Source organism: Rhinoraja longicauda, chromosome 18 (genome assembly GCF_053455715.1).
Source record: "Rhinoraja longicauda isolate Sanriku21f chromosome 18, sRhiLon1.1, whole genome shotgun sequence".
In the NCBI taxonomy this organism is placed as follows: domain Eukaryota; kingdom Metazoa; phylum Chordata; class Chondrichthyes; order Rajiformes; family Arhynchobatidae; genus Rhinoraja; species Rhinoraja longicauda.
Window position 1 is genome coordinate 20,683,932 of NC_135970.1, and position 144,179 is coordinate 20,828,110.

Genomic DNA, 144,179 nt, shown 5'->3' on the forward strand with positions numbered 1-144,179 from the left:
GTTGTTATTTCTGCACTAACTGCTCTCATAGTCATTGCAAGGGTACTGGTCTGCCTGGGCTGCTGCATCATCCCCTGTGTGAGAGGACTCGCCCAGCGGCTGATTGAAACGGCCCTCACGAAGAAAATGACTATGTTATACGAACTAATACCAACCAAAGCAGAAGAGAGACAATGCAATGAAATTGACTTGAGAGAAACATTCCTGACTGATTGAATCCTCACGAATGATCGAACTACAGAAAGTCAAGAGAACATGTGGTTCCGTGAAGAAACTTGGGGACTTCAACTCGAAGGACATAAATTTGTTTTAGATTATAATTCAGTAAATTTGTATAAACAGGAGGAAAATGATGGAACATTTATGTATTTGTTACCTTGTGTATTCTGTCTGTGTCTGCACCTATAAGATAATTACGGGCATGGCCAGAAGTTGTTTCACAAGATCGCTTACCGAAACTGCCTAGGGCACAACAGATAGCTGTCTGAAGAAGGGTCTCGACCCGAAACGTCACCCATTCCTTCTCTCCCGAGATGCTGCCTGACCTGCTGAGTTACTCCAGCATTTTGTGAATAAATAGATAGCTGACTGAGGCAGTTTCGTACAGACTCCTGTGCTCTGTATGACTCTCTCTCTCTCTCTCTCTCAATAAAGTTCGTTCAGTTGTACCTCAGTTTTTGTAATAGTCATTTGTTGGAAAATTTCTAACACTCCCACAGTGTGGCGATCCCTCAGTAGAAACATAGGTGCAGGATTGGGCCATTCGGCCCTTCGAGCCTGCACCGACATTCAATATGATCCTAGCTGATCATCCAAAATCATTACCCAGTTCCTGCTTTTCCCCCATATCCCTTGATTCCTTCAGCCCCAAGAGCTAAATCTAACTCTCTCTTAAAACCATCCAGTGAATTGGCCTCCACTGCCTTCTGTGGCAGAGAATTCCACAGGTTCACAACTCTCTGGGTGAAGATTTTCCTTATTTCAGTCCTAAATGGCATACTCCTTATTCTTAAACTGTGCCCCTGGTTCTGGACTTCCCCAACATCAGGAACATTTTTTATGCATCTAGCCTGTCCAATCTTTTAAGAATTTTACATTTTTCTATAAGATATTCTCTCATCCTTCTAAATTCCAGTGAATACAAGCCCAGTCGACCCATTCTTTCATTATATGTCAGTCCCGCCATACCGGAAATTAACCTGGTGAAACTACGCTGCACTCCCTCAATAACGACGATAAAAGGCAGAGGGCCTGTATCGTACTCATGCAGGACAGGTCTGCAAGCCCAATCCCAAGTACCAAGACTGTGGCTAGACACTTAGTATGGACTCTGATTAATTACAGTCCTTACCGTTCCCTTTCATTTATCTTACTCAATTTGTATCCTCCTCTGCTTAGCGTTTGTCGTAGTTGCTGTTTTCATCCCTTATATTAGGATATCGGTAGGCTGCAGTTTTTTTCCATATTGTAGTGGCTTTATATACTCTTATTTAGTTTGGGGGCTTATGCTTAAGAAGGGGGATGTAGATCCATGTCTGGTTTTACTGTTGTGCATCCGGTCCATAATCCAGGCCGGGTTTTGTACTGCGTTACCCTGGTGTTAGCAGACTATCCTGAGGGCTGGAGGTAACAGTAGCCAGCATCTGTACTGCCAATGATCTGCTAATAAAGGACTTATATACACCAGAATGCCTCTGAATGTACCCACTCCCCTCCCCTCCTCGCCACCCCCTCTTTCCCTCCCCACCCCTCCCCTTCTCTCCTCCCGTTCTCCCACCCCTCCTCCCCGCCCCTCCTCTCCTTCCCCCTCCCCACCCCACCCTTCCTCTCCTCCCCCCCACCCCACCCCTTCTCCTCTCCTCCCCACCTCTCCCACCCTCCCCACCTCTCCTCCCCTCGCCAACCTCTCCTCCCCTCGCCAACCTCTCCTCCCCTCGCCAACCTCTCCTCCCCTCGCCAACACCGCCAATCCCCCTCCCCTCCCCTACCCCCCCACCCCTCCGCTCCCCCCCACCCTCCGCTCCCCCCCACCCTCCCCTCCGCTCCCCCTCCACCCTCCACCCCCCACCCCACCCCTGTGCATTTGTGCAGTAGAGGTGGTCTACCTTGGACTCAAAGTAGACACCAACGGACTGCGCCCTGTGAAGGCGAAAGTTGAAGCAATAGTGAATGCTCCAAAGCCCAACAATGTGTCAAAGCTACGATCATTCCTTGGGATGGTGCACGATTCCTTCCAGATTTAACAACCGTGCTAAAGCCACTACATCATCTGCTACAAAAAGATGGGAAATGGACGTGGGGAAAGGAACAGCAACGTGCATATGACATCTGCAAGAAAAACTTGTCTAGTGACAAACTCCTTGTTCACTATGACACGACACGCGAGATGAAACTTCAAGTTATGGTGTAGGTGCAGTGATCTGCCACGTAATGGATGACGGACAGGAAAAGCCTATTGCTTTTGCATCCCGCACCCTATCACCAAGTGAGCGCAACTATGCACAGATAGAAAAGGAAGCACTCAGCATCGTGTTCAGAATCAAGAAATTCCACCAGTTTCTTCTTGGTAGATCATTCACCCTTGTGACTGATCACAAACCACTACTCACGATACTGGGTCCCAAGTCAGCTATACCTTCCACGGCGGCATCAAGGATGCAGCGCTGGGCAATTCTGCTGTCCCAGTATGACCACAAGGTTGAGTACAGAAGCTCCAAGTGCAAAGCAGTTGCAGATGCGTTGTCCCGGTTGCCCCATGAGAACTCTGATGTGGGAAGTGAGAACTCAATCAACACACTGCAAGTTGTAGATGAAGACTTTCCAGTGACTGCAACAGAAATTGCAGCAGAAACAGAGAAAAACACTGTGCTGAAGAGTGTCTATGAACAGACATTGAATAGTTGGATTGAAATCGATAGTGGATTGAACTCAGTTGTGAACTCAGAACTGAAGCCTTTCCATAATCGACGCCATGAATTATCATGTGGGCAGGGATGCATTAAGTGGGGTGACAGAGTGGTTGTACCAGAGTCTTTGAGAAACAAGATTATGGATGTTGGATTATGGATTCAGAATGGCAGGCAGTGACTAGTGGGGTACCGCAAGGCTTGGTGCTGGGACCGCAGCTATTTACAATATACATTAATGACTTGGATGAAGGGATTAAAAGTAACATTAGCAAATGTGTGGATGACACAAAGCTGGGTGGCAGTGTGAACTGTGAGGAGGATGCTATGAGGATGTAGGGTGACTTGGACAGGTTGTGTGAGTGGGCAGATGCATGGTAGATGCAGTTTAGTGTGGATAAATGTGAGGTTATCCACTTTGGTGGAAAGAACAGGAAGGCAGATTATTAACTGAATGGTGTCAAGTTAGGAAATGGGGAAGTACAAAGAGATCTGGGTGTCCTTGTTGATCAGTCACTTAAAGTTAGCATGCAGGTGCAGCAGGCAGTGAAGAAAGCTAATGACATGTTGGTCTTTATGACAAGAGGAGTTGAATGTAGGAGCAAAGAGGTCCTTCTGCAGTTGTACAGGACCCTAGTGAGACCACACCTGCAGTACTGTGTGCAGTTTTGGTCTCCAAATTTGAGGAAGAATATTCTTGCTATTGAGGGAGTGCAGCATTGGTTCACTATGTTACTTCCCGGAATGGCGGGACTGTCGTATGTTGAAAGACTGGAGCGACCAGGCTTGTATATGCCGGAATTTAGAAGGATGAGAGGGATCTTACTGAAACATATAAGATTATTAAGGGATTGGACACATTAGAGGCAGGAAACATGTTGGGGGAGTCCAGAACCAGGGGCCACTGTTTAAGAATAAGGGGTAGGCCATTTAGAACGGAAATGAGGAAAAACTTTTTCAGTCAGAGAGTTGTAAATCTGTGGAATTCTCTGCCTCAGAAGGCAGTGGAGGCCAATTCTCTGGATGCTTTCAAGAGTGAGCTAGATAGAGCTCTTAAAGATAGCGGAGTCAGGGGGTATGGGGAGAAGGCAGGAACGGGGTACTGATTGTGAATGATCAGCCATGATCACATTGAATGGCGGTGCTGGCTCGAAGGGCTGAATGGCCTACTCCTGCACCTATTGTCTATTATCTATTGTCTATATGGATGAACTTCATGCCGAACATCCTGGTGTAGTAAGCATGGTCAATTGCCAGAAGTTTTGTGTATTGGCCTGGAATTGACAGTGACATCGAGTCACTGGTGAGCAAATGTAGCATGTGCCAAAATTGCCGGAGTAAACCACCAAAAACACCACTGCAACCCTGGTCATGGCCAAGTAGACCTTTTCAGAGAGTTCATGTAGATTTTTGTGAAAATGGAATCACTTTCTGGTACGAGTAGATAGTCATTCCAAATGGATTGAGGTTAAGCATATGGGGTCAAGCATTATTGCTGAGTGTACCATAGATGAATTGAGATAAATTTTTGCCTGCCATGGTTTACCGGAAGAACTTGTTTCTGATACTGGGCCACAGTTTCGTTCAGAACGGTTCAGAGTTCATGCAGCTGAATGGTGTAAAACACACACTTGTTCCCCCATACCATCCAACCTCCAATGGGGCAGCCGAAAGGTCTGTTAGAGTTGTCAAAGATGCTCTCAAGAAACAGGTTCTGCAGGGTAGTTCAAAGCTCAGCATGAAACATCTTTTGGCTAGTTTCTTGCTGAAATACAGAACCTCACAACACACAATGGGTTACTCACCTGCAGAACTGTTGATGAAGAGAAGGTTAAGAATACGCCTACGTCTAGTTCAACCCAATTTGGCCTTTAGAGTTGAGCAAAAACAGTTAAGTCAAAAACGCCACTTTGACTCCCACAAATCACTGGGCGGCACGGACTTGGAGGGCCGAAAAGGCCTGTTTCCGGCTGTATATATATGATATGATATGATATGAAAAGGAGAGGAACTTCAAGCCAGATGAGCAAGTTCATGTTCTCAGTCCTCCCAACAAGTCCAGTCGAGACAAATGGGATAATGGGAAAATGGTGGAAGTGTGTGGAACAAAAAGATACTTAGTTGAAGTTGAAGTGTTCCTGTTGATCAAATGATTCCAGCCAAAGATGAACGAAAAACTGAGCATGAATTCCTAATCCCCGAGTATTTATCTAAACGTGAGTTGGAAAAGACCACTGTGGTTGAAACACAAAATTCAGTTAGTACAGACAAAAAAAACAGATTCCTCTGGTCAAAGTCAGTGTACTAAAACAGAGCCACATGCTGACAGCTGAATCAACACCTAAACCTGTTACACCTGTTACTGTTGGACGATCAACCAGTAATTAAGTTAGATAACTCACTGCACAATAAAACAAAAATATGTAGATATGCAAAATAAATATATTATGTTTATCATTTGAAATTTCTTAAATGCAGGATAATCAGTGAAGCGCATACCTCCAAGCTCGTCAGGAAGGCAGGACAGAAGTGAGTATGTGGATTGGCTGATCAATTAAATTAGAAGTTTGGTAAATTGGCCAATTAGGTAATTTAGAGACTAATATTAATAAGGCTTGCACAAGAGGTGTGGCCTTGTCGAGGGAAGTGCCCTGTGAGAAAAGTGCGAGTCTTTGGCTGCGAGACTTTGGCGAGGAGGCTGAGGTGAGGAGGTTAGTTGTTTTTGAGCCTGATTTGTTTTTAGACAATAAAGTAATGGCCGATAAGTACAGTGGTACTTGGTGCAGTGGTACAGTGTGTGTGGGATGGTAGGGACACCGCTGGAGGTTCTGGGAGCTACACCCGCAAGAACTGTGTCCAGGTGCGGCTCCTGAATGGACGTGTGGTGGAGTTGGAAAAGCAGCTGGATGACCTCAGGGTCATCCGGGAATGCAAGAGTTTCCTGGACAGGACCTACCGTGAGGCTGTCACACCAAGGGTCCAGGTCAAGCGAAGGTGGGAGACCGTTTCAAAGGGGAGTGAAAGTGGACTTAATTAGGGCGGCACGGTAGCGCAGCGGTAGAGTTGCTGCTTTACAGCGAATGCAGCGCCGGAGACTCAGGTTCGATCCTGACTACGGGTGCTGCACTGTAAGGAGTTTGTACGTTCTCCCCGTGACCTGCGTGGGTTTTCTCCGAGATCTTCGGTTTCCTCCCACACTCCAAAGACGTACAGGTATGTAGGTTAATTGGCTGGGTAAATGTTTTTAAAAAAATTGTCCCTAGTGGGTGTAGGATAGTGTTAATGTGCGGGGATCGCTGGGCGGCACGGACTTGGTGGGCCGAAAAGGCCTGTTTCCGGCTGTATATATATGATATGATATGACTCCAGGAGACCCCGGTGGCTGTGCCTATTACAAACAGGTACACCCTCTTGGGAGCTGTCGGGGCAGAAGACGCTTCCAGTCCGAGCGGCGGGCAGGTCGATGGCTCTAATCCAGGCAAGGAGAATCGACCGGGGAGACCGAAGTCGGGAAGAGCCATGGTAGTGGGTGACTCCATTGTCCGAGGTACGGACAGTAGATTCTGTGGCGGCAGGCGGGACTTGAGGATGGTCTGTTGCCTCCCTGGTGCCAGGGTTCAAGACATCACGGAGCGGCTTCAGAACATCCTAGCGAGGGAAAGCGATCAACCGGAAGTAGTTGTGCACATGGGCACGAACGACATCGGGAGGAAGAGGAAGAAGATACTGCAACGTGAGTTTAGAGAGTTAGGAAGAAGACTGAGAAGTAGGACGTCGAGGGTGGTTATCTCTGGACTGTTACCTGTACCTCGTGCTGGTGAGGGCAGGAACAGAGAGATCGGGGATATGAATGTATGGCTGAGGGGCTGGTGCAGGGAGCAGGGATTTAGATTTCTAGACCACTGGAATTGTAAGGGTAAAAACACCCTAATGGGAGTTATCTACAGGCCCCTCAGGAGAAGGCAGGTGGGTGTATCCAATCAATTAACCCAGAGGAATGCAGTAACTCGACACCAAACAACACCAAGAGCAGACAAGTGGGACTAGTGTAGCTGGGACATTGTTGGCCGGTGTGGGCAAGTTGGGGCAAGGGCCTGTTTCAACACTGTTTCGCTCTATGACTCTAAGCAGTTTCCAAGGGTGGGAGGGAGATTAGAGGGAAAGGAAGGCCTGGGACTCACTGATCTCCAGCAGAAACCGAGGGAGACGGGTTCATATTAACACACAAGACAAACTGCTGGAGGAACTCGGCGGGTCAGGCAGCATCCCTGGAAGGAAATGGACAGACAACGTTTAGAGTCGGGATCCCTCATCAGGCAGTTTTTCTCAGAACCAGAAGGGTCCCGACCTCAAGCATTGCCTGCCCGTTCCCACCACAGACGCTGACTGACCCGCAGAGTTCTGAGGGAGCGCCGCACTGTGGGAGGGGCAGTGTGAGGGAGCGCCGCACTGTGGGAGGGGCAGTGAGAGGGAGCGCCGCACTGTGGGAGGGGCAGTACTGAGGGAGCGCCGCACTGTGGGAGGGGCAGTACTGAGGGAGCACCGCACTGTGGGAGGGGCAGTGAGAGGGAGCGCCGCACTGTGGGAGGGGCAGTGTGAGGGAGCGCCGCACTGTGGGAGGGGCAGTGTGAGGGAGCGCCGCACTGTGGGAGGGGCAGTACTGAGGGAGCGCCGCACTGTGGGAGGGGCAGTACTGAGGGAGCGCCGCACTGTGGGAGGGGCAGTACTGAGGGAGCGCCGCACTGTGGGAGGGGCAGTACTGAGGGAGCGCCGCACTGTGGGAGGGGCAGTACTGAGGGAGCGCCGCACTGTGGGAGGGGCAGTACTGAGGGAGCGCCGCACTGTGGGAGGGGCAGTACTGAGGGAGCGCCGCACTGTGGGAGGGGCAGTACTGAGGGAGCGCCGCACTGTGGGAGGGGCAGTACTGAGGGAGCGCCGCACTGTGGGAGGGGCAGTACTGAGAGAGCGCCGCACTGTGGGAGGGGCAGTACTGAGGGAGCGCCGCACTGTGGGAGGGGCAGTACTGAGAGAGCGCCGCACTGTGAGAGGGGCAGTACTGAGGGAGCACCGCACTGTGGGAGGGGCAGTAAGGGAGCTGATTAAGACCGGCAATCAATGACCCAGAGATGCTGCCTGACCCGCTGAGTTACTCCAGCACTTTGTGTCTTTGCTTGATAAACCAGCATCTGCAGTTTATGCTTTCTACATTGCCAGTAGCCACGGCGCTTTGTTTCACTGGTGGAAATTGGCTGCAAATGATGATTGAGAAACCTGGACTGGTTTCTCCACAAGCCACCCCTCCCTCTATCGGCACTATTTATATCTCACGGTCCCAGCTATTGAGGAACATGTTTGGGAATGGGTGGAGATGAACACTGTGTGACCTTCTGAGACATTATCCACTGCGGGAACCGAATAGCGACCCAGCGGCGCATCAGTGCTTGTCACAGGTTTAGTTTTAGAACATGACTTGTGTTATCTATCCATCACTGGCTCTGCCAACCTGAACATTGCACAACAGACTCTATTTGTGGCGCAGCGGTAGAGTTGCTGCCTTACTGCGCCAGACACCCGGGTCCTGACGACGGGTGATGTCTGTCCGGAGTTTGTACGTTCTCCCTGTAACCGCATGGGTTTTCTCCGGGTGCTCCAGTTTCCACCCACACTCCGAAGACGTGCAGTTTGTAGGCCAATTTGGCTTCGGTATAATCGTAAGTTGTCCCTCGTGGGATTGATAGTGCTAGTGCACAGGGTGATCGCTGGTCGCCGTTGCCCGGCACCTTATCCTTCAACCTTGTCCCCTTGTCCCTGACTCCCCCACTAGTGAGGACATTCATTTAGCCTGTCAAGCCACCTTAGGATCTTGTATGTTAGAACAAAGTCACCCCTCATTCTGCTAAACCCCGAGGAAATATAGACCCAAACTGTCCTGCCTCTCATCCCCCGAACCAGCCTGGGGAATCTCCTTTGCATTGCCTCCAATGTTGCTGTACCTTTTGACAGATAAGGAGACCTGGAATGTTCGGTGTGGCCTCATCAACATCCTGGAACAACCAGAACAAACCTGCCCTAATTACAACGCCCTAACTACATCCCTTCCACTAGAAAGGTCAACATGCTGTTTGCCGGTCGAACGACTTGATGGATGAACCTGTTAACTGTTTCTGATTCACTCAAAGAATCTGAGCTTTCTCAGGTTAAGATTAAGAACGCAAGAACCAACAATAGGTCACAATTTGTTCCTCCGTTCCATGGGATCACAACCAATCTTCCCCCTGGCTTATTCCCACCTCCTTTGATGTTCTTCCTATCCAAATGTCTACTGATTTCTGCACTGGATGTACTAGGGTGACAGAGTTTCCAGTCTCTGGTATTCACTGGAATTTAAAAGGATGAGAGGGGATCATATTGAAACTTATAAAATTCTTAGAGGACTGGACAGGCTAGATGCAGGAAAAATGTTCCTGGTGTTGGGGGAGTCCTGTACCAGGGGTCACAGTTTAAGAATAAGAGGTAGGACATTTAGGACCGAGATGAGGAAAAGCGTTTTCACCCAGAGAGTTGTGAATCTGTGGAATTCAACCCCTGCACCTATTTTTCTGTTTCTAAAATAACAAAGATTCACAATTGTCTCGGCAAAGACATCACTGCTCATCTTTGCCTTGAATGGTCGACTCCTTTTGCAGTGTGACACTTGCTCTGGACAGGCAAGCCAGGGAAATAAACCCAAATCCAGTCATAGAGCACAGAAATAAGCCCTTCAGCCCAACACATCCATGCCAACTTAAATGCCCTACCTTGCACTATACGTTATTCCCTTATGTTTCTGTACACTGAATGCCTCAATTGTAATCATGCATTGTATTTCCGCTGACTGGTTAGCACGGGACAAAAGCTATTTACTGTACCTCAGTACACGTGGCAATAAGCTATACTTTAAATTCCTGGAAATTCTCTCCCCACCCTGCCTGACCATTTCAGCTCCTAACCTTTGCCCCTACAGCTAGGCAGGGTACAGTTTATTACATACCTCTGCAGACGTGTCCTGGGCCTAGCACATTGATGCAATTACAAAGAAAGCTCATCAACTTCCTTTAAACATTGAGCAGATTCAAAATGTTGACAAATACTCGATTGAACTTGTACAGTGGATGGAAGAGACAATACTGACTGGTTGCATCATGGCCTGGTTTGGTAACTCAAACACTCAGGAATGAAGGCAACTACTGAGACTGGTTGAAACTGTTTGGTCTATCAGACACTGACCTCCTCACCGAAGAAATCTATAGTGTAGGAAAATAACTGCAGATGCTGGTACAAATCAAAGGCATCACAAAATGCTGGAGTAACTCAGCAGGTCAGGCTTCTCTCCTGAGATGCTGCCTGACCTGCTGAGTTACTTCAGCATTTTGTGATACTGAAGAAATCTATAGGATTATTGCTTTAGAAAGGCAGCCGATATCATCAAAGATTCACACCACTCTTAGCATTGGGAAGCCCTGCCGAAGGCAGCAAGAAACGGTGGCGTTGCGGATGTGGCCCAGTACAACACAGACCAGACTCCCTATCCTCCTACTCTTACCCCATCTCCATCTAGAAGCACGTACCACCAAATTGCTGATTCCCCCTCTGCTTTCAGACTACTGAACGGTCCTCCCATAAACCAGTGCCATCACCCAACCTCTCACATTGCAAGTGATGGAGATCTCTAACTGTAATGCGACCACACCCTAACACTGTATTCTGCACTCTAGTATTTTTCTCTTGGCACCACCATTTGAACTTGCGTACGGTTTGAACGTACCCTCATGGAATTATTCAATTTAATTGAAAAGCAAGCAAGCAAGAAGAGTCACAGCAATGTGGGGCGTTTCTTTTCAAATCATCTTTATTTCAGCTTGGAAATGTACAACGTGTTAAATAAAGCAAGAGAGAGAAAGAGGGAGGGAAGGAGGGAGGGAAGCTGGCTGCAGGCACTGGCTGAGGTCCCCAGCAACCAGGGGTGATTAAAACACTCCAGCCAGGTTACCGGGGTGACCGGGGGCATCCTGTGTCGTTGGGGGCTCCGGGATGGGGAATCAGGAGATCGGACTGCCCGAGAGAGGAGTCAACACCTGCCCAGGGCTCAGTTTGGCAATGAAAGGAATACAGGGAGGGAGAGGAGAATGTGCAACACCCCTCCATCCTGACCAACTGGAGACTGTGTGAGGAATAGTGTGGGCCAGAGAGGGGGGTCCCAGTGGATGCAGGAGGGGGTGTGGGGGAAGAGGGCTGTCCAGAGGGGAAGTGTCTTGGGATCAGACACCTCTGCCCATGCCAGGGGAGGGTACCCATGGGAGAGGCTCAGAGTTGCTTCACTGACTCACAAAGTGAATGGCTCTCAGCTTCCCCAGTTGCTACACCTCCCACTCCCACTTCCGATATCCCCCCCCCCGCCCGTGCCTGTTTCCAGTCCCAGCAAACAATCTGCGGCTGGCTGCCCCAATTCAGTGAAGTCCACACTGCTCGCGGTGGGCAGTCCTGGCGCAGTGTGGAGTTGGGGTCTGGGGAGTCGAGGGGGGGCAGTGTGTGGCCACAGTGGACACCAGGGGAGGGGAGGGGGGTGAGGTTGGGGGTCGATTTAGTGTCACGAGGTGGGCGGAGGTTCGTGTCTCTCCAGAGGGCGGGGTGGGCAGGGGGATGGGTGATAGGAACCCCGCGCCATGCCCGACTCCAGCACCGCCCACACACCAGCCACCGTCACCACCCCTCCCGCGGCGTAGCGATGGCCGATTGTCCACTGCTCCAGGGACCTACAGGGACAGAGGGAAAGACCGTTCGTAAATTCATTACTGCCCCTCCGACAGTGGGGCGCTCCCTCAGTACTGCCCCTCCCACAATGCGGCGCTCCCTCCGTACTGCCCCTCCCACAGTGCGGCGCTCCCTCACTGCCCCTCCCACAATGCAGCGCTCCCTCAGTACTGCCCCTCCCACAGTGCGGCGCTCCCTCAGTACTGCCCCTCCCACAGTGCGGCGCTCCCTCACTGCCCCTCCCACAGTGTGATGCTCCCTCAGTACTGCCCCTCCCACAGTGCGGCGCTCCCTCAGTACTGCCCCTCCCACAGTGCGGCGCTCCCTCACTGCCCCTCCCACTGTGCGCCAATCCCTGCCCCGAGTATATCCTGCAAAGTCAGCATGGGATTATTGGGCCAAATGGACTGTTCCTGCCTCTGATCCTGCCTCTGCTGCAGGAAAAGTGGGCGTGAAGCGCCATCGTGTGGCTACCGCTCGCAGGTACAGCAGGCCAGCCACATCTACAGTGCAGTCAGCAGATCAACAGCTGCCTATCCCATAACCCTCCTCATCCCCTCCACTCCCCACCCAACACCTCCCCTGTACCCTCCCCCATCATCTCGACCCTCAATCCTCTCCTCTACCCATTCCCCCCCAACCTTTTCACCCCATCCCCTAAAGTCTCTCATGCCGTTCACCCCCGACCCTCTCGCCCCATCCCCTCTCATTTCTCTTTCCATTCCATCACATCTCTTGTCCTGCTCGCCTCGCCCCCCCCCCCCCCCCCCCCCCATGTCTCCTCATCCCCACTGGTACCTCTTTATGCAACAACCCCCAGCAGACACTGTCCCCCCCACTCCGATTCACTGCCAACCCTCCCATCCCCAGCCTCTCACACCCGGCTGCCCTACCTCCTGCTGCTCGCACCCTGTCATTCCTCATCCATAGCCCCCTCCACCTTCGGTAACAGCTACCCGTGTTCCTCGCCCAACCCTCCCCTCCCTTCAGCCAACGCCTGCACAAGAGGGCAGAGACAGTCTCCAATGAACGAGACCCACCACCTTCCGGCCGCTCAATGACTCTACCCACCCCTCCCATCCCCCGAGCTGCCAGCCTTGTCCCCGCACTGTCAGACGTGCGGGGTGCAGGAGATCGGGGAAGAAAGGGGTGCAGGGGCTTGAGTCCCCACACACTTACCCTGGTCACAAGAGGACACATTTACAGTTGTTGCAGTCCTGGCCACTCTCATCCGGTGGGTTCGACTTCCTCACTTTGTGTTGGCTGATCTCTCGGACCAAGGTGTAGAAGGCATCCTCCACTCCCTGAAAAGGTGGAGAGGTGAGGAGGATGTGAAACGTAACAGTCAAGTGAGAGAGAGTGTGAGCTGGAGGGGGTGTGGAGAGGCTCCTGACTAACGGACAGGGGGAGGGAATGGGGCAGTGGGGGGGGGGGGGGGGGGGGGGGGGGTTCTGATGGAACGAACATGGGAAAATAGAGATCCGTTCCTGGGAACAAACAGCGTTAAATGGTGCGAGGCAGAAAGGTTCGGTCTCCAGAGGAACCACTGAAGATACAGCAAGTTACTAAGAAGATAAATTACATCCTTTAATGCCGGAGGTCTCAGCACAAGTCTGACAACAAGTGGGCCAGTGATGCAACGAGAGTGCAGAAGAGATTCACCAGGATGTTACTGGGATGTGCGTTTCAGTTATGGGGAGAGATTGGAACAGGCTGGGACTTCTTTTCTTTGGAGCGTAGGAGGCCGAGAGGTGAGTTTATTGTGGCATACAAGATCATGAACAAATGATAAAGCAGATGCTCAGTCTTTTTCCCAGGTAGACGATTCTAAAACGAGAGGCATAGGCTTAAGGTGAGAGGGGAGAGATTTAAAAAGGACCTCAGGTGCAACTTTTTCACCCAGAGGGTAGTCTGTATCTGGAATGAGCCTCTAACGGAAGCTATGGAAGGGTGGTATGGTGGCACAGCAGTAGAGTTGCTGCCTTACAGTGCCAGATAATAACGGTTAAAACTTGACTATGGGTGCTACATTTACGTAGTTTGTACATTCTCCATGGGTTCTGCGGTTTTCCTCCCACACTCTAAAGACTTAGAGGTTTGTAGTTTAATTGGCTTTGTTAAAAATTGTAAATTGTCCCTAGCAAGTAGGATAGTGCTAGTGTGTGGGGACCGCTGGTCAGCAGGGACTTGGTGGGCCGAAGGGCCTGTTTCTGCACTGTAGACTAAACGAAGTGGATACAATTACAACTTCTAAAAGACATTTGGACAGATGGAGCTAGTAAGGGTTGAGGGATATGGGGCAAATACAGGCTAACGTCTTGATCGACTTGGGAAAGTGGGCCATTGTGCCTGTTTCTGTGCTATACAGCTCCGTGGAATTCTCTGCCTCAGTGGAGGCCAATTCTCTGAATGCATTCAGGAGAGAGCTCGATAGAGCTCTTAAGGATAGCGGAGTCAGGGGGTATGGGAAGAAGGCAGGAACGGGGTACTGATTGAGAATGATCAGCCATGATCACATTGAATGGTGGTGCTGGCTCGAAGGGCCGAATGGCCTCCTCCTGCACCTATTATCTATTGACTGGCCTTTGCCTGCTAATAAGATACCCCTGGTTAGTACAAAACTTAATCTTTGTCACCAGTCCTTTCTGCCAACCCCTCCTGGAGAACTGCCACAGAATCTCACTGGTGGCACGACATCACTATTATTGTTATTCCGTTATTGTACTTTTTTTTCCCCCACCAATTCAGTTTGCCCCACAATCTTTGCACCATTCTGCTGCTCGCCTAGTTATTAGGAATGAGATTACATTGGACACAGTACAGAAAAGATTCCCAGGATGTTACTGGCACCAGAGTGTTAGAGGGAGAGACTAGGTAGACTGGGACTATTTCCCAAAGAGCATAGAGGAGGGGTAACCTTATCGGATAGTACTAGAAAACAGGAACAGGTCCTTCAGCCCATAATGTCTGTGCCAAGTTAAAGTAATCCCTTCTGCAGTGACTTACAAAATTGTGTGGGGTGTAGACAAGACGAATAGTCGTGATTTTTTCCCCCAGTATAAGGGAGTCTAAAACTACAGGCTACAGTTTTCGGTGGAAGGGAAAGATTTAAAGGGGATCTGAGGATCAGCTTTTCCCCACAGAGGGTGGTGGGCACATAGAACAAGTTGCTGGAGGAAGTAGTTGAGGCAGGTACAATACAACATGTAATAAACATTTGGACAGGCAAGACCATAAGATGTAGGAGGATTAGGCCATTCGGCCCATCGAGTCTGCTCTGCCATTCGATCATGACTGATCTATCTTTCCTCCTCAACCCCATTCTCCTGCCTTCTCCCCATGGATAGGAAAGGTTGAGAGGGATGTGGGCCAAAGGGGATCAGCTTAGATGGGGCATGTTGATCGGCATGGACAAGTTGGGTGAAGGACCTTTTCCTGTGCTGTGTGACTCAATGACTCCTACCTGCCTGGTTTTGGCCGAGGTTTCGATGTAAGGAATGCCGTAGCTCCGGGCCAGGTCCTGTGCTTGCCGTGTCTCCACTGTCCGGGACGGTAGGTCACACTTGTTCCCCACTAAAACCATCGGAACGTCATCTGAATCCTTCACCCGTTTGATCTGCTCCCTGCAGGACCAAGGAGAGTATGAGCACCTTCCCAATACATTGGCATCAAGGGATGCCACAATACCAACTTCAATCCCCACCGCTGATAGGCACAGGGAGGCCCTTTGGCCCATTGAGGCCCTGTTGGCTTTAGCATAGTTTAGTTTATTGTCACATGTACCGAGGTACAGTGATCAGTTCACTTCAGTTTATTGTCACATGTAGAGGTACAGTGAAAAGCTTTTGTTGCCTGCTAATCAGTCAGCAGAAAGACAATGCATAATTACAATCAAGCCATTTACAGTGTATATATAGATACATGATAAGAGAATACGTTTAGTGAGAAGATCACAATTAAAGTAAGAAATATAGCTAGGAGTAGAAATTTAAAAGTGTGGAGCAATTGTAATATGTGATTGTAGATCTGCTTCAGTGGCTAGCACGCAAATAGTCGCCTGTGTTGGGCGCCATCTTGGAAAATATTTTGTTGCGTGCTAACCAGTCAGCGGAAAGACAATACATGATTACAATCGAGCCATCCACAGTGTATAGATACACGATAAAGGGAATAATGTGAATAGGATGTGGTGCAAGATAAAGTCTGATCAAAGATAGTCCAAGGGTCTCCAATGGGGTAGATAGAAGCTTAGGACAGCTCTCTAGTTGTTGGTAGGATGGTGCAGTTGATAACAGCAGGGAAGAAACTGTCCGAATCTGGATGTTTGCACTTTCACACTTCGGCCACTCCCTCTTCTCCCCAGTTCCATCAGTCAAAATGTATAGAAGTGTGAAAACACATACACAAAAGCCTGGTAATCACAGGTGTGGGAGCACAGCATTAGCGGGAGGGACATTATTGGTGTCTTAGGCAGTATCAACATACAGAGAGACCTCCGAGTACAAGTCCAACGATCCTTGTAGATGGCAATACAGGTACAATACAATACATCTTTATTGTCATTGTACAAGGGGTAGATAATGTGGTTGGAAAAGCTTATGGGATGCTGGCCTTCATTAGTTGGAGATTTGAATAGAGGAGGAAGGTTATGCATTAACTATAAAACACTATAAAGTAGACTTCAGCTGGAGTATGGTGCGCAGTTCTGGGAACCAAAGTACAAGGTGGATGTGACAGTGCAGCGATTCACCAGAATATCATCTCGGATGGAGCATTTTGGTTGTGATGAGAAGCTGGAGAGGTGGGGTCTGTTTGCCATCAAGAGTAGGTGGTTTAAGAGGCACGTGATTGAGGTATAAAAGGTTATGAGAGGTATAGACAGGGTAGAGAGCAGGAAACATTTCCCCGCAATCAGAGGTAGGTTTAGGATAAGGGGGATTCAGAGGGGATCCAGGGGGACCATCAGCTCCAGAGTGGCAAGTAGCTGGTACACCCCACCAGGGAGAGTGGTGGAAGCAGAGTTGCCGATAACAGCTAATAAATGTCTAGAAGAGCATTTGAATCATTTCCTTGCTGTTCGACATTCTGACTCTGAATAAATTCATAAGTTCTAGGAGCAGAATTAGGCCATTGGGCCCATCAAGTCGACTCTGCCATTCAATCAGGGCTGATCTATCTTTCCCTCTCAACCCCATTCTCCTGCCAATTGTAAGCTTTCTGTACAGAAACATTGCACGTTATTGAAGGGGCTGCGTGCGGGGTGGTCTGCTTGTCGTACACCTCTCAGCACGGGGGGTGAGCCAGGGTCTGTGGACAAGGACCAGCACCGACCTGTACTGGTGGATGTCTTCAAAAGACTTGGTGTTATTGATGGCGAAGACACACAGGAAGCCCTCCCCGGTCCGCATGTACTGGTCTCGCATGGCGCTGTACTCCTCTTGGCCAGCCGTGTCGAGGATGTCCAGCAAACACGTCTCCCCGTCGATGACCACCTGCTTCCTGTACGAGTCCTGTGGGTTCATAAGATCATGAGTGATAGGAGCAGAATTAGGCCATTCGGCCCATCAGGTCTACTCCGCCATTCAATCATGGCTGATCTATCTTTCCCTCTTAACCCCGTTCTCCTGCCCACACTAATCAAGAATCTATCTATCTCTGCCTTGAAAATGTCCATTGACTTGGCCTCTTTATCCCAGGGTAGGGGAATCAAGAACTAGATTGCATGTTTAAGGTGAGAGGAGAAAGATTTAACAGGAAGCTGAGCTTTAAAAAAACCCAATGTCTTAGCCTCCACAGCCAGCGGTGGCAATGAATTCCACAGATTTCAAGGTTAGCTTTTTGTCACATGTACCAATTATGGTACAGTGAAATTCGATTTACCATGCAGCCATACTAAAAAAAAGAAACAAGGCACACAACTACATCAAAGTTAACATAAACATCCACCACAGCGGATTCGCCATATTCCTCACTGTGATGGAAGGCAATAAAGTCTATTCTTCCTTTTTATTTACAACCCACTGACAAAAGAAATTCCTCCTCATCTCCTTCCTAATGGAATGTCCTTTAATTCTGAGGCTGTGCCCTCTAGTCCTAGATTCTCCCACTAGTAGCTACATCCTCCTCACATCCATTCTATCCAGGCCTTTCACTATTTGGTTGGAACAGACACTGCCAGAGGGAATAGACCCCGTGCTCTCTCCTCCCTCTGTGGATCCTGCCCACCTTAACCCAGCAGCACAAACCTTGCCTTCAACACCAATAATCCCCTCTGTAGATTTTCATGGAATTTTAAACAAATTTAGAGCCAAAAAGGAAACAGTTTACAATTAGGAAAACTTATTTGACACCAAAAAATGTGTGTTCCAAGATAAACTGGAATTAATGACGACACAAAGCAGCAGTAGAGTTGCTGCTTTACAGCATCAGAGACCTGGGTTCAATCCTGACTATGAGTGCTCTCTGAACGGAGCTTGCACGTTCTCCCTGTGACCAAGTGGGTTTTCCTGGGTGCTCTGGTTTCCTCCAAAGACGTGCAGGTTCTGTATTTGGCTTAAATTGTCTGTAAATTGTCCCTAGTGTGTAGGATGGAACTAGCGTATGGGTGAATGCTGGTTGCAGTGGACTCGGTGGGCTGAAGGGCCTGTTTCCATGCTGTATCTCTAAACTAAACAAGACACTGCAGATGCTGGAATCTGAAGCAAAACAAGTGCTGGAGGAACTCAGCAAGTCAGGCAGCATCTGTGGAGGGAATGGATAGGCAACGCTCTGGGTTGGGACCCTTCGTCAGACTCGGATGGAATAATTGAGGCAAGAGTGACCAGGAGTTCCACACCGCAGCTAGCACCATCATTTCTGGATGTGGGGAGGACATTTCCACTAGTGGGGGAGTCTAGGGACTAAAGGTCAGAGCCTCAAAATTAAAGGATGTTCTTTTAGGAAGGAGATGAGGAGGATATTTCTTTGGTCAGAGGGTGGTGAATCTGTGGAATTCTTCGCCACAGAAGGCTGTGGAGGCCAAGTCAGTGGATATTTTTAAGGCAGAGATACACAGGTTCTTGATTAGTACGGGTGTCAGAGGTTATGGGGAGTAGGCAGAATGGGGTTAGGAGGAAGAAATAGATCAGCCATGATTGAATGGCAAAGTAAACGATGGGCCGAATGGTCTAATTCTGCTCCTATCACATGATTTCTATGCACTACTAGCATCATGAAAGTTATCCAGTCACCCCAGGTCTACATAGTGCCTCAGACACTTCCTGCATCCCCTCCCACCTTTTCTGCAACTTAAAACACATTTAATTTCTAACTCAATAAGGGTTATCAACCTAAACCTTGAACCATTTCCCTCTCCACAAATGCTGCTCGACCCACTGAGTCATTCTATCCAATAATCCTATTTCAATTGCCAGCATCGGCAGGCTTTGATCTCCGTAGGCTGACCCCAGCTTCGACTGATCGTCACTGACCCGACACCCAAGGGGGACGGTCGGAGACCCGGTACGGGGGGATGTGGATGGAGGTCGGGCGTCCCGCCCACAGTTGGGGAGGGGAAGCCGAAGGGGCCAGCGCCCCAGTCGCAGTTCTCGGCGTACGCACGGCCGCGCCCTACCTCGATCGTGGGGTCGTATTCATCCACAAAGTGGTTCTGTATGAGTTGGATGGTCAAGGCGCTCTTGCCTACACCTCCTGCTCCCACCACCACCAGCTTGTACTCCGTCATCTTCCGGATCAGTCGCCGCCTGCAATCCGAGCAGCAAGAGTTCAGTGTCCGCCCCTCTCTCTGCCTCACCGAGGCCTGGTTGGAGCCAGACCAGAGGCCTCTTCCCTTCCTCCCCCTCCCTCGCTCCCTTCCCCTCCCCCCCCCCTCACCAACGTCCACACATGCACCATAAAACACATCCTATACGGACACACCACAGGTTGGGAACAGCTCTGCCCAAGACCACATTGAATTGCAAAGAGTTGTTAACGATCACGGGCCACTTATGTACCCATCCCCACCCTCCTCCGTCAGCCCAGACCCACACAACACACCCCTCCCACAGCAGAGATCAACGGACCAGGAGCTAACAGAGTGGTCCCCGAACCACGGTTTAAACAAAACACCGGGGATGGGGGTGAATATTTCACGGCAATGGAACTTTCTTCCTTCATAGACGTTGCCTGGCTTGCTGAGTGCTTCCATTTTACATCAGATTTCTGTGATCTGCAGGATTTCCTGTTGGAGCCATTTGACACACAACACACACAGACGCATCCAGGTAGATGTGCACACCGCCTAGTTTCTTTATGAGTCGGTTACTTTTAGACAAGTGAAGTGGAATTCAAAAGGCAAGTCCCTAGCAAAATCAAGGGCCCGCTAACTCCTTGCAGGGTGACCATCCGCACGCCTCCAGCAGTTTCCCGGAGCAGCTTGGCTGGGATTTTATGGCTCTATCTCCTTGCTTCCGATTCCTGGTCAAATCCTTTCAGGATCCCAATGACCAGTTGCCAATGGTTCTTTATTGCCCTGTACACACTACACAGAGAATGTCTTGCACCAGTCGCCATATTGGAACTGTTTTCTTTTCGAGAAACAGCACGGAAATGGGCCCTTCGGCCCACCATGTCTGCACAGACCGGCGATCCCCGCACACTTACACTATCCAACACACACTGGGGACTATTTGCACTTATACCAAGTCAATTAACCTACAAACCTGCACGTCTTTGGAGTGTGGGAGGATATCGAAGATTTCAGGGAAAACTCGCACGGTCTCGGGGAGAACGTACAAACCCCGTACAGACAGCTCCCATAGCCGGGATAGAACCCGGGTCTCCGGCACTGCAAACATTGTAAGGCACCAACTCTACTGCTGCGTCACTGTCCCGCCCTATTCACAAAAGAAAATGTCCAAAGTCCGGTCCACATGCCGGTGTATTGAAGTTCCCCCGATCAAGGTAAGTCCAGGAAAGCCCCAGGCTGCCACAGGGCCTCCTCTGTCGCCTTTGACCGGCTCGTCCCACCAACCGTCGTCCCTCTCCTCGCCCGAATGCCTCCGAGTCCTGGGAACGCCTCCTGCAGCCGACCTTGCTGGCACTGGAGCCAATACCCCGGTTCCTCTCCTACTGGCCCACTCCTCGCGGCCATTGTCGCCAGCGGCTCCTTCCTCCTCGACTCTCCGGTCGTCAGGGATGAACATGGCGGCTCCTGAACCCGCCCCCCCAAGCAAGCAGCGGCCCCACTGGATACTTCGTCTGTGCAGTAAGTCGGAATCTCAGCACCAGCACAGTCTGATCCCAGCCAGGGCCGATCGCTGCTCCCACTGCCGTCTGATCCCTGGCGGCATAACCCTGATGACCATGTACAGAGCTCAGCAATGACACAAATACTGCAGATGATCTCCCCCCTCTCCCACGGTCCAAAGACTCGGAACTCGCAAAGGGAAACTGTTCACCAAGTTTCACTTCCCCCTTCACTGTCCGTGGCTGGGATTCTATTCATAACATCAGTCAAGGATCATTTCTTAGCATTCTGGCAGATGTTCAGGGAGCTGTGTGGGGGACAGCTGCCACGACCAACCCACACACAGTGGGCAGACACCATCCATATGTGTGGTCTCAACTACATCCAGTCCCATTTTTCCAGTCATAAAGACATACAGCACGGGAACAGGTCCTTCGGCCCATCTCATCCATGCCAGCCAAGATGCCACATCTAAGCAAGTCCTATTTTCCCCTACATTTGGCCCATATCCATCTCAACTGTCCTAATAGAAACATGCATCACGGAACAGGTCCTTCGGCCCATCTCATTCATGCTGGCCAAGATGCCTCGTCTAAGCAAGTCCCATTTTCCCCACGTTTACCCCATATCCATCTCAACCTTTCTGAAGATAGGCACAAAGTGCTGGAGTAACTCATCTGCTCAGGCAGCATCTCTGGAGGAAAAAAAAGATGGATGACATTTCGGGTCAGGATCGTTCAGATTGCTTTGCTTTCCACATACCTGTCCAAATGTCTTTTAAATATTATTGTACCTGCCTCAACTACTTCCTCTGACAGCTCGTTCCCTATACCCACCACCACCCCCTGCGTGAAAATCCTGCCCCTGTTAAATCTTTCCCCTCTCACCTTAAACCCAAGCCCTCTAGTTTTGAGTCCCCTGGGATTCACACTGTGTTGAGGGACGGGACGGGATGGGGTGGAATTTGTTAAATGTGCCCAGGAAAGTTTTCTCAAACAAGATGTAGATGGACCCCATGAGAGGGGTAACACTCAACCTCCGAGTGGGAAATGGGGCTGGGCAGATGACTAAAGTGTCAGTGGGGGAGCACCCGTAATTCGATTAGGTTTTTAAATAATTAAGGCAAAAAGATAGGACTGTAAGAATTTAAGAACTTAAATTCTTAATCGGGGCAAGGCAAATTTAAGGCATTAGGCAGTAACTTGCAAAGGTTTATCGGGACAGGCTGTTTGCAGGTAAAGGGATATCCGTCAAGTGAGACAGGGAGAGTTCAGGGGCAGCTTGTGCCTGTTAGAGTGTCAGGATTAGTGATTCAGGGACAACGAGAGATATTGAGGAAAAGATCAGGGAAAGAATGCATTGAGTCAGGGGAAGGGTCTCGACCCAAAACATCACCTACTCCTTCGCTCCAGAGAAGCTGCTTGTCCAGCTGAGTTACTCCAGCATTTAATGTCTATCTTCGGTGTAAACCAGCATCTGCGGTTCCTTCCTACACAAAGGAGGCGTATGTCAGGTACAGCCACCTGGGATCAAGCAAACCTCTTGAGGAGTACAGGAAATGTAGGAATCCAAGTAAAAGGGATATCAGGAGGGCAAAAAAAAAAATGGTAGACAAGATAAAAGAAAATCATAAGGGATTCTACAAATATATTAAGAACTAAAGCGAACCAGGGAGAGAACAGGTCCCCTTAAAGATCAATGTGGTGGTTGTCTCTGTGTGAGCCACGAGATGAGTTTGAGTTTAGGTTAGCATCACGTCTACCGAGGTACAGTGAAAAGCTTTTGTTGCGTGCTAACCAGTCAGTGAAAAGTCAATGCATGATTGCAATCGAACCATCCACAGTGTACAAATACTTGATAAAGGGAATAACGTGAATAACGTTTAGTGGAAGATAAAATCCAGTAAAGTCCAGATCAATGATAGTCAGAGGATCTCCAATGAGGTAGATAGTAGCTCAGGACTGCTCTGGGCAAGTGTTAAATGAATATTTCTCCTCTATTTACTATGGAGTAGGTCAGGGAAGCTGAGGAATTCAGGAAAATGAAGAGTGATGTATTGGAATCTATCCACATATCCACAGGAGGTGTTGGCAGTCTTAAGGCATATTAAGTGGACAAATCCCTGGGGCCTGATCAAGTGTATCCCAGGTATCCCAGGTTAGTGTGGAAGTTTGGGAAGAAATAGCTGGCAGAGGTATTTCCATCATCTGGAGCTACGGGTGAGGTGCCAGAAGATAGAAGACCGGAGGATAGCTAATGTTTTACCGTAATGTAAGAAGAGCAGAACAGAGGAGCCAGGGAACTACAGGCTAGTAGTGGTGGACACAGTAGTTTAGTTTAGCTTAGAGATGCAGCGTGGAAACAGGCCCTTCGGCCCACCGAGTCCATGCTGACCAGTGATCCTGCACACTAACACTACCCTACGCACACTAGGAACAATTTGCATTTATACCAAGCCAATTAACATAAAATACTGTAAGTCTTTGCAGTGCGGGAAGAAACCAGAGCTTCCGGAGAAAACCCATGCAGGTAACGGGGAGAACGTACAAACTCCATGCAGACAGCACCCGTAGTCTGGATTGAACCTGGGTCTCTGGCGATGTAAGGCAGCAACTCCACCCCTGTGTTACTGTGCTATTACTGGAGGAGATTCTAAGGGACAGGATGTACCAGCATTTGGAAAGGCAAGAAGGGTCTCGACCCGAAAAGTCACCCATTCCTTCTCTCCAGAGATGCTGCCTGTCCCGCTGAGTTACTCCAGCATTTTGTGTCTCTCTTTGGAAAGGCAGGGACTGGTTAGGGATAGTCAACAGGCTTTTTGCGTGGGAGAATGTTATGCGGTTCAGGCACAGATACTGCAACCTGTCGAACAGTAACACCACACTGCCTGGTGTCAGTCCATCAATACAGCCCAAACGAGCAAGGCTTAGCCATGGCTTAACAGATAAGACTCGCCTCCAAGCCCCAAGGTCGCAGGTTCAGCTCCCATGCCAGAAGCTCAGCGCAAAATGCAAGGTGGCATTTGTGACAAGGCGGTGCAGAGGCAATGTCACACCATTGATCCTGGAGCTATTAAACCAGGGGTCATCCATGTTCTCAGGAAACACCACAATTGGGAGGAATGGGGCTGTTCTATATAGGATCATTGGCCAATATTCACCAGGAATCAATATCAATGAATATAGCAATAGGCCACTAAACATCCTCCACGATGATTCTCAACATTGGTGCCCTGCAAGGATGCGTTCGTTCACAGCCCTTTACTATATTCCCTTTAAATCACAACTGTGAGGTCAAAGTCTCCTTTATCTCCATCTGCAACTTCATTTGCAGGTGACACCACAGTAATTGGCCAGATCTCTAAGGAGCTAGTTATTAACTTTTGAAAAATAAGGTGAAGTGCGCGCACCAGTCCGCATCAATGGTGCCGAGTGGAGATGGTCGAGAGCTTCAAGTTCATAGGTGTAAATATCATCAACAATTTATCCGGGTCCAACCACATTGACATTACAGCCAATAAAGAACTCTACTTCCTTGAAAGGCCAAGGAATGTACCAATTTCTACAGATGCACCATAGAAAGCCTATTGGTTTAGCCACAGCTCCGTCACGACCACAAGAGATTGCATGTTGTGTACACAGCCATGTCAATCACATTGTAGTTGAGGCAGGCGCTATTGCAACGTTTAAGAAGCAATTACAAAGATACATGGATTGGACAGATTTAGAGGGATCAGGGCCAAACGCAGGCAAGTGGGCCTAGTGTAGATGGGACATGTTGGTCGGTGTGGGACTAGTGTAGATGGGACATGTTGGTCGGTGTGGGCAGGTGGGACTAGTGTAGATGGGACATGTTGGTCGGTGTGGGCAGGTGGGACTAGTGTAGATGGGACATGTTGGTCGGTGTGGGCAGGTGGGACTAGTGTAGATGGGACATGTTGGTCGGTGTGGGACTAGTGTAGATGGGGCATGTTGGTCGGTGTGGGCAGGTGGGACTAGTGTAGATGGGACATGTTGGTCGGTGTGGGACTAGTGTAGATGGGACATGTTGGTCGGTGTGAGCAGGTTGGGCCGAAAGGGCTGTTTCCACACTGTATGACTTTTTGACTCTATGACAACACAGCTCTCCCCCTATTGATTCCATTTACACTTCACGGTGCCTCGGGAAAGCAGCCAATGTAATTGAGCACCATCAACCCCATGGTCATCCCTACTTCTCCCCTCTCCCGCTGGACAGAAGATATAAAAACCTGAAAGCATGTCACAGCATTGCTCTCTCCCTCCCCCCCACCCCCGAACATTTGAACAAATCTCTTGTATGCCAAGTATGTATTCCCTATCTAGCCTTGCCATCTTTTAATCTGCACCTTTTCTGTAACTGTAATGTTATAACGATCTAAACACTCTGTTCTGCACTCTGGTATTTTTCTCTATGCACTACATGTTATACTTGTGTATGGCTTGACTGTACTCATGTATTGTATGATTTGACTGGATAACAGGCAAACACGTTTTTATCCTGTACCTCATTACAAAGGACAGTAATAAACCAATACCAAAATAACACACATGGACACAAAGGGAGGCACAGCCACTGACATGCACACCTACCCACACACACAAAGCACCTTCAGTACTGCCACACTCATGCACTACATGTCTAGGTCAGATGGATGGGGACATGCCATAAACCTCAGTGCCTGGAATATTACCATACTGATTCACGACTTGTAGCCATCATCTTAATTCAGTTCAACCAGAAGGACTGAACATGAAGTTGTCTCTACAGTCCACGCCAATCAGTGACCCACCTTCCTATCTATCCCTTTCATTGAGGGAACTGGTCACTATGAACAGCTGGCTATCTACTAACATCCGGACGATGGATCTTCCAAGACGATGGAAGCTCCAGAACTCCACCGCCTGACTTTACACTGACAACACTCCTCAAATCTGCAGTCCATAGACTACCAGTCACCTCTCCTCGTAGATCAGCTGTCAGGTTTTGTCCAGCCACACTGCAGTGAAGCATCTTGGAAGTTACCTCCAGAGTCTACAGGAGCTGACAACACAGTGTAGATCCTGCACAGGTTGTCCTGAGCACAGATCAACAGTGCACCAATGCTAGATTCTCATTCACGTCATCGGACCCCTGAGTCAGTGACCCAGTGCTGAGTTCCACCCACTTACTTTGATTTCTGCTACAGATTTTTTTAAATCTAGAAATTAAAATCAAAATCTTTGTTTCTTGCTCGAGATATTCCAAAGTGCTGGAGGAAGTCAGCGGGTCAGGCAGCATCTGTGGAGAAAATGGACATCTGTCCGTTTTCTCTACAGATGCTGCCTGACCCGCTGAGTTATTCCAGCACTATGTTTTGCTCAAGATTCCAGTATCTGTGATCTATTGAGTGTCTGGAATATGCCAAGAGATGGTCGTCCTTGGTTACGAGAAGGAAAACCAATATCATTACTCAGTCTGTGCATCTGTGACTCCAGACTATCCCAACACCCTCAGAGTAGAAACAAGCAGCAGGATGTGGCCATTCAGTCCATCACACCTGTCCTAAATGCTGTACAGCACTGAACAGACTTTTTGGTTCACCTTGATCAAGTTGGCATAATGGGCTAGTCCCTTTTGTCTGCATTCCTACCACTCTTTGCGTGAAAAAGATTCCCCTCAGGTTCCCGTTAAGATTTTTCCCCTCTCACCTCAAACATATTCCCTCTGGTATTGAAGAAGATACTGGTTTATACAGAAGATAGACACAAAATGCTAGCAAAACTCAGCAGGTCAGGCAGCATCTCTGGAGAAAAGGAATAGGTTACATTTCGTGTTGAGACCATTCAGCCTGATGAAGGGTCACAACCAGAAACATCACCTATTCCTTTTCTCCAAAGATGCTGCCTGACCCGCTGAATTACTTTTTGTGTCTATCTATTCCCTCTTGTTCTTGATTTCCCAACTCTGGGGGAAAAAATCTCTATGCAATTCACTCCATCTCTGCGCCTGATTATTTTATGCCCCTCTACAAGAGCATCCCCCAGCCACCTACGATCCAAGGAATAAAGCCCTAGCCTGCCCATTATCTCCCTCTCGTTCAGGTCGGCTATTTGAGGCTCGTGTATTCGAACTCACTACAATCCAGCAGTGTGCTTGGTTTTTATGTTAAGCTACGTCGAGTTCACACTTGCATTGCAGTGCTGTTGGGACTTCTGATCAGCATTATTAGTGAAAGTGCTTTATGTTACCAGCAGAGGAAAGCAGATTACTCCAGCGCCAATGCATCATCCTATGAAATCGATATGGCCTCTCTGACTGGATTAAATTGAATCAGCAATGGAACAACAACTGTTCTGACCGATTCCATCACCCTTGTTCAAGCTCACAGCCATCGTTTTAACATCTGTTTAGGACTCAAAACCAGGTGGTTACATTGGCTATTCTCCAATAGGACAGGAGGGCAACATACAATTGTTAAATACAGCGTCCTGGGCCCAGCCATCTTCAGTTGTGTTAAAAACCTTCCCCCCCATCATAGCGTCAGAAGTGCCAATGTTTTGTTTAGTTTGTTGTCACGTACGTGTACCGGGGTACATGTGCTGTCCAGTCAGCGGCAAGACTATACATGATTACAATCAAGCCATCCACCGTGTACAGATGCAGTCCAGAGGGAATAATGTTTAGTGCAAGATAAACTCCAGGGACCCATCAAATTCTCTCATAGACGGGACAGCAGTGGAGAGTAAAAAGCTTCATGTTCCTGGGCATGCACATCTCTGCAGATCTGTCTTGTTCATCATTGCAATTGTAAAGAGATCTCATCAACACCTCTACTTCCTTAGAGGATTGAGGAGATTCGGCATGTCGCCGTATGCTCTATCGAACTACCACAGGTGCACGGTAGAGTGCACACTGACCGGGTGCATCACGGGCTAGTTTGATAACTCCAAAACACCCAGGAACAAAGGAGGCGGCAGAGAGTGGTCGACACAGCCCCGTCCGTCACAGGTACACACCTCCCCACCATCGAAGGGATCTATGGGAAGCACTGCCTCAAAAGGCAGTCAATACATCAAATACTAACATCATCCTGGCCACTATCATCTCACTACCAGAAAGAAGCTACAGGAGCCGTAAAATTGTGACCACCATGATCAACAAAGAGCTTCTTCCCAGTAACCATCAAGGTCTTGAACACTGCACAACACTAACCAGCAACTATGGTCTACTATGGACTGGGTCTTTGGTTGTACTACAGACTTCAGTTTTGCACTATTATGATTACCTAGTATTACAGTTATTAATTTATTGTATTATTGATTATATATCTATATATTACATTATTGCATTCACCAGCCTGTTAAGTTGCAGCATGTAAGAATTCCATAATCCTGTTGCGGGCACGTATTATAATTTTGCGAACTTGTCGACTTCCCGTCCGAACGTACAGATCATTGATCGCCAATTTATTCCCAAGTGGGCTTAATTTAGACTCCAGGATTCACTCCCTCCTTCCAATTAACCCAATTCTCATAACTCTCTATCCCATCTCTAACTTCCTACCCAGATCCTTGCAGGTCAGAGGCAGACCACATGAGACACTTTTTTGTTTGGCACTGTATACATCTCATGCACTGTGGTCCAGGGAGCAGGATGGGGCTTCATTTGCTAAAACAATGGGTGAGCTATGAACAATACTCCACCAAGGCCTTTCTCAGGGGACCAATGAAGTTTGGTAAATTTCCAACCAACCTCTACAGCTGCACTGCAGAAGGTATCCTATCGGGATGCATCACAGATTGGTTTGGCAATAGTCCTGCCAAGGATGCAAGAAATTCGGGCAGCACAGTGGTAGAGTTGCTGCCTTACAGCGAATGTAACGCCGGAGACCCGGGTTAGATCCTGACCCATTCTTTACAGAGTCTGCACGTTCTCCCCGTGACCTGGATGGGTTTTCTCCTAGATCACCGGTTTCCTCCCACACTCCAAAGACGTACGGTTATGTAGGTTAATTGGCTTGGTAAATGTAAAAATTGCCCCTCGTGGGTATAGGATAATGTTGATGTGCAGGGGTCGGCACTGACCCAGTGGGCCGAAAGGGCCCGTTTCCGCGCTGTATCTCTATAATAAACTAAACTGCAGAGAATTGTGGTCACATCCCAGACCATCATGCAAACCAACCTCCCCACCATCGACTCCATTTACATTTCACGCTGCCTATAGAAAGAAGCCAACATATTCATGGGCAACTCACACCCTGACCACTCCCTCTTCTGCCCTCTCATGTTGGGCAGAAGATACATCAGCTTGAAAGCATGTGTCACCAGATTCGGGAACAGCTTCTTGCCTGCTGTTAGACTTCTTGACCGTCCTCCCATAAGGTTGGGTGTAGACCCGATCTCCCAACCTACCACAGACAACATTGGACTTTTTCCTCTGTAACGGTGATGTTATAACACTATATTCTGCATAAAACGCAAAGTGCTGGAGTAACTCAGCGGGTCAGGTAGCATCTGAAGAATCCCAATCTGAAACATCACCTATCCATGTTCTCCAGAGATGCTGCCAGACCTACTGAGTTATTCCAAGTTTGTATCCTTTTGTACAAATTGATGTCTGCAGTTCCTTATTTCTACTACATTTTGCATTCTAGTATTTTTCTCTTTGCTTTAGGTATTGTACTTGCATATGCCTTGTATCATATTATCTAATTTAATTGGATAGCGCAAAAGCTCTTCACTGTATCTTGGAACACGTGACAATAATAAACCAATTCCAATTTCTACCACATGGCTCAGCATCATTTTATGCAGTTGCTCAACATTAATCTAACCAGCAAACACTGGTCCATCAGACCTTGCATCAAACAGCAAATGATCAAAAATACAGGGTCAAAAGGATTTGCTATAAAAATTATTGCACAAGGCTGTGTTAGTGGTTCTGCCGAGTACAAGCGAAGCAACATCATTACTTCACAAAGTCAACTCTGTCTTGATGTAACTTCCTCTGGCATATTACCAGACCTCAGGCGAGATCAATCTTCTCTAGAAAAAAAGGAACTGCAGTTGCTGGTTTGTACCAAAGATAGACAAAGTGCTGGGGTAACTCAGTTGGTCAGACAGCCTCTCTGGAGGACAAGGATAGGTGACGTTTCGGGTCTGGACCCTCCTTCAGACTTTTGCTTCAGAGATGCCTGACCCGCTGAGTCACACCAGCGTTTTGTGTCTATCTTTTAAGATCAAACTTCTTCCTGCTTGGCCCACACTGCAATGAACACCACTCCTGCACTCCATTCCCATGGAAGGCAAACGTGAGCGTGAAATTCAGTGTCTTCGAGCTGTGCTGCATTGAAACAGGCCCTTCGGCCCAGCATGTCCATGCCAACTGTTAGCATTCAGGGAGAGCCCCATTTGCCTGCATTTGGCCTATAAACCCTTTCTATTCATATATCTCTCCAAATGTATTTTAAAAGTTGTAATTGTATCAGCTTCTACAGCTTCCTCTGCCAACTCATCCAAGATACAAACTACCCCCTCCTCACCCCACCCAGAGTGAAAAAAGTTGCCCCTTAAATCTCTCCGTTCTCACACCTTCAACTTTTAGAATCGCTGGGGGAAAAAAACTGCAAGCGTTCACCTTGTCTGTGCCCCTCACGATCTTGTACACCTCAACTTGGTCACCCCATGTAGGTCAACATGGTCCTACACTCCCAAACTATCCAACCTATCCCAATCTATCCAAACTGGATAGGATGTACAAACCGGGTGGAGCCAGGCAAAATCGGACACACGGATCAAATGCTGCACAGGATGGGAGAGTTGAGGACTACCCCCTCCAGTCCAGCACCATCTCACAGAGTGCTCTGCACCTCTCTCACCCCGGCCACTGTAATGTCATGCAGCACGGAAACTGACCCTTCGTCCACGCCGACCAAGGTCCTATCTATGTTAATCCTATTTGCCCACATCCCTCCAAACCTTCCCCATCAATGAATCTGTCAAAATGTTGTTTTTTTTAATGTTGTTATTGTACCTGTCTCAACTGCTTCCTCTGGCAGCTTGTTCTACATACCCATCACCCTGCTTTTTCTTGACTGTAAGCTCGGGTATAGTATACTGCACCTCTTACATGACATGCATGTTTACTAATGATGCTTAGCTAACAGATGAATAATTTGGGACATTCATTTGTTTACATTTAGAATTTAGTTATTATATTGCAAGCAAAAATGTCCCCAATTAATTGTTGTTAAAGATAGCTTAATTTTTAATTGATGCTTGACTTTGTCCACAAAAATGTGCAGCAGACCATCTCTGTGAAAAAAATCACTCTTGTGGTCTCCTTTAAATCTCTCCCTTCTCACCTTAAACCTATGTTTCTTCCCCTTTAGACTTCCCCACCCTTAGAAAATTCAACAACCATCCACCCTATCTACTCCCTCGATTTTGTAAATCTCCATAAAGGTCACTCCTCAGCCTCCTACTCCAGAGAAAACAGTCCCAGCCTGTCCAGTCATTTCTTATAACACAAACTTTCAGTCCCAGTAATGATTCTAGTGAATCTTTTCTGCACATTCTGTAGCTTCATCACATCCTTCCTTTAGAATGGCAACCAGATGTGCATATTATACGTACAGCGCATCCCAGCCAATGATTTCATATTCACAAGTTATAGGAACAGAGGTAGGCCATTCTACCCATCAAGTCTACTCTGCCATTCAATCATGGCTGATCTATCTTTCCATCTCAACCCCATTCTCCTGCCTTCTCCCCATAATCCCCAACACCTGTACTACTCATAATGACTCCCGTCTCCACCCACTCTGGCAGGGGAACCCATGCCTACTTCTGAAGAAGGGTCTCGACACGAAACGTCACCCATTCCTTCTCTCCCGAGATGCTGCCTGACCTGCTGAGTTACTCCAGCATTTTGTAAATAAATCTACTTCAGACAGGTGTCCAATTCGACCTGCGGAAGTCCCGATGAGGCTGAGATTGGCCGTCTCACCCGGCCAAGATGCCACATTTTCAGGGGGATTTCAAGGGCTTTCCAGATTTAAAGCACGCTCTTGTAATTTTGTCTGGATTAAAGGGGGTGCCAGACCATCAGTTGCCAGAAAATCAGTGGTGGACCTGCACATGGAACCAGGTGCCAACGGGACAATTTGCAGCATCCACAATGTTTTGTTAATTCAAACAGGAATAGAACATCAGAGCATGAGATGACAGCAATCTGTCACCCATTTGAGCTCTTGAGATGAGGTGCTGCCTGTAAATAATCGAGAGATGGTGTAGTGTTTATAAACCTCCCGCACTGTTGAGTTGGGGGGAACGGTAGCTGCTATTTCCCATTTTAATTCCCAGCACCCCATTCTGTACAGTGGGGCTGTAACTCCCTGGTCTACATGAATCCCACCACCTACCTCTCCTTTCAGCAGTCCATCACAATCCCAACAGCATGACACCCTTTATCGACATACTCGGCTGCATTGTATGGAGCAAAAACAATCCAAGCGGCCAGGGGAAGTAGTTGAGGCAGGTACAACTGCAACATTTGAAAGACATTTGGACAGCTACATGGATAGCAAAGGTTTGGCGGAATATGGGCCAAATGCAGGCAAGTGAAACCAGTTTAGATGGGGCATCTTGGTTGGCATGGGCAGGTTGGGCCGAAGGGTCCATTTCCATACTGTATGGCTCTAATTATGTGCTCTGATAGCCGCCATTCAACCCTACCGCTTGGCAATCACAGGTAGTTGTGTTCCAACGCTGACTGCTGTCAACCGCTCGCTTATTTATTGCTGTACACGCCACTTAATAAATAACTTGAGACCGGCCAGAATGTAGAGCTTAATATATATTATGCAGAAATTTACCAACAGACAATGATCTTGTAACAATCAAGGTCCCTGCAGATCTGAGTGCCAGGGCCCGAACCCAGAGGCAATCAACAGTACTGAAGCCATCCTAACCATCACTCTCTGAACAAGGGTCTCGACCCGAAACGTCACCCATTCCTTCTCTCCCGAGATGCTGCCTGACCTGCTGAGTTACTCCAGCATTTTGTGAATAAATCGATTTGTACCAGCATCTGCAGTTATTTTCTTATACTAACCATCACTCTCCCTCTCGCAGATGCTGCCCGACCAACTGTTTGGATTATTTTTGCTCCATACAATCAATGTAGCCGAGTATTTACATAAAGGGTGCCATGCTGATGGTGTCGCCATGGGCTGCTGGAAGGAGGCAGAGCTGGGGAGATTCATGCACACCAGGGTGTTACAAGCAAAAGCCCAGTCTGTGTGAAGATCCCCCACGCCTTCCTTCAGTCCGCAGCCCCACCGCGCAGAGCGGGGCGCCGGGGATTAAAATGGGAATTAGCAGTTGCTTCCCCTTCCCCTCTCCCCCCCCCCCCCCCCGGATCCAGCACTGCGGGAGGTTTATAAACATAACGCCTTCTCTACATTATTTACAGGCAGCACCTCCTCTCAAGAACTCAATGGGTGACAGGTTGTTATCATCTCATGCGCTGATGTGATATTCCTATTTGAATAAACAAAACACAGTAGATACTGCAAACCCAGGCTGGAAACAGTCTGCAGTTTAGGTAGCTTCTTGGCCGTGGAAATCTGCCGATTCTACCTTACAGCAATCCCGGCTGTTCTTTATTTGAATATTGATCTTATTTACACTCCAGTCTGTAGCTCAATGAATCTCCGCCAATTTCCAAATTGACTTATAATCAATTTATAAACAAAACCAGGCCGCGTCTCCCTGCCTTTTGAACATCAATAACAAAACAGCGTTAGCCTCATTTTTGAAACTTTCCCCCCCAGAAAGCTAAATATTTGTTAATTAAATATTATTTGCAAACATCACGATAACAAATGACGTACATCAAATGGTAACTTCATATAAATTCACGCCACAATACAAACGGATTTCCATGCATTGCAAGTGTACATGTTTGCAAAGAGTGCAGTGAAATGGTTTTATTTGCTAGCAGCCGGGGCGTCACCCGGCGCAGCCTTGACTTACCAGAAACTGCACTCAGAAGGGGAAGGGGAGGGGGGGGAGGAGAAAAAAAAAGCCGCAGTCAGAAGATCAAGGAATAAAACATAGCAGTGATGGGCAGAGACTGGCGTGCAGATTCTGTCTGACTGGTTGCAGCGGTAACTGTGTGCAGCAGTAGCAGGCTGTGAGTATGAAAGGCAATCAGTGCAGCGCCTTGCCTCCGCTGCAGCCACTTCCACAACTTGCTGCAATCCCAGCTCACGGGCGCGCCACCAGGACAATGTGAAGTTAGTCTGAGGAGTGGGGCCCCGCCCACCGCCTCAACCTAACTTGCTCGTCTCCTCCCTCTCATTGGTTCAACAAGCACCGCCCCTATTCCCACTGAGCCAGCCTCTGATTGGTTGTCGACCCTGTCCGTCACCAGTTAAACTGTTTGGGCGGGAATAAGCAAAAAGACGGGGATTGTGCCAAATGAAACAAACAGATGGACGAGTAAGATATCTTTTCAAATTAAAGTCTCTATGAATAAAAAAATGAAAGTGCCCTAAATTTTGACGGACTTATTTATTTATGGGAGGTTTGAGTCTAATCAATGGAACAGGCGAATGGGATGGACGATTTCTAATTGGGCATGCGCAGTTGTGTGACACCGTCAGGACCCAATGCTTCCAGCGCGCAGTGGTCGACGGGTGATGTAGTCCGGAATCCGTTCCTACGGTAGCGTCAGCGAGTGACGTGGACTACAGGTTCCACAGAGCGGTGCGCCGCCCGGAGAAGGCGGGGCCGTCGAGCCGTTGCCAGGGACACCGATGAGGCTAGTTCTGTCGCCGAGAGAAGGGGTGAGTGGAGCGGCCTGGTGGAGGCGGGGGCGGGGGATATGGCGCGGCAGAGCCGAGAACCGGCACGGCGTCGACTGCTCTTTCACAACGCTAGATGGACAGCCGCCCCAGTCACAACGGGGCCAGGGCGGGAGAGATGTTGTGCGCCGCTGGGGCAGAGGGTGCGGTGGGGTAGGGAGGGCTGTAGCCTGTGACTTCCGTGGGGGTGGGTGGGGTGGGGGTGAAAGGGATATGATTCCTGTGGTGTGTGGGGCGGGGTGGAGTGATTCCTGAGGGGTTGGGGGAGGGCTGTGATTCCTGGGGGTGGGGGGAGGGGAGTGATTCCTAAATGAGGGGTGGGGGTGAAGGGTTGTGATCCCTGAGGGCTTTGATTGCTGTCTGCGTGGGAGGGGGGGGGGAGGGCCGTGATTCCCGTGAGGTGGGGGGAGGGCTGTGATTAGTGTGTGTGGGGTGGCATGGGGAGTTCTATGATTACTGTGGTTGGGGGGCTGTGATTCCTGTGGAGTGTGGGGGAGGGCTGTGATTAGTGTGTGTGGGGTGGCATGGGGTTCTATGATTACTGTGGTGGAGGGATGGGGTGCTGTGATTCCCGTGGGGTGGGGGGAGGGCTGTGATTCCTGTGGCGTGTGGGGGAGTGAGTGATCACTGTGGTTGAGGGGTAGGGGGTGTGATTACTAGGGGGAGGGAAGTGTTAAACTTCTGGAGCGTGAATGGGAGAGGGCGATCCTTGTGAGGTATTGGGTGTGTGATCCCTGGAGTGGAAGGATACTGTGTGTTGGGGAGGAGGGGAGTCGGTGATTGTGAGCATTCCTGTTGTGTGTGGGAAAAGGGGGGAGTATGTGGTCTCTTGTGCGCATGGTGGGGGGAGGGGCTGATGTGTGGGGGGAAGGGAGTGTGATCCCTATGGTACTCCATTGTTATTGTTAGTCAATTCAATATTGGTCCATTTCCCTCAATCCCTCAATCCCTCAATATTGATTTCTCTCACTTCAGGTAGCCCTGGCATTCCCTCTCTATCCCTCCCCCTCCCAGGTCGCACTAGCTTCTCATTTTCACCGCACAAACAGCCTGTTTCCTTTATCATCGTTACTTTTTTGCATATCTTTCATTCAATGTTCTTTATCTCTCCAAGAAGGGTCTCGATCCGAAACGCCACCCATTCCTTCTCTCCAGGGATGCTGCCTGTCCCGCTGAGTTACTCCAGCTTTTTGTGTCTATGTTTCTTCAATTGCCCTACTTTTTCTCCACTTCTCTCATTGGCAACATAATATCCCACCCAGTGTGCCATTGTGTTGTGTTGGAACATTCCATGTGTCACTCCATTCATTGCCTTCTTGAAATCCAAGTACTCTCTATCTTCACAATCTTTTCCCCAGGGTAGAGGATTCTAAAACTAGAGGGCATAGGCTTAAGGTGAGAATGGGGGAGATTTAAAAGACACCTTGGGGCAACTTTATAGCTATAGAAGCAGATACAACTCTGACTCCTTAAAAAACATTATGACAAATACATGGATAGGAAGGATTTATGTGGCTATGGCTCAGCTCTGTGACTCTTTCTATTAGAACCCCCATTTCCACCCTGTTGCATTCTCAAAAGACTCCGACAAAGTTATCTAACAGATTTTCCCTTTTATAAAAACATTTGATTCAAATTGATTGTGGATAATTATGGATCAAGCAATTCTCCAGTAACAGGTGTTGGGCTAACTGGCTTTAATGTATTGTTTTCTGTCTTCCTCCATTCTTGTTTAGTCTTTTTACATTTGTATTTTTCTGTTCACCTGGGGCCCCTCTAGAATCCTGGGGCTGTTGGCAGTTTGCAACCAACCATCCACAATCTTTGAAGTATTTAATACGTGCTATTGGTTATTTTATTCATGGTTATGAATGGCACATGTGTGTTATAATGCAAGTTGTCCTAATCATTGACATTCCAGGGCAAGGCAAAGTTGGAAGATACAACAGGAAGACCTGTATAAGCATTAATTGCTTTTGATTTAATGTACTTGGTAACCAAGTACATTAAATCAAAAGCAGGGCGGCATGGTGGCGCAGCAATAGAGTAGCTGCCTTACAGCGCTTGCAGCGCCGGAGTCCCGAGTTCGATCCCGACAATGGGTGCTGTCTGTATGGAGTTTGTATGTTCTCCCCGTGACCTGTGTGGGTTTTCTCTGAGATCTTCGGTTTCCTCCCACACTTCAAAGGCGTACAGGTTTGTAGGTTAATTGGCTTGGCGCATGTGTAAATTGCCCTTAGTGTGTGTAGGATAGTGTTAATGTGCGGGGTTCGCTGGTCGGGGCGCGGACCCGGTGGGCCGAAAGGCCTGATTCCGTGCTGTATCTCTAAACTAAACTAAACCACATCATTTCAAAGCATATTTAACATTAAAAATCTTGTTTTTAAAACAAAATTATCAAGAAAACATTTATCTCTTTGTGTCTATACATAATAAAGTGAATTTCTTCCGTAGTCACCTCTTCCTATTTTATTTAGGATAAATTTCCCACAAACATTATTGCACTCTGATTTTGCTCAATAAGTTTTTATTTCCCCCAACCAGCATATTATCTAACCAAAGATCTTTTATCCTTTTCAAAGATATTAACCAATTCAGGTGTGAGGCACTATGTCTTGGATGATCCCTACCTGGAGTGGCAGCTACATGTGTCTGCACAAACACTTGGTTATCATATCACTCAAGAATACCAAGCAATTGAAAAAAAAAAATCTTTGGGGATTTTGGCCATTTATTGGCCATCTATGTGCTTTTGGGAATGCTCCCTTCTTCAACCTCTACCGTCCTGACTGATTTGATTGAATTCTGAATAATTATTGGATTTTTGGAAGGGTCAAAAAAGACATGGTATTCCAAAAGAACTTTAATAAGGCTCTTGCCAGGCCCCCACATGGGAAACTGGTCTACTCGAGCATTTGGTATCCAAATTAAGTTGGTAAATTAGATCCAAACGTGGCTTGGTAGCCAAGTTGAATTTATTGTGATTTGCACATACACGGTGATGTACTGGTACAATGAACATCTTGCTTGCAATAGCATCACATGCATTGTAGACTCAGAGATGCTGTCTGACCCACTGAGCAGCACTTTGTGTTTTGCTCAAGATTTCAGCATCTGCAATTCCTTGTGTCTCTGGTAATTAGTTGGATTGGATTTGTCTGTTTTTAAGATCAGGACATTCCGGGGTCGTTTCGCATTTTGTCAGGTTGTAACTATGGAATTCATGAGCCATGTTGGTGAGTCTGGATGCAATGACCTTTATTGTTCTTTAGATTGATAGCTCTGAATCAAAGATTCATTGGTTTGGATAGATCCATGGCAACTTTAATCCAGTGTTTGTGATGGGAACATATCAGAGATTTTAAGACTCTGCACCATTGAATTTGTGTTGGAGGAGGAGAAATTATTTAATATTGTGCTGGAGGAGAAATTATTTTTTGTTGATTTTATGAAATGATACATTACAGGGTAACAAAAACATAGTTGCATTGGGAGGTGTGAGGAGGTGCCAGGGCAGATATTCAGCCTCTGAACATTAGCGGTCAGTTCACCAATTTAGAAAAACACTGTCCCTGTCAGCAAATGTTGCATCAGGAGTTTGTGGCAAATGGATCTAGATAGGGTAATAAATCAGAAGGAGGGACCACAGGATCCAGGTGGTCACATCAGGGTCAAAGCCACTGAGATGGGAACATAAGGGATCAAGTTGTAGCCTCTGTGGAGGACTTATCTGTCAGGATTGGAGCATAAAGGACAGAACACAGAGCAAGGTGTGGGTCTGGAGGGAGGAGTCAGATGGAGGTGAAATGGGGGGAATGATCCTGAGGGATATTCAAATTCAAGACCTGTGTAAGTTTGTGATCTTTGATGTCCAAAGGGAAGGGAAATGTGGCCAAGGGTAAAGTGGTATTGCAGATTCACTCGCTTTCTGTTGCAGGTAGAGGTCAGAGCACCCGTGTTGATATTATGGGTGATCACAGGAAGTAATGAGAATAATGATTTGAAATACTGGATAGAGTCAACATAACTGTGAATCCAAACTACGAACACGTGGAATAGATAGCTGGAGGCATTTCCTAAGGGATGAGACATGGATCTGGAATTCAGTTTAGGTCAACATTTTTTTTAAATAGAAGGGAAACAGAAACCAATGAGGTTAACAAGGTAAGCCATTCGCAGAAGTCGTGTTGAGCAGATCTTCAGCATTGGTATTCTTGGAAGGGAAGTGGCAGCAAATTGAACAGTCATTGAAACAATAAAAAAACAGTGGGTCCAGAAATAATCTATTGGTCAGCAGCTTTTGAGGGGAGAGAAAGTAGCCAACATTTGGGTAGTTTCAGCTTTGGGGGGGGGGGGGAGGGAGAGAGGGAGAGAATAAAGGTGGATCTGGCATGGGGGAACCATGGAATGGGGGGGGGGGGAGAACAAAGGTGGACCCGGCGTGGGATACCTCTTAACTGTGTCAGCGCCCTTGCGTGGTGACTATTTGCCTACCTTGGGTGTGCAAGCAAAGAATTTCATTGTGACTTGTCACATGTGATAATAAAATAAAGTATTCAAGTCCCAAGAGATCCAGAAAGGTCCAAACCCGAAATATCACCTATCCAAGTTCTCCAGAGATGCTCCCTGACTTGCTGAGTTACTCCAACATTTTGTATCTTGTACCTATAAACCAGCATCTGCAGTTCCTTGTTATAACGGGTCTCACAATTCACTCCCAAGCCTACAAAGACCACCTGCAGCACTACAAAGATGCCCTCTCCCGTGCCCACTCCACCTACTACTCTCAAATAATTCACTCTGGCTCCGGAAACCCCAAAATACTCTTCTCTACAATAAACAAACTCCTCAGCCCCCTGGACACCATCTCCCAATCATTCACAGTTGACAAATGCACCACTGTCCTTTCATTCTTCCAAAGCAAATAGACAGCATCTACAGCACCTTAACCACCAACGCACCTGCTCCCCCTCAAACCACCTGCCCCCCCTTATCCTGTCAACCCCTGCCTCAGTTCTCCCCAGTCTCCACCACCGACCTCTCTGACCTCTTCACAGGAATAAAAACTGCCACCTGCTCTCTGGACCCCATCCCCTCCAGCTTTATCAAGGCCTGCCTTCCTGCTCTCTCTCCACTTATCACTGCAACAATAAACTCCTCCCTGTCCACTGGCATCGTCCCGCCATCCCTCAAAATCGCTGCTGTCACCCCCATTCTAAAAAAACCTGGTCTCGACCCTGACACCCCAAACAACTTCAGACCAATCTCCAACCTACCCTTTCTGTCCAAAGTTTTGGAACGTGCTGTAGCTTCCCAACTCAAATACCACCTCTCTACCAATAACCTGTATGAAACTTTCCAATCCGGATTCCGCTCCAACCACTGTACTGAAACTGCGCTCCTCAAAATCACAAACGACCTTTTCCTCTCCTCCGACGCTGGCAACCTCAACATCCTCATCCTACTTGACCTCAGCGCCGCCTTTGACACCATAAATCACTCCATTCTCCTCACCCGACTTGAAACCTTTAACATCACCGGCACAGCCCTATCCTGGTTCAAATCTTACCTCTCTGACAGGCACCAGTTCATCTCCATTAACAACTGTAAATCCCCCACCGCTCCCCTCCCCCAAGGTGTCCCCCAAGGCTCAGTCCTTGGCCCCCTCCTCTTCATCCTCTACCTGTTCCCCCTTGGTCAATTAATCCGCCGTCATGGTCTCAACTTCCACTGCTTCGCCGATGATATCCAGCTCCTCATCTCCACCAAGTCAATCTCCACCACCACACACTCTACACTGACAAACTGCATCACTGAAATAAAATCTTGGCTTCAATCAAATTTCCTCAAACTCAACTGCAACAAATCTGAAATCATCATCATTGGTCCAAAAACGCTCACCAAATCCACCCAAAACTTCATCCTCAATATTGATGGTCTCCCAGTATGCACCTCCCCTCACATCCGGAATCTTGGAATCATCTTTGATCAAACCCTCTCCTTCGACAAACACATCAAATACATCACAAAGACAGCCTTCTTCCACCTCAAAAACATTGCCCGTCTCCGTCCATCCCTCTCCTCCACAGCTGCAGGAACCCTCATCCACGCCTTCATCACCTCCCGTCTGGACTACTGCAACAGCCTCCTCTATGGCGCACCCTCAAAAATCATCAGTAAACTTCAATACATTCAAAACTCCGCTGCCCGTCTACTCACCCACACCCCGATCCGTGACCATATCACCCCTGTCCTTTACAAACTCCACTGGCTCCCCATCCCCCAGAGAATCCAGTACAAAATCCTCCTCATGACCTACAAAGCCCTCCATAACCTGGCCCCATCCTACCTGACTGACCTCCTCCACAGGCACACTCCCACCTGCACCCTCCGCTCTGCTGCTGCCAATCTCCTATCCCCCCCCATCCGGACCAAACTCAGATCCTGGGGGGACAGGGCTTTCTCCATCGCTGCTCCCACCCTATGGAACTCACTACCCCAAACCGTCAGAGACTCCTCACTCACCACATTCAAAACATCACTGAAGTCTCACCTGTTCAGTACTGCCTTCAACCACTGAAGGTCACCTCACCTTCTGTCTCCTTTCTCTGTTCATTTACTTATTTATCTATTTATTCACTTCCCTATGTTCTTTAAATCCCTGTAAAGCGTCTTTGAGTGTATGAAAAGCGCTATATAAATGTAATGCATTATTATTATATTATTATTATTATAACATTTCAAGTCAATTACCCTGTATCAGATACACAAGAGATTACAGATGCTGGAATCTGGATAAAAAAACAAACTGCTGGAGGAGCTCTGCAGGCCAGGCGGCATCTGTGAAGAGAAATGGACAGCTGACAATATACCACTTAATACTGGCTCAGTCGCCTAGACCTACCTGATCTCCCAGTTGCTAAACACCTTAACTCCTCCTCCCATTCCCACACTGACCTTCCTGTCCTGGGCCTCCTCCATTGTCAGAGTGAGGCCCAGCACAAATTGGAGAAACAGCACTTCATATTTCGCTTGGGCAGCTTATACCCCAGCGGTATGAATATTGACTTCTTTAACTTCTAGAAACCTTTGCTTTCCCTCTCTCCATCCCTCACCCTTCCCAGTTCTTTGACCAGTCTGACTGTCCCTGATTACATTTTATCTCTGTTTGCTTTGTTGTTACCTTCTCCTAGCTAACAATGATTTATTCTACATTTTCCTTGAACTTCACCCCCTTTGATGTCTCGTTCTCGCACTTACACTTCCTTATCCCTGTATCTCCCCCTCCCTGACTCTGTCTGAATAAGGGTCTTGACCCGAAATGTCACCCATTCCTTCTCTCCAGAGATGCCGCTTGTCCAGCTGAGTTACTCCAACATTTTGTGTCTACCTTCGGTTTAAACAAGCACCTGCAGTTCCTTCCTACCTACTTTATACTGGCTATCTCTCTACTCTTTCAGTCTAGATAAACAGTCTCAACCTAAAACGTCCTCTGTCCATTTCCCTCCACAGATACTGCCTGAGCTCCTCCAGCAGTTTGTTTTCAACCCTTTATTAGAATTAGAAAAGTGAGAAGTTGCAGAGTTGGAGGTTACTTCACACTTCTATCTATAGTGCATTTGCTTCAATAAGATTGTGTACTTGTTCACTAAAGTTTACTCTGAATTATTGCTAATTCTGGCTGGTGGGGAAGGTGGCAAAGGACTGGAAAAGGCAAATACAACAGCCTTGTTCATAAAGGGATGCAAGAATATGTCAGGAAACTACAGACCAGTCAGTTTCATCTCAGCTGGGGAAGATTTTAGAAATTATAATATGGGGCAGATTTAAGAAACATTAATCAGAAAGCATTAATGAGTACTTGAAGCAAGAGTCGTTGCAGGAGAGTGTATCTCATCCATTTTCCGCAATTCTACTCTAACTCCTTATCCTCTGACACAGAACAAGTATAAAGTTCTCCTGGCCTTCTCCTTCCACCACATTCAACAATCCTTTCCCCACTGTCTCTGCCTCCTTCAAAGAAAGTCCACCACGAGACACACCTTCCCTTCTCCTCCCCTTTTTTGCAGGGACTGTTCCCTTCAGGATTCCCTGATCCACTCTACTGTTCTCACCCACCACCTAACAGCGCTTTCCCTTGAAGTCACAGCCAATGCCACACATGTTATTTCACCTCTTCCCATTCCACCAACCAGCGACCCAAACAGTTTTTCCAGGAGAAGCAGTGATTCACATGTACTTTTTCTAATCTAGTGTACTGTATTTGATATTCACAATTTGATCTTCCCTATGCTGGAGAATCCAAACGCAGATGTGGTGATTGAGCTATAGAGCACCTTTGTTCAGTCAGCAGAGGTGACCCTGGGCTTCCTATTGCCTTCCTCTTTAATTTCCTTTCTCACTCTGACCTATCGATCTATGGCCCCCTGTATTATGACAGTGAGGCTCAACAAAAGCTTGAGAAATGGCACCTCATCTTTTGTCAGGGTACTTTGCAGCCTTCTGGATACAATGCTGAATTCTACAATTCTACAACTAACCCTTAGGTAACAATTTGTCTGCCTATCAATCACTTGTCTGTAATATTAGACATGCTTGTTTTATTTTTTCCTTCCCCCTTCTCTCTTTGGGAGTGGAGAACATGCCCCATCCTGACCTGCTGGGTTTGTCCCCAGGCTCTGAATTTTGCAACTCCCACATTCTTCTATGTTCTTTTGTCCATGTTCTAAGTGCTCCCATTTACTCATTGACCAGATCACCTTATTTACTGCTTATCCCCACGGTCACCCTGGTTCCACCCTATCAGAGACATCTCCTCCCCAACCCACCCTGCAGATTTACATGCATCATTTGTTTCCTTTGCAGTTCTGACAAACTGAAACGTTAACTCTGTGTATCTTTCCTTGGATGCGTCCTGACCTGTTGAATATTTCAAGCATTTTCTATTTTTTAAACAGCATCTGCAGTTTTTGATTTTTCACATGAGCTGGGCATATTTTGCAGCTATGGACATTGGAGCTTAAAATGTGCATTCCAAAGCACATGCCCTTTCTTGTCTGTCTAGGGAAAGGGAAGAGATGGGTTGTACATGGGTAGCTTGGGGGGACTAGAATTAACATAAACAAAATGAAAGGCTAGTAGGTGCTGGGAATTTGTAATAAAAATGGTAAAACAAAATACTCGGGTCAAAAAGCTTCTCTGGAGAGAGATAAACAAAGATTCTGAATAAGAACATTTTATCAGAGCAGGCGATAGATAGTTGGAGATGTGGAGAGCAAGATGTGACGAATTTGGGAGTGGGGGTAAACAAAGGACAAAAGAGATTAGGCAACTAATGGGGATGGTGCAGGTTGAGATTTGGTGGTAATGGCTGCATAAAGAAGCAGAAATTCTGGGGGAGCGGTAAGTGGGGAATGTGGACCTGCTCTGAAATTGTAAAATGAAAATATGATTGATGTTGAAAATGAGAAATAGAGAATGGTGGAAATGAAACCATTGGTTGAAATTCTTGAACTGTGAATGCTAGACTATGGCTATTTAGAAGCTGAGGTGCCATTTCTTGAGCCTCGTTGATGGACTAAGGGCCAGTCATTATGAGTGGCATGCAGAATTGTAGATGGGCAACTGGACGTCAGTTATGTTTGCAAACTAGGCCATTGTGTCGTATAAAATAGACAAACCTTCCACATACTGGGCAGGTCACACTGGATTTTGCCCTGTACTTGTTTCTCAGGCATTGTTGGATAGGAGAGAGTGTTTTTACTGAAGCAGAAGCTAATACTATTAAATAAAATCATACATAATATCATTCTACAAAGATCAATGCAGCCTTTTAAATTGTCTGACAAAGTTCCCTTTTTTTCAATTTACAAATATTAACTTGTGAACATTGCTGTACTTTTATCACTGAAGAGGCAAATTGGGAAATTCCTGGGACTATCGCTCCTGTTTGGAATTCTCTTGTGGTATTAGCAGAAGTAAGTTTGTTTACTTGAAGCATTGTTTGTCCATTGAAAGGAACGTGGGATTCGACTTCAAATATTTTCTTATCTTTGTCAATAGTCCAAAAGTCTGGCAGCTCACTAACTATCTTCAGGTAAGCAAGTGAACTGTGCCAGCCTTAGTTGATGTGATTGATTCCTAATACCTACAGCAGAACTGAGAACATAATAAATGCTGCCTTCCATGTTCCATTCTATATATTGAAGAAGATTGCTCTGATTAAAAATCTGATGCCGTTTCCTTCTCTGTTTAAAGCGTCCTCTGCCTTTTGCATAGAAATTGTGCTAATACTTGAATTATGATTGCTAAAAAGTTGCACTTTCCGTTTAATGATGGAGGCTGCATTGGCACCATGACACTCTGCTGCATTCACAAGATAGTTTATTTGCAGATGGATGTGGCGCAACTGTTTCATTGACAGATCCTGAACGAATTTCCTCTGAGCAACCACAAAAACTGTTTCATTAAGCTCCACCTCAACATTCATTGAATGAAAAGAGAAACTTAAAGTCAAACCCACACCCTCTTTCTATTTCGAAACAATCATTCTTCATATTCCCACTCTTTTTCCCCACCCATCCACATTGGCACTGCATTGATATTGCAATAACATTTTATCAACAAGAGAGTCCGCATATCTTTCTTCTTATCATTCCAAGGCAGGAGGAATCCTGCTCTGTATTTTGCCTGGAGTCCTACAGTTAGTAATATAAAAGGGCAGCGCAATAAAACTCAGAAGAAATGAAATCATCCTTGTGATGCACATGATGTTTTGCTGTGTCAAAAGACTATGCAATGTTGATTTCAGAATGTCATTTTCAACATTTTAGACAGACACAAAATGCTGGAACTACTCAGCGGGTCAGACAGCATCTCTGGAGAACATGGATAGGTGACATTTTGGGTTGGGACCTTTCAGACTAATTGTAGGGAGAAGGGGGGGGGGGGGGAGATGGAGGAGAGGAGAGCATTGTTCTTGATGCAGTAAAATGGTGCACTTGCATAAACTTATCTTCCTTCACCAAGAAGGACATGGAAGCTAGCAAGTTCAGAGAGAGGTATGTGGATAATCTGGAGTAGGTCAGTATTAAGAAGGAAGAGGTGACAGATGTTGAGAGGCACACAGAGTAGATAAATACACAGCTGTATGAAATCTATCTTGGGTTACTATGAGAAGCAAGGGAGGAGAGAGTTGGAGGCCTGCCAATTTATTTGCATCTTTGTTACCTATGTGAGATGCTAGAAGACCAGATGATTGTGAATGCTATCCCTTTATTTAAGAAGGGCAGCAGCGATAAGCCAACTAACCACAGGCTGTTGATCCTTGCATCAGTGGAAGGAAAATTATTCCAGAAAATCCCAAATCATAGGATTTATCTGCATGAGGAAATGGAGAGGCTATCAGGGATAGTTTGCATGACTTTGTACAAGGCGATATGTCCCCTCACTAATTTGACTGAGTTTTGATGAGATAACTGACAGAATAATGACGGCAGGACAGTAAACATTGCCTACATGGACTTTTGTAAGGCATTTGACAAGGTCCATGTGACAGGCTGATGCAGAAGGTTAAGGCACAAAGGATCCACCGTGAGTTAGTTAATTGGATCCAAAACATCTTGATAGGATGTAGAGGATAGTGGTGGAAGGATTCTTTTTTTGATTGGAGTGTCTTTGACCAGTAGTGTTCAGCTGATGTTTGTGATTTATATTAGTAACTTGGATGTGAATGTAGGAGAAATCATCAGTAAATTTTCAGATTATATGAAAATTTGTGGTGGTGTGGTTGGTGAGGTAGATTGTCCAAGGCCAAAGCAGGATATAGTTCAGTAAAGAATTTGAAGGTGCATTGGAGATGGAGATTAATTCTGATAAATATGGGATGCTGCAATCTGGTAAGTTAAATAGGTTTAGGGCATATGCAGCAAACAGTTAGACTCCAAGGAATTTTGAATCGTGGTCCAAGTCCATAGTTCCCTTAAAACAGCAATAGGTAGATAGATAGGGTAGTAAAGAAGGTGGTGAAAAGTTTTTCATGCTTTCTAAGCAAATCAGAAAATACTATACATAAATAAAATCAAGCCAAACAAGTATAATAAGCAGAATGAAGGTAAAGATACAGAGTGCAGAATATAGTTCTCAGCATTATAGCATAACAGTTCCAGAGACAAAGTCCAATGTCTGTAATAAGGTAGAGGAGAATCAGACTGTACCTACAGAAGGACTGTTCAGTTGTCTGATAGCAGAGGGGAAGAGGCTGCTCCTGAGTTTGGTGTATGATTTCAAGCTTCTGTATCTTCTGCCCAATGGGAGCAGGGAAAAGAAGGAATGACCAGGGTGAGAAAGGTCTTTGATTATGTTGGTTGTTTTCCCAAGGCAGCATGAAGTGTAAATGGAGTCAATGGTGAGGAGTCTGTTCTGTTCGATGCACAGGCCAATGTGTTTGTTCACGGCATGTCGTTGGTAATATTTACGCCAAGAAACTGGAGCTCTCAACCATGTCCACATTGGTACCATTGATGCTGATTGGGATATATACTACACCAATGTTCCAGAAGTCATAATTAACTCCTTCGTCTTGACACCATGTTACTCTCTTCGGTTTATACCAGTATCTGCAATTTCTTCCTGCACCACGTACTGAATTCTTTATCTCCTTCCTGTACGCCACTCATCATTGTTTGCGATCCAATAGGGTCAAGTGCAAACTTGTTGAAGTTTGAGCCAAACCTGACCACACAGTTGTGAATGCACAGGGAGTATAGTAAGAGACTAAGAATGCATCATTCCTGATGCACCATCTCCAGAAGTTTGGAGATTACTTTGGATGGAATTATGATGTTGAAGGCAAAGCTGGTCAACAGGCAATAAATGCAAGATTTTTCTAGTGCTGTTTGTGCCCCGTAAATCAACAAAAAGCAAAGGCATCTTTAGGATCTGAAAATGTCTACACACCCCCTACAACTGCAAGGTGTCAATTTACTTAAGTCCTAAGTACGTTTATATTCTATTATTATTCTATTAGAGTTCTATTAGAGCGGTAGAGTTGGTACCTTATAGCGAATGCAGCGCCGGAGACCCGGGTTCGATCCCGACTATGGGTGCTGTCTGTACGGAGTTTGTACGTTCTCCCCGTGATCTGCGTGGGTGTTCTCCGAAATCTTCGGTTTCCTCCCACACTCCAAAGTAGTACAGGTTTGTAGGTTAATTGGCTTGGTAAATGTAAAAAATGTCCCTAGTGGGTGTAGGATACTGTTAATGTGCGAGGATTGCTGGTCGGCACGGACCCGGTGGGCTGAAGGGCCTGTTTCCGCGCTGTATCTCTAAACTAAACTAAACTATTAGAACGTTCTAATTAGGAATTAGATTTAAATTCCTAGCAGAGCGGACTTGCAATGCACCTTGCTCAGATTGCTTTCTCTGAGGGAAAATTCTCAACCCATGAACAAGTTAAATTATTGAACAAGTCATTCAGAGTCTGCAGCTAACGATCCAGGGGTCCCAAGTTCAAATCCATCCCAAGCAGTTGGGATGTTGCCCCTGTTCCATTATCGAATGGGGCTGCTCCTTGCCTCCTGACTGCATTTCTCTCCCACCATCCTCATCTTTGGATACCCTGTGTGTAGGGGAGAGGGTAGGGCCTAAGATGTCCTGGTTGGGTTGATCCTGGGCCTGGCCAAGCTGGCTATCCGCGAGTCATGGCACCAGGCGGAAAAGGGCTCTGCCCGAGTCAGATGCCTGCCCCTTTTCCGGGGTTACGTCTGCGCCCAGGTGGTGTTAGAGTGGGACATAGTTGTTTAGTAGTTATTTAGTATATTTGTAAGGATTGTAACGTAGTCGTCTGATAATTAGGGTCCAGATAATTTGGTGATTTCGCACTATGGTGGTGGGTGTGTTACCACGGTTTTGTTTTGTATCGTGATCGTAATTAAATAAATTATTTTTGTGACACAAAAAAAAGCAGATGGAAGGTTGAAATTCAGTTAAATAATTCATCATTTATAGCTATTATCAGTAATAGTGACTCACCTTGTTCAATAATGTACTTTAGGAAAGGAAATTAGCTGTTCATTCCTATTCTAAGACTCTAAATCTATAAACAATGTACAGTAAAGTTGTGATAATAACGAAAGACCTAGATAGAGTGGACGTGGAGAGAATATTTTCAATTGTGGGAGAGTTTAGGACCAGAGGGCACAGCCTCAGAATAAAAGGATGTGCCTTTAGAATGGAGTTGAGGAGGAATTTCTTTATCCAGAGGATGTTGAATCTGTGGAATTCATTGCTGGGGAGGCCAAGTCATTGGGTATTTTTAAAGTGCAGATTGATAGGTTAGTAAGGGTGTCATAGATTACGAGAAGGCAGGAGACTGGGGTTGGGAGAGAAAGATAGATCAGACATGATTGAATGGCAGAGTAGGCTTGAGGGGCTGATGGCCTAATTCTGCTTGGAAATCATGATAATCTGGCCTTCTTGCGACTTTTGGTGGCGGACTAGCAGATTTCTGGACTATTTGATGTTACTCCTATTAATTCCTGACCATACTTTTATTTCATTTTTTATCCATGGTACAAAGTAGCACAATAAATTTCCATTGAAACTTAGTTTAAATAGAGCAGGTACAGCAGAGGCTGGCTCCAGAGGTATACCCTCCCACATTCCTCACTGCTGGTGGTCTAGACCCCCTACCTTGACTCTAGCCACAGACCTCACTTTGGATCTCCAGCTTGCATGATGAGCGACTGAGCCAGATGCTGGATCATCAGGATTTCTGAACCATTGGATGCTGGATTATCAGAGTTTTACAGTAGCTGACCTTTGAAATGGCCCAATAAGATACACTACTCAAGGATAAATCTTCAGTGGCCAATTAATAAGTCGACATGTGGAACATTCTCATGTTTCCATTAATATAGTCCCATTAAATTTAGGATAATGTTGGGGAATTCCAGAAACCTGTAAAATCTTTCAAGGTTTTTATTGATCAAAGAATTTTGAAATGGCATAATCAGTTAAAGAGCTCCATGGGTGGGGCTGGCAGATGTTCTAAATGAATGCCTGAGAAACTTATTACATGAATGCAAACAATGCAAAGCTAAGGCCAAATAGCAATGTTATAATACCTTCCAGATCCTAGAAATTATTTGGTAGTTGAGAAGTTACGGATGACAAATTAACAAATATAACCATGGATTTTATATAGTCAGCTGAAGATTGTATCAAATTTAAAACTTTTTTTTCCTACATTACAACAGCGACTCAGTTCAGAATTATTTCTTGGATCACAAAGCACTTTTATTCATTCTACTTCATTTGAAGACTGGCTGATCAGGCATTATGTGAGAAATTGAGGAGGAATTGAGGCCAGGCTTCATGGACTTGTTTTGTGTTCTCGTGTGAATTCAGTTTGGTTGCTGAAACCTGCTTTGATGAATCTTTTTGGTCCTTTGCCTTTAACCTCAGTGTCGGACTCTGTCTTACAAAGTTTTTCAGTCTGAAAACTGAGAATCTATTTCCAAACTAAAATTTCTTAATGACATGATAACTAATATATCTGCTCTTGAATTTAGTGATTCTTAAAGGACGCTGCTCCATTGTAAAAATATTATTAAATAGTAACTATAACCCAGTTACTTCACTGCTTGCTGGGAACTACATTGTACATCTTGCCTTTAGTCATAGAGATAAAGAGCATGGAAACAGGTTGGCATGTCTCCTATGACTCTTACCAACTTCTACAAATGCATCCCGTTGGGATGCATCACAGCTTTGTTTGGCAGCAACTCTGCCCAAGACCACAAGAAATTGCAGAGTTGTGAATGTAGCACAGAGACTAGACTCCCCACCATCGATTATATCTACATATCAAACTGTCTTAAGAAAGTAGTCAAGATTAGTCATCTCCTTCTCTCGTCAGGCAGAAAATCAAAACGTTTGAAAGCATATACCACCAAATTCAGGAAAAGCTCCTTCCCTGCTGTTATGAGACTAAACGGTCCTCCCATAAGCTACGATGTAATCCCGATTTTCCAATCTATCTCATTTCAACACTGTACTGTCTTTTATCTGCACTTTTTATATAACTGTAATGCTGTATTCTGCACACTGGTATTTTTCTCTTTGCATTACCTGTTGTACCTGTGTTCAACTTGATTGTCCTTGCTTATAATATAATTTGACTGGATAGCACGCAAACAAAGCTTTTCACTGTATCTTGGAACACATGCCGATAATAAACCATTACCAAGAAGCAACAGGAGTCTGAACTGGCATTCTGCCCAACATGTCCATGCTGAACAATTTGCTGACCTGAGCTTGTCCCATTTGTCCGCGTTTGGTCACATCCCTCTAAACCATTTCTATCCATATGCCTATCCAAGTGTCTTTTAAATATTGTATTTATTACCTTCCTCTACCAGATCCCCTTTAAATTCATTTTTGTTATGGATTATAAATTTAGAAATTAATTTATGATAGTCGTTCCAAAAATGAAGTGAATCTTAGTTTTAATAAAAATAAATTGCAATTTTACTCCTCATTCTGTTTTTAGGACATCAATGGAACTTCATCAATGCCCAGCCTTTGTTACGCACACAGGATCTGCAACAGTTAGGGTGCTGGAGTTTGGACATCCTGGTTTACTGAATCCCAATCCGGTTGTCAAAGATGAAACCGGTCTCCTTATTGAAGAATATCTCTCTCCTGCCAAATTGGTGAGACATTTAAAGCAAATATTGTGGAAGGGAATCTATGCAAAAATTTAAGTTCCTAAATTAAATTGTAGATATCTTAAAAATGTGTTTGAGCTGTCAGTGTTAACATCACATCAAGCTGTTTGTCTTCAAATGCTCTGCAAGTTACAAGTTCAAATAATGCCAACAATTAGAGTCATCACAAGTGCAGCAGGTTCAATGACATCCTACTCCATCATTCTACAACAAAACAATTAAAGAAAAAAATAATAAAAGAATATGTATGCAGGAGGAATGAGTTATCTGATTTAGTGCATGGAAGCAGAATGTAGGCATTTCTTTTTTTGTAGGGATCTGATTAACTGATTTGGTGAGAATTCTGTGCTGGGTAGGAGCAGTGAGCAGGATTGTAGTGAATGGCTTAATGGGGACAAAACAGATAAGATAGCTCACAATTCTGATCATGTGATTCACTCCACAGCTGAACCAACAGTTTCATGAAGAATGTGGTATGCCATGGTATGGCATTTCACAAGAATGTTACTGAACACAATTTGACACTGACCCACAAACAAAAAGGCATCTGATCAAAATCTTGGTCTGGGTTGAGTTTTAAGGCAATGCAGAGAGGTTTAGAGCAAACCTTTGGTCTAGTTCACAGTGGAAACTCATCCCTGCTCCATGGTATCTCTCGGTCCCTCGGCCTTGCATGTGCCTCCCATAAGTGGAACTATACAATATTTCCCAGTCTCTCCCAATGGGAAAGTATTCCATACGCCACTTTTTGGATGAAGTAGTTTTTTTGAATTTTATATTGGATTTATTCTTCACTGTCCTATGTATATGAGTTTTCTACTTTTAAATTATCTATCCACCCAACAAAACTTTATAACTTGTCTTCCATTAAGTTTAACTCTGCAGAGTGCAAAGAAGATTTACAAGGATGTTGTCGGTACTTGAGGGATTGAGCTTTATGGAAAGGTTGCCAGGCTGGGACTTTATTCCTTGGAGCACAGGAAGCTGTTTGATTTATGGAGGTGTATAAAATTTTAGAGGAATAGATAGTGTAAATGCAATTTTTTCCCCCCAGGGTAGGGGAAATCTGGAAGTAATTGGGGCAGGCACAATAACAACATTTCAAATGGAGATGCAAGGAACTGCAGATCCTGAAATTTTGAATAAAACACAAAGTGCTGGAGTATCTTAGTGGGTCAGGCAGCATCTGTGGAGGGAACATTTCGGGTCGGGACCCTTATTCAGCTCAGAACCATGCCCTTTGGCCCAACTTGTCCAACTCTTTTTGTCCATCTATCTGCCAATCACCCCACCTCACCTGTATCCACCTTTCACTTGCAAGGCTTTGCCCTGCCGCCACCTGTCTACCAGCTTTCTCCCCTCGATTACAATGTCTGAAGAAGGGTCCTGAACCAAAACATTGTGTAACCATTCCCTTCACAGATGCTGCCTGACCTACTGGGTTACTCCAGCACTTTGTGCTTTTAATCAACATTCAAAAGACATTTGGACAGGTACATGGATAGGAAAGGTTGTGAAAGGCATGGACCAAATGTGGGCAGTTGGGACCAGCTTAGATGAGGCATCTTGGTTGGCATGGCCTAGTTAGGCCAAAGTGCCCGTTTCTGTGCTGTATTCATGGGAATGCTTAGTTCATGAACACTCAGTGCTGAAGGAGCACTGAGAATGACACCCTGTGTTAATGCATTGAAAAATCCGAAGCCGAGCAAAGAATGGTGGAAGGCATACACCACCTCACAAACTATCCTGTTCCATCAAGTATCTCCAGATCAACCTGTGGAAAGGTCTAGAGGACCACATCGGCCTCATCATTGAACTCCAAAACAACAAAACTCGACTTTAATCAAATCCTCCTTGACTTTGAAGGATCTCCTAAGAAAGAGACACCCATATATGTAGTGCCTTCAAATCCTGGGTAGTTAAAAAAATTATCAACATGGATTTGAACTGGCTATGTTTGGAATTCTTAAACCCATCAAAAACTTTTTTTCATGGAATTATGCCAGTAAAATGTATTTAAATGCTGTTTTTTTCTGTAGGAACCTGATAGTTTTTGAGGATATCCTTCCATTGTTTGTTGCAAATTCATTTCTTGCTGAGACAGCTGACAATTTATGTAGGTTTATATAAGAAGAACATAAAGAGCAATTCTGCACTTTAGAGGTGTACAGGTAATGTAAACGATACATGGAAACTTCGCTCCCTTGGCAGCCTTTTTACTGAATGCTGAAGACTCCTCTCGTTTTAATAAGTTAATGAAATGTAGAGGTTGTGGGAAGTAACCAAGTCACAACTTTACAATGGAATTTTACAGGTCAGGAGATGGCCATTTTGCCTAAAGTATCTGAAAGAGGCCTTCTGCTTTGCTATATTCCCAATGACCTACAAATATTCAAGTATGTATATAATTCAATAAAAGCTACCTGTGAATTGTTTGAGGTTGTGCATTCCAGATCACTTCTTTATCATCTTAATGTAAACTGCTGGAGGAACTCGGTGGGACAGGCAGCAAATCACATTTGATGTTTCAAGTTAGGATTCTTCAACAGGAGGTCTGATGGGTAGACAGAATATTTTTCCCAGGGGAGAAATGTCAAAGTCTTTTGGGTATGGCTTTAAGGTGAGAGAGGGAAATTTAAATGGAGATGTTCAGGGTAATTTGTTTACATGTGGTGGGTGCTTGGAACATGCTGCCAGGTGTGGTGGTGGAGAGGGGTTGAGGCTTTTAGACAGGCACATGGATTTGGAGGGACATGGATCATGTGCAAGCAGAGGAAATTAGTTTCACTTGTTATCATGTTTGATATTGTATGCTCAAAGGCCTTTTCTATGCTGTACTGTTCTGTTTGTTCAAAATGAAGAAGAATCCCGACCTGAAATGTTATCTGCCATTTCCCTCCACAGATGCTGCATGACCAATTGAGTTTTTTTTGTTCAGGATTCCAGCATTTGCAGTTTCTTGTGTCTTCTCTTTATTATCTTATCCTGTTTATCTTCCTGTACTGCTTGGTGATGGGAGGTAGAGAGCTGCTGGTTGAGGGTTGCTTTTGAGAATGAAAGCCTAATGCCAGTGATGTGCGGCCGGATCAGTGCTGAGACCCTTGCACTTTGTTACATGCATTAATGATCTAGGTGTGAATGTAGTGTAATGAGTAGTGTAGTTGACACAAAAAATGTTGACGGTATGCAGTCTTCAGTTACAGAACAATATTGATGAATTGGTAAAGTTGGCAGAGCAATGGCAGAATTTAATCCAGAAACGTGTGAGCTGATGTGTTGTGGGAGGACTAAAAAGGCTAGGATGTTCATAATGAATGGAGGGAATCTAAGAGCATCTAAACAATAGAGGCACCTTGGTGTACAAGTCCAAGCATATTTGAAAGCAGTAGCACCCTAGTTACGACGGTTTACAGGATACTTGCCATCTTTATCCAGGCATATTATACAGTACCAGAGAAATTATGATGAAATTATATAAATGCTGGTACTCTCTCAACATTTACAAATGTTAGTGAATACTGAAATACCATGGTACAGACCAAGTGTTGGGAAATGGGAGTACTATAGCTAGAAACCTGATGGATGCCATTATTTAGTTCACTAGCTAGAAGCACACCCCAGTCAAAAGAAGGTGGTTGTGTTTCTGCTGCTTCATCAATGGCCTTCCTTGCCTTTCCCTCAACATACTTCTGGGGATCTTTGCTGATTGCACAGTGCTCAATTGCATTGCAGCTTTTTTTAGCAAATGGAGTTGCAAATAACATCCGTGCCATTTATCACAATTACAAATAACCAACTGCTCTCTACATTACCATCATTGGACCCTGACAATGAGTATTGAGAAGTGTTGGGTCACAAATGATCAGCGACCTGACTGGAGCACGCGCTCGCATAAATACTGCACTCTGTTTCTAATTTGATACTGAAAAAACGCAGTAATAATGCACCTGAAATGGAGGATGTGGCGTAGCAGGAATTTATCCTGCCAAAATGAAAACCATCAGTCACAAAGCTCAAAATAAAACTGAGAATGAAAAGTAGATAATTGGAAAAGCTGCTAGTTACTGAGGCGACAAAGCAATCACACCACTGACTTTTTAAAAAAAAATGCTTGCTGATGCCATTTTGAATTTTTACTGCAAATAATTCAAATTAAATAATGTTGGGCGAAAGAGTGAAAAACAAACAGGAAAAGCAACAAACTTTGAAGTGTGTTACAAATTTCATTGAAGATTTGGTCTGGTATTTATATTTATTATTGTATATTGTTTTCTTAGACATATGCCATTTGGCTCATTCAGTCTATGTCATTTTCAGGCATTCCCATTAATCCCTACTTATTTCCCTGTGAGCTATTCTCTCACATACCCTGCAACTCCCTCTAATTTTTCTACCACCTACTTACACTCAGGGTAATTACAGTGGGCAATTGACCTACCAGCAGATATTTGGGATGTGGGAAAGATGTAATACCTGGAGCAAACCCGTGCATTTGCACTGTGAATGTGTACACTCCGCACAGACAGCATAGAGTCAGAGAGGTGTACAGCATGGAAACAGGCCCTTCGGCCCACCTTGCTCACGCAGACCAAGTTGGCATAGAAGGCTAGTCTCATTTGGCCCATATCTCTCTGAACCCCCCCTGTCCATATATATGTCCAAATGTCATAATTGTATCCAAGTATGACTTCCGGTGACAGGTCATTCCAGACACAGGCTAGACTCTGAGTCAAAAGGTTGCCCCTGAGAACCCTCAATCTTATCCTCTCTCACCTGCAGCCTATGCCCTCTAGTTTTAGAATCCTCTGCCCTGGGGAAAAAAGACTCTGAGTGTTCACTTTGTCCATGCTCCTCATGATCTTGTACACCTCAGTAAAGTCACCCTTCAGCCTCCTAAGCTACCAAGAAAAACACATTCATTAATTTAGTATATTCTTCTGAAAACTGTTTATCAACAAAAGGATCTCCCCCGCATGTGCCTATCATTTCAATTTGGTGAAAGATGTGGACGCAGACCAGTCCATCATGCAAACCAGCCTGTGCTGCCACTTCCCCAGCACTTCACCCCATCCACTCCTTCGACGCTTCACCTTGCTTTAGGAAAGCAGCCAACATAATCAAGGATCGCTTTCTCCACTTCTACACTCTTCTCCACTCTTTCATCAAGCTGAAGATACAAAAGGTTGAGAACACATACCACCAGATTCCGCATCAGTTTCATCCCTGCTTTTGTCAGCCCCTTGGAGGGATCTCTCGAAAACTAAAGATGCATCCCTGATTTTCCAAACTACCTTATGGCCTCTGTATTTTTTTTCTTGTTTGTATTTTCTCTGTAACTGTAATACTATCAGGCTGCCATTTCAATGAACACTTGCGCTCAGTCTTTGTAGACCTGCAGGATCTCCCGGTTATCAACCATTTTAACCCCCCATTCCCATACCGACCTTTCTGTCCTGGGCCTCCACCTTTGCCGGAGTGAGGTCACATGCAAAATGGAGGAACAGCACCTCATATTCCGCTTTGGTAGCTTACATCCCACCTGTGTGAACATTGAATTCTCCAATTATAGATAGCAACCCCGTTCATCTGTTCCCTGTGCCCCACCTGGGTGCACTCCTATTTCTCTGCCTATCCCATTCCCTTTCTACCTATATCCCTTCCACTGGCTTCACATTTCATTTATTTTCTGCTTATCTTACACGCTTTTGCCTCTTCATCTCTAGCCTTTGTCCACCCATTTGCCAATGAAACCCCCTCTCACCTTATTCACATATCACTTGCCTGGTATTGTCCCATCCACACCAAAACATATCCTGTGCATGACCTCCAAAGAAGTCACCAGACCTGCTGAGTTACTCTAGTATTTTGTGAGATTTTTTGTAAACCAGCATCTGCAGTTCCATGTTTCTACGCTGTAATCTGCACTCTGTTTTCTTTCTCATTTTGCATTACCTGTTGTACCCAAATGGCTTGATTATACTTAACCAGGGTATGATAGGCCTGGTTAGCACACAAACCAGTGCTTTTTGTTGTGGACAAAAAGGTGCCAATACGCATGTCAATTAAAAATTAGGTTACTTTTATCTATATTTTTCCCCATCAACATACCCAACGTTGGGGATACTTTAACGTGTAATATAATAACTGAACTCTTAAGTCTAAAGAAATAAATGTTCTAATTCGTTCACTTACATTATCCATTAGCTAAGCATGATTAATAAACATATGTCAAGTTAGAGGTGCCGGTACACTGTAACAGCAAATACCATCCCAAAAAAAACACTGCGCAAAACAACATTTTCACTGTGACAAAGACATTTTTGAGAGAGAGAGGACGTGTTTGAAGATGTGCAGCATTCCAAGTAAAATGGAAAAGAGAGGCTAGAGATGAAGAGACAAAAGCATGTAAGATAAGCAGAAAAGAAGAGTGAAATGTAAAGAGTAAAGACAGGAGAATCAGGACCAATGTGTTACTCTGAAAGTACCTCTGGACAGTTTTCTATTTAAAGTCTAAATAAAGTCAACATGTTGTATCGACAAAGATTAATTCAATTTTAACAAGAAACATGTTTTATACACTCCAGATTTTCTTCCCTCATAATATCAAAGAACTTATTGTTCTCAGGCATAGTTATAGAGCTATGCAGCATGGAAACAGGCCCTTCGGCCTACCTTGTCGATGCTGAGTTTGTATAATTGGCTCGAGTTGGCTAGAGCCCCCGAAACCCTTCCTATCCATATATCTGTCCAAATGTCCTTTAAAAGATGTAATTGTAACCACTTCTATAACCCTATGGCAACCCTTATATATTACTTAAAATTAATGTTTTCATTAGTTTTCATTTCATCAGCTGTTTTAAATAAAAGGAAAAAGACTTGCCTTCGGAAAGTGAGTTTTGTGATTTTGGATATTGCAAAACGTTCCAGCCGGGTGTTTAAAGTTAGGTCAATGTTGTACTGTCGAATGTCGAACATATGCCAATTGTGAGCAACCAGTTTAGCAGTTAAACATTTCCTCACTGAGGCAGGTTGGAACAGGCAATGCACCACTCCAACTAGAATTGTCATTTCACGGTTAAACAACTCCAGCATTATAAAAGAGCAATCCCTAGGACCAGACCAAAAGGACAATCCACTTTGGAGTAAATCATCAATGAATGCTGTCACTGTTTATTTAATTGGAAATCAAAACAGGGAGCTGGAGTGATTCCATGCTTTCAGGCGATTATTTCCCACCACAAGCAGCAAATCAGGAGAATCTGGGCAAAATGCCATTGAGAGATGCTGCTGCATTGTTTGTATTCTGGGTCAGTACCGAGGGTTTCCCTGGGCTGATGTATAAATGTGCTTTGTTTGTACAGAAGAAATCAAAGCAGGAGAAGGTCTTTTGGCCTCTTGCACATGTGCTATCATTCAGTAAGATCATGGCTGATCTTTTCCCTTCATTTATCAGGCAACCTTTGGTTCCTTTAATATCCAAACAATCTATCGACCTCTGTCCTGAATGTACTCTCTAGCCTTTGTCACTATCTCCACCTAGCTGTCATTCCCGCCCACCTTCACCTGTTCAACATTTCACTGGCAGGTTTTTTCCCCACCCGCACCTCTCTTTTCCAGCCTCACCCCCTGCCCCCCACTCCCCTACTCCATCAGTCTGGAGAAAGCTCTCAACCTGACAAGTCATCTGTCCATTCCCTCCACAGATTTTGCCTGACCCGCTGAGTTCCTCCAGCACCTTGGGTTAGAGTGCATATTGCTGGGAGTCAAGTCAAGCCAAGTCGAGTTTATTGTCAAATGCATAAGTACGGTGAGGTACAGGTAGAATAAAATTATTGATTGCAGCAGCATTACAGGAGTGTAGACAACACAGGAAATTATAAATTATACATAAATTGCACAAAAGCTCAACAAGACAGTGAAAAGAAAAACGCACTGCAAAAAAAAAGACATTATTACAAAATACAATCAGAAAACAAGTCCGTGATACAATGAGGTGGTCTGTAGGTAAAATTAGGGTTGTGCAGATTGGTCCAAGGACCTGATAGTTATAGGAAAGTAGCTGTTCCTGAACCTGGTGGTGTGGGACTTCAGACTTCTGTGCCTCCTGCTCGATGGTAGCGGTGAGTAGAGGGCATGGCCCAGATGGTGAGGATCCTTGATGATAGATGCCATCTTTTTGAGGCAGGGCCTCATGTACCTGTAGCTGCTTTTGATGGTGTGGAGGGCTGTGCCCATGATGGACTGGGATGAGTCCACCACTCTGCAGCCTCTTGTGTTCATGTGTGTTGGAATTCCCGTACCAGATTGCATCTAGTCAGGATATGTACTTTCTACAGTGCATATTTACATTTGTTAGAGTATTTGGTGACATGCTGATGCTCTTTAAACTTCTAAGAAAGTAAAGGTGTAGTTGAGTATTGATGAATGGACAAAACCACTGTCCATTTTTATTTTTGGATTAGGAATCTATGATGATTGCGATACCGGAAGAATCAGTGCTACGACACTAGCTGTTCACTATCTACATCAATGAGCGGACGTGGGAATCAAGGCTAATATATCTAGTCTGATAATCATAAGCTAAGTTGCAATGCGTGTTGCATCAGGAGAATGTAGGGGCGGGCGGGAGGGGGGCTTCAGGAATGTGGGGTGTGCTGGTGGAAATAGATAGATAGATAGATAGAAAATAGGTGCAGGAGGAGGCCATTTGGCCCTTCCAACCAGCACCGCCATTCATTGTGATCATGGCTGATCATCTACAATCAGTAACCTGTGCCTGCCTTCTCCCCATATCCCTTGATTCCACAAGCCCCTAAAGCTCTATCTAACTCTCTTTTAAATTCATCCAGTGAATTGGCCTCCACTGCCTTCTGTGGCAGAGAATTCCACAAATTCACAACTCTCTAGGTGAAAATGTTTCTTCTCACCTCAGTTTTAAATGGCCTCCCCTTTATTCTTAGACTGCGTCCCCTGGTTCTGAACTCCCCCAACATTGGGACCATTTTTCCTGCATCTAGCTTGTCTAGTCCTTTTATAATTTTATACGTCACTATAAGATCCCCTCTCATCCGTCTAAACCCCAGTGAATACAAGCCCAGCCTTTCCAATCTTTCCTCATATGACAGGTTAACCTCATGAACCTACGCTGCACTGCCTCAATAACAAGGGCGTCCTTCCTCAAATTAGGAGGCCAAAACTGCACCAGGGCCCTATACAACTGCAGAAGGACCTCTTTGCTCCTGTACTCAAATCCTCTCGTTATGAAGACCAACATGCCATTAGCTTTCTTCACTGCCTGCTGTACCTGCATGCTTACTTTCAGTGACTGGTGTACAAGGACACCAAGGTCTCGTTGCACTTCCCCTTTACCTAATCTGACACCATTGAGATAATAATTTGCCTCCTTGTTTTTGCCGCCAAAGTGGATAAAATGGATTGGCTCAATATCGGCAAGGACATGGCAGATGAAATATAACATGGAAAGATGTGTTTATCCACTTTGGTTGTAAAAGTATAACGGGAAATGAGCTGAATGGCCTTTTCCTGTTATTTATGAACCTATTTTTGTACACGAGGGCAGATTATGCCTGTAAACTCCCTCTCAAACAAACTCGCTTTGGTTTAACATGTCATCTAAAGATCGTCCCACCAGCAGTTTTGCTGGGTGGGTTATGAACTCGCATCTGTGGAGCAGAAACCAAACCCACATTGTGGACCTGAAGGAAGGCAGATCTGTGTCCTATCATGAATAAAATTACTGACGGGTATGTTTTTCTTATTACAAGTGTGTACATTGTATCCGGTACAAATTAAGCAGATATTAACTGATCAAATGATCGGCTTCAATTAATGCACGTTATCACAACTTGACAATTTTGACTAAAGTGCGTAGGGTGTGGATTAAAGTGAGGGCTTATCTCACGATTTGAATTCTGTACTACCTATATACTGAAATATTTCCTGTCTTCCTGTTCGTTTTGTTGTCTCATCTTTAATATTGAAACGACAGTTACCTGCTGATTATACATCTGTCTTTATTTACATCTCAGCGAGCCCTGACTGCGACAGAGGACTTACGACAGGTGAAAGTTTTGGAGATGTGTGTAGACACACAGGATAATAGTCTGGGAAACTTTGGTAAGTAAATCTTTTATAGCGAGGAACTATTTATTTACAGAACTTTATTCAAAGGAACTTCTGGGTCGATAAAGGAAGACACAAAGTGCAGGAGTAACTCAGTAGGTCAGGCAGCATGGGTAGGTGACATTTTGGGTCGGTATACAAGGTAGATATCTTGCTTTCACAGTATCTTCATATGTAAAATGCCAGAGATTATTTTAAGATGTTAAGAATACATTACAGAGGGCTTCATTGGAATGTGTGACCATTTGATTACACAGTCTTTTTCCATGAAATTGCTTTCATTATTTAATCCTAATAGGAATTGCAGAAAGATTGTGAACTGATTACAACTGAGGGACGAATATCTGACATCCCAGAGACTAGTTCATTTAAAATTCCGCCATCTGCATCCTACCTCTTATCCAATCCCATTTATTCCTCTCCTTCCTGTCCTAATTTGGCTCCCAATTTTAGAATGAATCAGATTTCAAACTTTTTATTTAAGTTTTTAAATCCCTCCATGGTGTCACAGCTCTTTGCTTTAGCTGACCAAACATCTCTCAAAGGAGAGTCAGTGGATGTTATTTACTTGGATTTTCAGAAGGTCTGGAAGAAGGCAAAGGTTTGGAATAATTCTTCACACAGAGAGTGGTGAGTCTGTGGAATTCTCTGCCACAGAAGGTAGTTGAGGCCAGTTCATTGGTTATATTTAAGAGGGAGTTAGATGTGGCCCTTTTTGCTAAAGGGATCAGGGGGTATGGAGAGAAGGCAGGTACAGGCTACTGAGCTGGATGATCAGCCATGATCATATTGAATGGCGGTGCAGGCTCGAAGGGCCGAATGGCCTACTCCTGCACCTATTTTCTATGTTTCTATGTTTCTATAAAGGGGACTGTTTCTGGTTAGCTGCCTTTGACTAGTGGCGTTCCGCAGGGATTGGTGTTGGGGCCGCCACTTTTGATGTTATATATGAATGATTTGGATGATGGAACTGATGGTTTTGTGATGGTTGGTGCAGGATTCCTAAAATGTTAATTAGCCAATTGAATCGGCAGTAAAGAAGGCAAATGCAATGGTAGCATTCCTTTCAAGAGGACTTGAATATAAAAGCAGGGATTTAATACCAAGGCTTTATAAGGCACTGATCAGACCACATTTTGAGTATTGTAAAACAATTTTGGGCCCCATACCTGAGGACGAATGTGCTGGTCTTGGAAAGGGTCCAGAGGATGTTTATGGGAATGAACCCGGGGATGATTGGGTTAATATATGATGAATGTTTGACGGCTCAGGGCATGTACTCGCTAGATGAGGGGGGGGACCTCATTGAAACTTACCGAATAATGAAAAGCCTGGATAGAGTGAATGTGAAAGAGTCTAGGACCAATGGGCACAGCTCACACTAGAAGGACATACCTTTAGAAAGAAGATGAGGAGGAATTCCCTTAGCCAGAGGGTGGTGAATCTGTGGAATTCATTGCCACAGATGTCTGTGGAGGCCACAAATTGGGTAATTTTAAAGCTCAGCTTCCTATTAAATCTTTCCCTTCTTGCCTTAAACTTAGGCATTCTATTTCTTGATTCCCCTACTGTGGGATAAAGACTGTGCATTCATCCTATCTACTGTCCTCATAATTTTATACACCTTTTATACATAAGGTCACTCCTCAGCCTCCTACACTCCAACTTGTTTTATTTATTTAATGTTTGATTCTTGATGTTTGTCTTTTGTCTCCTGTCTCTATCACTTTGGCCTTCTCGATATTTTCTGTCCCGTTTCAGAGCACTTGACTGGTTGTTCCATTTCCTGTTCAGGCTGGCTGCTTGTTGTATATATATGTTCTCCCTTTCCTTTTTCCTGTTCTTTCAAAGTGCCATCCATCTGTAATAATTTTTCGCTGAGGCGTTAACTGTCATTGCCCTGACCTGCTTTCAGTTTTTTTGCTATGTTTTCCAAATGTTTTCAAAGCAGATCTACTAAGCAGAAGATTGCATCTCCAGCAAACTGATTTGTTGTGACCCTGCATTTCATTCCATGTCTTTATATTCAGTAGATCCAGAGAGTTACCTACCTGTATCTCGGACCCTGAGAGCTGCTGCAATCTCTTCTAGTTGGTTGATGTGCTCACAAGGCCAGGTAGTCAGTGCTGTGGTAGTTGTGTCTGAGGGGTGATCTTTTTAGGTAAAGCTGACTTGTGTGGCACTTGCCACCAGCTTTTCATCATTAACAGGACTGAGGCTCAAATCAGCAACTTGAAGCACTCCAACTTTCCTGTCTATCTATTTCAGAAGAGATAACAGGTTTATTTTATTTTCAAAATCCAAGAAACTTCAGAATTTGTTCAGATTATAAGAATTACTTGCTGTCAGCATTTTTATTTGGATTCTGTTCACATTATTTAAGTTTTCCTTAAACAGTGTATTAGATCACAGAGACACAAGAAATTGCAAATGCTGGAATATTGAGCAAAAAAACATAAAGTGCTGGAGGAACTCAAGCCGGTCAGGCAAGTTTGTGGAGGGAATGGACAAACCACATTTTGGTTGGGACCCTTCTTCAGTAAGGTTCCAAATCTGAAACAACTGTGTATTTCCCTCCACAAATGCTGTTTGACCGATTGAGTTCCTCCAGCATTTTGCTTTTTGAATTAGATCACAAGCCTGGTATGTTCTGTAATTCCCACCATTCACCACAGCAACATTCACAATGTGATAAGTGTTACCAGTGAAGCCAAGAGCTCGGTGATTTTACTTGGCAGTTTCGAGATGATGGATTGAAAGACTAATCATGTTGAGTAGGAATTATGTCTGTGATAAGACGGCGTTGGCAGAGACAGCAGAAACAGCCTGCCTTTCATCCTGGGGAAAAGAGAATAAACAGACCCAATTTGTGGCATTGGAGTAAACAAACACAAAGAACGAGGTTCTGCAGTAAAACGGATGCAAAATCAATTCTTCGTCCCACCCCATCACCCGCCTTTCCTTTCTTTTTCGTTGTAACGACCATGCCCAGGATTGTTTCTTCAGGAAACAGAAGCAATAGATGAGATTGTAAAGGAAATGAGGTTTAAGCATGCCTGTTTGCTGCAATAATTATTAATATTGCATGCATTTAACATTTTGCTGCAGAATAATTATACATAATAGGCACATGGGACAAGTTAAATGAGGGAAAAACATTCGAATTTCTATATTTTTTATGACAAATTACTTTTGTTTTCGAACTGGAAATAGGTTTGATTGTGATCTAGTGTTGTTTAGCAGCTGTGTTACTTACAATAGTATGATTTTCTTTTTTTTCTCTATTTTTTTGTGGCCACTGTGAAGCTTTATCTGTGGGCCTTTCAAGATCTTTATATGAAATGAGCACTTTCACTTAGTAATACAAAGACAGCAGCATGTGAAAACTTTCCAGCAATTGCATGCTTTAAAGTACGAAGTTATGAGATCAGCCTTCATAAGGAAATTGATCCCAAGGCCTTTCTGAATGTATTGTTTGTATTGCTAGTCTATGTGGGCTGTATGTATGTAACTGAGGCTGATTTAATGAAGTTTAGCAGAAGACCTTCGAAGCAGCTTGCTGTGGGTCCCAGCCATTTTAATTGTAATTTTATATATTTTTTAATTTCGGCGTATTTTACTAATTCTTAATTAATGCAAAAACAATTTGTCTACTTGCAGGTGAATATTTGCCTAGTTTGGTTCAACTAAAGCTGAACAGCAGTTTTATTGCATCAGTAAGGTATGTCAACAACTTTAGTGTAGTCATAGAATCCTATAATCATGCAGCGGGGAAACTGGCCATTCAGCCCATGTCAGCCACAAGAAGTAGTGGCTGATATGTCTTAACCAGCCTTAACCAACCTGATCTCCCAGTGGCTGAGCAATTAAATTCCCCCTCCCACTCCCAGTCTGACCTTTCAGTCATGGGCCTCCTCCAGTGTCATAATGAGGCCCACTGCAAATTGGAGGAACAGCACCTCATATTTCGCTTGGGCAGCTTACAGCCCAGCGGTATGAACATTGACTTCTCTAACTTTAGATAGTTCCTCTGTCCCTCTCTTCCCCTCCCCCTTCCCAGTTCTTCCACTGTCTTCCTGTCTCCACCTATATCCTTTCTTTGTCCCGCCCCCCCTGACATTAGTCTGAAAAAGGGTCTTGATCCGAAACGTCACCCATTCCTTCTCTCCAGAGATGCTGCCTGACCTGCTGAGTTACTCCAGCATTTTGTGATACCTTCGATTTGTACCAGCATCTGCAGTTATTTTCCTACATAACAGGTAGTGGGCTCTCTTCTGTATCATCCCATCTCCCAGAACATGGCCCATAGCCTTCCATGTCGAGGCGGCACTAAACTCTTCTAAAATGCTATCAGTGACCCAGCTTCCACCATTCTTTCTCTCTGACAGTGTGTCCCAGTTACTCACCACTCTCTGGCTGGAGAAGGTCTCTCTTAGATCCCCACTAAATCTCTTCCCCCTTTTCCTAAATCTAACATCCTTGAGATTTATCTATCTCTGATATGGGGAATAGTCTAGCTTATCTACACCTCTCATCATTTCTGTCCTCAGTGCAATGAAAGACGCAGTCCATAGAAGATTTAAGTTTACCAGAATGTTGCCTGAACTATGGGGTATTAGCTACCGGGAGAGGTTGGATAGACGTTGATTATTTTCTCTGGAGTGCCGAAAGTTGCGGGGAGAACTGATAGAAGAATAAAAAATTATCAATGGCATAGATAGGGTAGACAGTTAGAACCTTTTTCCAAGGATGGAAAAATCAAATATGAGAGGGCTTAGCTTTAAGGTGAGAGAGGCAAAGTTTAAAGGAGATGTATGGGGCAACTTTTTTTACACAGAGGGTGGTGAGTGCCTGAGATGTGCTGCCAGAATTGGTGTTTGGCAGATACGATAGTGGCATTTAAGAGGCTTTTGGCTCGACATGTGGATATGCAGAGAATGCAGGGATATGGATTATATGCAGATAGATATGTCTTGGCATCATGTTCAGCATAGACATTGTGGACCGAATGGCATGTTCTTGTGCTGTACTGTTCTCTGTAAGATCATAGTTGCTGAAGTCAGTGTTGTGTAGTTTTCAAGAGCCTGATGGTTATTGGGAAGAAGCAATTCATGAACTTGATGGCCATCATTTCCAGCCTTCTGCACCTTCTCCTCAATGGCAGTAGTGAAATGAGTGCGTGTCCTGGGTGGTGGTTTTAGTTGTTTATACCAGCTGTATTGTATTCCACATCAATCCAGCTTCCCCCTATCTCCTTCTCACCAGCTGTCTAGGAGACCACACACCTCCACATTCTGCGCCTGTATGTTCTCCCCTTCCTGCTTGCTTGTGCACAATTCTCTTGATGCATTTCCTGGCTCCAGAAGTGCTATATTAACTGTAAAGAGCATTCAGATATCCCGAGGTTGTGTAAATGGTCACACAAATGCAAGTCTTTCTCTCTTATGTTTTTTTAAATTAATGTCATTATATACAAAGTAGGGTTTACAAGGTCACAAACCGGGGGTGAGGTAAAAGGAAAGTTTCTGGCCTTTTATTAACACTCCTCCACAGTCTGAGTCTGCCTGTCTTCCCATTCTAGTTGTCCAGCTGTTTTTTGAATGAATCAAAAATCCGGTGTCCCTGCCTCAAATCCCTTCCCTGCAACCAGTTCCAGCTGTTCAACCGTTTTCGTTGTAAAAAAAAACTTGCTGGCATCTAGCTGTCTCTTTTACTAGACATCAACTGGCTTTCAGCCATCCCAAGACTTGGATGGTTCAGGTCTGAGATATTCAACATCTCTTGTCTTCCCCTCATCAGGCCCCCCGCCCCGTCCTTTCCCCGACACCCATCAAGCCACTTGTGGTTTGGTGTTTGGCAGACTCAAAACAGCCTGTCAAAAATATCCCTGAGATTATCTTGAAAGGCTCACCCCTTTGAATCATTAGGTTATCATTCAAAAATATTTTCATTGTGTTTCTCATTTTGGATTTGATTTGGTTTCTGCTTGAGGTTGAATTCATGGGCCTATGTCACCAGGTTTAGTTCTGTGAATGATTATTAGCTCTATTTCTGTGAATGTACTATGTCTTCCATTTAGATCTATTGGTCTTTTTGTATACAAGAACAATATTTACCTGTTGGAAGTTTATTTGAACAATTGCTTTTTGGGAGATTGTCTAGGATAGCCAGCAGAGTATCATGAATCATCTCTCTCTGTCTCAGATATTCTAATATGTCAGCCTGTTCCATGTTTAAAGGTTGTCTATGAAATTCTTCTTTGAATAGTGGCCACTTGACAATTATTGTCTGCTTCAGTAGTGTGCACCCTTGTAACACAGGGAACACAGAAGCATGCTAACCATATGCTCTTCTCCTGTCCATGTCCCTCAGCTTTATTTTCCTTGTTGATTGCCTTAGCTGTGGGATAAAATTGAAATGATTTTTATATGCTTTTGATAATATCCAGGCTATGTTCATTTTGAAATCTTTCTTGATTATAAAAGTTTAGAGGGATATGAACCAAACACGGGTAAATAGGACTAGCCTAGATGGGGCAACTTGGTTGGCATTGTCGAGTTGGGCCATATAGACAATTTCCACGCTACATGACTCTGAGTTGATAATTATCTTTCTTCTATTATTTCTCTATGGAATGGAGATATATCTCCCTAATTGCCTCAAGGCTGATAAGGCAGTAAAAACCATGTATATTCAGCGAGCTTTTGCAGAGAAAGTTCATTGTTTTCACAGAGGGTAGTGCGTGCATGGAACGAGAGGAAACGATAGCGTTGAGTACACTTACTACATTTAAAAGACACTTACACATGTACACGAATAGGAAAGGCTTGGAGGCTTATAGGTCAGGCACATGGGATTCGATTAGTTAAACAACTTAGCTGGTATGGATGAGTTGGGCTGAAGGGCCTGCTGCCGTTCTGTACAGCTCTATGATAATACAGGTTGGAGCATCTACTTCTTTGTTCATGTCTGCTTTGTTAGTCTGTGATCTGTGCAGTGCCTCAAACACTTTACGTCATATGGTCTAGACTATCGCCTCTCAGAGGCCTATTTCCCTGAACGGTAGAACTCTGCTGTCTGGAAACTCCATCTGATGAATTCATAATTCCACAAAAGTTCAAAAAAGAATCAGGCTCTTTAAGTTAGAAATTATGTCGTGCTTCAGCGTTTGTGTTTTATTGACAACCCATATGCAAAAGTACTAGCGCATGGCCCTCTGAAATGAATGATTAAAACAGAGGTACAAAGTGTGACCCAGGCTGCGGATGAGCGGTTTCCTTTTTTTTTACAAATGACCCGAGTGCTGTTTTTGTGCAGCTGTGAGGGTGGGATAATTTGGACTGTGAGGATCTGCAGGGCCCCCTGTGGATAATGCTCCATGCTGTCAGTTCACAGTTCAGTTCAAGCAGGAAGTCGGGTCACGTCTATCACTTCTTATTTTTTTGGCTCAGCTTCCTTCCCCCACCCCTAAAGCTGGAAGTGGAATGTTTTTTATATTTCATACTTGATTACTTCAAGTTGTAGTGCAGATTGACAATATAGAAAGCCAGATTAACTGAGGTACAAAGATGTTTTGAGTGAAGTATGGGTTCAGGACTTGAAGTTGCAACATTTTGCCTGTTTGAGTAAAGGGGTTTCCTGTTTCTTTTATAATGCATTGATGTATTGTCTTCTGCCTTTTAAGATAGTAGTATTTTGCATTCTGCAGACATGTGCCTGGCTGTAGCTGATTGAGTCAAGAGTTTACCATCTTTTTTGCATTTGCTTTTTACAGCTATACCCTAAATTTTAGCCCTTTTATAATTGATGACAGGTGGCGGCCTCCTGGAGATGTCCTGCCCTTTTATGTGGCTCTGCGGCAGGGGCCTTTGCAGAAGTCAGTGTGGCATAGTTCTGAAGCAATCCTTTTATGTTTAAAACTTTCCTTTTCATGTGTCTCTCGGCGATCTCCCATGGTGGTTGACAAAGTCTGTTTGAAGCCTCGATGGTGCAGACACAGGGCATGAGAAGATGTCAGACCTCTTCCGGGATGTTGCCACATTCTCTCTGCTTGGTTGGTTTGATTTAACAAGGCGATGTGTGGTGCAGGTGATGATCACAACTTATTACTTCCTGTGTGCAGAAGTATGGCAAGTAACGCACAGAAACTCTTCTTGATTTATTGTTGCTGCTGAATCATAGAAGTTGCAGAATAGGAAGTGGTTAGTTGGCATATCGTGTCAATGCTGGTTTATTTTGAGGAATGGAATTATGTAATTTATAACTTAAAATCTAGCCATAGAACTGTGCAAGACAGGGAGTGCCATTTACTCCTTGTTCCGTGCAGCTCCGAGCCTGTAAATATGGAACCAATCCCACTACCCCACCCTCCCAACTGCCCTGCATCTCCCTTTACCCATCTATTCTATTTTCCTTTAAAGGAGACATTGATATACCACACACAGTGATAATTATGACCCATGTACACTCTCTGCAATTTATAGATCATAGAACTCTACAGCACAGGAACAGGCTCTTCGACCAACGTTGATGCCACATAGCTGCATGTGATGCATATCCTTACATTCCCTGCATACTTACAGGCCTATGTAAAACCCTCTTAAATGTCGTTATCATATCTGCTTGCACTACCACCCCTTTCCAAATCTCTTTATTGCAGTTGGCAATTATTGCCCATTCAAAGGAAATAATGTTAAAAGCAATTTATTTTCTTACACAAAAAACAAGGTGCTAGAGGAACACAGCAGGTCAGGCAACATCCGAGGAGGAAATGGACAGACAACGTTTCAGGTCTGGACCCTTTCAGGGAAGGGTGGAGATAGTAACTGGGGCTGGAGGTGATGAAAGGAAAGATAAAAGGGTGCAGATGATAGAATCTGATGAGAGAAAAGTGGAGAGTGAAATGTAGATTCAGAGGGAAGGATGGAGATAGGAAAGAGTGCAAGGAGATTGGGGGAGGAGTGGGGAAAAGAAAATAGAGGACCTGGAATAGAGAGGGGTGGAAAACGAACAGATGGAGGAGAGGAAAGGAACTGGGTGATGAGGGCAGAGGGAGTGAAAATAAAGATGTGTGTGGATGGAGGGGGGAGGAAACTGAGTAAATAAAGGAGGGGGGGGGGGTTATTATTTGAAATTGGAGAACTCAATGTTGCTGGGTTGTAAGCTACCCAAGCGGAATATGAGACACTGTTGTTCTAGTCTGCATGTGGCCTCACTCTGGCAGTAGAGGCCCAGGAGAGAAATGTCAGTATGGGGAATTGAAGTGGCCAGCAGCCGAGATCTACAGCAGGCCCTGGTGGACAGAGCACAAGTGTTCAGCGAATCAGTCGCCTCGTCTACATTTGGGCACACCAATGTAGAGGAGGCCTGATTCATCACGTTTAAAGGTCTAAGAAGTCTGAGAGCTTACTAAATAACTGCGCAAAACTGATTAAAATTATTAAATTATTTCTGAAAATAGTGAACAGTCCAAGGGTAAATGTTCCAGTTCTAGGTGTCACAATGATAATAAGATGCTCACCATCCTGCTCGTCCCCCAAAGTCCAGAGAACTGATGAGGAGGAAGCCGCTGGAGACGTCAGATGCTATAAGTGGGCCAGTAGGAGGGTGAAACGGGGTAATGCCTCCAGCCCTTTCAAGGTCGGCTGCAGGAGGCGCCCCCAGGATACAAAGAAGACCGGACCAGGAGAGGGACGTCAGTACGCAGGCCGATCCGGTTGAAGGTGATGAAGGGAGCCCCTGCAGGAGCCTGGAGCTTACATGGATCGGGAACTGCTCCAGTAGACTGAGCGCGTGGGCGGACCAGGCATTGGGCTTCAGACATGGCGCCAAAACATGACGCTGTCCACATGTGTAAATGTGCAAAAATAATTTCACTGTGCGGTTGCGCATGTGACAAATAAAGCACCATTGAACCATCGGGAGCACCAAATGCAATAGACGATGTTAGAGGGGTGGGATCAACTGGATTACTCTTGCATGGAGCTGGGCTGAACTTGTGGCTGTAACCCTTCTATGATTCATTTACTGGCCCTTACATTTCCAAATGACAATTAATTTTAACTTGGAATAGTGTGTCCAGCCATGAAAATATCCATGTAGGGATATTTTCACGTATGGACATGCCATTCCAAGTTACAATTAATTGTCATTTGGAAATGTAAGAGCCAGTAAATGAATCTTTTTCCTATCTTGTTCCATCTTGTTCCAAAATGGAACTTTGTCCGAAGACATCCTACCCTCTCTTTTTACAGGTAACGATGAAATCTTTATAAATTAAGTGTATTAACTGTTAGCTTAATCAAATGCTTCCTATCCACTGTGCTATATATTTTTCATTACTACGGTGCTGTTAACATAATTTCCTTTCTGTTTCTTAACTCTTCATTTGAATTATGTCTTTTGCAAGCCCTGAGGGCAACCTTCCTTTCCAACACTGGAAACAAATCCTACACTGACAATGTTTCCCCACACCCTTATTTCCTTCTGTTACTGTCCTGAAAAAGCTATAACCGGGTAATGTGCACTTCCAGGCATCCCCCAGCTGTTGTAGCTATAATAGCACATCCTTCCATAATTCAGAGTACTCAACGTTTAAATCATTGTGGAAATTATATCGGTCCCCAACTCTCGGCTCATGCACTTCAAAGCAGAAAAAAGTAAATATTCTGCAAATCTGCAAATAAAACACTGAATTGTTTGAATGAAATGCTTTGATTAATTGATTAGTTGAAAGTTACAGCATGGAAACAAGCACTTTGATCCAGGGAGAATATGGAAACCCACACAGACAGTGTCCGAGATCAGGATCGAGCCCGGGTCTAGGCAGCAGCTCTATATGCTGCACTACTATGCTGCACTTCGAAAGGTCTTCAATATCAAGTGCTTGTGGTCTCTCTCCTCCCAGATGCTGCCTTACCTGATGACTCGTTTGAGTATTTTCTGCTTTTATTTCAGCTAGGTGGAAATAGTCTTAACTTTATGATGTTGAAGTGATAATTTTACTGAAAACACTATGTGGGTCAGGCAGCATGAGGTAGTGGAGGGAATAGACAGATGATGTTTCGGGTCAGGACTCTTCCTCAGACAGTCTACCCATTCCCTTCACAAAAGCTGCCTGACCTGCTGAGTTCCTCCAGCACTTTATGTTTTGCTCAAGATTCCAGCAGTGCAGTTTCTTGTGTCTCTGGGAAACAACATGAACTGCTGGCCCTAGCCATTTCTATCGTTTCTGGGGATTCTTGTGTATTGTTCTAATAGATTTTTGCATTCCCATGTGCCAATGTTGGCAGCTTGTGTTGACTTTCCCCTAAGTCATCAGCAGCTGGTGTACCTAGTCCTGAATTTATATCTGCTGCAGAAAAGTCAGTAAATAATCTCAGCTGTCACAGAAAGGAGGGATGAAGGTGCCACGTTTCATAATGCTTTTTATTTGATAATGAGATGTGGACATTGTTGGCAAGGACATCATTTATTGCTCATCCCTAATTGTCTGAACAGATTGCCAGCATGGGCTGTGTCAGCCATGTTTCTGTGTTCCCAGGGATGGATTAAACTACCTAAAAACGTAGAATGTAGAAAAATGCAGTGTAGCAACAGGCCCTTCAGCCCACAATGTCTGTGCCAAACATGTCACCAAACTAAACTAATCTCATCTGCCTGAACATGATCCATACCTCTCTCATTCCCTGCATACGGGTGGCAAATTTGCTTCCCTGAAGGACATTAATGAACCAAATAACTTTTTTTTAATACAACAGTCCTGTAGTTTCATGGTCCCTGTTACTGATTCCAGCTTTCAATACAGAATTATTTAATTACTGGAATTACAATTCCCCTGCAGTGTGCTGGGATTCAACCTCGTATGTCTGGATCAATACTTCATGCCACTGGATACTGATCCAGTGACAATTGATATGCTACAACATAACCCATAGCAACATAAACCAACGTACCATTTGCATGATTCAAAAATGTCCTGAGCCCCCTTGTCAAAAAGTAACATCCTAATTGAGTCTTGGGAATCACAGACCCAGGAACGGTAATGGAGTAGAAGCAACATCTGCAAGAGCACTGAAAGAAGGCGTCACCTTCCACCACCCCTCATTCCGTCCCCTCGTGCATCACATGCCATGTGTGGCAGGGTCTGCTGGTCCCACCTGGGCTCAGCAGCCACCTCAGGACCCCCATAATTTCAATGGAAACATGTCATCCTCGACCTTGAAGGACTCTTGAGAAGATGAAGATGCGCACATCTGTTTCCAGATCTTGCTCAAACCAGAACAAATGTTATCTCTGCACAACGTGTGCATTTTTTAATCTTTTCCTTTTTTAAAAATCCAGATGGCCTTGTACAGTCTTTTGACATTTAATAACTCCATTCAGCAACTTTCTGAGATACCATGCTTTTGTCACACAATTATGAAATCCTTCAACAGAAGACTTTTATTAGAACATTGTTTCCTTGGGTATAACGGAGGTGAATCATGGCCTATTCATGACCACTTGTTTTTATTTTAAAGAAAGCACATTTTTTGTGCTGCTCTGAAAATTATTGCAGAGTTAGATTATACTGACATAGTCAAGCATTTCTGTCATTTCAGAAGCGTGATCTTTAATGTCTTGCAGCCTTTTGAATACGTATCAGCTTTATGCGTGTTAGCTAATGGGCACCCAAGAAACTGAAGATGCTGAAATCAAGCAACACACAAAGTTCTGGAGAAGCAGCAGATCAGGCATCATCTGTGGGGGGAATGGACAGATGACATTTTGGTTGGGACCCAATTTCAGATAGTATTTATTCATATTATCCAAAGTTAAATAAAATGTTGGTTTTTTTCTCCCAAGAAATGTCAATACACATGCACGTATCCCAACTCGAAATGTGCCTGCCTATCCATGTCCTGCAGAGATGCTGCCTGACCCACTGAGTTACTCCAGTTACTCGGTGGTTTGCTTAAGATTCTAGCATCTACAATTCCTTGATTCTCCGTGTATTTTCAATTTGGATTGAGACTTCAGTAATAAATGTTAACATGAAATTAAGTACAAAATTAATGTTGAGGGCACCTAACATGAGACTCGTGCAAGTGGACAGAAGACCTGCCCTTCCTGCTTTGCGTATCCTGTCACCTGGGTTCATCTCCATGTGATAATTCTACCTTATGCTGTGTAAAGCAGAGTACAGAATTACAGATTGCAACTTTGACCCAGTGCAAAGAATCAGTACTGCCAGAGGTGCAGCCTAGTACCTTTCGTGGAAATATAGTTTGAATAAGTGCAGGACATTGGTGAGGCTGCACTTGGAGTATTATGTTCAGTTTTGGTCATCCAGCAATAAGAAAGATGTCATTCAGCTGGAAAGAGTGCAGAAGAGATTATCGAGAATGTAGCCAGGACTCTATAGGAAGAGATTGGGCAGGCTAGGATTTTATTCCATGGAACGCAGGAGGCTGAGGGGTGATCTTATACAGGTGTATAAAATCATGAGGGGAATAAATAGGGTGAATGTGCAAAGCCTTTTACCCATGGTAAGGGAATCAAGAATAGATACAGTTTTAAGGTAAGAGGGGAAAGATTTATTAGGAACCCGAGGGACAACTTTATCACACAGAGAGTGATGGGTACATGGAACAAGCTGCCAGAGAAAGTAAACACAAAATGCTGGAGTAGCTCAGCGAGACAGGCAGCATCTCTGGAGAGAAGGAATGGGTGACGTTTCCAGTCGAGACCCATGATCAGTCTGAAGAAGGGTCTCGACCCGAAACATTACGTATTCCTTCTCTCCAGAGATGCTATCTGTCCCGCTGACTTACTCCAGCATTTTGTGTCTACCTTCGATTTAAACCAGCAGCCGCAGTTCTTTCCTATATATTTTGCCAGAGGAAGTAGTTGAGGCAGGTACAATAACAATGTTTAAAAGATATTTGGACAGGTATATGGATAGGAATGGTTTAGAGCGATTTGGGCCTAACATGAGCAAGTGGGACTAGTTTAGATGAGACATCTTGGTCAGCTAGGGCAAGTTAGGGTGAAGGGCTTGTTTCTGTGCTGTGTGACTGGCTTCATTCAGTCTACACAATGTGGTTTACTCTGCTCTAGAGAAAGTAAACGCAGATTGGGTGATCACTCTGCAGAGCTCCTGCTCAGTCCACAGGGGCAATCTTGAGCGTTCTGTGGCCTGCTACTTTAATTCCCCTTCCGACCTGTCTGTCTGTGACCCCCTGCTCTGCCATAGTGAGGTCCAACATAAACCTCATCTTATCAACATCTTATCTCCTGTCCGGACACTTTGCGACCCTCCAGAATGAACATGGAATTCTTGAATTTTGCTCTGTCGTGGTTTCCCATTGTCATACTGATGTCCCCCCCCCCCCCCTTTTTCCTTAAACGACCCAGTTACTGGTCAGTACTCACGCTCCTTTTCACCTGATCTGTCATAACCTATTTCCACTGGCATTTTGTCTTAGACCTTACTCCTCCCCCAGCTCTTCCCAAGTTCTGAGGAAGGGATACTGACCAAAACGTTACCCGCTTTCCCTTTCCACAGACGCTGCTTGAATAATTGAGTTCTTCCAGCTTTTTCTATTTTGTTTCAGAGTCCAGCACTTGCAGTTTCATTCCTTTTCCAAAATTAATTAACAACCTAATTTTGCAAGCTCCGCTAGGAAAGAGTGATCATAACATGATAGAATACTTCTGGGATGTTACCTGGATTTACGGACTTGAATGATAGGGAAAGGTTGGATGGGTTGGGACTTTTTTCTTTGGAGCATAGGAGGCCTTCTTAAGGTATACAAGACGATGAGGGGCATGGATAATGTGAATGCTCATTGTCTTTTTCTCAGGGTAGAGGATTCTAAAATTAGGTTTAAGGAAAGGGGGAAGAGAGTTAAGAGGGACCTTGGGCAACATTTTCACTCAGAGGGCAGTCTGGAACGAGCTGCCTCAGAAACAGATGCAGATACATATGTAACTTTTAAAACACATTTGATAAGCTGTGGATTAGGAAGGATTTAGAGAGCTATGGGCCAAATGCAGGCAAATGGAACTATCCCAGTTTGTCAATTTGGTCATCATTAACAAGGTGGGCCGAGGAGATGTTTCCATACAGTACAGCTCTATGACTATAAGGGGACAGAAGTTGTAGAATCAGATACTAGAGTCTGGATTCTGAACAAAGGAAACTACGATGGTGTGATTTATGGAGTGGTTATGGTAGATTGGGGAAATTTACTGAACAGGTTGATCATGAATATTAAAGAATGTCTGCACGAACTACAATAATTGTTCATTCCTGTCTGGCACAAAAGTAAGTCTGGAAAGAGAACTCATCTGTGGCTTATGAAGGAAATTAGGGATAGTATTCAATCCAAATAGGAGACGCATTACATTGCCAAGGAAAGCAGCTGGCCTGAGTTTAGAATTCAGTAAGAGTACACAAAGATTGATTAAGAGGCACAGATGGAGCATGATAACTTTGCAGGGAATATAAAAACTAACTGTAAAAGCACCCAACAACTTCTAAAAATGGAGAAGGAAAATAGTGAAAACCAATCTAGGTCATCAACAGTAAGAAATAGGGGAATAAAGAAATTAAGAAGAATTAAATGCACACATTGTTCTGTCTTCACAAAGAAGGACACAAATAAGCTCCCTAAATATCAGGAAAACAAAGACAGTGTGCGAGACTAAATGAAATCAGCATTAGTAAACTCCTTGCACCTTTAAGGAAGTGCAATCTAGGTATTTTCCCATAAGAGAATAAAATAGAGCAATTAAAGCTAGAAATTTATCTGTGCATTCAAAACACAGATTAATACAATTTCTGGATATTCAAGGAATCCCAAGGATATGGGAGTAGAGCTGCAACATGGGGTAGGTGCATCTTAGTCGTGCTGAATGGTGGAGGTTTGTGGAAATGAATGGCCGGCTTCTGCTCTTGTTTATTGTGTGGCAGATCAAGAGTGAGAGCAGATATGACAAATGGCACAAAATCGCCCGTTTTGACAGGAAAATTTAAAAAGAAATATAATATTTAAATTATGTGAGATTGCAGAGATCTGAGCCGCAGAAGTACCTGGTGTCCTTGTGTGCGATTCTCAAAAGACTAGTATTTAGTGTACAGCAAGTAATTAGAAAAGTTAATAGAATGTGAACTTTTATTGAAAGAATTGAATGGAAAAGTTTGTGTTATATTGGCTGTTGGTAAGACCTCGAGTACCATGTACTGCGTTGGCCTCTTTTTTTAAGGAAGGATGTCAATGCAATGGAAACTGTCAGGGAAAGTTTACTTGACTGATTGTGGAATGGGTAGAAAGGTTGGACAAGCTCGCGTTATGTCCATTGGACTGCTGTGAACCAGCCACATTAATAACTAGAGTACATGAACAAGTCAAAGGCTGGTTATTCTTTGAGCAGTGGCTCGTCTCTTGACACCTCACAACTGTTCTCTCATCTCGCTGAGTCGTGTGTGATGGATTACTCTCTACTTGCCTGGCTGTGCAACTTCAACAATGCTCAAACAGCTGGGCACTGTCAAGGACAATGCGGCTCGCTTAATTGGTGTCCCATTAACACTCCAAGCATTCATTCCCTCGGCCACCAACACACAGTGGATGCAGTGTGTACCATCTACAAAATGTGCTGCAGTTATTCATCCAGGCTCTGACAACACCTTCCAAACCTACAAGCTCCACACTCAGAAGGACAAGGGCATCAATCATGTGGAACACCACCGCTAGCAGCTTCCCCTCCTTGTACACCTTCCCTTATCTGGATATATGTAGATGTTTCTTCATCCTCGCTGGGTTGAAATCGTGGAACAATGTAGCACTGTTGGACCACCTTCATAAGGGGTACTGCAGTTCAAAAAGGTGGCTCATCATCACCTTCTCAAGGGCAGTAAAGGGTGGGCAGTAAGTACAGGCCTTCCAGCACTGCTCACAGCCTGAACATTTATCGATTTTAAAAAAATGACAAGCTTGTCAGTAAATGTGGAAATAAATCTTCTTTGCGCAAATACACAGAGGAAAGGATCAATTCCAAATCAACCTCATTGCGGCCCTTGAATTTTCAATTCTTTCTCTGTAGCATTATATTCTGCACTCTTTATTTTGCACTACATTTTGTATTGTTGTGTGGTACGATTGAAATCATGTACAGTAAGATCTGTCTCGATAGCAAAGTGCTAGGGCTGATCAGGGATAAAAAAAATAGGAGATCCACTCGGGAGGGGAAAGATATAGCTAAGGAACTAAATTAGTTTTGCACAAAAGAAAATGCTCTGGCGGCGATGATAGGATGTGTATTTGTTGTGGTCTAAATAGACATTTGGTCGGCATATGATAAAGTATTGCACGCAGCTTGTCTGTAAACTTAAAGTGATGGAATTGAAGTATTAGAAGGATTAGAAGGGAAAAAATTAATAGGAACTTGAAGGGCAACTATTTCTCCCAGAGGATGGTGGGAATCTATGCAATGATCTGCCAGAGGAAAATGTGCAATAACAACATTTAAAAGACATATGGACAGGTGCATGAATAGGAAAAGTTAGAAGGTATATGGGTCAAAGGCAGGCAGACAGGACTAGCTGCATGTGACACAAAATGCAGGAGAAAAATTCAAGGCCAGTAATAGATTTCAGGAGATTTAGATAGTCTGAGAGCATGGGTAGAAACAACTAAACAAAACTAACAAGGCATATAAACTACCATTTAGGGAGGCACAGGTTACTCAAGGAACATCAACATGGATCTATTCAGAGGTTATGTCTGAATGCATTCATTTTTTTGAAGAGGTAACAAAAGTTGATAGGGTTGAGCATTTGATGGAATATATTTTAGGAAGGCATTTGACAATGTTTCACATCCAGATTGCTGAAGAAAGAGCCTAGACATCCAGAGAGTGGGATAAAAATCGGGGGCGGAGGTGGGGGTGATATTAGGCTGGATATCCTCCCCTCTTTTGACTGGAATGCACTTCTTGAACCAAGTGATCTCTTTCAGTCATAAATTTCCAACAATGCTGTTGCATTTGGGGAAGGTGAAAGAGTTAAAGGAAGACACAATAAATGAAAGGGTATTAAGAAGTGTAGAGGAGCAAAGGAATTTTGGAATGCGTGCCCGCAATGACCATGAGGTTACTAGGACAGGTGGGTAAGGAGGTACACAAAATTCTTGTCTTTATGGGCTGTGGCATAGAATACAACAAGGAGGCCATGCCAGAACAGAGTTCAGCATTTGTTTACTCTCCAGTCAGAGCTGGGTACAATTCTGGTCCCACACTGCAGGAAAATAAAAATGGCACTAGTTAGGTTGCAGAGATTTACAAGAACATTGCTGAACTGGAGAATTGTATTCTGAGCAGGGACTTTTTGTGCCAGGGTTGTTTCCTTTGTAATAAAGGGGACTCGGAAGAGATTTAATTAGAATCATAAAAATGTATGTCAAACAAGCTGGCCGTTCAGCCCATTATGTCTGTCCCAGTCAAAACTAATCCCATCTTCCAGCACCAGGTCCCAAGCCTCTATCACCCTTATAGACATCCACTGCTGGCTGAGTGAAGATTGTTAGCTAAATCTCCTCACTAATTTCTCTGCGAATGATTGCAACTTGAATATTTCAAATTATGAGAGGCCTGGACAGGATGAACAGAGAAATTATTTCCCTCAGCCAAGGGATCATTAACAAAAAGGCATTTACAAAGTTAATTAGAGGGGGATAAAAATAATGTTCATCCACGGGTTGAGCGGTCAGAATCAGAACCTACAGCCTTAAAGAGCAGAGGAGACAAGCAGCCTTCACCATGTTTAAAAAATACTTAGATGATAACCTGAAGAGCTAAATGTCTAGGACTGTTGGCCAAAAGATAGAATTGACATCTAGTTCATTTCTGTCTGGTGTGGATACTGAGCTGATGGGCCTGCACTGGCACTGGAAACATCTGCGTCTATGAGGCACCCTGAGCATGTTCTCATCTTGCCACCATCAACGGGAACAAGGTGCAGAGCCTGAAAACCATGACCTCCAGGTTCAAGAACAGCTTCTTCCCAGCAACCTTCTAGCTCGAATACCACACAGCACTAACCATTTCAACTATGATTTTCTATGGACTATATCTTTGATTGTACAATGGACTTTGGGTTTGCACTATTATGGTTATCTTGTATTGCTAATTATTAACATATATTATAGATGATTGTATATTTATTTGTGTGTTCTTGAGCTAATAAGCCTATTAAGCTGCAGCAAGTAAGACTCTCAGAATATTTGACAATTAAAGATTCTTGACTCAAGAATCAAGACTCTGGAACATGGTGAATGTACTTGTCATTAGTACATCCTGAGAAACACATTGCAAGCTTTATATCACTGTGACCAGTTCTGGCTGTAAATGAACCAGATCCATGATGTATTCTGAGAGACCTGAGAGTAATTTTCTAACATGACAAGATGTTTTGAAAAATTGATTACGCTATGTGGCATCATTGGAACACCTTGAGACAATGCCACAAAAGGCTGTGGAGGCCAATGGATATTTCTGAGGCAGAGATTGATAAATTTGTGATTAGTACAGGTGTCAGGGGTTATGGGGAGAAGGCAGGAGAATGGGGTTGAGAGAGAAAGATGGATCAGCCATGATTGAATGGCAGAGTAGACTTGATGGGGCGAATAGCCTAATTCTGCTCCAATAACTTAAGAACATACCAGCTGCGTTCCTCCTTGCAGCAGTCTGCTTGTGCACTGCGCATTGGATATGTTTGCCATTGATTTTCCATTTTCTCCATGTGCGCATGTTTTGTAAAATTGGGAGCGAGAACAAGAGCTTAAGTAACTTCTCCATCTTGGTGGCTGTCCCTTTGTATTGTATCATAAAACAATCTCTAAATCAGCAGTGAAAAGCTGAATACTGTTATCACTGCACTCAGGTCCTTAACATTCTGCTAGGTTTCAGTTATATTGATGGGTTCAGATAGTTTTTTATTACCTTCATGCTGCATATTGACATTCCTGTGAGTCAACTATTAATTCCAAGTAGTATGGATTTAAATCCCACTCCAGAGACCTGAGTATAACATCTACGTTGCAGTGCTGAGGAATTCTCAAAGGCAAAGCTAACAACGTTTCATACTTGCCTTGAAGCATCATTAGTTTGTTCAGGTCAAGTTGCACAATCTTGAGAGACCCAGAATCATAGTCATACAGCACAAAAGCCTTTGCCCCAATTCATCCAATGCCGACCAATATGCCATCAAAGCTTGTCCCATTTGCCTGCATTTGACCCACATCCCTCTGAACCTGTCCTAACAATGTACCTGTCCAAATGTCTTTTAAATGTTGTTATTGTACCTGCCTCAACCACTTCCTCTGGAAGCTCGTTCAATATACCCATGATAATATACCCAAAGTTGCCCCTTCATGTTCCAATGAAATTGTTCCCCTCTCACCTTTAAACCTATGCCCTCGAATTCTTGATGCCTCTTCCCTGGGAAAAAGACTCTGTACATTCACCCTGTCTATTCCCTCATGATTTTATATACCTCTAGAAGGTCACATCTCAACCTCCTGCACTCAACGGAATGGTCCTAGCCTGCCCAACCTCTCCCTGTACCTCAGGCCCTGCAGTTCTAACAATACTCGTATAAGTCTTCTCTGCACTCTTTCCAATTTCTTAAAGAACAGCAAGTTCTCCTACTCATCACCAGTATTTATAGAACATAGAAAAGTATAGCATGGGAACAGGCCCTTCAGCCCACAATATCTGTGGAATCTGTGGAATTTCTTTGCCTCAGAAGGAAGTGGAGGCCGATTCTCCGGATGCTTTCAAGAGAGTTAGATAGAGCTCTTAAAGATAGCAGAGTTAAGGGATATGGGGAGAAGGCAGGAATGGGGTACTGATTGTGGATGATCAGCCATGATCACAGTGAATGGCGGTGCTGGCTCGGAGGGCCGAATGGCCTACTCCTGCTCCTATTGTCTATTTTCTATCTGTGCCGAACACAATGCCAATATAAACTAATCTCATCTGCTACATGTGATCTCTACTCCTCCATTCCCTGCATATTCAAGTGCCTATCTAAAAACCTCTTAAGCACTATTATTGCACCTGGCTTCACCACCACCCTTGGCACCGACTACCCTCTGGAACATAAACGTGCCGTACATCTCCTTTAAACTTTGCCCTTCTCACCTTAAAGCCATGCCATCTTGCTTTTGTCTTTTCCAATCTAGGAAAAATGTTCTGATTGTCTACCCTACCTGTGACTCTCACAATTTTATATACCTATCAAGCCCTTATAAGATCAACCCTCAGCGTTCTACACTCCAAGGAATAAAGTTCTAGTGTGCCTAACCTCTCCCTGTAGCTCAGGCCGTTTACCACTAAAGCCTAGTCCTTTATCCCAATTGCTGATTGTAGAATAAAAATGGAATGTGGTGGGCACAGGGGTAGCGTTGCTGCCTTACAGCGCCGGAGACCCGGGTTCGATCCCGACTACAGGTGCTTGTCGGTAGGGAGTTTACACGTTCTTCCCATGACCAAGTGGGTTTTCTCCAAGTTCTTCGGTTTCCTCCCACACTCTAAAGACGTACAGGTTTGTAGGTTAATTGGCTCGGTTTAAATGTAAATTGTCCCTAGTGTGTGTAGGATAGTGTTAATGTGCAGGGATCGCTGGTCAGTGGGCCGAAGGGCCTGTTTCCTCGCTGTATCTCTAAACTAAGCTAAATTAAACTAAACTAAAAATGAGGCCATGGTTGCCATGGTGATATGCTGTTCACAAATTGCAGGATTAATGCAGAGGAAACAAGAGGACATGTAAAACCTGGACAAAGGTGCTGGCAAAGTGATCACCAAGTCTCTTCACACAGACCCCATCACACAGTCTCCATCACACAACCATTCAGTCTGCATGGGCTGCTTCCCTGAATCTCCAGGTGCCTTTCACTTTAATTCTCCATCCCACTTCCACACATCTGTGGCCTTCTTCACTGTTCTCTTGAACTGTTGTGCGATAATACTGGGAACTATATATATTTCAAAATAGATTGCCTCTCCTGGATAGTTTCCAATTCTTCCTCCAGAATGAATTTGTATCTTTTCCTCGATCTACCTAATTTACTTGAGTTTGGCTTGATTGTATTTAGATCAAATCAGATTGTATTTAGTTCAAATCAGATACATCTGATTTGAATGTATCGGATACAAAACAAAGTTTTTCACTGTACCCGACAATAAACCTAAACAAGTTGCAGTCTTCAGGATTTAATAATTTCAGATAATTGTTTCTTTGTTTGTATCTGAATTGACTGGTTTTCATGAAACAATAACTTAGTGCTCGTTTTCTGTCTCTCTCCGCAAAGACTGCCCGATCTGCTTGGCCTTTCTGGCATTCTCCATTTGGGTTCAGGTCCCAGCAGCAGCTCTAATCTGCATTTCACAGCTTTTATATTTCCCTTTGCTTTTTCTCTCTCTCCAACTTCCCTCATTAATCCATCAACCAGACAGTTCCGTAAACCGTGGAGTCACCTTGGTCCGCCTCCCTTATGTTAAGAAGTTGTGCGGTTGAATGTTATTGGTGTTATTGCTGTTCCCTACAGTTAAAGACTCATGAATTGACTGTAAGACATTTTGGGACATCTTGAATCATTAGCGGCTTTCTATAAAAGCACCCTTGTTTGGTCTTTATTGGCTCTCAGTGAAGCAATGAGAACTTTGGTATGACCTCTCCTGGATAGTTTCCAGTAATTCCTCCTCCAGAATGAACGTTGAGAGTTTTTTCCTGCAAGTTAACATAATTATAATTAAGTTACAATGGCTCATAAATTGTCAAATGAAAGTAATTGATTTTCCACTTTCTCAATAAATGTTTAGGGACCTCGGAACATCATTAGCAAAACTCCAGGTGCTCTGGATGGCTCGCTGTGGTCTGACTGACTTGGATGGAATTTCTTCCTTCTGTTCTTTAAAGGTGATTGGCTTGTACAGTGCTTGATTTAAGAAGTGCACCATGAAATTAAGAGAGTATAACTGGTCAGGTCCACAAGCTGTTTAAATCTATTATTAAGGCAAGGAAACACATGGAATTGTGCAGAGTGGAAAGCGTGGCTACCTTGTTTTAAAAAAAAATGTTTTTCTCCTTGTATTAATGTTTCAGCAGCTCACCAAAATTATTTGAACACTGCCCAGTCTCACAGATTCCATTGCTGTAGAGAAATAAATTCCTGTCAGCAGAGAGATTTTAGTCTAAGCTACATTGATGTTCGAGTGCACACAGGGGCCATCCATCCCATTATGTTCTGACTGCTCTTTGCCACTGCAGTTGAAAATATTTCATAATCCCCCTGCCCATATTTTGCCATGTGCCTGTATCACTCCAAGGCTAATCTATTGCCCAGACTGCTTTCCCTATCCATGAATCAATCCCAAACTAATTCCAATGCCTTCCCCCCCAGAGCCCTGGATCCATTCCAAATCAATCCTGCTCTCCTGTTCTCCCCTCACATTCTGGTATTATTGTCTTTCAATGTTTTTATGAGTTTTCCAGTAAAGATGTAATTGTCTTTGCTTCATTAGTTTCCTGTCAAAAAGCATTCCCGGCTCCATCAGTCCTCTGTGGAAAACATTTAGCTAACCCTTTTCCTCTTTCCCTTGGTGACAATTTTCTTTGTCACTGATTCACATCAAAGGAAATGATCCTCCATTCACTGAGTGTAAGCGTAGCTATTTATACCCAGGGTCGGGGATATTCAGACCCTCAGCAGCCTCTGTTACCATTGTCACGGCTGCTGAGGCCACTTTAGTTTTCAATTTGCAATTACATTTGATGAATTTTTCATGCTTTATTTCTGAAAGTATGTTTAAGAGTGGAGCAGAGATACCCATGGACCTCTGTTGCTTCAGATTGAATGTTCGGGTTGATATTTGACTGGAGACATACAAATTGGGAAGCAAGGATTTATGTCATCTTATTGGCAACTAATAAGAATAGGAAATGACCCGTTAGAAGGGTGGAATAGCAGAGTTTCTGGTCAGGAAGAAATTTGCACAGATATGACTATCATACAATAGCAAGAGAAAATGAAATTCTACTGTGGAACACTAAAATCCAAATACCTCCGATGCCGAAAACTAAAATAGTACAAAAATTAGCTTGGCGGAAGGAGGCAGAGGGTGGTAGTGGAAGATTGTGTTTAGATTGAAGGCCTGTTAGCAGTGGTGTGCTGCATGATCGGTGCTGGGTCCACTATTGTTTGTCAGATATATCATTGATTTGGAAGCGATACCAAATTACTGGTAGGGTGGACAGTGTAGAAGGTTGTCCAAGGTTACAATTAGATATAGACCAACTGGGAAAGTGGGAAATGGCTGGAGGAATTTAACTCAAATAAGTGTAAAGTGGTGCATTTTGGAAAGTTCAAACAGGCTAGGTCATACACAGTGAATGACAGAACCCTGGGGAGCATTTTTGATCAGAGATGTAGGGGTACAAGTACATAATTCCCTGAAACTGGCAGCACAGATAGTCTGAAGAAGGGTTCCAGCTCGAAACGTTACCTATTCCTTTTCTCCAGAGATGCTGCCTGACCCGCTGAGCTACACCAGCACTTTGTGTCTATTTTCAGAGCAGATAAGACAAGGTAGTGAAGAGGGCGTATGGCATGCTTGCCTTCATTAGCCAAAGCATTGAGTACAAGAGTTGGGACATCATGCACGGTTGGACAAAATGTTGTTTTGTTTGTACATGGAGAATTGTGTGCATTTCTGGTTGCCATATGACAGGAAAGATGTGATTGTGAGAGAAGGAGGAAAAGATTCACAAGGATGTTACCTGGACATGAGGGATTGAGTTTTAAGGAAGTATGGGATAGACAGGGTATGATTTCCATGAAGGAAAGGAGGCTGATAGGTAACATGATAGAAGTATATAAAAATATGAGAGTTAGTGTCTGTTTTCCCTGGTAGGGGAGTCTAAAAATAGAGGGGATAGGTTTAAGGTTAAAGAAAAGATGGTTAAAGGGGATATGCTATGACTATGAGTTCGTTTTCAAGTATGTTTCCAATTAATTTATCACTGATTTCTGAATTGGTTTAAGATCTTTAAATGTAGGAATATTACTGAGGAAAGGGGAGAATTTAAAGAGGTAAAATATATCCCAGGCTGTCAATGGAAGCAAACTTTTTTGGTTGCGAATTGCATGAATACTGGAGTTAATGACAAGTTTTAAAACTTGGTCGGTAGATATTTGTCATTCAGGATGCGGAGTTAAGATGCCTGACTCCAAATGACATATGGATCAACCATTCTAGTTGAGTGACAGGATTGGTTAAAGGGCCTAAATGGCCTCCTTGTTTCCGAAGTTATATTTCCCTGCTTTCACTGCAGGAGCTGTATTTGGCGTACAATAGCATTTCGGATGTTAGCCCGGTGAGCATGCTGGAGCAGCTGGAAGTGCTGGACCTGGAGGGGAACAATATAGACAATATTGTGCAGATTCACTACATCGCTCTGTGCAGCGAGCTGAACACCCTCACTTTGGAAGGCAACCCTTTCTGCTTTCGACAAAACCCAGGGGCCATTGAGGTAAAAAGAGCAAATTACTTTGACTGTAAGTGTGGTTATGATGGTTTCATTTCGTATTACAATCATCGACACTAATTTAGGAGCTACGGTAACATTGTGATTTTATTACTGGACTCGTAATCATAAGCTTGGACTGACGATCTGAAGATGTCTTTGAACTCAACATTGCACCTGGGAATTTAAATTCACAATTCAATTTATATTAAATAACAATTATCAATAAAGGGGAATTGAAATACTTGAGGGTGAAAACAGAAATCAGTATTAAAACAGAAATACAAATAGACAAGAAGGCATAATGCTTGCCTTCATCGAAAAGTGCATTGAGTACAGGGTTTGGGACTGCCTGTTGCAACTGTACAAGACATTGGTGCAAATGCAACTGGAATATTGTATGCTATTTGATGGCCTTATGATAGGAAGGATGTGATTGAGTTTGAGAGAATGCAGAATAGATTCAGAAGAACATTGTCAGGCTTGAGATCTTGAGTTTAAAGGCCAAACTGGATATGTTGGAGCTATTTCCCCTGAAACAAAGGAGGCTGAAAGGTGACATGATAGAGGTTTATAAAATCACAAGGGACATGGATAAGATGAATAGTCCCAGTCTTTTTCCCAGGGTGGGATCTAAAACATGTTGATGGTGAGAGGGGAAAGATTTAAAGGGGACCGGAGATAAATTTTTTCACACAGAGGGTGATGAGTAGATGAAAAAAACAGCCAGAGTTGAGGAAGGTACAATTACAAAATTTAAAAGACATGTTCACGGATAGGAAAGGTTTAGAGGGATATGGGCCAAACTCAGTCAAATGGGATTAGCTCAGGAAGACTCCTGGTTTGGCATGGATGAGTTAGGCAGAAGGTGTCTGTATCCATGCCATATAGCTCTATGGCTCAATAACTAGCATCGCTAAACTGACCATGAAAGTACCAGATGTTGTAAAAAGCCCGACTTGTTTGGTAAAGGAAGTTCACTTGCCTCTTCTGGCCTCCATGTCACTCCAGATGCAGCGCAATGTGGTTGACTTTTAAGTGCCATTGAAATAGCCAAGCGAATCGTCTAGAGATTAGAGATGGATAATAAATGCTGGTCTTGTAAATGAAGCCTGGGTCAGGTGAATAAACAAAACTGAAGATTGATGTTCCTGCAAAAAAAAAGAACAGCGTATAAAACATTTATTTACTTTGTTCTTTGTGGTGCTTAAATCTTTTCAAATTGTGAACGAATGCGAAAGACATTAAGAGCTCAGCTGCTGGCCTCCTGGGAGCTACTGACTGATTGAGGGAAAGTTGCAGATAGCGTGCTTCAGTCAGATTCCAACCTCCCGAGTTGCTGTAGATGTACGCAATGTAATTGTGAAAAAATCGATGAATTCTGGAGAAAAAAAGGATAATGAAAAGCTTTTGTGCACCAATTAATTCAAACTCATCAGAAATAGGATTTCTGGTTATATCTGCATACTTACTTGTAGACGTCCTTTATCTATATAAGAAAATGTTACCAATTAATTTTACATTTTTATTCAAAGATTATATTTTTTCTTTCTCACTATATCCCACTCAGCTACTTCACACATCTTCCCTATTACAGAGAACGCAGGGAACCAAACTGCACTGTACACTGTAAAAAGACCAGCATTGCCAACATGCAATGACCCGAGTGATTATAGATTTAGTGCTTTTATTTTAATCCAAATTCACCTAAAATGGTGTAGCATTCTGCTCTGCATTCTTTCCGTTACCATTTTTGCACACTCAGGTAATGAAATTGAATTCAATCAATTAGCTGCTGGCAGGATGAGTGGTGCAGAGCTAGGCAGAACTGCAGTCCTCTGGTTCATTTTACAGAGGGCTGATGTTCTGTGGAGAAGGGAGAGTGCTGCATCTCCTACCTTGGTGTGCACCCAATGAAGATATCAGTGCACTGGGGAATTGGCAACATTCCCAGCTGAGAGAACAGTCCACGGGCAGAATTTCACTCCAAGTGCTTCTGCCAAGTGATTACACTCCATCCCTGTCTTCAGATTGAGCCACAATGAAGAATTTCCTGATCAGTCTGGAAAAAAGGTTCCTACCCGAAACGGCATCTGCCCATTCCCTCCACAGATGCTGCCTGACCCTGCTAAGTTGCTACAGCACTTTGTGTTTTGCTGCATGAGGAATTTCATCGTTTTTTTCTTAATATTAGATTATCTGATTTTTACACTTTGGCCTGTCTTTACACAGTTAAAATCCATTTTTTGGCCTTTTGTAATCCCTTATACCTAGTGTCAGCTCAGTTCACACAAGTAGGATCCTCTTTCTTGTCCCAGTGGTATATGAAATCATGACATTTCACCTCATCATTGATAAGGTGAAATGTCACAATCTTTTCCACAGGGTAAGTGTGTCTAGAACTTGAGGGCATAGGTTAATATCACCTTCCAGACTCTACCAAGTGCCCAGAGTAGCTGGCAGTGGTACCAAAAGGAGTGTGTCAGTGTACAAGGAACATAGACTGAAATGGTCACTGAAGCCCAGGTGGGCTGAAGTCATGATGGGAATAGACAATGGAGAAATACCTTGGGATTAGATTGCATGTTAAGAGTCAAACCCTGACCACAGAGATGTCCACTGGTCAGAGACCTGCAGCCAGAATAACTCCCTTCCACCATGAACCTCTGTTTTCAATGGGTAAGCCAGTTCTAAATCCAAACTACCAAGTCACCTTGGATCCCATGCATCTTAACCTTATGGATCAACCTGCCAGAAGGCACTTCACCAAATGTCTTACTAAAATCTTTGTAGACCACATCCACTGCCCCAACCTCATCAATCACCTTCATCACCTCCTCAATATACTCAATCAAGATATTAAGACGTGACTTGCCATGGAAGAGAAGTAGTCCTGGAAGAACAAGATTAATGGACTGGCTGATCACTCCTGTGCTTTGTATTATCTGTTTGCATAATGCATGAAGACATTGTCTGGTGCTGCATCAGTATCTGTGTGAGCAGCTGTCTGTGAATATGGATCGACTATTCTTAACCACTGGGGGGAAATGCGAAACACAAACTGCTCCAAGCCTCCCAATTAGAGGTGAGTAATTTATCACCAAGAAACCTGAATTTGCTCAATATTCATCACGTCCAATATCAGGCTTGTGCACAGAACATCTTCCAGCATCGGTCTGACGTAGACAATGTCACCTCTGGGGATGGCGTAACTGACTCATCTTAGAACATAGAACATAGGCCAATACAGCACAGGAACAGACCCTTCTGCTCACCATGACCTTGCCAAACATGACGCCAAGTTTGGCCCATATCCCCTAAACCTTTCCTATCCACGCACCTGTCCAAATGACTTTTAAACGTTGATATTGTCTCACCTCAACTACCCGGCAGCTTGATTCATATACTCAACACCAACTGTGCAGAAAATGGTGCTCCTTGTGTTCTTATTAAATCTTTCCCCCCTGTCCTGAAGTCATGGGCTCTCGGTCTTAATTCACCTACCCTGGGAAAAAGACATTGTGCATTCACACTAACTATTCCCGTTCTTGATTTTATGCACCTTGCAGTGGTGCAGCAGGTAGAGCTGGTGCCTCACAACGCCTGGGTTTGATCCTGACCCTGGGTACAGTCTGTGTGGAGTTTGCACATTCTCCCTGTGACCATGTGGGATCCCTTCTGGTGCTCTGATTTGTACGTTAATTGGCGCTTGTAAAGTTATCCCTGGTGTGTAAGGAGAAAGTGGGATAACATGGAACAGGTGATCGGTGTGGTCAGTGTGGACTTGGTGGGCCCAAGGCCCTGCCCATCCTCTTGCCCTCAAGAGGCTCAGGCCCTCAAGTCCTGACAGCATCTCCATGAGTCTTCTCTGAACTCTTTCCCGCCTCATGCTATTTTTCCTATAGCATGGTGTCTAGCGGGTTGCACTTTTTTTCTCAGGATAAGGAGGCCATTGGTTCATTCCATTGCAGAGATTTCAGGAAAAAAATCCAGACGACCTCCAGTGCAGTCGTGAAGGAGCAGCTCACTGTTGGAGGTGCCGCTTCTCCAATGAAACATTAAAGTGAGGCCTGCTCTAACCCCTCGGTTAATAAAGGATGCTATGGTGTTTGATCAAAATAGAATGGGGAGTTATTCCCACTGATCCCAGCCAATGTTTATCCGATACTCAACATTACAAAAGAGCAAATTTTCTGATCATCATCTGTTGCTGTTTGTGGAAGCTTGCTGTGTATAGATCGGCTGCCATATATCCTATGTTACAACAATGGCTATATTTTAAAAGCAATTCATTTGTCATAAAGCAATGTGGATGTCAACAGTAGTGCTTTTTTTGTGATGGCATACCAGCACCTTAAACCTTTTAGTGTATACTATTTGAATTATATATTTAATTTTTAACATGTTATTTTATACTTTTAAATTATTAGTTTATTAAATTAGAAATTGATTAGTTGAAAAATCAAAACAAAAGGGTTTATTGATGTAAAATATTTGCTGCTAAATGTAGGTAAATGTACATTTTTCATTGATATGCCGACCGCCACCTTTTTATTCATAAAAATAGCATGGGTGAAAAGCATTATAGAAATGTAAATTTTTTTGTCAGTAACATTAGGTATTTTATACAGTTCCTTTAAAGGTTATTTCTAAGATGCAAATAGATACTTCATTCCGCAGTTTATTCTGAGTGACTGTACTTGCATTTCCTGCTGGATGCATCAAACAGCACTTATCCCTCAAGAATTGTATATTAACAGAGCTTAGCATAAGTGCTTGATTGAAAACTGCCTTTTAACTAGGATCTGCACGTATCCATCATAGACTTTTAAGGACTCGTGTGGATTACTCTTGAAGGATTATAATATCATTTATTTCCCTTAAGGATTTGAATCTAGAGAGTGCATTTCACAATACCTTTCTAAACATCCCAAAGTGCTTTAAACCAACGAGGTATTTTTGAAGGCGAATCGTTGTTGTAATGTAGAAATAGAGGAGCCAACTTGTGTGCAGCTACCACAAGCAGAAAAGTTGGTGTATAATGTTTTGGAATTGCTGTTTGAAGGATAATGGAGTATGACGGGTATGGCAGATCTGCTCAGAGCCTGGATTACTATGTAGATCTACGAAATTGCAGCCATTACAAATCTTTGTTGCAGAATATTGGGCAGCACAGTAGTGCAGCTGTTAGAAGACCTGCCTCACAGCACCAAGTACTTGGGTTCGACAGGTGTCTGTATGGAGTTTGCACGTTTTCCCTGTGACCCCCTGGGTTTCATCCGGGTGCTTCAATTTCCTCCCACATCCCAAAGACATGCAGGTTTGTAGGTTAATTGGTCACTGTAAAATTACCCCTCATGTGTAGAGAGTGGATGAGAAAGTGAGATAACATAGAATGAGAGTGAATGGGTGATGGATGGTCAGCATGGACTCAGTGGGCCAAAGGGACTGTTTCCATGCTGTGTCTCTGAACTAAATTAAACTAAACTAAGGGCAGGATGGGCAGCTCAATGTTCCAGGGTACAGATATTTCAGATATAATAATTAGTATATTAAGGATATAAAATTTCTGGAGCAACTCAAAGGGTCAGGCAGCATCTGTGGAGAAAAATTGACAGATGACGTTTCAGACTGAAGAAGTATTTTGGCCCAAATTGCTGTCAGTCCATTTTCATCTATAGATGCTGCCTGACCTGCTGAGTTCCAAAGCAGTTTGTTTTTTGCTCGGGATCCTGTGCTGTCCGGTGTCTCTGAGAAATATTCTAAATATAGTCAAAAAGGAAAAGGAAGTATGTGTAAGTTTTAGGAAGCTGAAATCAGACAAGGCCTTTGAGGAATATAAAGGAAGCAGGAAAGCACAAAGACAAAAATTAAGAGGGCAAAAAGTGGCCATGAAATGTGTTGGGCGAGTAGGCAGCAACTCTACCGCAGCGCCACCGTAGAAGTCAGAAGTCAGTGGTGGAGGGGTGTTTTTCTGACTGGAGGTCTGTGGTTAGTGATGTTCCGCCAAGATTGGTGCTGGGTCCTCTGTTGTCTGTAGTATGATTGAGATGGAAATATGGTCTGTTCTGTAAGTTTGCAGATGAAATGCAGATGGCACCTTTGACAGAGCAGCAGAGGCAGGACACCAACAAGGTGGAGCGAAGATGCAAGTCAGGAGCTAGTAATCAGACAATGGCCAGTTCAGTATAAAATAGATACAAAAAGAAAAGCAAGTGATATTGACATTTGCACTGTTGGTTGAATTTTGCTTTGTTTATCCAGAGAATCTGCGTAGAATTATTGCTGATGTGAAGGTTGTGCTCTGTAACTGAGCTTTTCTGAATCATTAATCTGACCACTCTGATAGACTCGGCTTTTATTGCCAACTGTAACGAGAAAGGTTTTTATCGTTCACAAGGGACTAGTGAGTTACTGCTCTTCACAGAATCAGTCTGCAGCAAAAAAAATATCACCTTATTTATAATAATAATAGCGCAGCATGTAACTTACATGTTGCAGAAATGGAGAAATTGTAGAAGTTAAAAATTAATTTACAGTCTTGGCTTCAATCCACTGATTGAGGCGTAGGAGACTGAGGGCTGAGCTTATTGGGGTGCACAGATTATGAGGAGCATGGATAAAGTGAACGCACATAATCATGTTTATAAATTCATAGTCTTTTTCCCAAGGTAGAGTATTCTAAAACTAGAGGGTATATGCCTGTGAGAGGCTTAAGAGGGAACTCAGCGACATTTTTTCACACAGAGGGTATTCCATGTCTGGAATGAGAAGTGAGAGAAAAGTAGAGAGAGCAGATATAGTTACAATGTTTCAAAGACATTTGGACAGATATATGAACAGTAAGGGTTTAGAGGGCTATGGGCCAAATGCAGGAAATTGAGACTGGCTCAATATGCTAACTTGGTTGGCATGGACAAGGTGCACCAAAGGACCTGTATTCCATGCTGTGTGGATCGTTCAGTTTGGCCAAAATCCAACAATTGAGCACACAACAGGTGGATCACAGCAAGAGTTTGTATTGTTGATGTTTGACTAACGTTTCAAAACATGACCCTGAGTTTTCATACAATGTTAAATAAAGTGAAGGGGGAGAGCAATTATAATATAGAGTCAAAGTGGAGGGTGGGGTAGATTATTGGTTGTAAGGTTGTATTTGAATTTGGTTAAAATGGACATAAAAGGCATGAATTGTAAAAGAATGGGACTACAGTCCAGCCCAGAATTCTTCTCCCAAAGTTGGCGACACAAAACAGTCAATTGGCCTTTTGGCCTGTATTGTTTTGTTGGATATTTCAATGTAGAGCAGTTGCAATTTTGGCAAGCACTGAAAGATCTTCATGAGTGGTTCATTGGATGTGATGCATTTTGTATTTTCTGGGTGTGAAAGAGTTCTGGTGCAATATTTGTAATAAAATTGTAATCTATAATCATGTTGGAGACATGAGATTGTAGATTCTGGAACCTGGAGTGAAAAACAAACTGCTGGAGGAAATCAGCAGGTCAGGCAAAGGGACGTCAGTGTTTCAGGTCAAGATCCTGCATCACTTTGCCTCCACAGACGTTATTTGACCCGCTGAATCCATCCAGCTGTTTGTTGTTTACTCTATAATCGTGTTGACTGAATAAATAGCTGAAGGGAATAATTTGAGGCTTTGGCAAATGGATCTAAATTAGAGATTTTTTCACAGAGGCAGCACTAGTATAATAAGCTGAATGCACTGTTTCTTAGCAGTTGTCATGCTTGGGATTGATCGTGTGCCAAATACATTTCTTTATCAAGAAGCAACCTGAGCCATTCACCTCGATCAGGCCTCTCTTGGATATAATGTATCTACAGGATTCTTTCGAGAAGGCTGCTTTGGTACCCAATCACCTAATTCATATTAGAGAAAGAGAGATGTATTATTATGATGATGGTGATGTTTTGGTGTTACCATCTGCTAGAATGATCAATGATATAAAATGAATAACCATAATACTAGGTAACTATAATAGTGCAAACCAAAGTCCTTAGTGCAACCAAATACACAAGGCAAAGAAGATCACTAGATAATGTTGTTGTGTGGTGTTGAAGAGCCTGATGGTTGCTGGGAAGAGCCTATTCTTGAACTTGGTGGTCATGGTTTTCTAGCTGCTGTACCTTCATTCCAATGGAAGTGGTGAGATGTACTCTGAGTGGTGTGGGTTTGCATCTTTTAAAAGCACAGCAGACAGAATTATTAGCTCACTATCTTACACACCTCTACTTGTTGCCTCTTTATAAACCTTTATTTAATTTTTATTTAAGGTTGAGAAGTCCCAATGTTTTTCAGCTTTTCCATTTACTTTAATCCAATTGTACCAGAGATCAGTTTCAGTACTCTCCATGGTCTTCTCGTTGCTTTAGATATGATTCAGCAGTTAATTCTTCTGAGTCTCAGTATTCTGGATTCAGTGACATCAGTATAATATCCGGGGTGACACTTCAGTGCATTGCATAAGGTGCCTCAATCTCTGATGCATCTTCTTACTGATGAGAAATCAAACCCTGATGACCTCAAATCAAATCCAAAGCCCTGATGACTTTCTACTTCTTCGTCACTATTTCAAGGAAGTGTTGGCGAGTTCGTCACGATGTCTTGGTCATGTATATAACTCAAACATTATTATTACAACAGATAACCTGGTCACATTTCATTGCTTTTATGAATATCTTGCCCTGAGCAAGTTAGTTCCTTCATGATAAGAATGACTAGTTCTGGATCCTCTGCAACTTCATCTTCTGGATCAGCCTAGCATGGGGGATTTCATCCAATGCCTTACCGAGATCCATGCAGAGAACATCCACTGACCTACCCTCTTTGGGATTGGTTATGTTCTGTCCTGTCTACAATGCCATGCTTCTAATTGGCAGCAGGTTAGAATCCATGAAGGACATTCGTCACCCTCATCTCCTAGAAGGCGAACATCAGGAATCGGTGACCCACATCACTGTTGAATGTTGATTGCAAGATTCTGTTGAAGATAGAGTTGTGGAATCGTACAGCACAGAAGCAGGCCCTTGGGCCTAATTCGTCCGACCAAGATGCCTTATCTAAGCTAGTCTCATTTGCTCACATTGGCCCATATCCCTCTACACCTTTTCTATCCATGTATCTGTCCAAATGTCTTTTTTAGTACTGTTATAGTACCTGCCTCAACTACCTCCTTTGGCAGCCTGTTCCAGATACCCACCACCCAGAATGTCAGCAATTGGATCACCTGTGCTGGGACGGGTGGTCCACCCAGATCAAACCTGTGCTGTACCTGGCAGGAAAATCACTGACAACTTTGCGCTGCTTGGGGATGCTGCCACCTTTGTACATGTCAGCTCTGACCAGAAGAAGACTTTTGACAAAATATCAGATGTTGGACATGCTTTCTACAATCAGCTTAGGGAGGGACCCAGGACTTGGATACAACTGCTCTACACTGACATCAGTGGTGCAGTTCAACTTAATGGGTGGGAGATAAAGTGTCCTCATCAAATCTGGAGTCAGGCAAGGCTGCCCACTGTCCTCACTCTTGTTTGTGTGTTGTATCGAGACTTTTGCAGAATCCATCAGGAAAGGCACTGGTAACAATGCCAGGAGAGGCGGCATTTAGGTCAAAGCCTCCCAGCACATTGACAATGTCACCCTCTTCTGCTCAAACCCATCGTGGGACCACAGACCGACCAGTTTGTGCTGGCCTTGGGAGACTTTATCTTTTAGTCTTTCAGTTGAATCACTTCTCAATGTCTTCAGGTGCAAGTGTTATCTTGATTGGGGGAGATTGCACATGTTACCTGGGCTTTCAGACGTTAGTTGTAGAGAGACTGGATAGGTTGGAACTTTTTGTTTGAAGCGTAAACGGCTGCGGGGAGATCTTATTAAGGTGTACACGGTCATAAGAGGCATGGATAAAGTGAACCCTCACTGTCTTTTTCCCAGGGTAGAAGATTCCAAAACTAGAGGGCATATGCTTAAGGTAAAGGGGAGAGATTTAAGAGGGACCTCAGGGGCAACATTTTCACTCAGAGGGCAGCCCGTATTTGGAATGAACTTCCAGAGGAAGCTATAAAAGCAGATGCAATTATGACTTTCAAATGACATTTGGACAGATATATGAACAGGAAGAATTTAGAGTGCTATCTGCCAAATGCAGGCAAATAAGACTAGCGAGTATGCCAACTTGGTTGGCATGGATAAGGTGGGCTGAAGGGCCTATTTCCGTGTAACATCTCCATGACTATTCAGTTTTCCGATTTAGGTATTATTTCTATTATTTGTAATTCACCATGAAAGTTATCTTCTATATTCCCTTTCCAAGACTGAGGAAATAATTGTTAATTTAAACTGTAGATGGAGTTACTTTATTCATGACAGCTTTACAAAACCAGCAGGCACGCTAACAATCTCTCCAAAACCTGCTGTCTCTCAGTGCTGTTGTAACACGAGCTTGCAAATAGACACATAAAGAGTAACAGCACTAAAAGAGCAATTATTGTCCACAGTCCAATCCTGCATTTAACACATCTGTTACACGTGACTGCTTCAGAGGTTACAAGGCAGCACTAAGCCGCAAGAGTAAAGCCTGAGTGATCTCCGCTTGGGTTTTTCTGCTTTTTGTGAAGGTTGAGGTCACTGTTGGTCACACAGGCCGATATTATGTGCTCATACCATATGGAATGATATTGCTTTTGAGGAAGCTGCAACCATGGGAAATGAAAACCATTGCACGTTCCGCAGGAGCCTTTAGCGACTCCAGTTCACCACACCTGATTAGAATAAGCCAGTGTCACGTATTATATCTTGTTATTCCTAAAATGCCTTTTTATTTTCTTCAATTACTTCATTTGGCAGCGAGTTCTACAGTGTAATCATTGGGTAAAGAAATATCTCAAACTTGGATTGTTTTCTGTAGAGCCTCGAGGCTGAGGGAAGACCGGGTGGAAGTATATAACATTATGAGGCATAGGTAGGGTTGGGAGTCAGAATCATTTTTCCAGAGTGGAAATATCAAAGACTAGAGGACAAAGATGGAGGGCTAATATTTAAAGGAGATGTGCAGGGCAAGTTTTTTACACAGAGGGTGGTGAGTGCCTGGAACGTGACTTTGTGGACTCTAGTTTATGATTCTCCCATATGGAAACATTTTCTCTTTATCCACGCTACTTCTGACAGATCTTTGAGCCTTGTAATATGAAGCACCAGAGTTGACCCCAGGATTCCTGCTGAGCTACTCAAACAGATTATGGTCAATCTTCAACTCAGCCTCCTTTCCATGATGATTGATCTCCTTAGCATCAAAAAAATATCTTATCAGTCTGCAGTTTGAGCACTCAGTGGCTGAGCACCAATGGGTTTCAGATTATTCCAATATTCATAACTCCCTGAGTAAAGAAATATCTCTTCATCTCAATTCTATTTGGCCAGTCTTTATTCTGAGGTGGTGCCCCTATATCTAGACTCTCCAGCTAGGGGTCGTAGTTACTCAACATCAAGCTACCTCTTCATTTTGTTTCACTGAGATCATCCCTCATGTCTGGAGCGCAGAACCCATCCTATTCCGTGTAGTGGCCGAGGTGCATATTAGAATGAGAGATAAGTGTTTCAAATATTGTGACAAGTTGTTGTGTAGACTTCTGAGCACAATGAGAGGAAGTGACAAGATGATGCGATGAGGTTACAGGCAGCAGAGGTTTCGCTGAGCAGGTGGTGGATGGGAGGCCAGCCAAGAGAGTGCTAGATGGTTTTGGTGGAAGTAAATAGGCCACTCAGCTCTTTGATTTTAAAAATGATTACATGATTTTAAAATTTGGGTCGGGACAAAATGTCTCCTATCCATAGATAGACACGGAATTGTGAAGTAACTCAGCGGGTCAGGTAGCATCTCTGGAGAAAAAGTATAGGTGACGTTTCGGGTCAGAACCCTTCTGCAGACATGTTTGACGTTGAAACCCCGGTCACCTATGCACGTTCTCCACAGATATTGCTTGACACGCTGAGTTACTTTATGTCCTTTTGTGTAAACCAGCATCTGCAGTCTGTGCTTTTAACAGTAAAGATTTAACCAGGATATTACTGAAAATAATAGTCCTGAGTTGCTTAAGTTCTGAATTATCTCTACAAGGTTCTGTAATGCCTTTTACTCAAGAAACCCAGCTGATTAAAATACATTTGGACAGATAAGTGATAGGAAGGGTTTGGAGGGCTACAGTATGAGTCAAATGCAGGCAAATGGAACTAGCTCAGTATGTCAAATGTGGTTGGCATGGACCAGGTGGGCTGAAGGGTCTGTTTCTGTGTGGTACATCTCTATGACTCTGATGAATGAAAGTAAACAGAACCCAACAGATGCTTTAGCACTTCTTCACTGATCACGTATTTCTGTGCAACGTTCTGTGAGATCTGAAGGCATTGCCTTCAGATCAGTGATATAATAGTGAGGCAATCTGCATTGTATTAATGACAGCGGCCTTAATATGCTGGATAATGGTTCCTCTTTAGATGAGCACTTTACATTGCATGAATCAGATAAGTGCAATTCATAGCAGATGTTTGGGAGTGAAACAATACTGTACATTATTTAATGGATGCTGCTGGCTAAAGGCATTTGACCAAATGAAGAAATAAGAATTACCTGGGTTGGTGTGTTTGAGTTATAGAGAGAGGTTGGACAGGCTGGAACTTTTTTGTTGTGTAGGAAGATGGGGTGGGGAGGGGGGTGGAGGTGGCATTATGTAGATGTATAAGGTCATTAAGGGCATGGATAAAGTGAACAGACTTTTTCACAGGTAGAAGATTCTAAACTAGAGTGTATAGGTTTAAGGTGAGAGGAGAGAGATTTAAGAGGAACGTCGAAGGCAACCTTTTTACTGAGAGGGTAGTCTGTATCTGGAAGGAGCTGTCAGATAAACCAGAGGTCCATATACAATTATGATTTTTTAAAGACATTAGGACAGATAAATGGATCGGAACAGTTTAGAGGGATATGGACCAATTGCAGGCAAATGGGGCTAGCCCAGTATGCCAACCAGAGACATGGACAAGGTGGATGGAAGTGCCTGTTCCATGCTGTACAGTTCTATGACCATGAAAACATGTACCAGTGTGATTCAGGCTTTTTACACATTTGGATACCAATTGGAACTATTTTGAAACATTAGACGCTGAGACAAGATCTGTTCTGATTTCTGGCCATTGAACCAGTCAAGACTGGACCTTTGACCAAGTCGGTATTTGAATTTTGTTTTTTCGAATGAGGATTCCAGCACGGATATTTGCAAACTAGCAGGAGATGGTCTTCACTGATGGAGGGTTTGTCTTTCCAGCTGGACTTCACCTCCTGAAGCAGTAACTGCTGCTTCCTTCATTTCAGCCAATCCCTTATCTGCTGCTGTGTTGTATGCCATGAGCTTTAGATGCAGTCCCATTTGAGAGCCTTCTACACAAATCCTTGACTAGGGGTCCTCAGAAGGAATGTCTGCTCATTGCAGATCGCATATGTCGTCGGGGTTGAGAAGATCTGGGCCCACACATCTGGTCATCATATTCCTGGGGCACCCATGGAGTGAGTGGATCTGAATGGGACCTCTCCACTTCAACAATAATATTAGTGGGGTGTTTCAATACACCACCGTTTAGCTTCATTTCTGGAATCAGCACCCATCTCATGACCCGATCTTCCAATCTACCTCATTGCAAACATTGGACTGTAACTCACACTACAATATTGGAGCACTATATTCTGCACTCTTCTTTTTTTCTTTGCACTAGCTGTTATACCAATGTATAGTTTGATGTACGTATGCACTATATGATTTTGACAAGATGCATGCAAACAATGTTTGTCACTGTATCTCGGAACACATGACAATAATAAACCAATGTCAATACCAATGATTTTTATTTCATCGATTAAATATTGGATATAGAGCCATGTGTTGGACATGAGATCACCACATTTGTATTAAATGTAAATTCACAAACCATTCAGAAAAGCTTGCAATAAAATGTTTAATGGATGTGTTGATGCACATGCTATTGATCCTGTACATCAGTGGTCACGATAACCACTTTTCCATCTCTCTTTAACTGTCTCCTGCTTTCCCGTTTATCACCAAAATAGCTCAACAAATTGAATGTAGCAGCAGTGGTTGTGTGAATTTCTGTGGATATAATCTCTTGGGAAATGTTACTGCGTCAAAGGCATTAGATAAATACAACACGTTGTTTCCTGTCATTGCAAGGGAGATACGGAAAGAACATCACTTTTTATCTATGATAAAATAGCAAGAAAAGGAATATCAGTTCCATGGAAGCATTGACTTCCCACACACAAGAGCAGGTTTACATTCATGCATTAATGGGATGTGGGAATTCCTGGCAAGACAAGCCTTTATTGCCCATCCCTAATTGCCCTTGAGAAAGTGATGTGCCGTTGCAGTCATTGTGGTGAAGTTATTGGCACAATGTAGTTGGGAAGGAGAATTTTGTTTGACATTTCGTATTGGAAATAATTGTAATTTTTTTTAATTTTCCATGACCTCAGGATTCAAATGGTAACTACAGGGAGGCTGTCAAAAAGCTCATTCCACACTTGAAGTATTTGGACGACATTCCTGTGAGTGAGACCGGCATTCAGTCTAACAGTACCGTCAGTAAGGATTGGCTTATTGTGAAGGAAGCCATTAAGGATGGCATCTCTGCTGAGGATCTTGAAAATCTAGGTCTGTGGAATAACTCTCACGTGATCATTATAAATGCCACAAATACCCATGAGCTGTGCTCAATAACAGGAAAGGCATAATTATTTCTAGTATCTTGTTTAAAACTTACTTGTGCTGCTGAAGATCTGCATGCCAAAGTGGAAATGGATCTGTAAATTGCCAGTAAAAAGGAATACAAAATCGCATGGTTTAATTTAAACCCTCTAAATATGACATATCCTATTGTATAGAAGTAAAGATTAATTTTGTCATCTTGCAAAACTAAAAAGCCAACATATATTTTTAACTCACACAGGTGATGGTTTTATCCCCGGGAGACCTACTTCTCGTCAGCACCAGAATCATTCATCTCAGAGACTGTCAACGTGCCAGAGACCGCACAGTGCTGGGCGGGTCTCCACAGGGTTCCCCACGAGCATCTATCGGGCAGGAGCTCCTGATACCAGGCTTCAGGATGGTGCCAGTGACTTAACACATGGTACGGAGCTCCACCTCATTTCTTAACTATTGAAGAACTGGCAAAGCAGATTTTCTGTGCAGTGAGTGTTTGAGTTTTGTGACGTTGAATAGCAGCTCTCAAAGTGAATTGAATAGCTTTCAGGCTCCTGTACTTTCTTCCCGATGGTCACAACGAGATGAGAGCATGGCCAGGGAGGTGCGGGGCTTTGAGGCAACATTTCTAGTATATCCTTTCGATGGTGGGGAGATCAGTACTTGTGATGGACCAGACAGTGTCCACCACTTTCTCCAGTCTCCCTAATAAAATACATTAAAACAGATGAAAGTGTAAGATAAAAGAGGATAGTGATGGAAAAACAGATGGATCGAGGTATAAATGGAAGAAGGAGAAAAATGTTTAATGTTTTTTAAACTAAAATCAGGCACTGGTGGAAAACCTCAGTAGGTCGGGCATGTATGGGGAGAGGAACAGAGATAAATGTTCGTTGGAAACCTTTCATCTGAAGCGAAGTTTCAAGTCTGGGGGACTTATCCAGATGTAAGATGAGGTGTGGTTCCTCAAGCTTACATTGAGCTGAAAGGAACTGTGTAGAAGACCACAGACAGATCAGAGTGGTAGTGAGGGGGAATTAAAGTGACAGAGAATGGGAAGGGGATCATGTTTATGAACGCTGGAGGTTACGGGGAGACCTGATAGAAGTATATAAAATTACAAGAGGCTTAGATAGGGTAGACAGTCAGACTCTTTTCCGCAGGATGGAAAATCAAATACTAGGGGGCATAGCTTTAAGGTGAGAGGGGCAAAGTTTAAAGGAGACATGCGGGGCATGTTTTTAACACAGAAGGTAGTGAATGCCTGGGATGTGTTGCCGGAGGTAGTGTTTGTAGCAGATGCGTTAATGACATTTAAATTACTTTTGGACAAGCATACATATATGCAGGGAATGGAGGGATATGGGTTATGCGCACTTGATGGTCTTGGCATCATGTTCGGTACAGACATTGTGGGCCGAAGAGCCTATTTTGTGATGTACTATGTTCTGTAATTCACTGAATCAGCTGGATGGAGTGTGTGTGGGTCTCTGGGCAATGGGAAGGAGGAGGATAACAATTCAGGTGTGACCTTATCTGATGGTTAGGTCACATCACAAGGTGGCACGACAGTCCAAGAGGAAATGAGCACTTCAGGGCAAAGATAATAGAGCAGAGCAAAATAGACCATTCAACCTTAAAAACCGTAGTATCTCATGGCGCCATTTTAGTAGGCAGAAACGTGCAGAAACATTTGAAAAGAAAAATAACAAAAATCTGTGAATTGATAGATGAGATATATTCTGTGTTTTAATGGTATCATCACACAGACTGTTCCCCCAAAACACTGATTACACTGCGAGAGGCATAACGGACGGCGGGTTTTGCCTACTAAAATGGCTCCTTTGCGTTTATAAAGAACCAAGCATATCTTGGACTTACTGCATGCCCAGAATTACCAGCAAACTATTTTAATGATGTCTTGGTTTTGTTCGCAGGTACAGGAAGCATCTTTTGTGGAAATCCTGTCACAGCTCTTCGTGCACGGAAGAAGAAACAGGGTGTAAGGTTTTTATTCACTGTTAATTGAACTGTCTGGGATGAAATAGTGCTGTACCAGAGCCAGAGGAGAAATGGATTTAAAAGCTTCATCTGATGCTACATCAGTCGCCCAACTCAGAATGAAGCAAATTCAACATCCCAAATTAGAGTAACCATATCTGTCAAGTCCTCTTCTTTCTCTTTTTTTGCCTGCCATTGGTGCTCTATCAAAATCTTCCACCCCTTGCCCAGAACTGTTTTTTCTCATTTTTTTACATCCAAAGCTTGCTTGCATGTGTTTGGAGTACATTAAATGCCTGGTCATCTCAGTAAATCTTCCCCATTATTTCCCTCAGTGCCCTGAGACTAATTGAGCACTGTGTATGTTGGAATGTGCGTAAAGCAGTAGTCATTTAGAACATGGCACCTTACAGCACAAGAATAAGCTCCTTGGCCCACAATGTCTGTGCTGAACATGATTCTAAGTTAAACTGATCACCTCTGCCAGTATATGATCAATATCTATTCTCTGCATATCCATGTGCCTATCTAAAAGTCTCTTAAACACCACAGGCATATCTGCCTCACCACCACTTCTGGCAGCACGATCCAGGCACCCAACACACACTGTGTGAAAAACTCACCTCGTACATCTTTACATTTTACTCTTCTCACCTTAAACCTCTGCCCTCTAGCCTTTGACATTTCCACCCTGGGGAAAAAAAAGTCTCACTATCTGCCCTATCTATTCCTCTCATAATTTAACATACTTCCATCAGGTGTGCCCTCAAACTCCGACATTCCGGAGGTTGACTTCTGACACCCTAATTTAGGTTAAGAACACCTTGCAGCAATAATTTAACCATGGTCAGGCCAGGCAAAAGCAGAGTAATTTTGGGTTATATAGTGTATATTCCTAATGTGCAATATAAACAAAAACTATCTTGCACATCCCCCTCAGACTCCCTGTGACCAATGGCATATGAGGTCCAACGTTATACATCACTGGTATCTGCATTGGTTCATTATTGTCACATGTACAGCATGTTGGTTTACTGTTGTTACGAGATTCAATGAAAAACATTGTTTTATGTGTTATCTAGTCAAATCACACCATACATAAATGAAACAGGAAAATGTATTGAAATGCAATTTCCTGGAAATCCTTAGGCTATTCCTTCTGTAGAACTGAGTGATCAGAAAATAATGTGAATAGTTATAGTTCAATGGGCAGCATTCTTGCCACTTGGTCAAGGGACATTACCACATGACTAGCCTCACACTCTTGAGGGAGTGCTGCACTGCTGTAGAGATTGCCTTTAGCATGAGATATTAAACTAGGGACCTGGCTACTGTCTATGGTGATCAAAAAAGATTCCATTCTACTCTTTCAAAAACCAATGCTTTGAAAAATGTCCTAGCCAGAATTCTTCATATGCCATCACTAAAAACAGATTTGGGCAGTACAGTGGTGCAATTTGTAGTGTTGCTGTCTCATCATGCTAGAGACCCAAGTTCAATCCTGACCTCCGGTGCTGTCTATGTGGCAACATGGGTTCTCCCAAGTGCTCTTGCGATGTGAGTTTCCTCTCACATCGCAAAAGCGTATGGGGTCTGTGGGTTAATTGGCTGCTGTAAATTGCCCCAGTGTGTGGGTGAGGTGTACAATCTTTGGGGGGGGGGGGGTTAATGGGAATGTAGGAATAAAATGGGTCAGTGTAAGGTTAGTGTAAATGGTGCTTGTGTAAATGGCATGCACTCAGTGGGTCAAAGAGCCTCTCTTTTGACTGCATGACTCCTTCTTCAGACTGAGGGAAGGGTTACGACCCAAAACTGCACTCATCCTTTATATCCATAGATACTGCCTGGCCCGCTGAGTTACCAGCACTTTATGTCTGTCCCGACCCAACACATCAACTGTCCATTCCTTCCGCAGATGCTGCCTGACCCACTGAGTTCCTCCAGTACTTTGTTTTTCATTCGAGATTCCAGCAGCTCTTATGTCTCCTTGATAGGAACAGTACATAATTTAGAGGGGAAGTGAAGTTTTATGCATACTATCACGTCCCGGTATAATGGTTGATGAAAGTTGGAATGTTGAAAGCAATGGTTGCAGAATTCCTATTAGTAATTGTACCTCTCAATTCACAGCCATCAGGTGGTGAGGCAAGCAATTGGTTCAATCAGTTTACTCACTCACCAGAACACACATATGATTCATTAGAAATTGACAGCAGGACACGAGAAGACATTTTTACTGAGCTGAGGGCCTGGAGGGAGGAGCATAACAGGTAGGTACTTCCAGGGCTCAGATGCATCAGTCTTTCCTTCTGTCTGCCGCTGCCGCCATCTTGAATCTTGGAGCTCTCCTCATTAGAATTTATTCCTTCCATCGTTCACAAACACATCTTCTCTTGCCTGCAACCTTAGCGCTGGAATTCCCTCCCTGAACTCTTCATCTCTCCAACTCTATACTTTGAAGATCTGTACTTGTCTGAGAGTAGGCGCAAAACAATTTGCCATATTGGTACCAGGATGGTGGGTTTCCCACATGAGGAGATGGGGCTTGTATTCTGTAGATTGAGAGGAGTCCTCACTGCCATTAACATAATTCTAAGGGCTTGCCCTGCTGGACACAGGTATAATGTCCTCTGGCTGAGGAGTCAAAGACCAAAGGCCACAGTCTGAGAAGATAATTTTGGTTGTTTTGGACTGAGATGGAGAAAGGTTTTGCTCAGAGGTGGGTAAACTTTGGAATGCTCTCTCTCGTAAGTTGTGGAGGCTCATTGTGTATATTCAGAACACAGCTGGATAGGTGTCTGGGCATTAAGGGAACAGGGAATGTGGGGATTGTGCAGGAAAATGCTGCAGGGGTAGAAGATAGTTATGGTTTTCATGAATGATGGAGCAGTTGAGAGGACCAGATGGCCTAGGCCGACTCCTATTACATTCTAACGTTATTATGCCCCATCTACCTACCTCTTCCGCTCTAATATCTCCACAAATAAATTACTCAAAAGCCTGCATACAATTGCAAATGCATATGCAGTGCAGTTTTGTAGACAAAAATGAAACAATATGCATATTGTTCCTTACTGTTGATGTCTATGGCGAATCGTCGTTTCACAAGTTGCAAGCTGTTAACAAGCCTGACTGTCTAATTTAAGTAATACATTTTATTTTTTAAACTGGAGTAAGCTTCTTGTAATATTAAAAATTCTAAAAATATGAAGCTATAGTTTTAAACTTCTTATGCATACTGTCACAAAAAAGCACTGCGTATTTATAAATGCGTTAACTGAGCATTAACTTCATTTACATAAGTATGCTCAGAATCTCTCGCAAATCTTCCCCTCCCCCCTTGTCTAAAAATCCAGATCTCAAAAGCATTATATTTTGCATCTCCTGCCTTAGCAGAAGAAAAATCAATACCAGAGACATAAACACTGCATTGACGCTTACTAACTCCTTCTTCAAAAGGCGCCTTGAAGCTATTGTTCAGGAACAAGAGCCACAGGTGTTGCAGATTCATCACAACGATGATGATTTTCTAAAGGACAGTACTGAGGAGGAGGTGATGTCGGCCAGCTGCTCTGATGGATGGAGTGACCCAGTTTCACCAGAACCTGCAAATGCATCACCTCTACACCCTTCACCCACAAGTAAGGTGTACTTGTTTGTTTAACAATGCACATTGGGGTTTTTTTAATCTCTGCATTCACAGACATGGACATTGCTGGCATGGCTAACATTTATTGACCATTCCCAATAGCTCCTAAACAGAATGGCTATTTAGGCTATTTCAGTGGGTGGTTAAGTGACAAACATATTAGCCAGACAGACCAAGGGTTGTAGTCTTGATGTAAAACGTCACCCATTCCTTTTCTCCAGAGATGCTGCCTGTCCTGCTGAGTTACTCCAGCATGTTGTGTCTATCTTCAGTTTAAACCAGCATCTGCATTTTCTTCCTACATTTGTAGTCTTATTGTAGCTTTCACCACAGCTAGCTTTACGATACAGATTTATTTAATTCCATTAATTTTAATTTCCGAGTTACCTTGGTACCATTTGAATTTGTAAACTCCAATGGCTTCATTAGATGCCATTGTGCTTGGTAGGACCTGTGAGCAACAGCAAGGAACTGAGCCGATCAGCCCATTGAACTTGTGCTGCCATAATACTCCAACTGCGTTGTGGCATCATTGAGTCATAGAGCAGGGGAAAAGGCCCTTTGGCCCACCTTGTCCATGCCAACCGTTAGCATAAAAGGGGTTACAGCCATTTGGCCCATAGCCCTTTAACCCTATCCTATCCACATAAAGGAGCTGGGCTCTGAATTAAATGACGCCTCTTTTTCTGGGCACCTTCCACCAGAGATTTTATTTTTCTCTCCATCTCCATCCAGTCCACTTTAATCACCTTTAGCACCTCACTGCCAGCCGCTCCTAAACCTCTATAGTGGACCCTAGCCTGGTCTGTGCAAACTGCCACCATCACTTCCAGCTGCTGGTCCCAGAATTATTCTGGTAAACTTGTGCCACATCTGCCAAGAGCAAGTCGAGGTGTACAGAACTCAGCCCACTAATCGCCCAGTTAAATCTGTGTTCCGCTAATCAGTAAATGTATTTCTCTTTCAGGTCTGCTTTCTGATACTGAAGGCTTGCTGGTCACAGCCTTTAATCAAGCACTGTCTCCCATTCCTCCGTCACCTCAGGAAGTACCAGCAAAGTCACACAAAGTTCTTGACTTCAGGGTTAGACGCTTAAGGAGACCTCTACAGATAGAAACCGGGCGATTGCAGGAGGCTGAGGAAGCTTCTGCTGTGTTTGGTGAAGACAGTGCCGCCACTGGTTCACTGGGAATTCCACCACAAGACAAGCTGGTGGCTGGGCTGTACACACTCACCGCCCTTGAGAGCCTCCGACCAGTCTCTGGACCGGCAACACTTGGACCTCGAGCTAGCAGGTATGATGATTCGTACTACTGCGCCTTCTGTTTCAGAATAACACACTATCGCAAAGTAACAGGACAGGGCAGGCGGTGCTTAGTTCTGCCAGCACTTAGCTGGGTAAAACCAGAGCCTCTGAGCACAGGGTGGGCTACGGCTTTCCTGCCCCTGTAAGCCTCGGCCCCGGGACTCCTGTGCTGTGCTGTGTAGCTCCCCCTGAAGTTCAATGGCAAAGCACAGACTTGCTCAAGATTCTCAGCCCCCAGGCTTGGACGTCTGCCCATTGACCTGAGCCCAGACCCAACAGATCCAGTAAAATCAGGAGCCGGAGGACAGGTAGGTAGAGTTGCTCAATTTAGGATGAAGAAGTTGTAGATTCATAGAGCCTTACAACATGGAAACTTGTCCATACCAGTTGAGATGCCCCGCCTAAGCTAGTCCCATTTGCCCAAATTTAAGTGTAACACACTATTTTTACAGGTGTGCCTAAATATGTGTTTCAAATTTTTTTTACGGTTAATTTAATTTTCATTTACCGTTTTTATTTTTTAATACTTCCCAAATCCTTTGTTCTCTGGAATTTGGAGAAATGAGAGGACAGCTAATTGAGGAATTTGAAATTCTTACAGGGTAGGTAGAGCGAGGATGCTTCCTTGAGCGGAGGAGTCCAGAACCACAGCTCGGCCTTAAAATAAAGGGTAGGGCTGAGATAAGGAGCAATTCCTCAAGGAGGAGATGGTCATGCACAATCACTGTGTTTAAGTGACATTTAAGCACAAATAGGCAAGGCAAAGAAGGACATGGACCTAATACCGTCAAATGTGAATAGTGTGGATGGGCAAAAAGGTTGATGTGAACACGGTGAGCTGAATAACTCCATAACTGTATGATCATACACAACCACCACCTCCAAAGGACAGGCTACATCCCCTGTGTCTGACACCAGACACTCCATGCTTTCCAGGGAGATGTGAAAAATGCCTTAAGAGCATCTTCAACCCTTCCTTCGAAAAATGTAACATTGTCACAGACCCGTGGGAAGCCCTGACCCAACACTGCTCAAATTGGCAAAGAACTAATAGGAAGGCATTGTATTTTGAGTGTCTCAGGGAACATAGGTAGGCTGGGCATTAACACCTGCAGTACAACAATACCCCAACAAGCCCCAACAATGGTAGTCTACAGATCTCACATTGGACTCTGGCCACCTCAGGTGCTGTCATTTAGAAGGAGATCATGTACGATCTTGACCGATGCCTAAGAGGGCAAGAGGATCATGATACAGCAACCTTTTCCTCTCGATACAAATTTTTAGAAGTGCAAAAGTTTGTTCTTGAGGTTGTGAAGCGATATGGTACGTTTGAAGAGCCGTTATTCCTGAGCAGAGCTGGAACGAGAGGGCATGAGCTCGTATACTGCACAGTGACTTAATAAACTGGACGACTTAATATTTTCATCAGGGGGAAACCTTTTGTCTACCTTCAGCACTAATTCCCCACATCCACCCTAGGAAAAGCACTGTTCAGCAACTGACGGGGCAGTGAGGGGTGAGCTACTAATGTAAGAAACACTTTAAAAGTAAATAGTAACCAAGACAATGATGTGTCCAAGTCACCAATGAGGAATGGATTCAACCGGTTTTCTCACTTCACTCGGAGAAACTAATTATAGTGCCATTATTTTCATTAGCAGGCCACAGGTTGACAGGAGATCTCAAAAAGTTATTGACAGCCATCGGCCGATAATCCGATCGTCCACAAAAACCCCCGAGAGGCCTCTTGCCCGACACCCTGAACGGCCCCTGACAGCCAAGGCTGCCTTACAGAGATTGCCAAACAGACCCTTCCTACTGCCCAGCAAACGGAGCAACACCACAAGCTGACCCGACAGGATAAGTACTGGAGAGAATAGCTTGTTTATAACTACACGCATATATCCAGAGTGCACAATGTGGTGAATTAAACCTTTGTGATCCGCTAATAGAGAGTGAAACACATGATGATTTCTCAGCTCAGCCACCTTGCCTATCCTCTTACTGAACACCCTTTTCACAGATTCTGAACCATCCTGACCATAGCACTTCATGCCCGTGGCTTTGCCAACTGCCCATGGACTCATTCACTGGCCAAAGCTTGCTGCTACTTTCCTTCACCAACCATACACACTTTACCCACTTCCAACTTTGCATCCAGCACTCCCTGAGGGAACAGAAAAATGACCCCTTCCCACACCCCACCCACTCCTCGCTCCACCCTATGATCCTCGAACAAAGTCAGGCTGTAGGCCATTCGGGCCTTTTGAGCCAGCACCGCAGAGTAAGCTCCTGGCCTTGAGCTCTCCATCACCACACAACCTCTACAGCTGCCGATGCTCATTACATTACATTCAGAGTGAGGTGGGGACCCTGTTAGGCATCTCTTCTACCTCCCCCCTTGTCAGCCAAGTGCTAAACCCACATCTGGCTTGAATACTTCCAACTTCATCTAGCTCACTCTTAACATCACAACCTGAGACCTTCCTGCAGTGCTGATTTTGTTCTCAATTCTGACCACTCAGTTTTGCCCCCACCGTGTTAATTGTCAGTGTAAGTAGTGCCATCCCCTCATGGCTAGTCCGTGGGCCTTTTCCACAACCTGCTTCTGGTGATTATCTCCACAGCTTCACCCCTTTACCTTAACTCTGTCTGTACCTCAACCCCGTGAGACCATCACTGGTCCCTGCCACCAGCTTCTCAGGCCCTTACCACTACAATCTTCTGTTCTAAGCTGAGCTATTTTCCGCACCATGCACATGCCATCATGAGTCAAGAGGTGACATTAAGACTGGAGATGGTGATGGTGTCAAGATTTTAGCACCAGGTCGAATTGTGGAGACAGTGAGGTGATTAATATTACTGGTCTTCGCACTTCGACCTGGTGCTAAAACCTTGACACCATCTCCAGTATTAAACTCACCACAGCCGTCTTGATTAACCTCCCTCCTGTTAATGAGTTTATTCATAATCTAACTCATCACTTGCATCTGACTGATTTAAAATTCTCATCTTGAACGTAATCGTTTGATGGCTTTTCCATCTGCTGCATTTCCTTCCCCCCATCACATCCCTCTCATGTGCCCACTCTGTCTCCCCACCCACTGATGGCATGTCTTCAGCTACCTTAGCCACAGTGTGAGTCCGATCTACACTGGTTCTCCGTTCTCCTGTGTTAAGATGCTCCTCACACCTACCATTGGATCAGCGCTCCTCACATTTCCTGTTTCAGCGTCCATGGTAATTTTGCTAACTCCTCTGTGTGTTGTGACCTTTCATGTTAAAAGCAAGATATAAATGCAAATTGCTGTGTTGCTATGGTGCATTTGAGAACAGGAAAGGAGCATCACAATCTGGGACAGACGCTCTCAAAGTTGGGGTGGGCTAGGGGGGATGGAGTGGGTCAGTGGGGGGAGGAGGGGGAGATAAGGGGGATTGTGTGCGGGGGGGGGAATTGAGGGTGCTACACCAATACTGGAGACTTCGGGTCCAGGGCTCACCCTCTCAGTCACACCCTCTCCCCTTCCCTGCCCCCCCCTCTACGAGGAATGGACCCAACGGGTCCACTTGGTCTAGTACCTGGTTAAAGTTACATAATTAAAAATATATCCAATCCTTAACAATTCTACAACACTAAGGTATTTCCCTAAGGTGTCTGTAATTAATTGAATCCTCTTCTGAAATGTCACTGTCTGATTTAAATCATTTGTCTGATCTTGTTCCTGGGGCTAGAGGCAATGTAGAGATGTACAGGTGCTATGTCCTGCTATCACAGGAGGCTAGCCTCAATCTGTACACTCTGGTTACATTGGTTACACGCAAGGTCTACGGCCAGTTTTCCCTATAGCTTTTGAAGGAGAGTTTATATCCAAATTGTCCGTTGGCACAAGGATGCAGATTAACCTGCTCTGTATCTCCAGGTGATGCAATAAATGGAAAAGGGCTGCAGGAAAGTGTGAGGTCGCCGGAGATTTTGTCCCAAAAACTAATCGCTCACACCTCATATCAAAAACCATTCACATCACCCATTGATTTCTCCACCATCTCTCACCCATGTGGCCTAGTCCACACGGTCACCTACCTATAATCTAAAACACTTAAATCCAGACCCTCTCCAACCCATTTCATCTGACGTCCCTATCCCTAGTTTTGTTGTGTGAGAGGAAGGAGGTCTAATGGGGATCTGAGGGGTAATTTTATTTCGCACAGAATGTAATTGGTATCTGGAACGAGCAGAAGAGGCAGTGGAGGCAGGAATGGTAACAACATTTAGAGTCATTTGGGCGAGTACCAAAATAAGCAAGGCAGAGAGAGAGATACAATTAGTGCAGGCAAGGGGTATTAGTACAGAGAGACGTGATGATCAACATAAACATGGTGGGCTAAGGGCCTGTTTCTATGCTGTACGACTCTATGTTCAACTCAAATGAGTCATCTGGATTCAATCTTATCAATTCCTTTAAAATATAAATAACTCAAATGACATCAGAAACACTTAACAATAAATGACCATGTCCAAAGATGAACTGTTTCCATATATACCACTTCTTCAGAATCATATTGCATTTACCTACACCTCAGATTAATGTACAGTCATTAATAAATAAGAATATATGTGAGCTTTAGTGATATCATGCTTCCAGCAAACCAAATGACTCACTCCACGATCTGAGAAATCACCTGCTCTCCAACGCAGTGGATTCGTGATTTAATTCTGTGTTTCTGAGCTGACATGGTTACAAACAAGTTTTTGGCTCCTTTGTGGCACAAAACATACAGACGAGAAATTGATATTGGTACTGGTATCAGAATTGGTATTGTTATTGGTATCGGCATTGGTATCGGTTTATTGTGAGTCAGTTGGCTGGAGTTTGAGGGGATTGCAGCTGCCCATTCACCCACACCCCTGGTCCTTGTTGATCTCCACTGACTTGTGGGCTATGAGTACGTTAATTTTAGTGTTCTTGTCCTCGTGTCTGATCCCTCAGTCATCTTGTCCAGCTTGCTCACTCTTCACAATTCTGCATACCTCCAGTTCTAGTTATTTGATTACGTTTTAATTATCCCACTATTGGCGTGCGAGCATTCAGCTGCTGCTGGGCCTCTCTCTGAAGCTGCCTCACTCACCCTCTCTGCCACTCTCCCTCGCTCCTCTTGTTGTGCCTTGCCTGGCCTAAGTCTGCTCTCCTGATATCTCTGTCACTACATGTCTGTTTATTGTCCTGCAATGTGCTCTGTGCTGCTTCTCCGCACTAAAGAGGCTCCATCAATCAGCTTGTTGTTGTTGTTGTCGGACTGCAATTCACTTGGCAACTAGCCATCTTTTACTTGCTCCATCACTTCATGTTAACGTGAAGCGATACCACCTTTCATTTTACAGCAGTTGTGAAATTTGTGGCTTGTTTCTGCTGGTCTGAAACTGTCTAAAAGGTGAAAAGGAGCAAAACTGACACAACCTTTCTCCTTAGAGTCATAGACTCATAGGGTCATAGAGCTGTATAGCAAGGAAACAGGCCCTTCGGCCCAGCTTGTCCATGCCGACCAAGCTATGAGCCCCTTGAATTTAGAGCTCTCGTCCTCGTCTCTAATCCCTCAGTCATCTTGTCCATCTGACATATTGGGCTAGTCCCATTTGCCCATATCCTTTCCATTTCTATCCATATATCTGCCCAAATGTCTTTTGAAAGTTGTAATTGTATTCACTTCTTTAGCTTCCTGTGACAGCTTATTCCAGATACTGACTACCCTCTTGAAAAGGTTGTCCCTGAAGTCCCTCTCAAATCTCTCCCTCTCACCTTAAACCGATGCTCTCTAGTTTTGGAATCTTCTACTCTGGGAAAAACACTTTTAGTATTCACTTTATCCATGGCCTCCATGATCTTGTACACCTCAAAAAGGTCATCTGTCAGGCTTCAAAGAAAAAAGACCCAGTTATCCAACCTGTCCCGAGAAGTCAAGCCCACTAGCCCAGGTAACACAGGTAGTGCTTCAGCTGAACATGCTGTAACTAGACTGGTTCCTGGCTGCAACAGGGAGGGATGTGGGACCAGTACCTGTATCATACATCCAGCAGAGCCCATCTCGTTTAATATCCATGCAGGTTAGAGCTCTTTATTAACTAACACCATTCAAAAACATTACCCATCTTGTACAAGTCACCGTCCTTGGGTTTTTTTTCCCCCAAGAGGATTTGGTAACGAACAGCATTTGAAATAGTGAAATTCTTCTGCTATCCAGTTGATGCATAACTTGGATTGTACAATAATTAGCGTGAAGTGCATTCAAAGTCAGGCCGGTATAAAATAACAATGAACACACCACCCCCTGTTTTAGATACTGTGCCTTTCATAATGAATTAACAATGTAGAATTGTCCAAAATGGATCTCTTGCTCCATCTCAAGAAACAGGCACATCAACACACGTTTACCAGCTCGGCCACACACACTTATACATCAACATACACGGCTCCCTGAAGCACAACACATTTACAAATGTATGTCCACATGCACGTTAGTAAATAGCGTGTGTATGAAGCATGCAGTCTCAGTACTGCTTGGTTATGCTGCAGCCTTTTCTAATGCTTGGCTCCACTTTGAAGTGGAAATTATGTTAATTCCAGATGCCCAGAAAGAGCGGTAATATTGTTGATGTGAGCAGCAAGCAGGCCCAGCCATTCAAGTGTAAAGTGGGCCTCTCAAGAGTATGATCAAAAGAGAGAGAGAATGAAACATGAAACATCCAGCACCTTGTCGTTTGTGTGTGCCTCTCACAGCTCCCTGGTCAGTGGCTTTCACAGGTAGTGCTTGGGCTGAGCATGTTGTCAGTGATCTCTAGCAGTGCATCATTTCACATGGATTTTTATATAAATTACTATGATCCCTCCAACAGGAGTGAATTTTGTGTTGAGCTGCCGGTAGTTCTAAAGACTATAACTGGAAGCCTGCACTGGAGCAAGGAATGCCACAGACTGTAGAGAGCACTGGCTCCAGTGAATGGTACCTCATGTTTTCCCCATGAGCTGGGGTAAACTCTGCCCCCATCTTTGTGTTATTGATGTCAGGACTTCTCCTGTTGGGAAAGGACTGTTTTCATGAAATGACTACATGCTGTACTTATATGGACAATGTAACTTACTTAACCTTTCCACCCACAACCCTTGCACCGGCTTCACATTTCACATCTCTTCTCTCCATAGCTTACAGCCTTTTGTCTATTATTTCACCTCTTGCTGTTGTCCACCTATCTGCCAATCAAACTTCCCTCACCTGCATCCACCTATCACTTCCCAGGCTTTATCCCCCCCCCCCCACCTCTTTTCCAGTTCCCTCCCTCCACTACAATTAGTCTGAATAAAAGTCCCAACTCGAAACATCACCTACCCATATCTTCCAGAAATGCTTGCTGAACCCTTGATTTACTCCAGCACTGAGTCCTCTTGCCTGCCTGCTTGCCTGGTATATTCTTGTAGTTGGGACGAGGCAGTCTTCTCCTCGGTTCATTGCTGAAGCCACCATTGCTCCTGAAGGCGGTCTCGGTAAGGAGTCTGATAGATAAAGGGTGTACGTATTGGTGCTCACAAGAACAGCAGGTGCCAAGGGTTCAGAGAAGGGTTTGGTGATGGAGCTGCTAATGATACTTCTGAAGTACATGCTGGAGATTAAGCTGTGTGCTGTGGAGGTACATAACCAACTCATATAAGGCACTGGCTACCAGTCACTAGGGTCATACGACACGGAAACAGGCCTTTCAGCCCAACTCATCCATGCCGACCATGCTAGTCCCATTTGCCCAAGTTTGGTCCATATCCTTCAATACTTTCCCTAACCATTTATCCAATGTCTTTTAAATGTTGCTGTTAGACCTGCTTCCATTACTTCCTCTGGCAGCTCGTTCCAGTTAGTCACCACACCAACCAAGAAGTTGCCCATCAGCTTCCTATTAAATCTTATTTAGGGAAGTGTCCACAATATTTGATTGCTGAAAGCCTTTACATAAAGAGAAGTTTCATTAGCCTGAAGCAACCATAGTTTAAACAGCATCACCATGGAACCACCCGTTGTGTGTGTAGGGTGTCAGGGTACTGTGGTGAATAGATGCTGTACATAAAGTGATGTATATAATTTAATTTGTGTTTGCTTCTTCTAAACTTCAAGACAAACAACTTGATGTAGAATTGTATTATAACAATATTTATTTTGTATGTAAATTGTTGTATTGCCACTACTTTAAAATGATTGTTTTCATCACAAATAAAACAACAGACTTGAGCAATTCTGTTCTGCAGAGCATTGTTTCTAAATGTTTGGGTTTCAGCTGTAGAAAAGCTTGTACTTTATCAGCTATTTCTACGTTTTACTGATACTTCCATGATTGAGGGAGCGACGCATTTTGAAAGAGGCAGTACTGTGGGGGCAGCGGTACTAATGGATCACTGAACGACAGGAGGGTTGGTGAGGGAGCGCCACACTGTGGGAGGGGCAGTGAAGGAGCGCCACACTGTGGGAGGGGCAGTACTGAGGGAGCGCCACACTGTGGGAGGGGCAGTGAAGGAGCGCCACACTGTGGGAGGGGCAGTGAGGGAGCGCCACACTGTGGGAGGGGCAGTGCTGAGGGAGCGCCGCACTGTGGGAGGGGCAGTGAAGGAGCGCCACACTGTGGGAGGGGCAGTACTGAGGGAGCGCCGCACTGTGGGAGGGGCAGTGAGGGAGCGCCACACTGTGGGAGGGGCAGTGCTGAGGGAGCGCCACACTGTGGGAGGGGCAGTGAGGGAGCACCACACTGTGGGAGGGGCAGTGAGGGAGCACCACACTGTGGGAGGGGCAGTACTGAGGGAGCGCCACACTGTGGGAGGGGCAGTGAGGGAGCGCCGCACTGTGGGAGGGGCAGTGCTGAGGGAGCGCCACACTGGGAGGGGCAGTGAGGGAGCACCACACTGTGGGAGGGGCAGTGAGGGAGCACCACACTGTGGGAGGGGCAGTACTGAGGGAGCGCCACACTGTGGGAGGGGCAGTGAGGGAGCGCCGCACTGTGGGAGGGGCAGTGCTGAGGGAGCGCCACACTGTTTTTTTGTTTTTTTTAAATCAAAAATATTTATTCAAATATCAAAATAATATATACAATACAATAAAACCAAAACAGAACCCACCACCAGAATACTATACAAACAAATATACCAATTGAAACTATTATACAATTATATTACAATCCCCATCCAGGATACATCCAATCCAATCGGTGCCCAGCGGTCCCGGAAATCCTCTAGTCCCTCTCCAACCCCACCCGGGCGCGGATGTAACCACGGAAAAAGGGGTAGGCAGCTGGCTCGGGCAGAGTCCTCTTCCGCCTGGCGCCGTGAGTCGCGGATGGCCAGTTTGAAGGATGCCCAACCAGGACATCCTTGGCCCTACCCTCTCCCCTACGCACAGGGTGTCCAAAGATGAGGATGGTGGGTGAAAAGTGCAGCCAAAAAGCAAGGAGCAGCCCCTTTAGATATTGGATCAGGGGCTGCAACCTCACACACTCCATGTACACGTGGTACACAGACTCTTCCAACCCGCAAAAGTGGCAGGCGGCTGGCGAGTCTGTGAACCGCGCGAGGAACAGGTTGCAGGGGACTCCTCGGTGCAATACCTTCCACCCAGGTCCCCGATGGAGAGGGGCAGAATCCCTGCGTAGAGGGACCCCCGCCGCGGGGCCCCCTCGCGACCGGAAGGCAACACCGACCGCCACTTAGTGTCGGGACGGTGGACCAGGGTGAGGAAGTGCAGGGTGTGGAGGAGGAGCCCATACAGGACACGCCTCCCTGCGTCTCGGAGGGAGGAGCGCCGCACTGTGGGAGGGGCGGTGAAGGAGCGCCGCACTGTGGGAGGGGCAGTGCTGAGGGAGCTGCACTGTGGGAGGGGCAGTGCTGAGGGAGCGCCGCACTGTGGGAGGGGCAGTGAGGGAGTGACATGGAATTGTATCGATGTATCTCTCATGTTCCAAGGTGTCAGTATGGGGAATCAAGTCTAATTGTTTCATGAAACCAGCTCGTGATCAAGCTTTTGAAAACATCTGGGCATTGTGTCTGGGCTGAGTTTGGTGGATTTGGCAGGGTCTGGGATAACCGTGTACCACCTGCTTAACTCTTCATTGCCAGACTGACCTTCCATACCATTGTCAATGCACTCCTGATGCATGGGCTGCCGTGAGTTCTTATCAACTCGAGCAGTGTCTGAAATAGACCGCCAGCAGGATAGTGGAGGTAGATTCAGTTCAGTTTAGTTTAGTCACCCTTGACGGTCAAAGAGAACTGCACAGGCACTAGAATGAATACGTGCTTCAGGCCGTGAGACCAGCTGGATGAATCCCACAGGGATCTGGCATGGACTGTGGGCCGCATGGCTTCCTTCATTGCTGGACCCTTGCTCCTATCTCAGGAGTACAAGAGCCACTGACACCTGCCGTACCTTGGACTTCAAGCACCTCCAGTACTGAAAGTGAACCCATCGCCTGTCATGTTCATAAGTTATAGCAGCAGAATCAGGCCGATCGGCCCATCAAGTCTACTACGCCATTCAATCATGGCTTTTCTATCTTTTTATCTCTCAATCCCATTCTCCTGCCTTCTCCCCGTAACCCCAGACACCCATACTATCAAGAAGCTATTAATCTCTGACTTAGAAATATGCATTGACTTGACCTCCACAGCCTTCTGTGAGTTGTACATGCTGTCTGACAGAGAGTTATCGAGGTGTACACAGAATCTCACTGAGAGACTCACAGAGGTGTACACAGATTCACCACCCTTGACTAAAGAAATTCCTCCCCATCTCCTTTCTAAAGGCACAATCTTTTATTCTGAGGCTATGCCTCTGGTCCTAGATTCTCCAACTAGTGGAAACATCTCCCATAACTCTCCCACCCAACAACCCCATGCCTCCACTCCACAAACACACACTTCCCACATACTTCTCAGCTTTTCTTACTTTCTACCCTAAACAAAACAAAATGCCACAGTTGGAATTCAAAACATCCATGCCTGACGTCTGATTCAGGGCTCGATTGATGTAATCCATAAATACCATTTAGATTACTGCGACATCCTTGAAATTCTTTCCATATCCAAAGGCAATGCTTTGTGCTGGAGGATCAGGGGCTGGATAGTCTGAGCATTCCTGAGAACTCTGTTTGTTCTTGTGAAGGGAGCTTCACTGCACTAACTGGAATATCCTGAACCACATTCTGTAAAGTGGAACAGGGAAGAACAAAGTTAGAGACACAAGAGACTGTAGATGCTGGAGCCGAAAGCAAAGTGCTGGAGGAACTCAGCGGGTCAGGCAGCATCTATGGAGGGAAATAGATAGATGATGTTTCGGGTCAGGACACTTCTTCAGAACTGTCTCCTGAGGCAATAGGTTGCAAATGCAAATCCACCTCCTGTCACTCGAGTTGGTAACTCAGGCTGATATTCCCATTATTCCCAGTCTGGATCTATGGTCCTTTATTGTCACATAATACCTAGGTACAGTGAAATGCTTTGTTTTGCATACAACCCGGTAAAATCACGTACCTTGGCAGTACACAAGTGTTGCCACGTTTCGATGCCGACAAAGTTACACAAAAGTTCACCGAACAGTCCTATCCACTGCCTGCCACCACATGTGGCATCAAACCCCCCCCCCCCCCCTCCCCCTTCCAGCCAGGTCCTCCATCGTTCTCGGCAGCCCCCACCCTCCTGCCAGGTCCCTCTTCATTCTCGGAGGTGTTCCTCACTCACTCTCTGACGACCTTCCTCGCTCTCTGACCACATACTGTCAGACAGGCATTGCTGAGGGGTGTACTGAGGGAACACTGCAATGTGCCGCCACCACAGAAGGCAGTGGAGGCCAAGTCAATGGATATTTTTAAGGCAGAGATTATTAGATTTTTGATTAGCACGGGTGCCAATGGTTATGGGGAGAAGGCAGGAGAATGGGGTTAAGAGGGAAAGCGATGATTGAATGGCGGGGTAGACTTGATGGGCCGAATGGCCTAATTCTGCTCCTATCACATGAATATGAACTGTGAGAGGGACGGCGAGGGAGTGGAACACTGTGGGAGGGACAGTATTGAGGCTGATCTTCTCTATCACTAGGGTGAGGCCATATACTAACTGGAGGACCAGCACCTCATATTCCACTTGATCAGCCTACAACCCAACAGCGTGAACAGTGCATTTTCCAATTTCAGGTAACCTCCCCCTCTATCCCCCACCTCCGGGTTCCTTTCCTACTCCCACCTGTCCACCCAGGGGTCTCTCCGTCTGTTCATTTATTACCTCCATATTCCTCCTCCCAATTCCACCACCTAGACTCATCACTCTCCCCCACCCCCGACTATCACCTCATCATCCCTCCCCCTCACCTGACTCCACACACCACCTGCCAGCCTGTCGCACAATCTCCCTCTGGCTTTTGGTCGTCTTCCCTCTGCACTCCCTTTTCTACAACAAGGTCTCGACCCACAACATCTCCTATCCACCCCCCCCCGCAGATGCTGCCTGAACTGCTGAGTTCCTCCAGCACTTTGTGATTGACAACTGTTTGCCTTGTCTGTGGCCAAAATCTGCTAACCACTGCCACCTGCTGGCATGGGAAGTCCTGACAGGCAGATCACAGGCCTGATCCCCTCTCTACACACAAACCACAGCCCCAAGGGCCACTGCAATGATCATTTCTATTTTGGAATGAAGAAGTGTTTATCTCCAGTGCCATCTCCATTTGAAGATTCCGGGCATCACACCTGAAAACTGTAACGTCCAGGTTCAGGAACAGCTTTTTGCCTCCAGCCATCAGGCTATTAAACACTACAACCTCCAAATGCGCATTGCTTTGTCTTTTTACACTATTATTGGTGTTTTTATGTGTGTATATATATATACACAAACACACACGCATACACATATATATAGACAGACAGATATATATCTGACACTATATATATAGACACATATTATATATATGTATAATATATGCATGTGTGTGTGAGTGTGTTTAATGTGTATGCATGTGATATATATATACATTTTTTTCTCATTTATTATATTGTTCACAGAGTACTATGTTTACATATTCCGTTGTACTGCTGCAAGTAAGAATGTCATTATTCTGAATGGGATATATGATAATCAAACACTCTTGACTTGACTCTCTCCACCTCCCATCATCCATGCCCACATCTACACCAGCCCAGCACAAACCTCCGATGGTCTGAGATAAACACACCCGGCTTCCGACCCGAATCCGTGTCTGGTAAATGTGACTGGAACCACTCTTGATGCAGAGCAACTCCACGAAGCTGTGTCCAATCTGTTTGGTCTTCCAGTGCAAAAGCGAATGTACAATGTGTCCGCCCCCCCTCCCCGTCCCTCCCCACAAACATCTTACCTCCCACCCCCTCCAGCATTCAAGAGAGAGTGATTAAACCCTCAAGTTAATCCCAGAATCACTGACACCTCTCCTCTCTCCTCAGCAACTCCAGCAGATATAACACCTGTCCATTTATCTCAGTTTTTGATGCTGCCTGACCTGCTGAGTATTTCCACCATTTTCTGCCCACCCAAATCAATATTTGGTAGAAATGTGAAACTCCCAAGATTTGTGATCGATTACTCAGTTTATTAGTATTGGTTTATTATTGCCAAATGTAGTGAGATACAATAAGAAACGATGCTTTGTGTGGTATCCAGTCAAGTCATACAATTGAGAGCACTGTCGGCCCACAAATATTCAATGGGAATTGAAAGAGCAAATATGCCAAGAGATTATAGGCAGCTGCAGGATTAATAAGATTGTCGAGTGGGACTGTACTAGTGCAAACGGTTTAGATGGGGTGGAAGTTGTCAAATGTGCTCAGGTACATTTCCGCAGGCAATATGTAGAGAGCCCTACGCGGGAGAGAGCAAAGCTTGATCTACTCTTAGAAAATTGGGAAGGACAAGTGACTGATGTGTTCATGGGTGAACCTTTTGGGACCAGTGACCACTGTTCTAACAGCTTTAAGACAGTTATGGATGAGGCAGAGAGGGTCTGCAAGTTAAAGGTCTGAATTGGGGCGAGGCCGACTTTGATGGTATTAGACAGGAACTCGCTCAAGTTGAATTGGAGTCGGTGGTTTGCAGACAAAGGAATGTCTGGAAAGTGGGATGCTTTTTAAAGTGTGATGACCAGAGTTCAGGGCACACATGTCCTGTTAGAATGAAGGGCAAGGCAGGTGGGTGTAAGGAAACTTGGATGACAAGAGAAATTTAGGCTCTGGTCAGAAAAAAGGGAGATGGGACAGGTTTAGGTAGATAGGCTCATGTGTATTCCTGGAGGAGTTTCAGGAACTCAGGAGCCTACTCAAGAAGGAAATCAGTGGGGCAAAAAGGATGCAGGGAATAGCTCTGGCAGATAATATTAAAGATTACATTGAGGGAAAGAGGATAACTAGGGAGAAAATGGGGCCTCTCAGAAACCAAAGCGATCATTTCTGTGTCGGGCCGCAGGAGATGAGCGAGGTGTTTAACGAGTATCCCTCCTTTGTATGATGGACTGGGCTATACGCACAATTCTCTTCAATTTCTTGCAGTTTTAGGCAGAGCTGTTGCAAAACCAAGCTGTTTTGCATCCGGAAAGGATGCTTTCTCTTGTGCATCTGTAGAAATTGGTAAGAGTTATTTGAGACATGTCGACCTCCCTTGGCCTCTAGAGTTGTTGGTATGCATTCTTGACCGTCAATGTGGTTGGACCTGGACAGATTGTTGGCGATATTTACACCTCGGAACCTGAAGCTTAAATCACAAATTTTAAATCACACAAGTCAAAGCGGCCTGCTGGATACGGAGAGAGCAAGAACTGGAGTGACAGAATGCCCGGAATCTTCAAATGGAGATGGTACTGGAGATAAACACCTCTTGGGAGGGTATGGGAGGGGGTGTGGAGTGGTATGTATCTTCCTGTCTGGGATGCAGATCCAGGGATGAAGAGGCTCCCCCTCGCCCTGCCCTGCCCTGCCCTGCCCTGCCCTGCCCTGCCCTACCCTACCCTACCTCCTGGGGTGAGAGTCGGTGGTGATGAGGGGGTAGCTCATGAACCGGAGCCCGTACTTGGAGCGAGCGATCCGGCGCATCATCCTTCCTGTCAGCAGGCGGATCCTCTGTAACTGCACGGCTCCGGGCTGTGGGGAGGCATAGAGTCATGGCACAGCCGGGACAGAGACCTGTACATACACTCCCACCGCACCACCCCACCATGTTCACCGCTCAACCTGTAGTGGCTCTGCCACAGTGCGCCGCTCCATTCCGGGACCGCTGGGCACCGCTGGGTGAAATATATCCTCAATAAGGATTGGATTACAGTTATTGAAAGATTTAGTGTCTTAGATAACTTGGTGATTTTGTATTGTGGTGGTGGGTGTGTTATCACAGTTTTGGTTTGTAAATATTATTTTGTATTGTAATTGAATAAATTATTTTTGATTAAAAACAGTGCGGCGCTCCCTCACTGCCCCTCCCACAATGTGGCGCTCCCTCACTGCCCCTCCCACAGTGTGGTGCTCCCTCACTGCCCCTCCCACAGTGCGGCGCTCCCTCACTGCCCCTCCCACAGTGTGGTGCTCCCTCACTGCCCCTCCCACAGTGCGGCGCTCCCTCACTGCCCCTCCCACAGTGTGGCGCTCCCTCACTGCCCCTCCCACAGTGGGACGCCCCCTCAGTACTGCCCCTCCCACAGTGCGGCACTCCCTCACTGCCCCTCCCACAGTGCGGCGCTCCCTCAGTACTGCCCCTCCCACAGTGTGGCGCTCCCTCACTGCCCCTCCCACAGTGCGGCGCTCCCTCAGTACTGCCCCTCCCACAGTGCGGCGCTCCCTCAGTACTGCCCCTCCCACAGTGGGGCGCTCCCTCACTGCCCCTCCCACAGTGTGGCGCTCCCTCACTGCCCCTCCCACAGTGCGGTGCTCCCTCACTGCCCCTCCCACAGTGCGGCGCTCCCTCACTGCCCCTCCCACAGTGTGGTGCGATCTTACTGCACGTTCAGTAACTTACACTTGAAGTCAGTCCCTCTGCGCCACTCATCGGTCTGGATGTCGGGGACATTGACTGTGGACTGGGGGTGACCAGGGCTGCAGATCAATGGAGGCAGAGGAGTTAGCCACGGCCCCACTGTTCACTGACTCAACCTGTGACAGGGGTGATGGAAGGGACAGGGACAATGTACCGGTTCTGAGTAAGGACCTCACCCACCTCCTCTGGTACCAGGCAGACATTCCCTCACTTGTCCTAGAGTGGGCCCACCCTTTCCCCAGTTACCATCCGGCTCTGATATATGCATACAATGCCTTGGGATACTCCTGAAGCCTACTTACCAAAGACATTTCATGGTCTCTTTTATTCCTCCTAATTCCTTATTTAAGTTATTTCCTGCTTTACATTCCTCAAGGGCCTTGTCTGATTTCAGCCTCAGTTCACCTTACCTTTGCTTTGAGGTGAAGCTTACAGTATATCTTGCCTTCCAAGGTTCCCGATACTTGCCATCCTTACCCCTCATCCTCAGGAACGTGCTGGTCCTGAATGCTGGTCAACTTTGAGAGACTCCCACATGTTAGATGTGGATTTGCTCGCTATTTATCACTATTGATTAGTACAGGTGTCAGGGGTTATGGGGAGAAGGCAGGAGAATGGGGTTAGGAGGGAGAGATAGATCAGCCATGATTGAATGGTGGAGTAGATGATGTGCCGAATGGCCTAATTCTGCTCCTATCTTATGATCTTACGATCTTATCTCCTCTCTCCCCTTCCAGGTCTCATCGGGACCTAGAGTCAGGTTTAACAAGCCCTGCTGGCAATACTTTCCCCACAACCTCTCCGTGCTCTCCCAGGTGATGTTTCAGAAACCGTCCCCCTTCCCGAAGCTGTATGGAGTGGCCAAGCTCGTTGTTCTGACCTTACACTCGCCAGTTTCCAGTCCTCTGTCCCCCTCCTCCCCTGATGCGAGAGGTGAGGGAGAAAAGAGGAAGATTAAAGCCTGCTCCACACCCCTCCCCCAGCACCCCACCCACCCAACAACCCTGATAATGCCCACCCCTTCCAATTAGTTAAATACAGGTGGAATGTAAAAACATGGGTGTGATGCTGAGGCTTTATAAGGCACTCATTTGGAGGCTGCATTTGGAGTTTCATGAGCAGTTTTGGGTCCATCGACTTAGAAAGGGTGTGCTGGCATTGGAGAGCTTTACAAGAATGATCCCGAGGATGACTGGGTTAATGCATGATAAGTGTTTGACGGCACTGGGCCTGTACTCACTGAAGTTTAGAAGAATGAGGGGGGATCCCATTGACACTTATCAGACAGTGAATGGGCCAGGATAGAGTGGAAGTGGAGAAGATATTTCCACAAGTGGGAGAGTCCAGGACCAGAGGCCAGAGCCTCAGGATAAAAAGGAGTGCCTTTAGAAAGGAGATGAGGAAGAATTTCTTCAGTCAGAGGGTAGTGAATCTGGAATTCATTGCCACAGAAGGCTGTGGAGGCCAGGTCATTGGACATTTTTGAAGCAGAGACTGAGGCTTGGTCGCGGGCCTTTCATCGCCCGGTTCGGCCGCGAGACGTTTCAGCGCCCGGTGCGGGGACTGTGCGGGTCAGTCGGGGACGAGCTGTCTGTCCGTGGGCGTGGGGAAGAGAGGGGAAGTTTTGTTGCCTCCATCACAGTGAGGGGGTGTTTGGAGTCACTGTGATGGACGTTTGTGTTGGGGTCATGTGTCTTGTGTTCTTTTTTTTTTCTATGACTGCTATGTAGTTTCGTTCGGTACTTCGGTACCGAACGACAAATAAAGCTCTGTTATACCTGTTATACCTGTTATAGATTCGTGATCAGTATGGGTGTCAGGGGTAATGGGGAGAAGGCAGGAGAATGGGGTTGAGAGGGAAAAGATAGTTCAGCCATGACTGAACAAGTAAATAGACCTGATGGCTGAATGGCATAATTCTGCTCCGATGACTTATGAACCTATGAACCCCTACTCACCCGGTCCCTTTACCGCCAGCGGTGTGACTTGGTCAACTCTGGTGACCAGTGGCCCTTTCAGACATTGCCCCTGGGACCCTGGAGAGGGGCGATTGTTCGGGTGAGTCAGGGCAGTGAGAGATCGCGGACTGACGGGCACTGGCACAGGGCCAGGTGTGGGGTGAGGGGTGGGGAAGGGAGGGAAGGGGCGCACCTGGTGGGGAGTCCGGCGGCAGCGACCTCAGGCTGGACTGGACATAGTTGCTCACGTCAGACTGGGTGGAGCTGTGGGAGCCGGGGCAGCTGTAGTCCAAGAGGCTGCAGTTGTCAGACTGAGGACGGTCATCTTGAGCACGGGGCCGAGCGGAGCGACATCTCTCCCTGGGGTCAGAGCAGACAAGAGTGTTACAGGTAACAGACCACCGTGCAGTATTGTGTTCAGGTTTGGTCACCCTGCTGTAGGAAAGAAGCCATTACGCTGGAAAGAGAGCACCGAAGTTTTACAAGGATGTTGCCAGGACTCGGGGCCCTGAGCTCTAGGGAGAGGTTGGGCAGACCAGGACTTTATTCCTTGGAGTGTGGGAGGCTGAGAGGTGATCTTATAGAGGTGCATAAAATCATGAGGGGAATAGATATGGTCTTTTTCCGAGGATAGAGGAAGCCAGAACTGGAGGGCTTACGTTTAAAGGTGAGATGGGAAAGATTTAACAGAACCTGAGGCACCTTTTTCACACAGACAGTGGTGGGTAAAGTGGGACGAGCAGACAGAGGATGTAGTTGAGGCAGGTACAAGAACAACATTTAAAAGACACGGTTAGGTAAATGGATAGGAAAGGTTTGGAGGGATAGGGGCCAAACGCGTGCAAATGGGACAAGCTTAGGTGGGGCATCTTGGTGGGTATGGACAAGTTGGGCCGAAGGGCTTGTTTAGTTCAGAGATACAGCATGGAAACAGGCCCTTCGGCCCACCGTGTCCGTGCCAAGTCCGAGTCTGCACACTCCCCATGCAACATCTTCTCAGAGGGCACGGCAATGTAGACAAGCATAGGCCCCAGTAATCAGCCATGCCCAGACTTAGCCTTGGTGTGCCATGTGTCCCAGTCTTTCCACAGATGCACCCCAATCAATGGAGTGATCCAACAAATATACCAAACACAGCAGCGAGACCAAACTAATGCACCAATAACAGCGGAATGATCCAACTAATGCACCAATCATGGGGAGACCCAACAAATGTGCAAATAACAGCGGAGAGATCCAACTAATGCACCAATCAACGCAGCAAGACCAAACTAATGCACCAATCACAGAGAGATCCAACAGACGTGCCAATCACAGCGTGGAGATCCAACTAATTCACCAATCACAGAGAGATCCAAGAGATACCAATCGCAGAGAGAAAGCAAGCGAGAGAGAACCAACGGTTGCACCAATGACGGAGAAGAGATCCAATAAATGTACCAACCCAGAGGACAGATCACACAGATGCACCAATCACAGCAGAGAGATCCCACTGATGCACCAATCACAGCGGAGAGATCCCACTGATGCACCAATCACAGTGGAGAGATCCCACCAATGCACCAATCACAGCGGAGAGATCCCACTGATGCACCGATCACAGCGGAGAGATCCCACTGATGCACCAATCACAGCAGAGAGATCCCACCAATGCACCGCTCGTGGAGAGTTACACGCAGCCCACCACCAGTGGAGCAGTGAGTTGGGGCAGAGTGGTGCCCTGGGCTGAGCCACAGGATGCTACCTGGCCAGAGCTCGGTCATCCATCCCCGCGACACCTGAGGGAATCTGTCTCTCCTCTGCCGCAGAGTCCCGAGGGGTGAGCGAGTCTGTTAAAACAGCCAGGTGTGACTACGAGAACCATCAGAAAGCTACAGTACGTGTCGTGTGTAATGTTGTGTGCAGGAAGGAACTGCAGGTTCTGGTTTATACCGAAGATAGATACAAAATGCTGGAGCAACTCAGCGGGACAGGCAGCATCTCTCAAGAGAAGGAATGGGTGACGTTTCGGGTTGAGACCCTTCTTCAGACGTCTGAAAGGGTCTCGACCCAAAACATCACCTTTCCTTCTCTCCAGAGACGCTGCCTGTCCCGGTGAGTTACTTAACTTTTTGTGTCTATCTTCGTGTCATGATAATGTTGATCAGTGGCCTTTGGGAATGATCGGTATGCCTATGTGAGTGCAGCAGGGGTGTGCACTGGGTATCCGTCCAGTGATTAATGATGTGCTTTCAGTTTACTGTCCCCTCAGTATCTCAGGGTGACACTGGAACAACAAGGTATACCCCAGGGAAAGACACAGAGCTCCTCGGCAGTCACTCTGAGGAGGACATTGAGGGACTGTTTCTGTCCTCAGTGCACTCTCTGTCCTGGGATGCCTCAGCCATGACTGGCGACTCAGGTCCAACAGTGCACTGCTTGACTGTGGAGGCTTCACACTGCATCTGGCTCCCCTTCATTAAACTCAGGAATAACTCACCAGAACAGTCGAACCTGGATGCTGTTATCATCCATAAGGGTGTCAGGGTTTATGGGGAGAAGGCAGGAGAATGGGGTTGAGAGGGAAAGATAGATCAGCCATGATTGAATGGCGGAGTAGAATTGATGGGCCGAATGTCCTTATTCTGCTCCTAGAACCTATGAACATCACTCCAAGTGAGACTTTGGACGTTTGCAGTTTGTTGACGGCTGTTGGCACAGATTGAGATTGAACCGTGGACCCAGCCCTCCAGGACAGGTCCCCAGATCTACTCTGGGCTGGTGTCGTTCACCAATGTGATGTTCACAGCTAGAGGCAGTGGATGATTGAGGGCAGGCCTCGTTCCCCAGAGCACAGGCAGAGTGCAGAGCTCATTCACATTGAGAGGGGTTGAGAGGACAGGTTTTAGGTGGACACAAGCCCCTGTAACTTCCTGGAAAAGACTTGGGGTCACTCCCCACAGACCCCCCTGCCTCTGACACTCTATGTGGTAACAGGATACATGGGGTGTCTGTGTGTGAAAGACTGTTTCATTTAGCGTTTGCCTGAGTTATGTCCACAGTCCGCAGTCGGTGGCACAGTGGTAGAGTTGCTGCCTTACAGAGTTTGTACGTTCTCCCCGTGACTGCGTGGGTTTTCTCTAGGTGCTCCGGTTTCCTACTGCACTCCAAAGAAGAACCAGTTTGGAGGCTAATTGGCTTAGTAAAATTGTAAATTGTCCCGAGCTTGTGTGCGATAGTATTAATGTGTGGGGATCGCTGGTCGACGCGGACCTGATGGGCCGAAGGGCCTGGTTCTACGCTGTATCTCTAATCTAAACTAGAAAAAGTCCCTGCATTGAGCCAGGAGGTTGGAGCAGATGTTTCTCCAGATGTTAGCACTCACCTGCAGCCCAGGCCACAAAATCCAAACCTTCTCTCCCATCGTTACGGCCTCGTCTCTCCGTCCTCCTCTCTCCTCTCTCCCCCTCCGTGGAATGGGGGCTCCATTCCATGGACACTCCTTGCCGAGGGTAATCCTCACATGGGCATTCGGGCAATGGGCTGGCTGGCCTGGAGTGGCAGAGGGGAAGTGGGTGAGAGGAAGGAGGCTAGACAGGGGGCTCCTGATACACTCTGCCCCTAATCCACCCTTGGTTTAGTTGTGTAGGAAGAAACTGCAGAAGCTTGTTTACACTGAAGGTAGTCACAAAATGCTGGAGAAACTCAGCGGGCTAGACAGCATCTCTGGGGAAGAAGGATGGTTGATGTTTCGGGTGGGAACCCTTCTTCAGACTAATTTCTAATTGTGTTTTGTTGGCTCAGTATAAATTAGCCTGTAGGTTGTGGGTTGGGAGCTGTAGATTGTGGAATGGGGAACGGAGGAGGAGAGGGAGCGATAGAGAGAGAGAGGAAGAGGGGGAGAGAGAGAGAGAGAGAGAGAGAGAGACAGAAAGGTGCAGGACAGAGTTACAGAGCACGGGATCTAGGAAGGTGAAGGCACTTTTGTTAGTGGGGTAGCGATGGGATTAAGGGAGGAAGGGTGCAGGGGCCAGGGTGGGATTTACGGGCTGCAGAGGGTTTCAGAGAAAAAGAGCAGTGTAGGGGCCTGAAGGGGTGACAAGGAGGGTGGGAGGGGGGGTCTGGGGAGTGTACAGACAGGGGTTACAGAGTGTATGGGCCAGAGGGGGGGGTGGGATGTAGGGGTTTATGGGCCAGAGGGAGGGGGGTGGGATGTAGGGGTGTATGGGCTAGAGGGGGGGGGGGGGTGTAGAAGTGTATGGCCGGGGAGGGGGGATTGTAGGGGTGTATGGGCTATAGGGGGGGGGTGAGCTGAGGTGGACGGAGGGGGTGACAGAGTGATGAGGGATGTAGGGGCCTGAGGTGGTGACAGACAAGGAGGGGGTTAGGGGAGCAGGGTGCAGGGGACGGAGTGGTCCCTCGGAGGTTGGGATAGGGGAGGGAGATGTCCCTTCTGGCGCATAGCCTGCCTACCTGCTCTCCACAGCAGTCTGCAGTGTGGTCACTACTTCCTCCTCCTCCTGCTCCTCCTCCGGCCTCGGCTGCCCCTCATCCAGCCATCGCCACAAACCCTGCGCACAGGAACATCACACACATCGGTACCTCTCCTCCCGCCGGCTCTCACTGCCCCGGTGGCCAGAGACCTCTGCGGGTCCGGGCATCGGTGTCACTGGAGCCAGAGCAGGCACTGTGCTATGGTTCTCTCAGTCAGACTCTGTGTACACCTCTGTGACTCTCTCAGCCAGAGCCCAGACCTGTGTACACCTCTGTGACTCTCACAGCCAGAGCCCAGACTCTGTGTACACCTCTGTGACTCTCTCAGCCAGAGCCCAAACTCCGAGTACCTTATAGAAACTTACAAAATTCTTAAGGGGTTGGACAGGCTAGATGCAGGAAGATTGTTCCCGATGTTGGGGAAGTCCAGAACCAGGGGTCACAGTTTAAGGATAAGGGGGAAGTCTTTTAGGACCGAGATGAGAACGGTTTTTTTTCACACAGAGAGTGGTGAATCTGTGGAATTCTCTGCCACAGAGGGTAGTTGAGGCCAGTTCATTGGCTATATTTAAGAGGGAGTTAGATGTGGCCCTTGTGGCTAAAGGGATCAGGGGTATGGAGAGAAGGCAGGTACGGGATACTGAGTTGGATGATCATCCATGATCATATTGAATGGCGGTGCAGGCTCGATGGGCCGAATGGCCTACTCCTGCACCTATTTTCTATGTTTCTATGTTTCTACACCTCTGTGACTCTGTCAGACACTGCGTACATCTCTGTGACTCTCTCAGTCAGACTGCGTACACCTCTTTGGCTCAGTCAATCAGACACTGCACACCTTCAGTTTAGTTTAGTTTAAAGTTACAGCGAGGAAACAGACCCTTCGGTCCACCGAGTTCGCACCGACCCACGACCCCCATACACTAGCACACGAGGGACATGGCGAGATGGGATCATTTGTGTTCAAACGGGCTAGCAGAGCAGGCTCGATGGGCCGAATGGCCAGCTCTTGCTTATTGTTTTTTTATGGCCTCGTAGGTTCGTGGTTTAAATAGAGCCATGAACGGTGGGTGGGGGGGCAAAGGCATGCTGATTCCCAATGGGGAGAGCAGGAATCCCTAGTGCTGTGGGATTTGCCAAGGTGGGTGGGTGTTGGTGGGCAGAGGGTGGTATTTCAGACTGAGCCGGAGCTCTGACCTGCATCCTGTGCTCCAAGGCCCGCAGGCAGTGTTGGCTGTAGCTGTGTTCCTGGTGAAACGCCTCCTCCAGCACCTGGCACTCCGCCTGCTCCCGGTGAACCTGCATCAGAGTCAGGGGTAGAAACATAGAAGGTGTTTCATCGTCGTGTGTACCCGCAACCGAATAGGAACATTCCACTTGCTGCCGCTTAACAGCAATAACACGCAGGTAAATATCTAATAATCAATAATAGTACGGTAAATAATCGCAACACTACGCAAGGTAATAATCGTAATACTCGGTGGCAGCGGTAGAGTTGCTCCCTAACAGAGACCTGGGTTCGATCCTGACTACGGGCGCTGTCTGTTAGGAGTTTCTATGTTCCACCTGTGACCGCGTGGGTTTTCTCCGGGTGCTCCAGTTTCCACCCACACTCCAGAGACGTACAAAGAAACGTACAGGTTTGTGGGTTAATTGGATTCAGCAAAATTGTAAATTGTCCCCAGTGTGCAGGATAGTGCCAGGTGATCGGCACCGACCCGATGGGCCGAAGGGTCTGAGACGCTGTATCTCCAAAGTCTAAAATAAAGTAACTATAATAGTGCAAAACGAAAGTTGGAATAGAGTTAATATGAATATTGATGCTCTGTTCTGCCGCACAATGATAGGGTTACACCGCGCAGAAAGAGGTCATTTGGCCCATCCAGCCCATGGTGGTCCTTGGAAAGTGTCTCCCCACACTCCCAGTTTCCCGGTGCCCTGCACCAATGCCTTCCTCCCCCTGCACTCTGAATACCTCTTCATCGGGTCCAGCAGAGTATGGGGCTGGCTGGAGCTCTGGTCTGGAGCTCTGGGCTGGAGCGCAGGGGATGGAGCGCTGGGGCTGGGGCTGGAGCTCTGGGGATGGAGCGCTGGGCTGGGGCTGGAGCTCTGGGGTGGAGCTCTGGGGATGGAGCTCTGGGGATGGAGCTCTGGGGATGGAGCTCTGGGGATGGAGCTCTGGGGATGGAGCTCTGGGCTGGGGCTGGAGCTCTGGGGATGGAGCTCTGGGGATGGAGCGCTGGGCTGGAGCTCTGGGGATGGAGCTCTGGGGACGGAGCTCTGGGCTGGGGCTGGGGCTGGAGCTCTGGGGATGGAGCACTGGGCTGGGGATGGAGCTCTGGGCTGGGGCTGGAGCTCTGGGGATGGAGCACTGGGCTGGGGCTGGGGATGGAGCTCTGGGCTGGGGCTGGAGCTCTGTGGATGGAGCGCTGGGCTGGGGCTGGGGATGGAGCGCTTGGGTTGCAGCGCTGGAGCTCCGGGCCGGTGTACTGGATACCCACCTGGCACCGCAGGCTGGAGCTCTGGGCTGGGGATGGAGCTCTGGGCTGGGGATGGAGCTCTGGGCTGGGGATGGAGCTCTGGGCTGGGGATGGAGCTCTGGGCTGGGGATGGAGCTCTGGGCTGGGGATGGAGCTCTGGGCTGGGGATGGAGCTCTGGGCTGGGGATGGAGCTCTGGGTTGGGGATGGAGCGCTGGGCTGGGGTTGGAGCTCTGGGCTGGAGCTCTGGGATGGAGCACTGGGATGGAGCACTGGGCTGGGGCTGGAGCTCTGGGCTGGGGCTGGAGCTCTGGACTGGGGATGGAGCTCTGGGCTGGGGTTGGAGCTCTGGGCTGGGGCTGGAGCGCTGGAGTACCGGGGCCGTAGTACTGGATACCCACCTGGCGCCGCAAGCTGGAGCTCTGGGCTGGGGATGGGGATGGAGCTCTGGGCTGGGGATGGGGCTCTGGGCTGGAGCTCCGGGCCGTAGTACTGGATACCCACCTGGTGCCGCAGGCTGGCAGCCTGGTTCCCCAGTATCTCGCAGCATTGCCGCAGTCGCTGACGCTCACATCGCGCCTGATCCAACAGCAGCCGCTCGCCGGTCCGCAGGGCAGCCAGGGTCGACACCTGACCGGGGGAGAGTACATAGTTAACACCGGGGTTACCCCGAGCAGGGTCACCCTCCCGTTCACCATCTCACATCGTCCACACCCTGTGCCCTGGTGACCATCAACACCGAGCAGCCCTTGTGTGACGCTGAGGAAGCCCAACACTGCTGTCTGATGGGTCAGTAACGAGTTGAGGGAAGACAATGTTGGGAGAATAATCAAGGGTAGGAAAAGTTTAGAGGGGTGTGGGCCAAAAGTGGGCAGGTGGAACTAGTGTAGATGGGGCATTTTGATCAGCGTTGGGGTGAACGGCCTATTTCCGTGATGCATGACTCTATGACTAATAAATGTTCATAACTTCTTAGGTTATAGGAGCAGAATTATGCCATTTGGCCTATCGAGTCTAATCCGCCATTCAATCATGGCTGATCTATCTCTCCCTCTCAACCCCATTCTGCTGCCTCCTCCCCAAAACCCCTAACACCCGCACTAATCAAGAATCTGTCAATCTCCACCTTAAATCTCTGCTGCAGCCCAGAGTTCCAGCCCAGAGCTCCACCCCAGAGCTCAGTGCTGCAGCCCAGAGCTCCAGCCCCGAGCTCCACCCCAGAGCACCGGCCCAGAGCTCGAGCCCAGAGCTCCTGCTCCGAGCTCCGGCCCCGAGCTCCACCCCGGAGCTCCTGCTCAGTGCTCCGGCCCCGAGCTCCACCCCCGAGCTCCAGCCCAGCTGTTGAGCTGCTGCAAGTAAGAATTTCATTGTTCTCTCTAGGACACATGACAATAAAACCCTCTTAACTCTTAAAAATATCCATTGACTTGGCCTCCACGGCCTTCTATGGCAATGAATTCCACAGATTCACCACCCTCTAATTAGAGAAATTCCTCCTCATCTCCTTTCTAAAGGTATGTTCTTTTATTCTGAGGGGATTAAATAGGATTAATGTAGGATTAGTGTCAACAGGTGTGAGGGTTGGGCCTGTTTCTGTGCCCTGTCTCTCCCTGAACTCAATGGCACCGCTGGTCTATCCATGCCCCACATAATCTTGTACACCTCAACAAGGTCACCCCCTCTGCTTCCTATGCGCCAAAGAAAAAGATCTCAGTCTGACCAACCTCTCCCTACAACTCCCCCATAACTGAAGCCTGCAAGTCCAGGTGAACCTCTTCTGCATCCTTTCCAATTTATCCGGAGAAGGCGTGAAGGGTTTGAGTACAGGGCATCCCTGATCCAAGCCAGGCATCTGGAAGGATGTGCCCACTCCCTGTGCTCAGTGTGACTCTACATACCGTTCAAGATGTACCGCGCTACAAGGTGAGTGAACTTTTCCCATACACTTTGATCGTAGGCCTGTTTGACGTTCTCGTGAAACACCCTCTTCTCAGCTTCCGCCATCTCTCTCATGCTTCCACCAATGTTTTCCAAGGCTGCCTGGTCGCATCCCGTGCCCAGGTTCTGCTCGAGGTGACAGACTCCGACCCTCGTCCTCTCCACTGCCTCGCTCACAGAGTGCAGGTCCTGTTGGCAGAGTAAGGACTGAGCCATCGAAGATTCACCTGATCACACCTCCGGCAAGCCAGCCCAGCAAGTGCCACTCGCACCCGCCCACATCGGCAGGGATATGCGGAACATTACAGTGTCGGAAGGAACTGCAGATGCTGGTTAAAACCGAAGATATAGACACAAAAAGCTGGAGTAACTCAGCGGGACAGGCAGCATCTCTGGAGAAAAGGAATGGGTGACGTTTTGGGTCGAGACCCTTCTTCAGACTGATGTCAGGGGAGAGGGAGATACATAGAAAAGGAAGTAAGGTGTGGAAATAGGACAAAGGGAATGGAGATCAAGGACATGTAGAATAGATTGTTAGCTGGGTGAAGATCGCAGGCAAGCACCTAGAAAACAAACGTGGCTGTGGTAGTGAGTCTGGGTTAAAACATGGTCGTAGAGTCGGAGAGCAGCGACAGAACAGATCCTTCAGCCCATAATGTCTGTGCCGAACATGATGCCAGGATCAAATCTTACCTCCCTGCTCATAATCCATACCCCTCCATTCCCTGCATATCCATGGGTCTGTAAAAACCTCTTGAATGCTACTGTCGTATCTGCCTGAACAACCAGTTCTGGCAGCACTTTCCACCCACACACCACCTTCTGTGCAAAGAACTTGCTCTGCACTTCTCCTTTAAACTTTGCCCCTCTCAGGTTAAAGCTATGCCCTCTAGTCTTAGACATTCTAGCCTTAGTGGGAGTACAGAGAAGGTTCACCAGACTGATCCCTGGGATGGCAGGACTTTCATATGAAGAAAGACTGGATAGACTAGGTTTATACTCGCTGGAATTTAGAAGACTGAGGGGGGATCTTATTGAAACATATAAAATTCTTAAGGGGTTGGAGAGGCTAGATGCGGGAAGATTGTTCCCGATGTTGGGGAAGTCCAGAACCAGGGGTCACAGCTTAAGGATAAGGGGGAGGTCTTTTAGGACCGAGATGAGAAAACATTTCTTCACACAGAGTGGTGAGTCTGTGGAATTCTCTGCCACGGAAGGTAGTTGAGGCCAGTTCATTAGCTATATTTAAGAGGGAGTTAGATGTGGCCCTTGTGGCTAAAGGGATCAGGGGGTATGGAGAGAAGGCAGGTACAGGTTACTGAGCTGGATGATCAGCCATGATTATATTGAATGGCAGTGCAGGCTCGAAGGGCTGAATGGCCTACTCCTGCACCTATTTTCTATGTTTCTATGTATCTGATCTTTCCATCCTCGGAAAAAATGTTCTGGTTATGCCTTTCATAATTTTATATACCTTTCAGATCTTACCTCATCCTATGGCATTCCAGAGAAATCAATCCAAGTCTGTCCAGCCTCTCCCTGTAGATAATACCTCAATGCATGCATTATTCAGGTAACCTCCTTTGCACCCTTTCTAAAGCCTCCACATCCTTCCTGTAATGAGGTGACCAGAACTGCACACTATTCCAAATGTGTCCCAACCAAAGTACTACATCATGTCTTCCTGACTTTTATGTTCAATGCCTTGGCCGATGAAGGCAAGCATACCATACGCCTTCTTTGCCACTCTGTCTACTTGTGTTGCCACTTACAGAGTGTTCACATCTACTGCTGATCACTCGTTGCGCTTTGAGCGAGTTGTTTGTTAAGGTGGGGAAGTGACAATACCAGACACTCACCCTTTGACACAGGCCAACGGCCCAGAGAGGTGTTGACATTTCAGAGGTGAGGTGAGAGTGACTGCCCTTGACATCTCAGCAGCGTTTGACCAGGCGTGGAATCAGAGTGCCCTGGCAATACCGAAGCATCGAAGAGGTAACACTCTGGGTGTTGGGGTCAGACATTGATCAGAGGACGAACGATCTGAAGGAGGGTCTCGACCTGAAACACATCATCTATTCCTTTTCTCCAAAAATACTTCCTGACCCGCTGAGTTACTGCAGCATTTTGTGCCGATCTTTGGTGTAAACCGGCATCTGCAGTTTGTTCCAACACGTTGAACAGAGGAAGGTGGATGCGGTGGTTGGAGGTCAATCATCCTACCCCAGGACTTTACTGGAGGAGTTCCTCAGGGTCCTGTGGCCAACCATCTACATCTGCTCCATCACTGACCTGCCACACTTTGTCCTGCCTCTCCCTCTCTTCCAGATTTCACCCCCCCCCCCCCACTCCCTACAATCAGTCTGAAGAGTCCCGACCCAAAACTTCACCTATCTATGTTCTCGAGAGAGAGATGCTGCCTAACCCTTTGAGTTACTTCATTACTCCATTCCTTTTCTCTGCATTGCTACACAACTACCTGACAAGGTCATCTCCAACATAGAGTCCACAAACATGCTTGTTTAGATGGAAGATTGCCCACACCGGCCAACATGTCCCAGCTACACTAGTCCCACATGCCCGCGTTTGGTCCAGATCCCTCCAAACCTGTCCTATCCATGTACCAATCCATGCCTTACTGCGCCAGAGAGGGATATGGGACAAATGCAGACCGGTGAGACTAGTGTAGATGGGAGATGGACACAAAAACGCTGGAGTAACTCAGCAGGACAGGCAGTATCTCTGGAGAGAAGGAATGGTTGACGTTTCCGGGCCGAGACCAGACAGATGTTTCAGGTCGAGACCCGTCTACGGACATGTTGGCCAGTGTGGGTAAGTTGGGCCGAAGGGCCTGTTTGCACGCTGTAAGACTATGACTCTATAACTCTATGACAGTGAGCCATGGCAATAAAACTGCTGTTCTTGCCAGCGACAGAAGGAATGGTGAAGGGTGAAGGAGGAGTAGCGTCGGTGGTGGGCAAGTAGCATGGCACTGGTACCTTGGATTGCTGTGCTCCCTGTCTCTCCTGTCTCTCCAGTCGCTGGCTCAGCTGTTGGACTTGCTGCTGGAGTCGGGCATTCTGAGCGGCCTCTTCTTCACACCTTATCCAAGAGAATAAGTGAGGGAGCGCCGCGCTGTAGGAGGGACAGTACTGAGGGAGCGCCGCACTGTGGGAGCACCGCACAATGGGAGGGGCAGTGAGGGAGCGCCGCACAATGGGAGGGGCAGTGAGGGAGCGCCGCACTGTGGGAGGGGCAGTACTGAGGGAGCGGCGCACTGTGGGAGGGGCAGTGAGGGAGCGCCGCACTGTGGGAGGGGCAGTACTGAGGGAGCGCCGCACTGTGGGAGGGGCAGTGAGGGAGCGCCGCACAATGGGAGGGGCAGTGAGGGAGCGCCGCACTGTGGGAGGGGCAGTACTGAGGGAGCGCCGCACTGTGGGAGGGGCAGTGAGGGAGCGCCGCACTGTGAGAGGGGCAGTACTGAGGGAGCGCCGCACTGTGGGAGGGGCAGTGAGGGAGCGCCGCACTGTGGGAGGGGCAGTACTGAGGGAGCGCCGCGCTGTGGGAGGGGCAGTGAGGGAGCGCCGCACTGTGGGAGGGGCAGTACTGAGGGAGCGCCGCGCTGTGGGAGGGGCAGTGAGGGAGCGCCGCACTGTGGGAGGGGTACTGAGGGTGCGCCGCACTGTGGGAGGAACAGTGAGGGTGCGCCGCACTGTGGGAGGGGTGGGGAGAGGGTTTGGCTGATACCCCTTACCCCAGGGGTTGGGAGGTGGGGTACTGACTGTCTCTCACATTGTGTGCAGTTCCAGGAGCCTGGTCCTCGCCGTGTGCACCTCGCTCCACGCCAGCGCTGTCTGGGCAGAGAGCGGCGGGTCCTGGCAACGAGCGGCAAGGAGCTCGGCCTCCGTGTCCACCAGCCTTCCTCTCACCCTCCTCACCTCCTGCCCCGTCCACTCCAGCGCTCCCACCAGGGAAGGCAGCCTGATAATCACAGGCCATGTTAGTGGTGCTGGGGCTGGAGACAGTGGCCTCTCTCTGTTCCTTCCCCACAGTGCCCCCCTGACCCCCTCGCTACTCCCGACCCATCTCCCAGAGGCAGCGAGAGAGGGATCCTGGTTTGGCCATCTGCGATCTAAAAGACACTTCGGCAGGTTCATGGATAGGAAAAGTTGTAAGGAATATGGGCCAAACTTGGGCAAATGGGACTCGCTTAGATAGGGTACCTTGGTGAAAGACGTTCTTTGGTCTGCCTGAAACCTTTTGGGCTGTCCAGCACAGTGGCACAGCGCTAGAGTTACTACCTTACAGCGCCACTCCCCCTCCTTCCTCTCCTCCATCCACCCCCTCTCCCTCCCCTTCCCCTCCCCCTCCCACTCCCCCCCCCAACTCCATTCCCCTCAACCCCCCTTATCCCCCATCACTCCCCCTCTCCCTCCCTCCCTCCCCCTCTCCCTCCCCCCCCTCCCTCCCTTCCTCCCTCCCTCCCTCCATCCCTCCCTCCCTCTCTCTCTCCCTCCCTCCATCCCTCCCTCCAACCCCCCCCCCCTTCCCTAGGAGATAGATTTAAACTTTAAAATGTGAATAACTTTAAAAATATAACACCAATTTCAATGCAACTTCTTCCATTAGCACCAAAGGAACGACTGAGTAATGTGGGCCTAAAATTGTTGCGCTATCGTGTACCGTTTTGGCTGTAGTTCAGGAACAAACACACAAACAAACGAGAGTTTTAGTAATATATAGATGACACTATTCATTCTATAGACACTGAGGATGTATGAAGGTTGTTTGCGCTGTTTTTGTTTTGTGTATACTTTATCCTGGATATTTTTTGGGGGGGAGAGCTTTGGTCAGCACCTACGAAGTGGGCCGAAGGGCCTGATTCCGTGCTGTGTGACTCTAAGATTCTCTGCTCCTCACCCTGTTTGCTGCTTCACACCACCCCAGTCTCTGGAGCCTGCAGACCCAGCTGAGTTATGCCACACTGCCCTCTCCCCAACTCTCATCTCTTTAGACTGTAGAGATACAGCAAGGAAACAGGCCCTTCGGCCCAGAGTGTGTTCTGACCAACGATCCCCCTACGCTAGAACTATCCGACACACGAGGGACAATCTTTCTTTTACAATTTTACTGAAGTAATTTAACCTACAAACCCGCACACCTTTGGAGTGTGGGAGGAAACCGGAGCACCCGGAGCAAACCCACGCAGTCGCAGGGAGAATCTATACACCGCCCGTAGTCAGGATCGAACCTGGGTCTCTGGTACGCTAAGGCAGCAACTCTACCGCTGCGCCACCTTGACTCCCTCATTCTCACGGCGTGACACAGTGTGGAATTGGAGCACTCTTGGTCTCAGGGGAATGACACACCTTTGCTGGCAAAGCAAGGCCAGTAAATTGTTCTGACCACTGGCTGACATGTCCAGGTCCGGGCCGTGCAGGAGTGTGTGGTCATCGAGGTACCATCTCTCCCCTCCTCTCTCCCCCTGTGTCACCGGAGCAGTGCAGGAGCGGTCACTCTGTGGGTCAGAGCGAGAGGGTGGTTAGAGAAGGTGCATCTCCCATCACCTGCCCCCCACAAACTGCTTCACCACCCCTCCCCAAACCCCCCACCAAACTACCCCACCCCCTCCCCCCCAACAACCTACCCCCTCAGCCAAACTACCACCCGCACCAAACTACCCCTGCCCCCCAAATTACCTCACCACCCAACTCCAGCCCCCCTCAAACCACCCCTCCCCGCATCAAACCATCCCACCCCATGCCATACTTCCCAACCGTCGCCACCAAACTGCCCCTCCCCCCTACCAAACTACCCCTCCCCCCCACCAAACTACCCCAACCCCCCACCAAACTACCCCAACCCCCCACCAAACTACCCCTCCCCCCACCAAACTACCCCTCCCCCACCAAACTACCCCAACCCCCCACCAAACTACCCCTCCCCCCCACCAAACTACCCCAACCCCCCACCAAACTACCCCAACCCCCCACCAAACTACCCCTCCCGCACATGTCAAAATCCCACCGTTCCCTCAATATCCACGAGTCTGACTAAAAGCCTCTTAAACGCTACTCTTGCATCTGCCTCCACCACCACTACCCTTGGCAGTGCGTTCCAGGCCCCCACCACCTTTTATGTAAAAAAACGTCTCGGACATCTCCTTTAAACTTTGCCCCTCAGACTTTAAACTTTGCCCTCTACATTTTGTCATTTCCCCCCTGGTAAAAAGGTTTCTGCAGTGATTTTCTTACATTAAATACCTTCGATTTGTACCAGCATCTGCAGTTATTTTCTTATACTCTCCCTGATAGCTAATGCCTTCTAATCCAGGCATGATTCTGCTAAACCTCTTCGCACCCTCTCCAAAGCCTCCACAACCTCCTTTAATGGAGCGACTCCATTGTGTTTGTCCACGCTGACCTGTGCCTGTGGCTCTGGTGGGCGAGGGGGTTCTGTGCCCACATCTGTCAGTGTGGGTTCAGTCTCCCTCTGGTCTTGCTCCCTCTGGCAGGCAGCCATAACGGTGAGCCCTCAGTGACGCCCCTGGGTCCCGATCAGTGGAGCTGCCTCCCCTGCCCTGGATGCCACCAATAATGCCTGGCTCACGGGGTCGCTGCGGAAACAAAGGAAACACAGCAAAATCCCACAAACTGGAGGATGCAGAACAGATCGACTGTTTCACAGACACCCCTCAGACCAACATCAGCCCTAGACTCAACGCCGGTCCATCAAGGGCACAGCCCTCCCCGGCAGAGGGAGGTACAGAAGCCTGAAGTCCCACACCAGCAGGTTCAGGAACAGCTTATTTCCAATTACCATCAGGTTCTTCAACCAACCCCAAGACTACCTCTCAGAACCACAGACTGACTCTTGCATTATCGTGGACTATTTGAAATTTGCACAAAGGTGTCGTTTTTTGTCCTCCCATAGTGCGGTGCTCCCTCAGTACTGCCTTCCTGTAATGTGAACACTCTCTGTAAGTGGCAACACAAGTAGACAGAGTGGCAACACAAGTAGACCATCAGGTTCTTCAACCAACCCCAAGACTACCTCTCAGAACCACACAGTGCGGCGCTCCCTCAATACTGCCTCTCACACAGTGCGGCGCTCCCTCAGTACTGCCCCTCACACAGTGCGGCGCTCCCTCAGCACCACCCCTCCCCATAGTGGTGTGTGAGGGAGCACCACACTGTGGGAGGGGCTTGTATTGAATTAATGGCAAGATCCTGCAATCCAAACCCTCCCTCATTTCCAGTCACTCCTGTTAACCTACTTCCCTTCCCTCAGCCTCCCCCCCTCCCCTCCCCCTACCACCTGTTGCCCCTCCCTCCACTCACCTCACCTGTCCACTGCCCCGGGCCTGCGATGAACCTTCCTGGATCTGGGTCACCTGGGCACCAGGTTTGTTTCCAGTCGTCGCCACGGGGAACTCTGTTGCTGAGCAACAGCACAGGAGAAGCCATTGAAAGGAAGGAACTGCAGATGCTGGTTTACAGCGAAGATAGTCACAAAATGCTGGAGTAACTCAGCGGGTCAGGCAGCATCTCTGGGTTGAAGGAATGGGTGACATTTCAGGTCGCGACCCTTCTTCGGGTCACGACCCAAAACATCACCCATTCCTTCTCTCCAGAGATGCTGCCTGTCCCGCTGAGTTATTCCAGTATTTTGTGTCAACATTTAAAAGACATTGGGACACGTATATGGCTTAGAATGAATGTAGAACCAAGGAACTGCAGATGCTGGTTTATACCAAAGATATACACAAATTACTGGAGTAACTCAGCGGGTCAGGCAGCATCTCTGGAGAAAAGGGTGGTTCAGACCTCAAATGTCATCCATCCTTTTTCTCCAGAGATGCTGCCTGACCTCCTGAGTTACTCCAGCACTTTTTTTTGTCAATCTATGGTATGAACCAGCATCTGGAGTTTATTGTTTCTATCTTCCCTCTCACCAAAGTACCTGTCCAAATGTCTTCTAAATGTTGTTATTGCACCTGCCTCAACCACATCCTCCGGCAGCTTGTTCCATGTACCCACCACTCTCTGTGTGATAAAGTTGTCCCTCGGGTTCCTAACAAATCTTTCTCCTTACCTTAAAACTATGCCGTCCATTTTTGATTCCCCTACCATGGGTAAAAGGCTTTGCACATTCACCCTATTTATTCCACTCGTTATTTTATACACCTGTATAAGATCACCCCTCAGGACCACTTTAACTATTTCCCTTCTCACCTTAAAGCCCTGTCCTCTAGTTTTAGAGTCCCCTTACCCTGGGGGTAG

At 45.9% G+C, this 144,179-nt stretch overlaps 2 protein-coding genes across 7 annotated transcripts; one reads left to right on the forward strand and one right to left on the reverse strand.

The window, feature by feature from the left end:
• Nucleotides 1-10,804: 10,804 nt before the first annotated feature.
• Nucleotides 10,805-34,220, reverse strand: kras (v-Ki-ras2 Kirsten rat sarcoma viral oncogene homolog). 3 transcript variants are annotated; one of them, XR_013548434.1, is made up of 6 exons: nucleotides 33,963-34,089; nucleotides 19,309-19,438; nucleotides 17,028-17,206; nucleotides 15,160-15,319; nucleotides 12,876-12,996; nucleotides 10,805-11,698 (listed from the first exon to the last, which is right to left on the reverse strand). XR_013548434.1 is itself a non-coding variant. In XM_078415273.1 (6 exons), the coding sequence occupies exons 2-5, from the start codon at nucleotides 19,417-19,419 to the stop codon at nucleotides 12,881-12,883; spliced, it is 570 nt and encodes a 189-aa protein (XP_078271399.1). In that variant the 5' UTR covers nucleotides 19,420-19,438; nucleotides 33,963-34,220; the 3' UTR covers nucleotides 10,805-11,698; nucleotides 12,876-12,880. The 3 variants fall into 3 exon arrangements, 2 of the variants coding, with proteins under 2 accessions (XP_078271399.1, XP_078271397.1); XM_078415273.1 differs by having other exon boundaries at nucleotides 12,876-13,000; nucleotides 33,963-34,220; XM_078415271.1 differs by lacking the exon at nucleotides 33,963-34,089 and adding an exon at nucleotides 33,040-33,064 and having other exon boundaries at nucleotides 12,876-13,000.
• Nucleotides 34,221-34,712: 492 nt separating this feature from the next.
• lrrc56 (leucine rich repeat containing 56) lies at nucleotides 34,713-112,338 on the forward strand. 4 transcript variants are annotated; one of them, XM_078415274.1, is made up of 13 exons: nucleotides 34,823-34,938; nucleotides 51,348-51,510; nucleotides 61,575-61,662; nucleotides 65,329-65,389; nucleotides 84,538-84,634; nucleotides 87,050-87,247; nucleotides 101,798-101,975; nucleotides 102,271-102,453; nucleotides 103,964-104,028; nucleotides 106,158-106,297; nucleotides 107,487-107,668; nucleotides 108,644-108,971; nucleotides 110,644-112,338. In XM_078415274.1, the coding sequence occupies exons 2-13, from the start codon at nucleotides 51,355-51,357 to the stop codon at nucleotides 110,834-110,836; spliced, it is 1,869 nt and encodes a 622-aa protein (XP_078271400.1). In that variant the 5' UTR covers nucleotides 34,823-34,938; nucleotides 51,348-51,354; the 3' UTR covers nucleotides 110,837-112,338. The 4 variants fall into 4 exon arrangements, with proteins under 4 accessions (XP_078271401.1, XP_078271402.1, XP_078271403.1 ...); XM_078415275.1 differs by lacking the exons at nucleotides 34,823-34,938; nucleotides 51,348-51,510 and adding an exon at nucleotides 34,713-34,777; XM_078415276.1 differs by lacking the exons at nucleotides 34,823-34,938; nucleotides 51,348-51,510; nucleotides 65,329-65,389 and adding an exon at nucleotides 34,733-34,777.
• The last annotated feature ends 31,841 nt before the right edge of the window (nucleotides 112,339-144,179 follow it).

Excerpts from the sequence above, each read along its gene's own strand:
- kras (XM_078415273.1), bottom strand. The coding sequence starts at position 19,419 with ATGACGGAGTACAAGCTGGTGGTGGTGGGAGCAGGAGGTGTAGGCAAG. Across the intron at positions 17,207-19,308 it reads AATACGACCCCACGATCGAG|GACTCGTACAGGAAGCAGGT; the intron begins GTAGGGCGCGGC and ends ATGAACCCACAG. Across the intron at positions 15,320-17,027 it reads GAAGACATCCACCAGTACAG|GGAGCAGATCAAACGGGTGA; the intron begins GTCGGTGCTGGT and ends TTGGTCCTGCAG.
- lrrc56 (XM_078415274.1), top strand. The coding sequence starts at position 51,355 with ATGGAACTTCATCAATGCCCAGCCTTTGTTACGCACACAGGATCTGCA. Across the intron at positions 61,663-65,328 it reads TAATAGTCTGGGAAACTTTG|GTGAATATTTGCCTAGTTTG; the intron begins GTAAGTAAATCT and ends GTCTACTTGCAG. Across the intron at positions 102,454-103,963 it reads TGCCAGTGACTTAACACATG|GTACAGGAAGCATCTTTTGT; the intron begins GTACGGAGCTCC and ends TTTTGTTCGCAG.